Genomic DNA, 144,179 nt, shown 5'->3' with positions numbered 1-144,179 from the left:
AAAGTGCTGCTGACATCAAACACTCAACCATGGCTTTCATCATCTGTGCTTGTAGCCCACTACCTGACAGGAAGAGTGTGTTTATCTTCCTCTATATCTATATATACTATATATGGCTTCTGGCTTTGTGTGTGTGTCAGTGTTCGTGTGTGTCAGTGTGCGTGTGTGTGTTTGATGTCAGCAGCACTTTCACCAGTCCAGTGCAATTGGAAATTACCATTAATTTAACCATTTATTAGATTATTTTGAATGCATACAGTAATAATTAAATCATATTATATAGCATCTATAAAATATACTTTATGTAACACCATATGACATTATTCAGACAACCAGGAAAAACAGCAGTTAAATGGTGCACGTCAGTTATTTAATGCTGCTGTAGGTAAGAATTGAGAGATATCAAAAGAAAAAGCAGAAAAGAGCGTAATTTTAAGAGAGCAAGAAAAATGGACAGCCCAAAGCGCTTTGTTTATGTGATTGACGGGCATGTGAACTAAGTCTAATTCAAGTAGTAGATAAATAAATAAGCATTTCACTCACTCATAGTTGACTGACGGCTATGGCATTTCTAACATATTAAACTCAAATGATACTTCTTCAAATCTGACCTACTGCACGTTTTTAAGTTTAGTGTGGCGAGGAAGTTTGCTTCCTTTTGTTAAGTGTATGTGCACAAGTTTATCAAATCATATACATGCTTGCATCTGATATGATTATTTGTGTGTGCCATCCCCTTTGCACCTGTACCTGTAGCCCGCATCCCCATGGGAGCCACGCTCGTTTCCCCTGACCGAGGCTGCGGAAGAGAAGGCTCTGCCCTCTGTGGATGCAAAGGAGTCCACAGTCCTGCGCCGCTCTGTGCCGTTCTCTATCCTGTCCTCTTACGGTGCTTCGTCAGTGCCCTCTGTTGGACAGAACAGGAACAGCATGGTACCATTGTGCAGCTGCTGAGGGAGTGGCACAAATGATTCAGTTTATGTTTCTGTCAGAGCTCACACCACATATATTGTATATCAATCCAATTATTTTTCATTTAGATGATACACTGATTTGATTTGGTTGCATTCTACTTCTTTTTTTTATTGTCAACATGTGTTTTTATTGTTTTATCAGTTTTTGCAGTTTGTCAAACTGTCTGAAGGGTCATACCCCATATCCCTTGAATAGCATCCTGACGTGACAAGCAATTTCTTGCTGTGATCTATCCCCGTTTGACTGTTCAACAAAAGATTTGTTCCAGATCCATTTTGCATGGATCAAATACATCCGCTATAATTTATCTAATATCTACCCTTCATTTTGATCATAAGGCAAGAGATTTCTTGCTGGTACAATATTTTAGGTGCTAATTATTATTGTTGTCTATACTGTTTGTTCCTTTTTAAATGTGTCGATATAAAAACTGTTAATAGAACCTCAACATGTTACATAACTCTTTTTGTAACTTGTAAAATTGGATTTTAACCTTGGAAACATTTTTATCCTTTTATCAATAAGATTGATGTTTAGAATTGCTCAAAATATAACAAAATAAAACAATTCCTTCTCATTTTAATAATTTTAAATCAAGACCCTTTTTTTAATCTCCTTGAACTTTAAGAGATAGGACGTCTTAAATAAAGGACGAAGGGGTGAAGAGCCACTTATGGGATTGTGGATAGAAGGTAATAGGCCTACTACACACTAATGTGTTTGTCTGGGACAATATAGCACGAAGTATTCAGGCACAGGGAAGTATGTTATGAATTGATTAAGGATAATTTCCCATCCACTCCCAGGGTCCATCCAGCAAACTTGGAAAAAAAATGCCACTGATTGTTCGGACGTTTCTTTGCTCTCTGATTGGTTATCATAGACATTTTGGTCTGCGCGCGTTGATGACGATGGGCCAATAAACGCCCCTTGGAAATCGAAAATGAACTGAGATGTTCTCGACGGATTTGCGAATTGGTCTCGCGATATATGGCTACAAACAACTCGCCTTGTAGCTTCAACCCAAGGGGTATGATTATTTATCCCAAAGGCCGAACCAAACATTAATTTAGAGGGGAGGCCTGCTAATAAAATAAGGAAAGGCTAGAAAAGGTGAAAACACCCACTCTTAATACACGTTCTGTGGTCAAACATCCTCTCCTGCGCTCCACCTTTGTCAGGTGAATCAGAAAACCAATGTCAGAATCAGAGGTGAACAAGTAAGACAATGAATGAAACAACATACGCGGCGTTATTATTGGTACAGTTTATTAGAAGTGAATAAGGTCTTGAATTGCTTTCATAATGGTCTTAAAAAGTCTTAACTGAACACTGAAACCGACAGCATGGTCTACCGTATTTATTCACCTGTTAGTTTCCCTGGGTCCCACCTGTCCCACCAAATTTTAGCGTTATAGACCTAAATCAAGTGCAAATGAGCATGCTTTTATGAAACTAATAGTTCTTTGTGCCGAGTCATTTAATGGGTTTGTCTGTGCCATGTTTGCCTGATGTGTGAGGTCTAGCCGTCACATGGACTTACTGTAAAATCAATTAGTAAACATTGATCTATTATTTATACATGTTTTGAAATGGCAAATCCATTGTTAAACACTCTTAATTGTGTCGTAGGCAGGTCTATATTGTTAGACGTTTGTTTGGCTGTCATTGCAACGATAATACTCCTTGGGGCGCTGTGAATGCATCGGGGTAATAATAAATGCCATATTCTAACAGTCTGCATGAACCATTCAGAATGTAGGCTTATGTATTTAGGACCAGGTTTACCAAGTCCTAATATATATATATATATATATTTCAACCTGTGATTTAAGAGATAAAAGGTGCCATTGCAGCTATATATTTAGGCCTATATAGGCCTACCTGCTCTCATATTACTTGAAGACAATAATTGTCCATAGGCCTACTAGCTACATTTGAAGATCAACCACAATATCAGAACATTGTTATTAATAAATTGACGTTGTACCGTGAGCCTATGATACGAAATGTGTGTAGTGTGTTTCTGTCTTCAATGTCTTCCTGACGCTGACTCTCTTACAGTGCTTTTGAACTGAGCAGTAGGGAGGTTACGGTTGCCTCTGTGGTCTACTTGCATGTGAAACATAAGAATTCAACAGTATCCATAGCAATACTGGACACCGAGCTTCTGATACAATCATTACGGTAGCGCCAAAACTGCGGGCGGCGCTCTGTGCTGATTAAAATCCCGCCTGTCTGACACTGCGCTCCGGTACTGAGTTCCTCTGCAAAGGCACTGCTGGGCAGGTAAATATTTTAAATATTTATCGATGGAATACTACTACTAGAAAGGTGATATTCGTAGAGTCTTTATATGGCTTACATGTGTGCATTATTGCCGGGAGCATTGGAGGAATTATCAAGTTTGAGTTGATTTATATTATCTACTCTTTAGCATGCATTGAGGCTGAAATAATGGACTGCCGCTGTTCATTGATGGGGAATGGGCGCATTGTTCGTTTCAAGTATTATTGATTATGGAATTCGAATGTTATTTTGCCTGTGAGGTGTTTCATCTTTAATTTCGGAGGATTTTGTGTATTTGTGTGTTCAGTACAAAGGCAAGGAATACTTCGAGAAGCTATTGATTAGTCTATTTGCCTTGGCTGTTATCGGGCCAAGCCAAGGCAATATGGCAAGCTTTTTGTCATCGGGACATAACTGCTGCGATGGGTTTATAAAGCTTTACTCATTGCTCACTGCGTGGAATTCTACCAGTACCTGTCGACCTGTCGTCGACGTGTGTGTGTTGCATGGATGTTATAATGTCAGTGACACGGGTGAAGTCAGTCATATGTCGCCTAGCCGTTTTTTTTATTTTTTATTGCAATGGATGGTAATCTGCTTCAGTCCTTGGATAGGGAGGGGTATCCGCCGTTCCGATGTACCGGTTACAGCCTGTAATCTAACATCGATCCATTCGCTACTATTGGTAGGAAAAATACCCACAATCGACGGCAGCCAGTGGGGGAGAACAAAAAATACACAATACACCTCCAAGGTGTGTGTGTGTGTGTGTGTGTGTGTGTGTGTGTGTGTGTGTGTGTGTGCGTGTGTTGATTGGGGGGGGGGGGGGGGTGCGGGTACAGGTGCTGAGTCATAAGGGCTGAATTATCAATCATAGTTATTCGAACATAATATGATTGTGTGATGCATGCATATATTCTACATGTTGCCAGTTTTTACAAAATATTCTTGCAATGAAATATGGATGTTGGATGGAATACCTATTTTGCCAACAATACAATTCAATTTGCCCTGTCTGTCTTTCTGTGTGGCCACCAGTTTCGTTGTATGACAAAGGCAACCGTTCATTTATGGCAAAATTCTATGATATGAACCCCCAGTGTGTGTGTGTGTGTGTGTGTGTATGTGTGTGTGTGTGCGTGTGCGTGTGTGTGGGGAGGGGGAGAGGGGGGGCTTCTATCATTTTCCCTGTGTCACTTGCCCTCTGTTACAACGGCTGCAGGTAGCTGGTACGCTCCCTGCATTCGGAATGAGGCCAAGATGGAGTGGGAGAGCTACAGTCAGTCTGGCAGGCTGGCATCTTGGTGCTCGCTCGTCCAGAGGATGGCTGGGGGCGGGGTCCCATTTGTGACACACACAGGCATGCACACACACCTAGTGTTAGGACTAGGTCTAAATCTACCCATCCTTGCTTATTTGCTTGTCAGTGCAGTATGAGGTGGGTTCACACTGATTAACTTTCTGTTCTTCTGGTTCTGTGTGTGGTGAATGGTTGTAAACCCCGCGAGGCGTGTAACACTGGCTCCACATCTCATGTCCATGTCACTCTCCAGACTGCATGCGGGGCCCACTATAACATCGCTGCGATACAGAACGTGTGCAATCAGCTTGTGTTTCTTTTGTTGGATATTTCTCAACTTTCTCAATAGAAATGTGTGCTTTTTGCCGAGTGCCCTGTGCCTTTATCAGCTTTGACAGATGGGTCGTTTTCAATTTAGATATATGAATAAATAAATACATATTTAAATATATAAAACTTGCCTGGCCTGGTTAAACCAGACCTTTACACAAGTAGCGGTTTTCTGTCCTGCTTTGGTCTAACCCACATTGATATGCATGCTGCAGTCCAGAAGCAGCGATGGAAAATTTCCAAGTTTAGAAAAAACACGTCCTGCCATGTTTGCACCAAGACAATGGACTTCAATCATTTGGCAAATTAGCCATTAGCCACACAAAATATAGGGGAGGCCTATTACTAATCTAAAGTAAAGGGGTAACTGGATATTGGAAATGCTTGGTTTTACTCCTAAAGCAAATATAGATTGTCTTCTGAGAAATGTATATTTTATAATGAACATAACCACTCACTTGGACAAAGTTGTCTCTGTAACCCTTTATATAAAACCCAGAAACAGAAACCCAGAAAGAATTCAGGAAGCAGGGTACAACAAATATTGGTCATTTCATTTGAGAGGTTGACGATAGAAAACATTTCAACCACAACAACCACATCCTAACTTCATCCAGGGTAGGATGGCCTCATAGTGCCTATACACCACCACCCTATCACTCAAGTCTCTGGAGGTTGGGACCGGTTGGGGGTCTGGGATTACCAGGAAGAAGCATGAAGAGAACATGAAAAGTAGCACTGAAAGGCCCCAGTCAGCACGAAAAGCAGGACCTTCATCGCTGTTTTGCAATTGGTTTTAACCATTGAACTGATGGCCACATATTGAGACGGCGCATGGAGTGGAGAAAGCAAGCCACTTAGGTTGCACAAGTCCCCCATCTGTTCTCCCCGTGCCAAGAGGGGCAGCAGCTCTTTGATGCCTTTTTGGTGGTCCAGTGTGCTTGAAGTGTCCTGATGAACGGTCACATCCTGTGAAACGGGGATTCAATTTGGTTTTGTTGGTTCACCACTAGTTACACGTCCGTAAGAGTGGTTACGGACACTGTTATGCAGATCCAATTTAAATGAGGTTTGTCAGCCCTATGCTGGTGTAGGAAATGACGCAGGCATACAACCTTAGCTCGGAGGATCGCTCATTCTAAGCGATACAAGAGTTCAACCTAGCATGCCTGAACCATACAGTATATAGGTACAGAAAGTTGAAGAGCACCAAATCATAAAAACCATACCACAGGGAGAGCATAAATCCTAATGAGGGCTGAACAGAAACTGCTGGTGACCAGTCATACCTGAGTTGATACTGCAGAGTTCTACGATACAAATTCTTCATGACAGTCAGGTGACAGGAAGGGCAGTGCTCATCGACCCGGGAGGAGCAGAGTTGGGTCAAATGGTGTGCTCGATGCTTGGTACACTTTGCTGTGTCAGTGGGTGAGTGGGTGGGTGACACACCAAATGACCCCAATGGATAAAGTTCCCTTAATGCCAACACCCTGCAAGTGCTTTGGGATGCGTTCAGTTAGACAAGGAGAGAGTGTATCTGTATTGCTTGCTTGTGTGTACTTGGGCATTTAGAAGAAAGTTGTAGGCCAGACTTAAGCAGTTTTTCTCAGGAATCTGGAACACAAACAAAAGTCTTTCCTATGACCCCTCATCTTTAATCCGACCAATGCCCAAATGTGAATACACTCCAATTAACAAACACACACCTGGCATTATAACTACAGCCTCACGATATGTTTTGGTGATTTGTGTATAGCAGTGGCTCTACCATGTGCGGGGATTTTCCCTTGTTTCTTTCCATTAGCCCTTATTACTGTCCATCCATGTTGAGGTGGGATTGCACAATACATGTTCATGAACTAGCCTCTTCCCCCAGCACACGTGGGAGTGTGGTCTGATATGTGTGTGTGGGTTGAGTGTTGTCAGAGGAGTGTGTGTGTGGGTTGAGCCTAAGGAACCATAATGGACTGGCATTACCATTTTATTTTTTATTCTCTCCCTTTCTGTGTCTCTCTCTGCCTCTTGTGTCTTTCTGCCTATCTCCGTGTTCCCTTTTATGCAACAACTTTTTGTTTTGCCACTGTTTCTATGCACTCTGCGGCTGACTTCTCATCCCTTTCCCCGCTTTGCTTATTCATTCAGTTTTGCCTCTCTCTTTCTCTAGGCTGTGTATGATTAACGTGTGTGTGGACGGGTCCCTGTAGAGTGTATCTGTCTGTCTGTTTGACCGTGTGGGGGTGTGTGGCGGCAATTTGAAATGAATGTTCGAGAGATGGGGGCACTGGGGGTTGGCATACAGAATGTTTGGGTTATGGTTGAGTACTGAGACTGGTTGGCTGGGACTGGCCACGCTTATTAGCCCAATCGCCCGGAGAGAGTCCTTGAGTTGGGATGGTAAAGGAGACTGGTTCATTCTATAGCTGGGGCATCACTTTGTGGATTGCATCGTCATGGCAACATGTAGGGAGCTAGGCTGTGCTACTTACCAAAATGAAAAGGCTGATTTGTCTAGTTCTCTCGTTGTCTTTAGTCAAGCTGTGTATCTAGCATAGTGTTAAAATCTCGACATAGTATTTTATATCTTGAGTTCATAGGTCTTAATTTATACACGCACGCACGCACGCACGCACGCACGCACGCACGCACGCACGCACGCACGCACGCACGCACGCACACACTCACTCACTCACATAAGCATGCGTATGCACCACCAAATTGACAGGCTGTCATTGGACACCTCTGCGAAAGGCCTGGCTCTCTGTGATCCCACTGTGCTTGTTGAGTGGGAAGTTCAGGTCACAGTGGGGGGTCAGGGTCATAGCCAGAGCCACAGCTAAATAACATGTTGGTGCTTTGATTTATGTTTTGTGCCCACAACTGTTCTTATTCGATTTTCTTTATTTTGTGGATTCTGTGGTTGGATTCTCTTTCTTTGAGTACAGGGATGATGGATTACCGCCTCATTGGTTTGTGTTCAAGTGCTCATGTTTGTTCAGTGTCCTACTGTCTTAACCAAACAAGTTGTCTTTAGAGGGAAAATTCAAACACAGCAAATGTACAGGAACCCAACACACAATAACAGACTGTATGTGTAATGTGCCCACTGATATGTTCTTAGATTGGCCACAAATTGTTATTCAGGGTTGACCATGGGACAGTAAGGCTTGGTCATAAAAATGTTAGCAAGTTATGGGAAAGATATGTCTGTCTGGGAGTGTTGTTTAGGTTGTTTAGTCCGTATGTTTCATAATGTCTCTTATCTTAATTGAACTGCAATTTAGATAAGAGACATTAGAGATTTAACTGAGGGTGTATGGCAATCAAAAGTATATTTGTGTGTGTGTATAATGTACCCATAAAGTAGAAGGTGTATTGGAGAATACGTTGACTGCACATCCAGTGTGCTAGACGTTTGTAGTTGCTGCAGGTAAGATGTCAGGCATGTGACTGAATGGCATGTGGAGTTGGCTGCGGCTGCTCTTTATGAGCCAATTACAATGTTTGATGGTCATTTCCAACCAATCAGGGCACCTCTTCCCTGATTGGTTCGGGTAATGCATCTTGCATGTCGCTCACAGGTGCGGGAAATGCAGCACAACTCAATAACGGAGAAACCAAGGGAGGGAGGGAGCAGAGGGGGAGCGGACATCTTGTCCTGAGTGCTGAATTGAGGGGTCTTGAAAAACAGTATTTTTGAAGAACAATTTTTTGAGGGGACTTGAAAAACAGGGATTTTGAAGAACAATTTCCACCCTGTAACAATCTTCTTTCTGTCTTTTGACTGTGATATTTAAATAAGAGCCCATTTGTAAGAGCCAATATTTAGATAAGAGCCCAACTACTTTCTACTTTGCGATCAGTAAGTCAATGTTTACCTTTCAATTGTGTACCTTTTTGTAATGTTTGTTTTAGTTTTGTCTGAATTGCATCCAAACAGACAAAGGCATGTAGTCATTAGAATTCAGCAAATAATGCATAATGCCATGCTTTCACACCGATTTTTAAGGTGAAAGTGTATGATAGGTGAACCCAACTCAATGATGGATGATGTAAAAATGGAATTCTGTAATGGACTACATAATGGCCTGTCTTGAAAGTCTGTGACACACACACACACACACACACACACACACACACACACACACACACACACACACACACACACACACACACACACACACACACACACGAGAGAGAGAGTTATTAGATTATGAGTGTGGGTCTCACCTTACATGTGATTAAATGTCGGAATCCAGCTGAAGGAGAAATTACAGGATTATAAGGGGGGCGTTGGCGGGGTCGTGTTAGCTGTAATACACGCATCGTGTAGGGCAGATTCATGATGTAAGCCCATGGGGGAAGGCGTGGTGGCTTGCTGGTGTGTAAACCTGAAGCAGACAATCTTTAGAAAATGAATGTGTGTGGTATGTATGTTAATGTGTCTGAGTCATAGACACAGACAGAGCCCCTAAAAACACACACACATTCATTGGCGGAAACAAAAACACAAACCCACTCGTTGTTGCACATGTTGCATCGCACACAGAACAATGCAACAGCAAAAAGCTTTCACAGATGATTTCTGATTGGCTGCTCCCAGAGCCTCTGCTCTCCACTCTGATTGGTCCAGCAGAGCAATATTTTGCTATATCTTATCCTCTTGTCTGTGTCTCTTCGCATGCCTTGAGCAGACTGTGCTGTTGTTATTCAGAAGGTTAGGGATGGGAGGGGACATGTGTTTGCATTCTATGAAGTGCCTTCATCTCTCTCTCTCTCTCTCTCTCTCTCTCTCTCTCTCTCTCTCTCTCTCTCTCTCTCTCTCTCTCTCTCTCTCTCTCTCTCTCTCTCTCTCTCTCTCTCTCTCTCTCTCTCTCTCTCTCTCTCTCTGCGTCTTATTCTCTTCCACATTTGGATGCTCCTTTTTAATGCATCATATTTTCGCCACCTCATGACAGCTGGCTGTCTAGTTCATTGTTGCTACTCAAGCAACCCCCCCCACACACACACAAACACCCCCACCCCCTGCCGTTTATATCCCTTGTTCATCCCCATCACCCAGCAATCCACAATCCCCCCCACCCCCACGGCTACCATGGCAACGCAGCGCCACAGAGCCAATAGCCGAGGCTGCAGGAATGTCTGTGTTATGCGGTGAGCTTCATTAACACTAGTCACACACACACAAACACACACACACACACACACACACACACACACACACACACACACACACACACACACACACACACACACACACACACACACACACACACACACACACACACACACACACACACACACACGCACCCACAGATAAGTGTAATGTAAGTAACATTAGAAAATGTGTATTTATTATATAACAAAACATATAGACACAAAAAACACGTATATATGCAGCTAAACGTAATTCTTTGAGTATTTCTTATATACACCTTCATTTTCTCTTTTTTCGTGTCTTTCCTTCCTCTCTTTTCATATCCGTATGAATTATCAAGGTTTACAACTCAAGCTGTCTTTCAATCTTTTTTTATTGATTTACTTATGGAAGAACTACATCTTCCCTGTATTTTGTTGGCCAGCAAATTCAATATTGGCCAGAAGTGACCACTAAATAGAAGCATTGTTATGCTGTTAATGTAATTTGCTCCTGCTAATGCGGTTATTAACTGTGGCCGCTGCAATTTTCAACCCATGCCAAGCTTCATAAGTCAATCCCATTTTTTTTCTGTGGTACCGTCCAAAATACTGTTAACCATCAGCTAAAGGGAATTTACCCTTTTCTTGAATCGCTTAAACGTTTTCTTCTTCAGTCTTTTAACCAGGAATCACTTTCAGTTCCATCTCTGTTTGGAAAACACATTATTTTTATACTGAATCGCTGTTTCAACTTTTGTCCCTTTCCCCTATTCGCTTTACTTTTATGTTGTATTGGTTAAATAGTTTCGCTAAGGTGGGTGAGCAAAACGTCACGGTCAATGTATCGTTTTCAGACCTCTTTCTACAACGTTTCATGCTATGTTGACTCTTGGTTGGGTGGCTGTCGAGCTCCATTTTGCACTCCTCTGCCCTTGAGCATAATGGATCTTTGGGGGTCACCGCCCCCGACCTACAGGTTCACCTGTGTACACGCATGCTTGATGGGGAGTGCCGGGAGATTACGTTTTGATCTTGATCGTCACGATTGGAAAACTCTTTGTATCGGATGCAAAATCTTTTTTTTTTTCTTTTTTGATTTGATCGATTTGCATGTCATTATTTGGTTGTGATTGCTTTGTTCGATTTCGACCTGATGCACGGTAAATCTCGTGGTTTTTGACTAAATAAAAGTCTATAGGATAAGTAGATGAGAACACACACACACACACACACACACACACACACACACACACACACACACACACACACACACACACACACACACACACACACACACACACACACACACACACACACACCAATCAGTAGCTCTTCATATGAACACCCCCATTCTGATACCAAGCGACGCTAGAGCTGATGCAGTTAATGCTGTTATCGGTTGCCATGGAGACTGACAGAGTTGGACTGTTGCCGTGGAAACCGTTAAGAGTGGCTGCTCTTTGCAACCCACGCCACATCCAGTGGCACTGTTATTGAGAGTGTGTGTGAGTGTGTGTGTGGGGTGGGGGCAGTGCGAGTGGGGTGTGGTTAAGTTATGGGTAGTCATATCATGGATATATACCATAATTATTAGTTGAGCACTGAATGTTATTTTAGAACACTTCATACACCGTATTATTGTACATTTTTAAAGTAAACTATAATTCGTGTTTCAAATATGTTGTATTTGTATTAAATCTGAAGTATATTTGCCACATGGTTTGGTCCAGCTAATGCACAGGCATAGCAGGTTGGCAAGAAAAATACTTGTGAAAGCCCACATCAGAGAAAGGGAAGAAACAGTATGGTAAACTACACATGGCTTACTGTAGGAAACACATGCATCTTTTGAATGGCTAGTCTAATGCAAAATGTTATTTATATATGATAATGCCATGTGTATGTCTTGTCATGATTTTTATACATATTTTTGTCATAATGAATGCATCTTTTAGTCAATTACTTACTTATTATATAGTCCATTTCACTATTTGATTGTGCTTTAGTAAAGCTTTTTAGGATAGTAACAGGGCCTGTGGAAACTACAGTTCACTGGAGGTTTGATGCACCATTCAAATATGTAGTGATGGAGGATTGAAACATGCTAACAATAAACATTTATAACCAGTTTTGCTGCTTGGGCATTCAAAGTCAAAGTAATGGGTTCCATTACTTGAAGTCCACTGTTGGCTCTGCGTTTCGTTGAGGAGGGTAAAACCAGTGGTTATTTTGGTGGTACTTGGTAAATTCTAGTTTTGCAGCGAGGGAGTTGAAGAACCATCACTGACCCAAATATATTCCATAATGCCAGGCCTCACAAGACATAGGATTATAACAGTATCCAGTTGATGCATCATAAGTAATTTATTAACCATATATTTTTAGAAAGATATTTCTTATTAGTCTAATTAATGGCAGCAAATTTCAACCCATAATTTCCATTCATTTTTATCGTTGGAATATAAATTAGAAGTCATTCTGAGCACTATTTTCATCTATACAGTCAAGAGAATTTGGGTTGCATACTAAGCAGCTAGATGAAAATGATTTTAATGAACACACAATGTGTTCTTAATTAATAAATAATGAATACATTTTGTATTTAATTGATTTCTTGGTAGGCTATTTGATTTTTGTTTCATTGGATATTGCCAACTTTATTGATCAAGCAATTAAAGTCTAAAGACAAATATTGCTGCGCTTACTGTGTTGATGTTAAACATGCAGTTTATCAATAAGAACACATTGCAAACATATTTAAATGTATATTGTGTGTTTCACAGTTTATACAGTAAAAACCTGGATGTAGGCAATTTTAGGCTTTGAGATCCATAACTAGCCATACCTTTCCATTATTTTCCCTTTTTGAAGTTCTTGTATCCATCCATCCACATCCACATAGACAAGATCCTTTTCTAGATGCTCATTCTCTCTGCTGCCAAGGTGATTCAAAACAAATTGTAATCCTGCGGGGATGAATCCCAGGTCAGGGCAACCATCGATTTATGGACGTGCTTCTGTGTGTTCATGTGTCTTCCTTGGTGACACCCCCCTCCCTTTACCCCCTCCGCCCTGGGGGGACACAGTGATTGGTTGTGATCGTGCGTCGCTGAATTTACGAAACCGTCATGACCGATTGAACTGTTCATTATGGCTGACGTTTAAAGTGCAGTACAGGAAAGTACTTCTAGGTTTAAAGGTGTGATGTGTAAGTGTTGGCAAACTGGCAAAAACAAAATAGGGGGCAACATAATACCAGAAAGTGGGTATGCCAACCGCTATTCAAATGGCGCAATTCAAATGGGATCAAACTACCGTACAGATCTTTCCAAAATAAGGTCCAATGAGGGACAGCTGGTCTTAGGCTCTCTATTTTATGAAACAAGGACACGCATGGTCCCTCTCAAAGGTCTTTGGCCTTAGAGGTCAAAGCCTAAGCCGATATTGTTAGCTATATTTATATTGAACATTTTTTCTATTTTAATTTAATTTCCTATGCACTGCTTGCAAAACCCTGAACAAATTGTAGAAATCCCTCAACGTCAACACCCCTAGGTTTCAATCAGCATTCCAAGTAAAGTAGCTAATTGCTCTGACGCTTTGACCCATTTGTGGGACTAATCTCCAACAGTGCTGTTAGTTGAGTCCGACATATGCTATGGAATCCGATTTAGAAACTGTTCTCTATTCACAGTACTTCAATAGGATGCTAGCCAATTGAAGTACTGAGCAAGTCTCTCAAAGATTAATTAATGAATGTCTGGAATTTGTGATGTCACTAATTAATTTAGGCTGTCATCCTGGACTGTCTGGCCTATATAAGTGAGGCTATATAAATGCCGTTAATTTAAGTTTAGATAGATACTAATAAAAACTTTCTTATGCAATACAAATCATTTCCTGAGTTTCCTATACAGCCAATCATGATCTTGGAGGGTAATGCATTTTGTGTCCTTGCTATTACATCATCTAGGTGAAAAAAAATCCAGCCTTACACATGAGATGGTTTGTGACCTGCAGTGTTTGTCAGGTCAAGGCTTAGAGAGGCTTGGAGGTATAGCAGGCAGCACAGAGATTATTTCGAAAGACTTGCTGACGAGGTGACCTGACAATCCCCTTCTTTTTATTCTCTCTCACCCTCCCCCCACCTATTCAAAGCAGGTTGCTTCAGAGGCAATAGAGCTAAACGCAGAGGAATATTGTAGAAACGGCAGAGGTCTGGCGAAGCTGTGTCTTTTATTCGTTCAAAGCTTCCTGTGTTTCTTAAAAACTCCTAAGTTCTTTGCCCTCCGAGCCTTGGAATAATGACCACAAAGCACTTCTGCTCGATTATAGAAGCCCTCCATTTAAGTTAGCAAACTTTGGAAAACCGATCTTTAAGAACCTACCCTCGACCTCCATGTCCGGGTTGCCTGCATAATGAATGCACTCCTCTCCAGCTGTGAGGTGCCGACCACCAATAGCCTCCCTAGTGAACGCTGCAGTGGTTTCTGCGCAGCACGGCTGTCCTAAGCGCTGCCCCGACCTGCTGGCTTACATAACTCCTCATCGAGTCGTCGATCGACAGCAAATGTGTCAGTTAGAACTCTGATAATGGATTGAAAACATTTTGAGTTGGCCTAATAATTAGTGGAACAACTGCGTCAGAACCACAACGTATACAAACAGGTTGTCGTGGAATTAAATCACAAGGAGTGGTCAATTGTTGACATTTGTGTTTTATGGTGTAATTCAGAGTAATAAATACACAACCTGACAATGAAAACGGTTATTTACAGCTCTAATTTATGCTAAAGAGCTGATTGGTCAATAAATGTCACGTAGCTTGCCGTGTCTTTGTACATGCAGTTAAACATAGTATAAACACGGCGGATGAGAAGCCAGAGAGCCCAGGAAAGGCCAATGAAGATCAGCCCCAGGTTCTGGAGACTGACAGGTCAACACTGTCAATGAATGGTGCCGATGACTTGGATCAAATTGGAACTATGGAAAACGGAAACCCAAGTGAAGAAATGTACAGAGTCCAAAACATCTCATGCTATTGTCTCTCTCTGTCACACTCTCTTGTCTATCTCTATTTCAAAATACACCTTCAATGCATCTCCCTGGTGACAAATGATTTGTAAACCACAGCAAAACGGATCAGGCCACAACATCGTCTTCCTCACTCGCTCAGTGTTGACACTTCCTCACGAATACTGTTATTATATATTTCTTTCTCCAACCTCATGTGGGAGAAAGTGTGAGTTGTGTGTGTGTCTTGTGTACGTGTGTGGAACGGAGGCGTGCATGTGTATGTGTGTGCCATCCTGAACTGCTTGCAGCCATGGCGATACCTGCCGTAACACTTTCTCTCTCTCTCTCTCTCTCTCTCTCGCTCTCTCGCCCTCTCTCAGGTCTTGCTTGATGTTTCTATCGTCTACTAGCGTGGAACTCTGAGCTGTTATCATCCTCCAGGACTGACGATTTCTCCCCCTCTCAGGTACGTCTCGAAAAAAACGTATGTGTGCATGAATTTGTGCAGACACTGCGTCATAAGACATTGGCAGACTCTGTGTGTCTGCCATGACTTGGTAATACTTGCTGGCAGATTGGTTGAGCTCATCAGCTTCAACACAGCGCTCTCCATTTGACATTGCTCATTCAGAGTACAGCCCAGCATGTCACATTACGCCCTGGAGAGAGTGCCAGAGTGTGTGTGTGTGTGTGTGTGTGTGTGTGTGTGTGTGTGTGTGTGTGTGTGTGTGTGTGTGTGTGTGTGTGTGTGTGTGTGTGTGTGTGTGTGTGTGTGTGTGTGTGTGTGTGTGTGTGTGTGTGTGTGTTTGTGTGTGTGTGCGTTTTTTCGTCTTTGTGCGTGTGTGCGTGCGTGCGTGCGTGCGTGCATGGAGGCGATGGAGGGGTCTGTCTAGACATTCCCAGACAGTGGTTCCTAAGGCTCGCTGCAGAGTTTGGCTGGCTGTAACACGGTCGCCCAGAAGGATGGATGGCTGGTTTGATTGGTTGCAGACACACACACACACACACACACACACACACACACACACACACACACACACACACACACACACACACACACACACACACACACACACACACACACACACACACAATTCAAATTGTGGAGAGCAATTTGGAACAAAACAAGTTCAAGTGTGGCCTCTTGTGGCTGTTTGTATATCTTGTATTAATTTGTATTTATCGCCCTTACAAGGACATTTGTAAAAGCATTCATGTTGCCTATATCCAGGGAGCTGAATGTCATGCCATCAGCTAGAAATTGTACATAATTAGGGCAAGACCAGATGTTTGTTTAAAGAAACATAGTGGTAATTCATTCTATGTATCGCATGGAGGAGATAATCCCACATGGCCTTTTATTGTAGGATGATTCATCTTCTACAGAGAGTTCGCAAATCAGGCCTCCTCCTATGCCATCTCATCCAGTTAGGATCTTGCATTAGGCTTATGGTCTTCCTATTTTTTACATATTAGACAAGCCCACTGCTCAATGTTTCAGGTCATATAATGTAATGCGCGCAGAGACATTAAAACAAATCCGTAGATCCAAAAACGAACGGTTGTGTATTAGAAAACACCACCGTTGTGTTGTCCCTTCCTTGGTTGTGAAGGGCATAACTGTTCTCCCAAACTTGGAACATCTGGCACGAGGTCAACAGAATCCTTTGTAGAGCTATTCTTTTGACCAAACGCTTGGCCAGGGTTGTGGCTCTGAGGGTCCTTCCTACCCAGTCCTGAATATGACGTGTTGGCCTCTGATCGTTAGATTGTTCTGATTGATGTTTGATGACGTTATGTTGTCCATTTTTTTAATTATAATGACTGCATAAATTGTATAGTACACAAGTTGTGCTGGGGGAAGAACTGTTGCCATGGCTACATGAGTTAATTGTAATATGTGGCTGTTTGAAGCACTGTAGCAATACAGCAAGTCTAGCATGCATATTATTAACTCATGTTGCTTATTGTTGCGGGTCGATTTTGTGTAGATGGGTATTACACATTTTAGTTTATTCTCTACCTGATAGACCTATTTATAGTGGCAATTTTAAAACCTCTTCTTACTAATCAGAACCGGGAACATCTTATTCAGCACCACATATGTAGCACCGCCCGTGCCCAACGCTGGCCCAGGGATTAACGTACCAACACCCACACTAGCAGGAGTTCATCGGGGTGAACTCCTTCTGGTGCCAGGACCGGTGCAACCTTAGGTCATGGCCGTACTGTCAATGTTGGGGAGAGAAGAGGAACGTGTTGCCAAGAGCTCAACACAAAGGTCAAACTGCCTCTTTGTACTGAGACCGTATGTTTGTTGCAGCAGACACATAGGTAGAAGAACATGGCACGTAACACAATCAGGTTTCACACGAAAAGAGAGTAGCTTTCTCGCGAGGCTACAGAACAGCATCTGCAGGGTAGCAGTAGTGGATCTGGAGTCTAGACGGATGTCACAACTAGAGAGAACATGCTTACAGTTACAGTCACACCATACTGGCGTACATAACATAATACCTGATTAATAAAATATGGCACCAGAGGATACGGGATCATAACACCGTTCCAGCGTATTCTCGTAATCAGGGAACAGGTAAAAACAAAGCATTATGGGATGGAAACGGAGGACACTGACGAGATTAGATAGGAACTGTCTGTTCGTGTCGTCGTTGGTGTCGGCGTGTGATGGGGCTGTGAAATATGCATTGTTAAAACAATGATTATTAAAGCACCGCCTCTGATTTACACCACCTGATATTAACATTGATTATTAATTTGGGTTTGATATACAGGAGACGGCACCGAAATCTGCGTAATGACACATGAAACATGTTTCATCGCTAATGTTTGTGAGGGAAACATGAGACTACAGGAGTCAGGGTGCAGAGGATATGATGCGGAGATTGTGCTAATGAGGGCCGCGGGACGCATAGATGGAGAGATAGGGAAAGCAAGCGGTAGGGACTTGTTGGGAATGTGGGTCCACTGCAGCAGCAGAGAGCAGTGATGTCATTTCCCAGACAAAGATCCCCTTCCCCCCCGCTCCCCCCCCCCCCCCCTTTCCCCCAAGTCTCATACTGTTTATCTCCCACCCTCTCCTCTTAGTTTCTCTCTTCTCTCCTCGTTCCTTGGCCTCTTTGTCTGTGTCTGTGTGTCTGTCTGTGTGTTTCAATGCTTCGTCTTCCAGCTCACCTTCTTTAGACCACCCCGTCATGTATAAGAAACATTGTCCTAGATGTATGTGATTCAAGACACATTTTATCTTACTTTATCTAGCCAAATAAAGACGCTGATTTAAAGGCCTCTTTCTGAATTGGTTGCATTCTCTGCATATTTTTCAATTCCAATTTCCATGGCGTTACACTGATCACATCAGCAGCACAACGGATGTCAGGAAATAAAATTGAGCTCCTAAACAGTGAGATTGCAAAAGCCGGCGTAGCCTCACTGTGAAATTATTATCACTTATTTCTTTCGATAGGCGTATTCATATATATGCGGTTGTCATTCTGTTGCTAAGGCACAGGCCTCCAATTACTAACAGAAGCCCAATTTTTCATTTGCAGAAGAAAGGAGGAAGGCTGAAAGTAAATATTTAGTTTACTCAGGTACACTTGCTAAAAATAACATTGGTATTGCAGTTTATTGTTTTAAACTCTTGGTTTTTACTCTTTTTCATTATTCCCCAACGCTATATGTAGGAGAGACAACCTGCAATGCATGGAAAATGCATCCTGTAAATAATCTTTGCTGAATCTGGGAAAATGTGGTCTACCTAGTTTCACCCAAATAGCTGTTTAAGACTTTGCTAGCGTAACCCTTTTTTGGACAGGGAGCCAAGAAAAATACACATTTTATAAAGGTTTGAAAAATGATAAAAAAACTAAATTAGGAAATTCTGTAGCCATTCATCAAATAATGAAAAATAAATATATTATTAATTATCCTTTTAAACGATGCGCAGATTCTGGTACAAAAACGGTTGAACTGTTTAGATCTTAATCATATCTGTGTTTTCATCCCTGTCTAGCTCAGTTCCAGCTTTTACTCAACAAAATCCCTTCCTCTTCTCTTTGACAATAAAGATGACGTAGCATGACCCAAAGGCATGTATAACTGGGCCTCAGACAGAGGAACAAATGCCTTAAACTCTTATTGTAAATAGAGATCAGCACTGTGCTGTCCAAGGGGAACTGTCTTTGGCCCATGCTGCTCTCAGGCAAAATGCTTCAAACACAGTGTTGCACAGGTGTAGCTAGAATGTCCCTCAGCTTATTCACATTCACATGAACACCCACATCCACTTTGTCTTAGTTGAACTTCAAAAGCTGTGTATTTTCATCATCAAATAGTACATTTTCTGTGATGCAAAATAGCTGTCATAAATAGCTGTGATAGTGTAACATGGATACACCATCTGCTACAAGCAGATGTATGTGTATAATACACACTTTATATGCTTAAAATATATATATATGAAGTATATAAAGGATGCAGGAAGCCCAAACTCTCAGTCAGACACAAACGAGGAAAAAACGTAATCAACGTTGAAATTCAAATCATTATCCATATATAATCGGTTTTTCTAGGGCTTTTGCATTCCATTCCAACTATACTATCAGCCAAAATTTTGAAATTTACCTAACCCTGCGCCTCAAAAATATTAAATCATGAAATAAAAAGAATCTGAAATATAGCAAAAGGAATAATTTTGTTTATTTATTGAGTTGTCTCTGAGGCCCATCTATAGTTTCCTACTGGCTACTTTCCCATGGCTTGTAACTGCAGAAGTCTGTCTATCTGGGCTCACGACAACATTTGTTCTGGGTGATCAAACCATCGTAGCCTTCTCTTTTAGAGTCACAAAAAAATCTGTTCTGTGGCAGGCCTGCCCATGCTAAATGTTCTCCGGCAGAATAGGTAAGAGGAAGTAGTTTGGACTCATTATATTGGTTACGGATGTTTTAATGAAGCCAATGGAGACGGTTACCGTGGCTCGATTGCCAAGACCGGTTTGGTCCTTTTTATGAGTAGAAGCAATCCAGAGATAAACTACTACTCTGGGAAATCAGCCAGGGATTGGATGGTGGTAACAAAACATGAAAGGCACCTGTAATTCTTCGACACTGGTCGCTGGATTCGCATTCTCTCCTTCTGGAGCCCAGATAGTCGTTTCTCTATTCCCACTAATGGTGACATTATTCACACAGCTCTTATGAAACAGCTAGGCCCCATTAGCATATCTTCTGCTTTTCCCCTGTCTGTTTTTCGGGGGGAAATTGAAGAGATCAAACAGTTTTTTTTTCCCACAGTGCGAGAAGAAAGCCAGTGGGCTTGCTGACTCATACATCAGCACACCCAGCAACAGTGGCAGCTCCCATAGCCAGTGAGATCCTCTGGATAAATGCTTATTATGTATGGAAGCGCCGGCATATGGTGTTGGAGCCATAATGGGGAGCTTTAAGGGGAACTCGTGACTCACAATTACACCATTTGAATGAAAATACCCTTTAGAAACATGGCATTTCACCCTGGGACTGTTTGCAGCATCCATTTCAGCATCAGTGATTTAATGTGCAGGCTTAATTGCAAAATTGCAACTGTTAAGGGCATGGCATTTTCCATATGTTTAAGGTTGTTGTTGGATACTGAAAGTTCAAATAGAAATCCTGAAAGAAAACTTTAATATTAAACTTCATCCAGTTCCAACTTCCACTTTCGAGGCTGCTGCGATCAAAATATCACTGTGATATTGAATAGTAATTTCAATCTGAACATGTTCCCGAAGTCAGCCTTATGTTGGACAGTGGCCCTTTTGGTAGTCTAATCAAGCTGTCACTTTCTGTAATTAGGGGACAGAATCACAACACACAGAGTAGGTTCTCCAAGACCCGCTCCATTAGCCGATCACATTGAAGGAGCTATAGGAAAAAGTTAGGGTTAAGAGTCAAAGCACGCAGAGCAATAGTGATCCAATTCCTTTGAGCCCTGACTTTGTCAATGGGGATCTCTAGTCCAAAAGTGTCTTAGGTAAGACGGCCCAATGGATGCTTTTGCTTGGTCAATACTTTCTTTGTTCATTAAATCTGCCCTTTTTGGGCTTATTCATTGAACTTTCGGCTGTTTGTGTTGAACACTTCAGTGCCCGCTATAACGTCCCAGCTCTATGGGGCCTAACCCACCCTACACAGCTATGTTTACGGTTGGTCTTTGGATACTGGCCCATTTTTGTGTTCATCGTTGCTGAGAGGAAAACTGCTGCTGTTAGCGAAATTCAAGCGACTAGGAGGCAACAACAGTAAAATGTTGAGAGTTAATGTTATTGTACACTCAATACTGGTGCCAACACAACAGTATATATATATATATATATATATATATATATATATATACACATATATATCTATACATATATATCTATATTTAAATTTTGTCAGACTCCTACACGTCCTATCTGTACTGTTACCTTCTTAAAACTGTGAAATATTTTATGGAGCCGATGTATTTAAATTAGTTCAATAAAGAAATGTTGATCTATTTTTATGTATTTTCAGGTTCGACAGAGAGGCCATTTCCCTCAACCCCACCCCCCTTCCCCCTCTGCGTTCCTGTGTTAATCCAACTGTCCACTTCCGGCTGGCCACGCCCGGAGAGACCAACACAAAGAGAGGAACCGAGCGAGAGAGAGAAGAGGATCGCTCTGATTGACTCGACACACCGGAAGTCAGTCACCACCTCACCAGGTAAACATCGGCGTGGCCGCATGCCAGAGTGACATAGAGACAGTGGGACTGCAGGGACAGAGATTGGTTGGTGAAAAAGCAACAGTGAGATTATTATGCATCTCATTCAATCCTATTGACATCTTTAAAGTTCAAGAGTCAGGAACACAAACTTCACTTCACTTCAACATCAATGGTGCTTTCGGGAAAATAGTCAGTGAATTGCAATGTGAGAATATTTGTTTATAGTAGACTGTGAGCCTGCCCCTGTATAAGCCTTTTTAGATTGAAGTCTGCTCCTGCATCTTTTCTGATCATTCAGGCATTGGGACATTGGCTTTGGGAGTCCATGTGCTTGTCAATCATAGGTCTGTGAAATGCTAACAGTTTTCAATGGCAGGGAAGAAACGTAGGGAGGGAGGGAGAAAGCAGAGAGGGAGGGGGACATTTTTTTGATGGTTGATTTTCAAAATATTGCCCTCTTCCATCTTACCTAAAACAGCTTGAATGTGAAACTCTTTCTGGGGAAATGTGCTTTCCTCGATAAAACCTGCAACGGGCCTCATTTCAGGGATGAATGTTGTGGAAAAGCAGGAGAGACCGGGCTTGTGAGGGGCTTTGAAACTAACCCATTCAATTGTGTTTTAGTGAAGCGTGTTCTATTCTCCGTGGATGCATTCATGAACACACAGGAAAAAACTCGACCGAAATGGTGAATTATTCATGTTTCAGGTGGTTTGTGTCAAGTCAAGGATGTTTCTAGGTGTCACTCACAGCCACATATAAAGACAGAAAAGACAGACAGACGGACAGAGAGCCCAGCAGTGTCTGTCAGCACTGTAGCTGAAATGACAGTGTAGGCGGCTGTATATGTAAGTGCTTGTTGCTGCGAGCTGTGAGTGGGAAGGCAGGAAGAGCTACACTTTCGTGTGTGTGTGTGTGTGTGTGTGTGTGTGTGTGTGTGTGTGTGTGTGTGTGTGTGTGTGTGTGTGTGTGTGTGTGTGTGTGTGTGTGTGTGTGTGTGTGTGTGTGTGTGTGTGTGTGTGTCCTTCACAAAGAAAGAAATAAGCCTCCGTATTTGCAACTGTGTTTTATCTCAGAACTTGGAAATACAGCTTTGGGTTTGCCAATATTGAATTGTCAAGCAGTAACATTAATTTGGTTGGGTGAATTTAGACTGGAGACCGAATCATGCCACAGATTATACAAATACAGATTCATAACCGATTCACACACACGTTTGAAAATGGCCCTTTCTTAAACATTTTAATGCCATCCCCACAACCACCACCACAGAGAGTGAGAGACTAGAGCATCACCTTAGCTCTAGATGCACACAGGACTGTATACACACACACGCACGCACACACACACACACACACACACACACACACACACACACACACACACACACACACACACACACACACACACACACACACACACACAGACACAGACACAGACACAGACGCTCGGAAGGTCTGTATAAATAGTGCTTCCAGCAGGGGATTAATAGTATTGCCCTTAAGTCATAACTTAACGTGTGTGTGTGTGTGTGTGTGTGTGTATGCGGGCACATGAATCTGTGGTGCCTGCAGTATAACGAGTCATTGATTTTAGCACCCTGAGGGCAAATCTATCTCTGCTGAGCTCTCTTTCCCCCTCTTCTATCCTCTCACAGTTTCTGCAAATGCTGTGTTCCCATCTTGTATGTATAAAAAACATTAGTTAGAACGCCAAAAAGCTCTCGAAATCCACATCAAGGTGTAGAATTGTGTTTGAATGAAGCCTGACAAGAGATGCGGAAAACCGAAGAGAAACAAATGTATTTTCTTATGAAAAGGAAAGTCTACCATTTACTTCCTGTTGCCTGGCAACAAGATGCAGTTGCCAGCGAACCGGGCTGTCGTGCATTGCCTTATTTTGATACAGTGCTCGCTTTCTGAAGAGACTTCTGGAGGCCGTGATGGCAAAGCACTGAGCTGTACAAGTCAGATTCTCAGAGCCATCGCAGCGAAGCGATGGAGGGCTACTCAGGGATGCCTTGGTGCAGTCACCATCAACCCTAAGTGGTTGGATTCCTGTTCCTGGTAATTTTTTCTCTGTGGTGTTTGCATGTTCTCTCTACATATACTAGCTAAAGAGTTTAAATTTGGCCTGAATGTGTGGCTCCGCTTTAATATATTATTTAACAATGGACAGCATCACTTTAATGATAACCCTTTTTGCATAATAACGTATTAGGCCTTATCTTTTAAAAAATAATGTCAGGCATCCAAGACTGAACTGACATGAACATCGGATACCTCTGCCTATTTTTTGTTAATCTAAGTAAAACATTCCTCTGCTTTATATGAGCAAACAACTGTCCAAAGACAACATTAATTGTTTTCTCAATAGCGTACTCACTAGGAATACTAATAGGAATAAGGGTTGACGAATCATTTTCACCTGTGTTGTATCAATGGTGACTCAAACAGCCATGTGATAATCAGAGAGATGTTGACAGTACGTAGGGTGCTGTAGTATTTACTCAGTAATTACTCAGTTCCATAAATGGTTCTGTTGTCTTACATAGTATACTTAAGCAATAGATCACGACAGGCTGTGGTATGTGCTCATTATACCACTGTTAAGGGGCGTTGTCCGGCCCCGCCGCGCAGCGGAGGGCCGGCGACCCCTTCACAGTGGTATAATGAGCACATGCCACTGACTGAAGTGAACTATTGCTTTTATACAACGGTTACTGTTATGGCGAAACGAAAGTCATAGAAACACTACATTTAAAAAGAAACCAAGAAAGTCGAAGTAGCCGTTTTATTAAAGAATACAAAAAAGTAGTCCCTCCTGGCTGCCTTCAAAATGCACGACGCTCGCTATGCAACATACTTTAGTGTCCCTCCGAGAGAACGGTTGTAATGGTTTCCACTTCAAGGCGCGGAGTGATACTTTCACAAAATGATCGGGCGTCATAGCAGTTATGTATACGCTCATTATACAACAGTTAGGAGCCAATCAGATCGCTGGATTTAGGCCCCCCGTTGTATAATCAGTAGTATACTACGTATTCTCAGAAGTGATGCAAAATCAATCAAGCATTGTGTTTACAATGCAGATGCCAACAGGCTCAGTACGCTTCTGACTGGCATCCAAACATGCTCAAACAAAACTGTAAAAACATTAACTGGTTTGCAGCTACATTTTCATTTCAAGGCCGATTGCCATGAACTGCCACAAAACAACCCAAGCGACCAGACCCGGTTTACTTGTTTTCGGAGTTGTGTTGTTCGATTTTGGCTGTCTGCTGTCAGGTCTACTGTATGTTTACTCCTGCACTGAATCTGGACAGCTAGAATCACGTATTATTTAAAGACACTGGCAGTGGTCTGGCTTCATTCATGAATCAATTTTTTGTCTAGTGTAACGAGCTATGTGCATAAAATTGGGCTCTGATTGTATTGACGTACGATAATTGCAAACTGACAGACCACCAGATGCAGGCACGCACGCACGCACGCACGCACGCACGCACGCACGCACGCACGCACGCACGCACGCATGCAAGCACTCGCGCACACGCACACATGCAGACGGTGGACCTTGGTTGTTTAAGTGTATTCTCTCGTTCGTCTTGTCGCCTGCAGTGAGCCAGCCAGCGCAGTCAAGAGCCCCGCAATGCAGCATCTGTGGGACTCACGCACACACACAGGCGCACACACACACAGCGCACACACACAACACACATATTCACACTAAGACTAAGGGCAGTGGTTGCATAGTGCTAGGATCGTAGGAGGGAAGTAGGGAGAGAGGTATGATGGGAGGGTTTGGGATGGAGAGAGGGGGAGGCTGGGAGGGAGGGAGAGGAAGCACGGAAAAGGGAAAGAGAGGGGTAGAGTGGGTGAGAGGGAGAGGGAGGGAGAGAGGGATAGAGAGAGTGAGAGAGAGAGAGAGAGATATGACTGAGGGAAGAAGAAGAAGAAGAAGAAGAAGAGGCGGAGGAGGCGTTGGAGAGGAAGGATGAGTAGGTGGATTGGAGTGGTTTGAATACAAGAAGCGAAGAGGTAAAATAGCAGGTGGGAGGCAGAACCATTAGAGGGAATAAGAACAGAGAAAATCAGAATAGGAGAGGCTGAGTAAAATGGATGTAATGAAAGGGGATGTGTGGGCTTGATTGCGTAATTATCTTGCAAGGTGTCACGAATAAAGCTGTTTTCTTTAAGGTCTCACGCCTTTGATGTTACGTCACGCATCGCAAGGGTGCTTGTGTATGTATGAAGGGAATTGGTCTTACTTCTATTTTATAATTCATACATGCATTAAATTAATCAGTGTGTTCATACCCTAAAGACGAAGAGTAAATCGGCAACAGTTAATAATGTGTGTGTGTGTGTGTGTACATGTGTGTGTGAGTGAGTGCATTTGTGTACGTGTGTGTGTGTGTGTGTGTGCCCTGGTTAACGGCTGGACAGCGAGCTGAGACGAACAACAGCATGCCCTTGCCACCATGAATTACGTACCTCTGTTTCGTTGGCTCTGGATCAACTAGAGCTCCAAGTCTCCAGGGAAGTTGGGGTGTGTGTGTGTGTGTGTGTGTGTGTGTGTGTGTGTGTGTGTGTGTGTGTGTGTGTGTGTGTGTGTGTGTGTGTGTGTGTGTGTGTGTGTGTGTGTGTGTGTGTGTGTGTGTGTGTGTGTGTGTGTGTGTGTGTGTGTGTGTGTGTGTGTGTGTTCTGGCCTCCCCGTCAGCAGATCTGGCCTCTTTTGTGCCTCGTCCTTCTTTCTGCAAGACGAACCATTGCTTACTGCTCGGTCTGCACAGCTTCCTCAGGCCCCGTGTGGTCGTTCTTACTTTTCCAGTGTTTCTTGCGCGTCTTAACATCTAGGTTCATTAAACAACTCCAGTCAATTATGTTGGGTCATATTTGATTATTCACTCACTTCACTGTTCTATCCTGAGAACAAAATCACATTCAACTATTTGATTTCGTTAGAGAGGTCATTGTGTGCGTACAATATCAAGACCAACGTTTAGATAATCTGGCCATTATATTTTATTCCTCCTTGTGGGACTATGTATCTATATTTTTACTGCAGCATGCTGAGAAAACAGAATTTCCCTCTGGGGATTAATTATGCATTATATTAGCACACACATGCATGATGATGATCATGGCTATGTATGGCACATGTAACACCATAGAAGCAATTATATAATGTTTTTTTTTTTGCAGCATGATGCAGTTTTTGCAGATGATCAGGGTATAAAGTGCTTGACCGTTAGCATTGAACTGTTGCGTGCCCGTTGCTTTATAATGACAGCCAGCTGATCCTACTGCTGGTCCGACCACGCTGAGCTCCAGCAGCCAGATGCTTTGAGCGTGTCTTTGTATTCCTTGGTTGACTTGAAGGGCAGCACACCTCAGCACGACATCAGGCACCACGCCAAGTCTTCCTGCCAAGAGCCGCAGCGACCCTGCTTCCTCAGAAGATGTCTGTGCTGTGTTGTAACTGGCGAATGTATTTTTCGCTTTAATCGACCCCATTGTTCTCATTTGGCCACACCCACCCTGTTATTTTACCCTGCCCCTTGCCTCCATTGACCCCCTTATCTTCTTCTTCTTCTTCTTCTTCTTCTTCTTCTTCTTCTTCTTCTTCTTCTTCTTCTTCTTCTTCTTCTTCTTCTTCGTGAGTTGTTTGTGTTTGTTGCGTTGTGTTGTTCTCTTCTCTATCTTTGTCTGGCTCGGTATTACAAACCAGCCTACTAGAATGTGTGTTTGGATTTCAATTAACCCTCAATCCCAAGATGCCCTTGCAAGGGGACCACTGATGCACGCACACATATACACACACGCACGCGCGCGCACACACACACACGCACGCACGCACGCACGCACGCACGCACGCACGCACGCACGCACGCACGCACGCACGCACGCAAACAAGCACACACGCGCGCACGCACACACACAAGCACACACACACACACACACAAACAAGCACACACACACACACACACACACACACACACACACACACACACACACACACACACACACACACACACACACACACACACACACACACACACACACACACACAAACAAGCACACACAAACAAGCACACACAAACAAGCACACACACACACACACACACACACAAACAAGCACACACAAACAAGCACACACACACCCATAAGCCCACACCAATAGTGAACTAAACACTGTAATCAGCTGCATGGCAGGGTGGCCACTTGCCTCCTCGCTCTGCTTTTCTTTGACACCCTGTACCCAGACATCGGTCGGGGTGCATCTGGTCCTCAGCCACACAGCTCAAAGACACCTTGACTCCACGACGACAGACGGCGACACCCGCATGAGACAGACCAGGGGAGAGACTGAGGGCAGGTTCAGACCATAGGCTGTAAATCATATGGACATTGCATCCATTGACCCATTGGTTTACACACAAGCGTTAAGAAGCCGTACATTTTGCATCACGGGCTCCGCCATTGATATACATTTTTTTGCTCTGAATTTAACACTTGGAGGTTGGGAGGTAGATGGCCGTGCCTCTACCTGTCACTGAGTTCTTAACCAAAACGAAGAGAAAGCATATTTGCTTTGTATTACAGGAATTAAATTACAATTTTCCAAACTTACAAAGGTGAACACTTTTTTTCACCCAGCCACTCCAAACCATCTAAAGGTGGTCTTAGGAACTACGTGGTAGTCCCTTCTGCCAGGGATTTCACAAACGGGCAGTCATGGTTGCTGCCTGGTTTAACACAAGAAGATGAGATAAGACTGGACGTAGAACTGCAGTTTTTAGTAAAGTAGTCAGAAAAGCCTTCTTCAAGATGCAACATGTAACATCTTATAGGCTAGTACAACTTAAAACTAGACTTTCTCTGTATCAGACTTGGGGGAAAGACGCACTACAGAATCCCTAGACTGGAATCATGATGTGTCATGCTACAATATAATCTGGGGTCGTTTTATCCTGTCTCGTCTCATTGTCCCCATTTTGGTCTGATCCGGGATCAAGATAGAGAGAGATTCTTATGGGTGTGGTTGATATAAATATCTTATTATTATGAATTATGAATTTTTTAGTTGTAGTACTTATAAGTGCATTACCAATCAGATTTGGGAGAGAGAAGGAAACAAGGAAAGCGTTTTTTTGACACAAAATGGACCAATGTCTTGCCCAGAATGCACTCCCGTCATGTCAGTTCAGGCTGCCGAGTGCTCACATCTAAATGAGAGCGGTCGCACAATGCTGTGTCATCCAAGCTAGCCGTCTAGCCGAGTCATTGTGGGGGCCTTCTTCACATTCCTCTCTCCTTCAGAGGCCGATACTCACTTTCTCTCTCCGACATCTGGTTGTAGTGAGTTTGCTTCAGTGATATGACTGGGGAAAAGGGGGATATCGGGGCACACTTCTTAATGTGGATTGATCCTTTGGGATTTTATTTGCCTTGGTGTGTGCGTGACTATGGCCAGCATGTCTGATCAACTTTGTGTGTGGTCGTGATTGTCGTGCATGTGTATTTGTCGTAAAACAATCTCTTTCTGATAGCTATAATTATACTAAAATCTATATAAAGAGAGTAAGTATATATTTTGAAGAAATGCAGGAGAATATTTTTTTTATTTTGCCTATTGGCCCAGTTGATGAGGCCCAGTACCATGTTTGACCTATCTTCATTTTACGTCTTAACAAATCATGTAGGATTTTCAGATGCTGTGAAGTTAACTGGTAGATGTAAGGTGGTTCACCTAGAGGTCTTGAGAAGCCATCAGAGATCATTCATGCGTGACCGCTGAAGAGTGGAACAGAGACATCCCAGACATAGTGAATACATCACGGATAACCTGCTGATATCAACCCGTATGGTCCATATCGTACCTCACCATTCTGGAATCAGGGATTGCATACGGAACGTTCAAACTGTAACCTTTAGGCCTGTTATTTGGTTCATTACCGTTTTGTGTTTGTATTCGGTTTAATTGTGCTGTTTAATTAGTTCCAGTGAGCAGTCATTTGTTCCTAGTTCCAACCGTGGTTCATAAGTGTAGTGTAAGTGCCTCTGGCGTTTTAGCGATGCAACACCAAGGGTCCTTGCTGTGTTAGCAACTGTCACTTTGTGGCGCCTCATGATCTCTGCAGACAGCGGAGCAAGGTGGTGACTGCGCTTAGCTCTTACTCCGCCACCACCGCGATGCTAGCCTTCGTCAACGGACACGATCACGCGTGTTCACATTCTCTCTGTGGATCAGTCTGCTCACGAACCAGTTGAAGGCCATGCCCAAAAAACATTTAAATGCCAGGACCAATCAAGGCTCGGGGGAGGGAGCTTCAGTTCATGACAGACAAGGAGCGCCGCAGTCTGGCCAATTAAAAAAAACAATGGCGGCGTTTAAAGGAAAATGTAGGAATCTACGAGGCAATCTAAACAGTTTTTTATCAAAATAGACTAAATAACTATGTTAAAAGATTAACATAAACCTGCATGGAAGACTTTTCTGATTTTAATGTGATTTTGCTTGAATTCCATCTGGCCGTCACTCTGAATGGCTGGAACAACGTTAGGGCCGTGGCCATATGGATGACAGTATGGTCATACAAGGCGACCGTTATGCGTATGCAGTTAACTAACCCTAACCCTAACCTCCCAATGCTAGAAACGCCACCGTATTCCCTCCAGAAAGAGCAGAAATAAACCTCTTTCTCTCTGCCTATTGTTTTCAGTTTCTCTGTAAATTGCTCAATAGCAGGGTCAGAGCAGCTTGCCTCCTGTATATGTGCAATGAATGACGCCCCCTCACCAACACCCTGCAAAGCCTGTCTCCTTGGATCAATGCTCTCTCTCTCTCTCCCTCAGTTTCTCTCGCAATTTTGCTCTAGCTCTGGCTCTCTCTCCCCCCTTTGTCTTGACGACTCAACCTTAATTCCCCCTTATGAAGTGCTCACTAAGTGGTATATGGGAGGGGGGAGCTCAGTGCAGTAGGGAGCGGTGTGCGTACGCTGTTCTTAAAGGCTATCCCGTCTATACACACACACACACACACACACACACACACACACACACACACACACACACACACACACACACACACACACACACACACACACACACACACACACACACACACACACACCTGGGTGCCCTTTCCCATAGATGTGTGTCTGTGTGTGTCTGTGTGTGCATATGTGATTATCATTGACTATACATTGATTAAACGATGCATTGGATTGAATGTGATTTATACCGCGTCCCCCTAAAGCGGCACCCCAAGCAGTGTGATGTGAACCTTACATCTTGCTGACATTCAAACCGAATGCAACATGAAAGTGCTCATATATTAGTGTAAAGGAGTATGTGTCGCTATTTGTGTGTGTGTGCATATTTTTAAGCCCAGGTGGCTGAAGTATTTTTTACATGAGAACCAATTGATGGCTGATTATGTGTGTGTATGTGTGTGTGTTTGATTATGGGGTGACATTTGCACGCTGGGTGAGGGAGCAGGCTAATGCTAGCTAGCTAGCTTGCTAGATGTAGATGCTGCATATCCAGGCTTCGTCTCAAGTGCATTAAGTGCAGCGAAGGCCAATAAAGATGACCTACCTCCAAGATGGCCACTATCTATCATCTGGAGATTCACATACTCAGAGCTGGGGTTTCTGCACACACAAACCCATGCAGGATGCAGGTGTACACACACACACACACACACACACACACACACACACACACACACACACACACACACACACACACACACACACACACACACACACACACACACACACACACACACACACACACACACACACACACACACACACACACACACACAATATTATACTTGGGCACACACGCACACTCTCTTCACCGGGGGGGTGTTGGAGAGATTCACTGCCCTACTGTGGCTGTGAATTGGGCCAACGGCAACATTTCTAACACCGCACAAATCGGCCGCTCAGGCAGAAGCCATTTTCGATACATCCAGGGACAGGGCACACTGCACACACAGCAGCCTCCATGCAGTACACGATTCTGCAGCATGGATTATGACACACAAGAAAGGATATGTGGAGCTATGTTGCTTCACACGCCTCTTTAATCTGCCTCCATGGTGGATGTAGTCACTCTATGTGTGTGATTATCGTGTATCTATAGTATATATGTTAATTCCACAGAACCACATTTTCTCATCTCTATTCATGTCTTTACTTCCCCCGTATTATGCTGTGCATGGTTACCCAACATTGGGAGGGTATTGTTTGGAGTGAGGGACAGAGGGAGCAATGGTGGAAATTGGTGGAGGGTGGATTGTGTCTGCAGCCAGGCGCTCCATCTCAAGGGGCTACCGTTCCAATACTTGACATCTCTCTCCGTCTCCCTCTCCATCTCTTCCTCACTCAGAGAGGAGAGAAGCCTGACTCTTCTCCCCTTCGGCCCTCACTGCTAGTTCCAGAATGGCGGACGGTCAGCGGTCCGAGGACAGCGCCCCCCAGTGGAACCCTTCAGGAAGGCAAGATCCGTCGGCCCCACACGGCGCCAACGGCTTCTCCTCTTCCTCCTCCACCACCACCACAACTTCCTCCTCCTCCTCCTCCGCCTCAGCCTACAGGGCCTGCCAGCCAGGGGCCACCGGGCCCTTCTCTTCAGCCAGGGAGAATGGCTTCAACGGGGTCATGAGCGGGGCCCATCCTGTGACCGCCGGTAAGTTTGTATTATTTTATGTGTACTTGATTAATTTCTAATATTATGAATATTATTAGTAATGCCAAGGAAGTTATGAATTCACCGTTCCCCGTCAGTTTTTCCATCTGTTCAAAAAGTAATTAATGGATTCGCACCACCACACCAATGCTTGGTTATTTGCCAATTTACAACTGATTAACAGTTAACGCAAATTGGCAAAAAGGTATTTAAAGTGGAGCCCCTGTTTAAGCTTGATTTCCAACACAATAAGGTTTAACAAAAAGTTAGTATGCATAGTTGAGTATTCACACTTTGCCTGAAAGTATGTAGTTCCTATCCTGGCATGGCCAAACTGGGTCAAAGTCAGCGGTTATTTGACTTTTCTCGGCTTTCTTCTTCTTCTCTGAGTTGCTATAGGACCTTCTCGTGTGATTGACGTTATTTTTCCATCGTCAGGACCTTGATGTATTCCCTTTGTTGAGGACTGTCTCTCTTCACCTCTAAGCCTCTCTTCTCCTTCAGCTAGTTGCCTCAACATTGCCATTTCTGACAGTGCTAGCCCGAATGAATCTCTCTTATTGGCAATACTCTCCTCGTCCAATTCCTATTCCTTCGTATGCATTTTCGGTGCACGGACCTTTCTTCCTCGACTGCTTCCGTCTCAAGCCGAAGTGCTCTTCCTCCATCTGTAAAGCCTCTTTCTTAGGCTAAATCGCTCTATTCCCCTTCAAGCAGGCCTACCTCAGCATTGCCATTTCTGCTCGATAGTCGATAGTAACTGTTAGACAGGGCTTCCTTCTCTTTCTGAGCAGCTTCTGGGGTCGCTTGTAGTCCTGTCCATTCTTGAAAACCAATATAGAAGAACAGCGTGTTTGCTGAGCTAGTGTTGTAATAACATATTGTAACACATTCAGACTCTACGTTGACCTTTTCCTCCTTTTAAGAGCGATCTCTCTGGTAAGTTTCCTACTGGTAATGACTTTCCTGCAGATCTTTCAGCCTATTTCTCTCCATCATGAATGCCTGCATTTGCGTCAGCAAATGGAGGAAATTCTGTTTGATCTAGAATGATAAAAATACAGACTGGAATACGCCATGGTTTTCATCCTTGTTTCAGGTCGTCTTGTTTAGGTGAACTGATAAGGTTAGGGTTAATTGATAATACTATAGAGTGGCGAAGTCACGCCCTCTCCGGTAGAGCCCATGGGACCTATGAGATCGAAAAATATGAATGGCTTTCAATGGAGAGAAAGTAATTATCTTCTGGTCCCAGTCTTTATATGCCCTGGATTACACATATGTTGTTTGTGGATTTAAATGATAATTTTTCATGCAAAGAAAACTAAAAAACTTTGCTCTGACAGTGTGGGTGGTGACATACGTCACCACCCGCACTTGGAACTCCGGTACAGACATGGCGATCTCTCTGCTCCACTTCACCACTTTTTTCCAAGGGGAGGATAAAAGCCTCGAAAGAGGTGAAAACCATTATAAGTCGGGGAATGTGGAGAGTTTCAGTTATGCCGATGGGGAGATTGTCGTTCTTGTCCACGCCAGTCGTAGGGAGGCTGACATCACATACGAGACATGTAGTCTTTCTTATTGCGTTTTCTCTACAGCCTTTAACTGAACAATTGCACAATAAACGGTCAAACTCTTGACATGAAAAATTATCATTTAAATTCACAAACCACATATAGGTGTAATCCGGGGCATATAAAGACTGGGACCATAAGATAATTACTTTCTCTCGATTGTAACCCATTCATATTTTTCGATCTCATAGGACCCATGGGCTCTACCGGAAAGGGTGTGACTTCGCCACTCATTAGCATTACTTCTAACTGAGCTTGCATTGATTTAACATGAATTCAATTCCCTTCATTCTCTTATCTTCTTCTTGCCAAAGTGTTAACGGTATATTGACCAGCTATTATAGTGACTGGAGTTGTTTTAAAAAGAAAAAAAAGTGTATATATTTATATATATATTAGTCCTAACAGTAGGCCTACTGGGTATGAAACTGGGTCTGCAGCCTACTTGTATTCATCCTTTAAGAAGATGCCTACCCCTGCCTTTATAATCTTTAGGCAATGCTTTATCTTTACCAAAGTTTATTTAAAAAGGGCACAATTTTTGTCCAGCTTTCATCTTTGAGAGTATTAGGCCCAATCAAAATTGTTACGATTATTATAACGTAATGAAATACATGAAACTGTGTTTGTGACACTGGCGATAATGTCACAAACAAATAGATGAGGGAAAGCAATTGAAAATAAGTATAACTTAGTGGGAACTTATAAAAACGAGGGTACTGTAAAGTGTGGGAGACACACAACAGGACAGACATTGAACCCTCCTTTGTGTTCGACCTTTCTAGAAATAAATATATAGAAAAAATCATATAATTATCCACTCGCTGAAATGAAAATCCCATTATTACTTGTAACAGTTTAAAGAATAAAGGACAAATATGTTTTTTTAGTCTTTTTTTTTTATTTGCCACCCACACTGAGGTTTCAGTGGCGTGACTCACGTGTTGTGTGCACTAGAATGTGTGCGTGCGTTGTTCCTGCACGCACGGCCTATGATGTCGTGTGTGTGATGTGTGTGACGCGTATATGTGTTTTACGCTGCGTGTGGGTGCTAATGTGTGTGTGTGTGTGTGTTTATACAGACCTCCTACGCCTGACGACGGCAGCGTCTTCCTACTGCGCTGTGCTGCGTAGGCGCTAGCCGGCAGAGAGCTGGCTAGCATCACGCAGGGTTATTATGGCACTGTGATTAAAGGGCTCCATACGCCCCCTCAAGCCCCCAACCCCCAGCTCCCCAGCCCCCCACTTGCCCAGGAGCACTCGCACAGAACAGCAAGCGAGGCCGGCAAAACGCGCCCAACGTTGCTCCCTTGGCGTAACCATGGCAACGCCCCCCCCCCCCCCCCCCCACGTAGAACTTTTTTTTACCAGAGGGGTAGGTGGGTAGGGGGGCTTTTGTTCTCTGCGTCGTGCTCTCCGAATGCCTCTTACCTTTTTGCGCCTCAGCTGCACTTGTGGGGAAGATGTCCTGCCTGAGCATCGCTAGGAGACCGAGATACTCTTTTAGAAATGCTTCTATGCTCTGCCTCTTTCCACCCATTATTCATATCAGATACCATTTAGGCAGTTGGCCGCAGCCCACTTAACACATTAAGGCCATGTTGAAAGACGCTATGAATTGACTTCTATAGTATTGTTCATATGTTCAGTCAGTATTAAAGTAATTTTTATTTCATTTTATTTCTAATTTCTTTCGATAATTTTACATTAATTGATTCACGTCAATTGATATACGTCTCGATTCCAACCCTCCCATAAATCCACCATCCATCAAAACTTGACTAACCACACTCATACTGACGATCACACCTGCGCTAATTACCTACTTTGCTTCCAAATAAAATGATAGGCTTATACGTGAACTTACACCATTCAAATATTATTGAATAATTTCAAATAAAATAGATGAAGACTAAACTTGATTTCAGAAAGACTACATTTTGAGGTGAGATCCGGCCCTGACCCACGCTGTTGCTTGATAACAGCCGGGTACGCTAGCTTGAAAGGTGCCGGAATACTGAATATAGAAACACCTGTTAATTATCCTTACACCATGTTGAAGAGCACAACACAAACACAAAACACAAACACAAAACACAAACCCACGCATAAATGAATGCAAAGCTGATGAGTTAACCTCTAGAAAGCCACTCACGTTGCTTGTGATGTAGTCTTGCGTGTCAGCGCTTTGAGTGGGCTAGCTCCCTCTTAGCTAGCAGTTTGCATAATTAGCGCCTGGAGCCGCAGCATGTGTTTCCTCGCCTGTTATCGTAATATCAAAGGCATGGGAAGTGGTGCTTAAGCTTCGGCAGGGCCACGCAGCTACAGGCTTCACCTGGCGTCAACAAGAAAGCAGTCCGGCACGAAGCATTGAACAAGAACAACAGCCACTGAAATGTAGTTGCCTTGGCCTACTTGTTCTTCTACTCTAGAAGCAACACCAACTGAACTCATAATGAGATGAACAAGAGAAGAAGTATCGTACCTGCAGCACCCAGCACACATCAGAAGAATCTGAATGCTAATCAATGATAAAGGGGAAAACCTTGGGCTTCTTCAAAGCTGATAAGCCACAACTATGCAGATGCAGAGGACTTCATTGACCCCTCAGGTAGTCCTTTGTGACAGTTGCTCAGCTCAAGCCAGAGACATTAAAGTAGATAGAATTGCATAAGCACAACTAACACTACAATCACAGTTACTCTAAACGAAAGTGTCTTGTCAGTGTATGGCACAGATGTGTGCGGGTGTTGACATGTGTGGGTTTTCTTTCTCTGGTTAACATGCTGTTGTCAGCATACATCAACACGCCTCTCTCTGGCCCTGCCCAGGGCCCAGTGCGGCAGGGAAGGGCAGGAGGGGGGGGGGGTCATCTGGCGGTCCCCTACATCTCTGAGAGTAGCTGGGGACGTGCTGTCATGACAAATCCCCTGAAATGAATGAATGCATAAAGGGCATGAAGGCATGTGTGTGTGAGTGAGTGAGTGAGTGAGTGAGTGAGTGAGTGAGTGAGTGAGTGAGTGAGTGAGTGAGTGAGTGAGTGAGTGAGTGAGTGAGTGAGTGAGTGAGAGAGGTAGGGGAGAGAGAGAGGGAGGTAGGGGAGAGAGAGAGGGAGGTAGGGGAGAGAGAGAGGGAGGTAGGGGAGAGAGAGAGGGAGGTAGGGGAGAGAGAGAGGGAGGTAGGGGAGAGAGAGAGTGAGGTAGGGGAGAGAGAGAGGGAGGTAGGGGAGAGAGAGATGGGGAGTATAGAGAGAGAAGGGGGGGAGGGGGGGGGTTGGAGAAAGAGCAGCCACCAGCTGTACCTGGTTGAGACGGTCCAGGAACCCAGGAGGTGTCTAGAGGTGTTGATAGCCCAGACAGATGGATGTGTTCTGTCTGGAGCAGTTAGACCAGATTAGGCATAAATAAAACGATTCCATTTGTTTTTACGAAGATATAACTTATGTAGTATGAAACAGATGATATAAGCAGGAGTCAAAGTCAAAAGATTCGTCAAATCCATGATGCTAATAATAACTCAAAATGTGTATCATTTGAAATGGGGACAATATTAGCATGTGTCAGCGGCTGGGCTGAACCAGGGGGACTACGATCTGAGCCAGATCCCCGCGGGCAGCCTGCACCCTAAGGTCCCCACGATGCCACCCATCGTGGGCTGGGTGATCCAGCGTGCATGCTCATTGAAACAGACTGCAGAGGAAATGAACAAGAGGATAAAAAGGACAATAGGAGAGAGGGGACAGGCTTGAATGCCAATAAGAGATGTCGCTGGCATCCTAATTATATGAGGGAATCGCAGTCGGCCATCCTGGCCGTGTGCTTTGTTGCTATGGCAACTGCTCGATTTGACACATTTTTTTTCCGGTGCGGGATGTCTGGTATCAAAACCGAGCAGCACGCCTCTCTCTCCCTCTCATTCCCACCCCTTCTCTCTGTCTCTTTCTCTCTTTTTTTCTCTCTCTCTCTTTTGCTCTTTTTATCTCTCTCTCTCTCTCTCTCTCTCTCTCTCTCTCTCTCTCTCTCTCTCTCTCTCTCTCTCTCTCTCTCTCTCTCTCTCTCTCTCTCTCTCTCTCTCTCTCTCTCTCTCTCGCCCTTTCTCCCATTTCCCCAGTGCTATCTTGCTGCGCGTGTGCGTGTGTCTCTGTGTGTGTGCATGTGTGTGTGTGGGGGGACAGAGTGTGTGCTGCTCAGCTCAGAGCCCCAGTCTTAGTGGGAGCTCAGGGAGCACACACACTCTCCGCTTCAGCAGACGGCCCCTCATACAGGTAACGCCAAGATCTCATTTTTACTGATGCTTCATGCGTGTTTTCTTGACACAATGGTAACACATTGTGTTACCATTGTGTTACATTGATTGACACATTGGAAAAATATTTTGCCAGCAGTACCTTTATAAGGACCTTGAATATGTTAGAAGGTCTTAATTAGTGTCCGTCTTTGTCAAGTTAATGAAAGGCTGCGACGGTCTTTCCATGTGTCAATCAATGTAATCTATCATTCTAGACAAAGACCATGTTTTGATGTTTGCACTGTTACACAATTTTTCGTCTGAGTGTGTGTGCTTGTGTGTGTGCGTCTGCCTGTTCATTCGTGACTGTCTGTCTGGGCGTGTGCACTCGAGACAGACAAAAGGCATGACTAACCACTGAACCCGGGGTCCTTGCAGATTTGGGAGTGTGTGTGTGTGTGTGCGTGTGTGTGCGCAAACCTTCGTTCTCACCTTTTAAGTGCATGTCAGGATCAATTGCTGTGCTCGCGTATAGGCCATGTGCATGCCTATGTGTGATTATAGGTGTACCTGAGCTATGGGTGAGCAGGTGGGGAAGATAAATGTGCGTGTATGACGTATCATGCCAGGATGTCATGTTATTCTAACATGGCTGATGTGGAATACCTGAAACAGGCATACTTATACTCAAATTAATGGAGGATAGTTGTCTCATCAATGTGTCGTATCACTTAAAAGATTTTCCAAATTATACTTATTATGTATCAATATTTCTTGCATGTTTCAAATCGTAATCTGCCACAGTATTGGCTTCCTTGTCACATGTTAACATAACAGGTCCGGGGCTAGAGACATAAAGACTGTCATCCTGAGATAAAAAGAGGCTCAACTATCTTAGACCTGGATGTCGGACCCAAGGGTGTCGGGAGTCTGAAATGATGAGGTCTCAGCGTGACGGCTTGTTTGTCAGTGCGGCGGTATTTTAGGTTGTTGTTGTTATTGTGGTTTTTTTGTCGTTTTCCCCGTTGGAAGAACTACAAGGCGAATGCTTCAGTTCATCTCTGCAGCAAAAATAGACACTATGAGGGGGCGAGGAGGCTCTGACGATCATTCCTGTAAGGAGATTTTGAGTGTGGGTGTTGGATGGTGTGAGTGTGTTTGTGGATGTGTGCTTCTGCTCGGTGAATTGGGACAACCGGCTGTGTATTTGTGCATTTGTTTTTCAGTGTTTTTTACTTGTGACGGTGAGTGCAATGTTGTCTGGAAAGCATAACAATAGCACACACAAAAAAACAGCAGGTCCAAAAAATAGTGTTGCATTGTTACTTCCTTTTTACGGTGACGCTATGCAAAGTTGTATTTTTTTAGAGAATGTACAAGTGGCCTAGAAAAAGATTGTGTTTTGATGTTTTCTAAGTTTCATTAGCTATTTGTGTCCTTTTGTATTGAGGTCAACAATTCAGCCCATATGCAAGCATTAGCAGCAGTACGAAAAATATATTTTAAGCAATTATCTTTAGATGAAGCTCAGAGATGTTTCATATTCAAATTCAACATCTATACTGAGCTCCCTATATTAGTGAATGGCTCAAGGTCTACAGTTTTGTGCAAGACGTTTTATCCTTTATGATACAGAACAATGAATTATATGGTGGAAACATTTAAATATATATTTCAACATATATTTTATCTGTGTATAATACTGTATACGGCTGCAATGTTTGCCATTCAATTACACAGCGCAAGTTCTTTCATTATTTTGGAGAAAATTGTCAACACCAAAGTAACAACAGCATGGTGCACACCACCATAGCCTCATCCCTGATATAGGAGAACATCTTTGATGAGCAAACGTGAATGTAGGCTTTAAGAGTCCAGCAACATTGTTGGATAAGCTCATCGGCACCAAGGTGAAGCCAGGATCCCATCGTTTTTTTCCTGTTTTTTACATCTAATGGCGCTGTTGTTCTGAGAGCCTCCCTCATCCAGCTTCTAGGGATGTTCCCCAAAGTTAATCGTTCAGTGACTGCTTTTACCAAGTCAATGGTGAGCCAGGCTTTGTTTTCCCCCAATGCAGGGCCGTGGCATCCTCTCGGCCTGTCTCGGGTTCTTGCACCGAGCCTCAGTCTCGGTCACTCAATCTCAGTTGCTAGGCTTAAAGTCTAGCCTGATGACTCAAAACACATACGAAGAGCACAATCTCCCCCTGGGGGATCAATAACGACTCCTTCTACTCTGGAAGGCCCTCCGGCTCATCGCCGTCTCCCGACTCGAGTTTGAACCCAATGGGAGTTGTCGACCTGGTCCTATTCTCAGACTGGAAGAGGAATGAGATGTTGTTGTTTTGTCTGTTGCTTCATGCAGAGCAAGTGTCCGCACGGATCGTACAGGAAGTGACTGCGGAGGCGGTGGCGGTTCTGAAAGGAGAGCAGGAGAGCCTAGCGGACACAGCCAAGAGGCTTCCTTCAGGTGGGTTTGTCACACAAGAAGGCGAGCGTGCACACACACTCGGATGTGGTTAAATACACATACATGCTCTCTAACACGCACATGCACACACACGCACACACACACACACACACACACACACACACACACACACACACACACACACACACACACACACACACACACACACACACACACACCTACACACCTACCCACACACACACACACACACACACACACACACACACACACACACACACACACACACACATTCAGGCTTCCTTTAAAGGATAAGGGGTGCTTAAATACATATAATACATTCTATCTTACATACAGACACACACAGAATAACAGCATGCCCACATTCTTCAATGCACAATAAGCTAAACTAGCAAAATAACGCCTACACAAGGACTCCCTTGGCTTGGGTTGATAGGTGGGCTTTAACCAGAGACAGATATGACTACAAACATGTATTGCATTGTGTTATGAATGAATCAACACCAAAGTTGACATGTACAAAGACTACACTAAAGACAAACCCTGAATCCTGACAGTATTCTGACTATCCAATGCAGCAGACTCTGTATCTGCACATGTAAAAGCAGTCATTCTTATGCAACGTGTAAACTCGTACACAATGCATATCGTGCAGAACGATGATAATGATGATGATAAATGATGGATTACTCATGTGTGAAAAGGAAAACATTTGAGAAAGCTCATTATACAACTCTGTAGTCATCACTTTTTGCCTTTCATGGAGACTCGAAAAGCTCCACCATTCCTCCAATAGCCAGCAGATGAACTGGAATCTGGTCAAATATGCATTTTAATTAGGTTGATATCGTATTGGTATTTTTCTGGGTTGTATTTGTTTACGCTTTGCATTGCTTCTCATTCCCCAAGCAAGCTTCCCAGGCTAACAATAATGACGATGTGGCTGGCGAGTCATGTCTAATCTATTGCGTCTGCAAATTGAATCTCTCTTTTGGAACGCTGCCCTATTGATCTGATGCAGCTGCAGCTTTTGCAGCATGAAAATTATATTGCCAAGTTCTAATTAGTTTGTGACCTCAAAAACTTTTACTTTTGCATCCTAATGTGGTCATTCTTTTGATAGCCAATTTGGAATTTCTTTATTCGTAAGTATTGATTTTTTGTTAAGTTTGTTTAAACACATGCTCTGCTCTCCATATGGATTTCTGAGCTATGGTGGACTGTCTGACAGACAGATCCATCTCTTATTGATCTCTCAGTGTTGACACATTTGTCAACATTATGTAAGAGGAAAGCAGTACCTACTGTGACCTAATGTGGCTCGCAACCAAATTAACGCTTCTCTAAGGATCACAACCCCCATTGGAAGGCACCAGAGCTAGTCAGCACACACACACACATAAACACATACACACACACACACACACACACACACACACACACACACACACACACACACACACACACACACACACACACACACACACACACACACACACACACACACACACACACACACACACACACACACACACACACACACACAGCATGTGTTAGAGCAGCTCAAAGGATTAAACAACGCAGAGCCCAATGTCTGCCGTACCCATAGACACATACTCGTGCACACAAATACAAGCTGGTTTGTTGACCACTTGAGTAAGCAGACACACACACACAACAAAGTATAAAGACCATTTTCACCAGGACCTGCAAGCAATTGTTTCTGAACCATAATCCCTTTGGATGAGTCTAGTTTCTGTGGTGTTTTTCACTACTCAACCCAATAAATATAACAATATAATATTATATTATACGTATATATAAATAAAATAATCTCTCTATCTCTGTCTCTGTCTCTCTGTCTCTCTCACACTTCCTCCTCGCTCTCTTTGTAAAGCATTTGATTAATTACACTATATAAAGGTTAGACAAAATAGACTGAGGCATGCCTGTATATGGAGGTAAAAGTGAATAATATTATCAATAGTAATAATGATATTAATTATGATGATTTGCTTTATTATTATCTCATTATATATGATAATATATAGTTTCAAATGATAATGCTGATATGCCACGGTAAATTTGATTTGTTCAGACATTTGAAATATATGTATATATTCTCCCTCGCTATCCTTCTGTGACCCCTCCCTCCCTCCATCTGTATTTTCCCCTGCAGTTGAAGACACCACCAACTTGCCCCCCTCTCCCCCTCCTTCCCCTGCTGCGCAACACTTCGGCCCGCTGGAACGAGGTAAGGATTGTGTGTGTGCGTGGGCGCATGCGGTCGATTGTGTGTGCGCGCCCGCGCGTGTGTGTGTGTGTGGGCGTGTGTGAGGATCAGCCCGTGTACACCAGGGCTTTTCTTCATGCATATTCTAGCTACTTTTCCCTGTGACTGCATCACAGGCTCTCTGGGATCATGGGGTCCTTCTGGGGCCAATTCTGTTTCGGATGTTTTTACACTCAAATTGAGGACACACAAGGATTTGTGTGTTCGTACTTGTACACTGCTGCCAAAAACACAAACGTGTCTCAATTTCTCTTTTCTTTTGGAAAAGCTTTTCTGCTAATCATCCAATTAGAAAGGAAGTATTCTCCTTTCAGTTTCAGCTGCTGGTATTCACCAGGCCTTCCTTCCTGACCTTGTGCTGGTCGCATGGTTTACTTTGGAATGCACGAGTAATCAACATCGACACACACACACACACACACACACACACACACACACACACACACACACACACACACACACACACACACACACACACACACACACACACACACACACACACACACACACACACACACACACACTCATTATCATTAAAGCACTGTATATCATTGGAGGACACACTATCACTCCTTATCTCCTTCTTCCGTTCGCTCCGTTCCCCTTACCCCTTACCTCTGTTCCAACGTTACGAGAACCCTGTGAAACCCTTTTTGTTTTTTTATGTATGTTTTATGTGTTGTATTGTTTTCTTTTTTTTCTTTTTGCACATCTAACTGTGTTGGTCTTGTTTGGTTTCATTTTATCCGTTGTCGTTTCTTGTCTTTCGTTTTGTCCTCCTTGTGGCTCATGAGATGAGCACAGGTGTTGGAAAGAGGCAACAGGGCCAACCACGTTTTCTGTTGATGTCTAATCTGTGGCTAAGGGGTCCGCCTTAGTTGGAAAAACTGAAAATATATTGGAAATATATTGTTTTCCAGGTTTCCTTCTTTTACATGGTTTCATTATGGTTTTTTCCTTCATTTCTTCACATATGGCTTCCCATATTTACGTATGTCCTGCCTCGGCTGCAATGGCTCACCCCCAGCTTCCATCCTCCTCCTGTCAGTGTGTCTCCTTTGTCAGTGTCTTTTATACCTCACTCTCACCTTGTGTCTCTTTGATTTCCCTTCTCCTCTCTCTCCAACACGCTCACGTCCTTCTCTCTCTTACTTTTGTTTCTTGGCCTCTCTCTCTCTCCTTCATCTACTTCCTCTTAATTCACCTTCTCTCTCTCTCTAGTCTCACTCACTATTGTCTCTCTCTGTCTCTCTCTGTCTCTCTCTCTCGCTCTTGCTCTCTCTCTCTCTCGCTCTCTCATGCTCTCTCTCTTGTGCTCTCTCTCTGTCTCTCTCTGTCTCTCTCTCTCGCTCTCTCTCTCTTGCGCTCTCTCTCTCTCTCTCTCTCTCTCTCTCTCTCTCTCTCTCTCTCTCTCTCTCTCTCTCTCTCTCTCTCTCTCTCTCTCTCTCTCTCTCTCTCTCTCTCTCTCTCTTCTCTCCTTTCTCTCTGTCCCTCTCTCTTGCGCTCTCTCACTTTCTCTCTGTCCCTCTCTCTTGCGCTCTCTCTCTCTCTCTCTCTCTCTCTCTCTCTCTCTCTCTCTCTCTTCTCTCCTTTCTCTCTGTCCCTCTCTCTTGCGCTCTCTCACTTTCTCTCTGTCCCTCTCTCTTGCGCTCTCTCTCTCTCTCCCTCTCTCTCTCTCTCTCTCTCCCTCTCTCTCTCTCTCTCACTGTCCGTCTCTCTCTCTCTCTCTCTCTCTCTCTCTCTCTCTCTCTCTCTCTCTCTCTCTCTCTCTCTCTCACTGTCCGTCTCTCTCTCTCTCCGTCTCTCTCTCCTCCTCCGCCCTCCGAGTCGCGTGTGTTTTCCGGTCTTTCTTTTCCCCCTGCAGTTCTTCTTCCTTGTGTCTGTCTCGTTTGTAGATGTAGGGGATGAGGAGGAGGCGGGGCCTCTCAGGCGCTTCCAAAACTCCCGTGAGAGGTGCAAGTTCCTCGCCCCCTCCATCTCTGTGTCCGTGCCCGAGGACGAGCCCTACCACTCCGACGAGGAGTACTATGAGCACCCCTTGTTCAGCCCAGAGTGGACACGCTCCGGCGTGCGCCCCGTGCAGGCCGTGCCCTTTAGACAGATCGAAGGTGAACCCGCGGCATGGTTCCTCCTATACTACCTACGCCGCCCCCCTCCCCCCCTATCCTGTCCTGTCCTGTCCTGACTGTCCTTCCCCCCACCCCGACCCCCTCCCCTCCCTCTAAACGCCTATCCCTATCACTTATTCTCTCTCTCTCTCTCATTTCTCTCTCTCTTTCTCCTTTGACTGGTCTTCAGCCCCCCCTCCGCCCCTACCCCCACACCCTGAATCCCTTTCATTTTTATTCTGTGATTTGGGCCACATTCGCCCCCCCCCTCCACCCTTTCCCCCCTCCCTCCCTCCGTCCCTCCCTCCTCGTCTGTCTGTCTGTCTGTCTGTCCATCCGTTTTTTTTACGTATTTGCGTCCGTCCTTGTGTCCTCGTGTCTCGTCGTGTGTTGTCTTGTTTTCTCAGAAGACGGGGTGGATTAATGTTTGGTTCACAGGGACATTATCATCATTTTGTTTCCATCTGATTTGTTTTCCTGAAACAAAGCCATTTGCAGCCTTTGTAGGTGACACTCATTCAAAACACATTTGTAAATCGATCAATCTGCACCGTCACTCTGAAAGTAGCAAAAACCAGCCGTTTTTGTGTGGCTGTTTACAAGGATCTACCTTCACATACGATCAGAGGGAACGGCAAAAATTCTGTTTCTGCCAATAAAGTTGTCGGTCGTGAGATCCAAATGGCTTTCATACATACCCCCGAGGTGATGACCTCCTTGCACATGTACGTCTGTGCACGTCATATCTCCTCATTGTGTTCACCCATCATACTGTATGATACTGGTTCCATTCCTTACAATACCCTACTGTCATTACTCTTCACCATATGTCTTTAATGATTCTTGTACCAAGAACACACATACAAATGAACACATGGGCATAATGGCACACACACACACACTCACACACACACACCCACAAACCTACAGACACATGCCTGTGCACTCACACCTGTGGTGCAGGGATACATTTTAAGCCGACAGATGGTCCTGCCTGCTACTTTACTGCAGCATACTTTACATGGCCTTGTTGTCTGCAGACTTTTTCAGGCCTGTATGAAAAATACGATAAGATGATTCTTCATCACACTTTATCCACCCTATGGCTCTTCCTCTCTCTCGCCCTCAAATGCAATGCCATGCTCAGCTGAATCTTTGAGTTTTTCCTACCTACATTTTCTTGAGCTGTGCAAAATGCAAATGCTTCGAAATAATATGCATGCTTATTATTAAGTAAGGCCTCAATTTATTGCATGTAATAAAAAGGATGTCAGAAGAAGAGTTACATTTAGGAGCTGCTCATGGTTGCAATGTAATTTATATTATAAGAAAACTAGACCTCATATCGGAGATCTTTAAATCTAAATGTTTAAAATAAATCTAAATAAAATTTAAAAATATATATTTCTATAAAATAAACTAACCTATAATCTGGGATAATAACATCATTTGGGAAATCCAATCCCGTGCCGAAACAAATGTGTAGGTGGGCTGGTCTGTTCGCTGTGGGTTATGCTGCTCAAACAAGGCTGGCACCAGCATCTCTCGATTCTAACGGAGCCATTGTTTACCAATGAGGAGAAATGCATCTCTCGCCTCGATGAAGCACAGCACTCAGCCGAGGCATTGTAGGTGACCTTCCAAAGCAACAGCAATCAAATTACAGGCTGACGTAACCATGGGCCATGGGTTAGGGACGATTGCCTGGAGCTTTTTGATAAAGAAAAACGCGGTTCTCTCGGTCAGTAACAGCATCATAAATAAGCATATTTATTCTCGCCCACTCAGTACTTTGAATCAAGGTCCATTGGAGACCAATTTGGAACCGGACCAATGTGGACCTAGACCGGACCAATGTGTAGGACTTGGCATGGCACCGATGCAAGGACATACGCTCGCACATATTTCAAAACCGTGTTCAATGTTAGGATTGGTTGACGTTTCTACATGAATAAAATTATAGCAACTGCACACACACGTCTGGCAGCTGAACCATTAGCTGCATGTATACATACTATGCGTGACATTTAAATGACTAAATATAAAAAAGTTGGCTTGTGTTTCGACAGCACAAGGCTTGTATTGGTTCTAAACATTTTGACGTTTTGTCAATGTTTGCCATGTCTGTCGCTATTTGCTTCTGGTGTACCAATTTATGCTTTAGTAATGCCTCAACACAGTGTCAATGTGCACTTAATTAAATTGTCTAATTCCAGCATATTTAAGCATACCATAATGAATACATCAACGGATGTTTACAATCTTTACCAATGATGAGGCTGTATCCAAATATTGAGCCAGTGCACATAATTGGTCATAAAATATTTTAGCAAAATGTAACACAGCTATATTTAATCAGTTATAGACCAAACGTGAATCATTACATTAAAACCATTGTGCTTGTTAAAGGTCCCATGGCATGCTAGTTTATGGATGCTTTAATATAGGTATTAGTGGGCCGCACATTGATACCTAATATAGGTATTAATTAGTCGCACATTGAGCTTTCCCCAAGCGCGCCGTTTCAGTGTCTGTAGCTTTAATGCAAATGAGGAGGAGAGAGGCGGGTCAGCTTTTGGCCACGGTACCGTGCGCTCTGTTTACAGTTGATGTACCGCAATGGCGAGGCACACAGCTTTGGCCGTGTTCTGTAAATATTCTAGAACACTCCGGGTGCTCTGGTGGGATTCCTGGAGCTATAAACCTAAATAATATGATATTATACATAGATATCTATATCATATAATACATATTATCATGGCCAAAAGCTGTGTGTACTTCAGGTAGTCAAACCCAAAGTTCCTTTTCCCCCCAATTCATTCTCAACCATGGCTGAGATAACCCCCGCTACGAGTCTCGTTGTGGAAATACCAGAGACGTCAGCGATCCCGACGTGTTCTGCGCCATAACACCAACAGCAAAAGGGTTGTCCAAATAACAAAGAAGTGTACAACCCTTGCATTACAGTCCTGGAGATCTATATCTAAATAATATCATATTATACCCAGATATATATATCATATAATACATATCATCAGGGCCAAAAGCTGTGTGTTCCTCCAGACGATATTATGAATCTCAAACGACTGCGTCGGGTTCTACGGCGTTTCTGGTTCTTCCATCTCCAATTCCACATTAATCTGAAGTAGACTGAACCACAACATGGAGGAGAAAGGTTCAGTCTCGGGAGCGGGCAGCGGGCCTCGCGACGGTGGTGCCTCGCGGTTCATTTACTTCAGGGAGTCAAAGCCAAAGTTCCTTTCCCCCCAATTCCTTCTCAGCAATGGCTGAGATAACCCCCACTACGACTCTCGTTGTGGAAATACCAGAGACGTCAGAGAACCCGACGTGTTATGCGCCATAAGACCAACCGCGGAATGGTTATCCAAACAACAAAGAAGTGTACAACAGTCTTAGCTTATTGCTTATTCATTGGCGGGCCAAATTCTCTGGACGGGCAAAGCAGAGAAGGGGAGGTAACATTTCCCCGTTTGACGTCATGCGGGGAAAATTACAAATCGGCTCGTCTGATTTAATTTCTAGCGCCATTTCTAGCTACTGGGGGACCATAGTCAGGCTAGGGGTACTCATATTAATGTCAGAAAATCTCAAAGTATAATTTTCAACAGAAGATCAGCAATTTAATTCTGTATATATATGAATAGATAAATAAAAAAAACTTAGACAAAACTTAAAAAGACATTGCTTCCATTTCGGCAAGACTTTATGATGAGGAACGCTCAAGCATAATTGAACTGTTTTTGTCTAGTTTTGATAGTACTAGAGTCTAATTTATCAAAAAATTACTTAAAATACGTTGCTCTTCACTGATATAAAATATTCCATTTTAAGAGGTAGTAAAATGATCTACATACCAGCATACCAGGTCTAAGGATAGAAAGAGAACACATCCACACTGCATACATCTGTGGTGTACTTGTATCTGTTGAACAGCACTAGCTCCCAGGGCACCCAGTGTCCACTGTGCTGCCATATAACCAAAGTCTGTGTTGCCCGTAGTTTTGATCTGTCAACCTCTTCGCCGTGTTTTTAAGAAGAAGAAACCATGGAGGCTCTTACAGCCGACTACGAGGAGGAAGTGGAGGAGGAAGAGGAGGAGGAGGAGAGTACAGAAGCAGCAGAATCTGAGGCAGCTATTGAGGAGCAGCAGTGGAGCGGGGATGAGCCTGAACTGGAAAGCCCCCCAGCTGAAGCCTTAGGGCAGGCAGAGGCTGTAGGAGAGGTCCAGGCTCCTGCCCAGGATCAGGTCCCAGCAGTTATTGCTGTCTCAGACAGCTCTGTGGACAGAGAGATGGAGGAGGTGGAGCAGGAGGAGCAGGATGAGAAGGAGGAAGAGCAGGAAGCAGAGGGTGAGGAGAGCCCTAAGAAAGGTGTGTCCTGTGCTCTGATCCCTACTTTGCATGTATCTGTACTGTTGGCAGGAACTGCGCACACTCACTTAGGCCCAATACAACATTGGGTACAAGCATTAGAATAGAGGTTGAATGGCAAGCAATGTTTCCATCGCTCTGCTAAGGCTGCAAGGCAACAAAGGCTTGTTGGTGAGAGGAGCCGTATTTCTCTTCACCCTGTGCTTTTCTTTTCTTTCAAATGTATTATTCACGGTTGCGGTTTCAGTTTCTAGCTGCATTTCTTGGGGCCAAAGTTCTGTGGTGATGTCAAGCGGTGCTGCATCATAATGCTTTTCTCGCAGCGATTTGGTCTGTGTTTCATCATGTTTACACATTGCATACTGCTGGTATGTCAGTGATTGATTTTAGACCGATGATGTATGTCCACATTATATTATTGGTCCAAGTTTCCCCTTTTCTAGCTGGACGTCGCCTTGGCTGTTTCATATCAAATGTTGTGTTGCTTCAATACAAAATGCCTTTTGAAATGTATAATATCCATGTCATATGAGTAAGTAGATGGCATCTTTCTGTCATTCAACACAGAATTATTTTGTAGTTTGACTGTTATGACTTGGTGTATCAATGTCATTGAAGCACCAAATCTATTCTATATTTACTGTTACTTTTTACTGAAGTAATGCATTTGAAATAATTCAATAATTTCATGCCTTAGTGTGAGAGAATGACAGAAATGCTATTTTGCTGAGTACCCACTATCTATCACTGCTCGGTTTCCATAAATCAGCGTCACAGTCGATCCATCCCGGTTCCTTCACATTCCATGCCATTGTCTCATCCATCTGGTGGAGTCCATGATCTCGCCGTTCTCCCTCAGCGATGGCTGTATCTGTGTTCTGTAAGTTTCGAAGGAGAGCTTCGCTTTCATTATGTTCTGCATGGCTGTGTCAATTTGTGAATCTGTAAGAAAAAAAAAAGATCCTACTGAAAAGTTGTACTTTCAGCGTTGAAGATGGAATCGGAAAAGCAAGACAGTGAGCAGAGCGAGTCCATGAGCCCATGCAGCATCGGCTCTGACAAGCGTGCCGAAGACAGCGCCGAGCCCCAGATGCAGGAGTTCTTTGCTGGGGAAAGGATGGTTCCGGAGAGTCCCACCATGGACATGCCCTGCTTTGTTCCTGCAAGTACGCCAAATCAAGCCAAAGAACCGACACGATCAATGACCCTGCAGCCTACGTATGGAGAACCCATAACCGTATCTGAGAAGCAGCCTTCGGTGGAGTTGGTTGAATTCACCACCATCATCGAACCTTCTGAATTCTCTCCTTTGGAGGTCAAAGCCCATGGAGGAGATGCCACGATGGAGACGCGTGACAAATCTGGGATGTCAACGTATTTTGAAACCTCTACTGTGGATGTTGACGAAGCTCCACGTAATAGAGCAGAAGGTTACTATGAACTGAGCACAGTTGGAGAGGAGAACACTGAAACTGATTCTTTGACCCAAGAAATCAGCTACAGCACCCTTGCTCAGATCCAGGAATTGCCAGGAACCAATAAAGGCTCAACAGAAGACACCAGGAGTTTCTTGGCTCCTGACAGGAATAATGATTGCAAGTTGTCCCCTGGCAAATTAGCTTTAGATCAGAGGAGTTACTCCCTTAATATTACTATTGGCGCAATGGATTCCAGTGGGCAAGGCAAACCTAGAAACCTCTCTCCTCTAGCTACGGATATAATGTCCTATACCAGTGGAAGTCTAGATGATACGGCAGACTACCTCCCAGTGACTACCCCCTCTGTAGAGAAACCGTCACCCTTTCCTCCCTTGATCCTGGAGACTGCCGCCTCAGTCACTTCAGATTGTTCCTCTCCTCCACAGAGTTCTGGGCAAGCTACAATATCCAGCCCTCAGCCAGAGTCTCCTGGATCCCCTGAGGACTCCAAGTATTCCTGTAAAAATGGTACAGTTATGGCACCAGACCTGCCTGAAATGCTAGACCTTGGGACACGCTCTAGGCTGGCGTCGGATAATACTGACCCAGAAATCATGCCAAAAAAATCGGAGGCCCCCGCTGAAGTGTTCACTGGTGACCCGATGGCTAGTTTTGTCGCAGGACAATTAAGCCACTCAGTCAGCAAATCCGACAGCCAGATAGAAGAGATGGGCTATTGTGTGTTTAGTGAATATTCAGGGCCCATGCCATCCCCTGCTGATGTCCTAAGCCCTATAGGTTCATCCGCTCAAGTCTTTACCCCCTCGGTCCTTGAGGCAAAAATGGCTGAGCAGGCTAGAAAACAAGCAGTTAGAGACACATCAATGGACGACAAGCACCAGTCCATAGAGGTTGTGGATGGTGACATAAAACTAGACCAAAATCAGACCGGCAAAAAGGATGCAGATGAAGAAAAGGTTGAGGCAGATAAAGTGAAGCTGGATATTTCTGAAACTAAACCTGAGACCATAAAACCAAGCCCACCCACCGAGGCATTCGTAACACCAACTGTGACGGTCACTCTGGAAGAAGGCGGGAGATGTGGGAGCGAGGCCGAACAGCAGCACAGCGGCGACGGTTCCGTGTCGGACACCGAGATTGCAGACTATGAGAGGCAGATACGGAAGTTGGAGATGGAGGACCGTCCTCTCAGCATGGAGGAAGAGCGAGAGCTCCAGGAACTGAGAGAAAAGGTCAAGCTGGTTCACCAGGAGGCCTACGAAGAGGTGGACGCTGAAGAGATGTACCAGTTGACCGGAGTGGCCAAAGACCACATCGCCAAGCCTGCCAAAACCTCCCCAGCCTCGTCTGTTGACAGCGTTATTGATGATGACAAGTTGCTCTCTCCGGTGCTCTCCCCAGCCAAGCGACAAGTAGAAGCCTATGGTTCTCCCAAAAGAGTGATCTCACCAGTGTTGGGTACAAGCAAGGACGAGGCAGATAGAAATCTAAGGGAACAGAAGGAAGCAGAAAAGAAAGAGAAGGATGAGGTTGAGAGGAAAATGAATGAAGAGAAACAGAAGAAAGAAGAAGAGCAGAGAGAGAGGGTGGTAATGGAAGAGAAATCTAAACTTGAGGCAGAGAGGAAGTTGAAGGAGGAGCAAGAAATAAAAGAGAGGGAGATTAGAAAGAAAGAAGAGGATGAAAAGATTGAGAAAGAAATGAAAGCCCAAAGGGAGAAAGGGGACAGAGAACGGGAAGAGAAAGAGAAGATAGCAAAGGAGTTTGAGAAGGAAAAGCAAGAGAGAGAGCAAAGAGAGAAAATAGAAAAGGAAGAGAATGATAAGAAGGAAAAGGAAGAGAGAGAAAAGAAGGAGCGGGAAGAGAAAGAAAAGGAGAAGGCAGAGAAAGAAAAGAAGGAGAGGGAAGAGATAGAAAAGGAGAAGGCAGAGAAAGTAAAGAAGGAGAAGGAAGAGATAGAAAGGAAGGAAAAGGAAGAGATAGAAAAGAAAGAGAAGGAAGAGAAAGAAAAGAAGGAGAAGGAAGAGATAGAAAAGGAGAAGGCAGAGAAATTAAAGAAGGAGAAGGAAGAGGGAGAAAGGAAGGAGAAGGAAGAGATAGAAAAGAAGGAAGTTGAGGAGAACGCAAAGAGGGAAAAGGAAGAGAAAGAAAATAACCAGAACATTCCTGAGCCTAAACCTGCGACAAGTGTTGGGGCGGCTTTGGGGGCCACCGAAACTGTTGTTGGAGTGAAGCTAGGTGAAAAAGATGCAAATCTCACTGCGAAGGATTCTTTGGAAGCGCAGGAGGATGAGGATGATATCGAGGTGTTGGACGGGACCGGGGAAAAAGCTGGGACTTCCACGCAGGCTTGCAAGGAGATCCCAGAGCCCCGTGCGGCAATCGAGTCGGTGGTAACCGTGGAGGATGACTTCATCACTGTCGTCCAGACCATCGATGAAGAAGGAGAGGAGCCGGGACACAGCGTTCGCTTCTCCGCTCCCCCGGAGACTGCAGTCCACCATGTCCCTGGTGCCGAAGAGGAAGAGGAGTGTGTGGAGGAGGCTGAAGAGGCTGAGATGGAGGCTGGCAGTCTAGAGGAGATATTGGATGTCCCTGAGGCCCAAGAGATACCCTCCTCTCCAGATAAGGAGGCCAAGACCACGGAGACAGAGGGACGGACAGAGAGCTACGACAGAGATGAAACCACCATCGACGACTCCATCCTGGACAGCTCCTGGATCGACACCCAAGGTTAGCCTTTTGGTCACTTCTGCTGTGTTATTGGTTTGGCTTTATATATCTTATCACAGTTTATTTGTTTGTCCCTTCCTACCTTCCCTCATTCTTATCATCCTTGCTTCACTGTTTTACTGCCTTTTATCAGAAATTGCATATATTTATCGATATATCTCTGACATTTTGGACTGCAGACGATGATAGGAGCATGGCCACAGAGATGGAACAGCTGCCATTGGCGCATGATGCTGCAAAGACGTCTGACCTGAAGCAGGAGAGGCAGCAAACCAAGCAAGAGAAGGCAGTGAAGACAATGGCTAAAGAGAGCAGGGCCAAGGGCCGCGTGTCCACACCAGAACGCAAGCCTGTGCGTAAGGAACCAGTCTGCATCCCCAGGGAGGAGGCTAAAAAGAAAAAAGGTTGGTCTCCTTTTAGGGACTCTTGAGTCAAATAAATTCACATTAATTGTTTATTTCTTCAGGATGACAAGTACACTTATAGATGAGATATTATGGGACAAGTCCGGTCTTTCCAATGGTGTGAATGGCGTCCTCTGCCTCTTATGACATAGCGGTGATCAAGAAGACAGAGCTGACCAAGAAGGCAGAGACCCGGTCCCCTGCCAGGAGGAGCACCATGAAGCCCTCCGCGCGCCAGACGCGGCCCATCCAGCACCACTCCTGTCCCAGGAGGAGGGTTACAGGTGGGACTGTGGCACGTCAAACTACCAGCCACCACTTCATCCCATACTTCACCCCCAACATCCTTTTATTATTGTGATTTTTGTATCATTATTGTTTTTGTTTTTGTCATTTTTCGTTTCGTGTTGTAACACTTTTTGTTTCATTTTGCATTTCCTGCCAAATAAAAAAGATATTTCCATTCTTTCATCATTTGACTTTATTACATTTTTGGGATATTATCTTCGATCATGTCAATGAAGTAATACCCAGTGCTCTATCGATCATATCAGATCTAGAAAAATCAATGTTAAATGTCCATACACATTAAAATCACCCTGAAATAATGGTCCAAGTTAATGATTTGATCGATACTGAAGCATCAGCTGACCACCTGAGTGAAGATGAGTCAGTAATGGCACTGAAAAGTGCCAGTTATTGAATCCTTGATAATAACCCTATCTTGATACTCCCAGTCCATTTTAAAGAGCTTGCCATGCTTGGTTAAGGTGTGGGTATACAATTATCTATTATGTCAGACCTTCAGCACACACATTCTGGTTAATCACATCAGTTGCCAGGCAACCGGTGTATGCAGTTGTATTCTTTGGCCTGATGAGTCTGATGTTCCTCAGTCAATGAAACAGTTAGCCTGTTATTTCCAATGGATCCTCTGCTTCGACACATGAAAAGCTCAGACTTATAACAACATATTCGTCAATAACAACATATTCTATGTTATATAACACACACCTCCCCCCCCCCCCGGGGGGAGGTGTGTGTTATATAACATAGAATATGTTGTTATTGGCGATGACGTGCTTTGTTTGGTAAACCCTCTCCTGCCGGTGCTCATTTTATAGCCAATGTCGTGCAACCACATTGCCGTGGACAAAATACGCCTAATATCAACTAGATACAAAACGATTCCAGATATGGATATTTGAAGTAGGCATGCATGTAAAAGTGTATGTATGGGTATATGTGCAGTGGTCTACGTGTGAACAGATGTGTACGAAATGACCATCTCACTATCATGCTGTGATGCAGGCCTTACCAACGTCTATCTCTCTGTTGTCCTGTATTCTCTTTCATTGTCTCTTCTTGTCGTCGCTCAGCCACTTCCACAGACGGCCGCCACCCCTTCAGCGTTGCAAGGCAGTCCCTGGACCGAGTGGTGAGTAGTCCCACCGCAACATGCCCATTGGTGGAGAAAACAAAGTGTCCGGCCTTACGTACAAAAAGCTTCACAACGACAGCTTTTCGGATGTCTCAATTGGACAATAGAAAGACGGATGAAAAGAAAATAATGTACTGGTTTTCATCGGGAAGCATTGATGGATTGTGTTTGTTTATGTAATATGGGTGTTAATCCAACTTCAGGCATTTCTCCACCACTTGTACTCTTTCCACATGATGAAGGCTTTTTTCCCCTCTAAAATCACTATACCATACACTGGAATTTTTAACTGAAAATGTATAAGCTCTACCTGTCAGATTGATCCAACCCCACAAGCATTGATTAACTGAGTTGCTGCTCTGAAATTGGAGCTGTTCGCTCCATTTCTGTTATCAATTCAGTCCTGAAGATCCCCTGTCCAACACAATTCCCTCCCCCTCCCACCATCTTCCTACAACCACCTACATTTTTACATCTTGGGAATGACGGTTCTATCCACATCCATTGTTGTTTCTCTTTCTATTTTAATTGCTGTGTCCATCTTTCTGTTATTTCTGTCTTTTGGGTGAAATGGGTCTTACACACATGGAATGGAATGACCACCATACTGGTCATCATATTCATCATCATCCTCATCGTCTTCATGTTCATCATCCAGCCACATCAGTGCCATACTAAACGCTTGCAACCTACAAAGATCCCTGCACTGAAATCACGGGTGGTTAAAAGCCTTCCCCACCTGCCAGCTCGGCCAAGCTCCGCCTCCTCCTGCAAATCACAGTTGGCACAGAACTTAGATAGGCTCCGCCCATCGTCAGCTGAGCCTCTGTTCCCTTTGTCGCATAGAGCCTTAGGCAAGAAGGTAAGCCTTATCAGGGAAGTAGCGGAATGTAGCCCGAAATAAAACTTGGTCATTATTTAGTTATAGTTTAGTTATAGGAGGATTTCAAATTGATAAAACTAATATTTTAGTAATTAATACTTAAAATTGTTGAATCATTACCTCAGGATCTACCTATGCTTTCATCATACTGTTCACGTCAGTGTACATCTTTAACAGTATTTGTTTGTCTTTGTGCGTGTGTGTGTGTGTGTGTGTGTGTGTGTGTGTGTGTGTTTGCGTGTTTCTGTGACAGGACGGAAGGTCATGCAGCCCAGAGCAGCGCGCCTCCGTGCCACGGCCAGCCTCCATCTTGACCCGCCACGGTCGCCACGGCGGCCACGACCAAGAGGAGAGCTCCACCTCCATCACCAGCTCGGGATCCACTGCTCCACGCAGACCCACCTGTGAGCCAGCTGCTCCCCCTCACTTATCCTCCTCCACCTTCGCTTCAGACTAGTGTTAAACGTCATTGGGAAATAGCATTACAATATCAGATTTTTGGCTGTCTGTCTGTCAGCCTTTTTTTGCTCCTGTCTGTCTGTCTCTCACTCTCTCTCACTCTCTCTCTCACTCTATCTCAATCTCACTCTCACTCTCTCACTGGCCCTGTTTTGCTGATATAAGTTGTTTCACAACATATACTGGTTTACATGTGGATACTGTCAACTAAAGATTAACTCCCAGAAATAACTAACTTTACTCTTGTTTGACTCTCCACTCCTCCCCCCTCCCTCTTCCCTACTCCCCCCTCCTCCTCCCCCCTCACCCTCCTCACTCCCCCCTCACCCTCCTCACTCCCCCGCCTCGTACATGAGGCCTCTCTCACCAAATGTATTGAATCCCCTCTTGTTTTCCTCTTGTAGCGTTCCGCACCGAGATGAAGGCCGAACACAGGCTTGGACGCGCCTCTAGCATGTCGGGTAGAGTCTCCATAGCTCATTATCGCTTAACCTTCCATACACCTTGACTATTTGGTTTTCTTTACTTATTATCTAGATCTTATAGATGCTTGCATTTTATTTATTTAAATGCACCCTGAGATCATAACATGAAATGACTAAGAGCAATATGCTGGTCGTAATTGAGGTCAGGGAAAGAACGTTGCAAATCAATTTTTAAAAAATTAGATGATGGTTAAACTTCTCAGACACTTAGTAGTATAATGCAACAGTTAGGGTAAGGGTTAGGATTTTGTATATTTGTATGCAAAATCGCTTATTATAATGCTCACACCCCCCCTCAACATTTTTGGTATTTTATTCTCATAGTGTTTAAATTCTAGTGTTTGACTCCCACTTAAATGGCACGGGGGGACCCCAACATACAACCGGTTAAGTGGGGGAAAGTACTTCACCATTTAATTTTAACATGATGGCATCGTTTTGTTAAACAACAGCAAGAGTCGGTAATGCAACGTGCACGCACAGCCCCCAAAAAACCGCAATGTCATGTCATGTCAAGCCATTTCACTCTGGCCCTAGTTTCTACGAAGAGAGTGAATGTTGATTCAATCTCAGTCCGATGTACTCAAGCCATTACAATAACAAGCTATAATTCCAAGTAAAAAAATGATCACATACAGAAATACATACTATAAAAAAAATTATAATCGATTTTCTAGAGGCCCGTCCCTGAGCGACCCTTGGCGGGACGCCAACAAGCAAGTTGCTGTTTTAAAATCCACCGTGGACCCAAACCCTTTTAGCTAAGCGACTCACTCCTGCACGCCGTTCTCCCATCAGGCCTAGCGCTGGTGCGTTCCCGCTCAGCCCGCAGCGGCCACTCCACCCCCCGCACCGGGGGCTCCACGGCCGTCACCCCCGGCACCCCGCCCAGCTACTCCAGCTCGTCACGCAACCCGGCCACGCCCCGCTCCCTCAGCCTCATCTCCCAGGAGCGCCGGGCGGTGACGGTGGCTGTGGTGCGCACGCCGCCCAAGTCCCCCGCCACCACCCCCAAGCAGCTGCGCATCCTCAACCAGCCGCTGCCCGACTTCAAGAACGTCAAGTCCAAGATCGGCTCTACAGAGAACATCAAGTACCAACCCAAAGGAGGGCAGGTATGCACCCAACCGTCAACCCCCCACCCCCCCCCCACCTCCAATAGAAATATGATGAAACACTTCCTGTTCTGTTCTTCCTTCTTTCTCACACATGCTTATCTGTCTGTTCTCACGTTCTCCCAAAGTCCCCAGCTTCGGTTGTTGCCTGTGGTTTTAACTTCCTACTTGCCTGTTTGTCTGTCCTCTCCGTCGTAGCTTATTCCACCGTCATAGTACTGAGCACCTCCTCCTCCTCCTCCTCCTCACTCATCCACTTTTCCTCACTCTGTTGTTGAGTATTCATCTGACTTAATGCTTAATTATGGTTCCACGTTGACGCAACGCAATGACCAGACATCGCTTCGAGCGTAGGGTTTTAGTGAGCCGACCAATCACAGCCCTTGCTGCTGCGTCTCCTCGACGCAAGGTTACAATTTTTGGGGGGGGCACATCAGGCCCTTTCGGTGGACGCAAGGAGGGTCCGCAAGGACGTAATGGGTCCGTAAACCCCCTTGTGTTGCGTCGACGTCCAACCATAACTAAGCCTTAAGCGAGTAGCTGGTTGCACTTCAGGACCAGTACAAAGAAGAGGTGTTTCTGGTAATTCATCATTGGGACCTTTATACTTGCAGGGCTAGGTGGTGTAGTAGCAATCAGTAAATAGGTGTGGTTCTTCACAGTAATTATTCTACGTTATACGTTTTTATTTAATACACAAGTTTTTTTTATGTACATTTATTTATTTTCACATATATGGTTGAAATATCAAGATTTGGAGACATTGAGAATCTGATGATAGAGCCAAATATTACATCCATACACGGTATAGGTTTTACCGAGAGCATCTGGAAGCCTTTGCCTTTGCCTCTGCGTCTGCTTCATGTGGAGTTGAGGTATCACGATGTGTCGATTCTGATTGGACACGGCTGTAGTATGTCACTATGAGTGTGTAACTTACCAATAGTAAGAGTACGTCTGCTATGACTAATTTCCCAGAACAGGCATTTTTGTGTTGTGTTTGTGTGGATGTGTTCTTGGCAGACCAAACAAGTCATGACAGCATTCTCTTTTGAACAAAGGAGGTGAAGTGCGACGTTTGCAGGCCCCCGCCCCTCCTCCCCTCCTTGCCATGTGAGACCATCCTTGTCTTGCGAGTTCACATTGTGCTTCTCTCTGAAGATTCTGTCGGGCCTCGAGCTCCTCCATGAAAGCCTCTTCCAAGGGTAAAAAATAATGCTAGAACCAATCAGCATTATATGGGTATGGAGTTTCAGTTCATGACGAAAAAGGAGCCCCGCAGTGCGAAGAATTACAAAACAATGGTGATCTCGAGGAAAGTGTAATGTGAAATCGACGGAGCCATCCCAAAAAGACGGGATAAAAATGTAAAAAAGATCACTAAAATAAAGAAGCAATTATTTTACAGGCTTTTATCATAGGAGGAGAAGGTGGAGAAGATGATTTGGCTCTACTTCCAACCGGAATCGGCAAGAGTAAAGAGATCAAATGCGTCACTTGGTTGTTAAATCTGATTGGCTGGCCATTTTTGAACAACGCAAGTTCGTGCCCATATTAGGAAATCAGTTGCTACCAACGCCACAATGCTAATCATTGCGAAATGCAAACTTCGAAATCTGGATGGTCTCACAAGGCTATCCCCCAATCCCCCGACACCAAACGGCCCCTTCCCCCTTGGGTTCCTCACCATTTCCCCAAGTCTCTAGTGTTCTGCCAATGACAAATGCCCCAGGCAATGTTACAATTTTAACATTTAATCTGTTCCCTTAAGGCTTTGGCTCTGTGTTGTTTTGATAGAAAGACCAGAGTGGTCTAACATAACATGAATATTTCAGAGTGCTCTGTAGCGAGCCTCTAGACTCCTAACACTTGACTCTAAACGCCACCTGGGTCTCTATGGCCGCTTTATCTGAAGACCCAGCCCCCTGAGAGGGATAGAGTGGCCTGTCTCTTGCTCCACCTAATGTGTTATACTTACGCATTCACGTTCATATGTGATTCTTAAGCCTTCTTTGGGCAGAAGATTATAAAAAGTCTAGTTGAATAGTATTTTTGTGTGTTTAAAAATGTTACAAATTCATACCATCATTTTGGATAATGTTTCAGTTCTTTAAATATAATAAAATAACCAAGCACCTTTGGCTTAGATCATGTGAATTTTCACTGGATGTGTTTATAAACCGTCGTACTCCATGTCCAAATGAAACCTCCCTCCTGCTATCGACCTGGGATATGCTTGAAGTTCAGTAAATGTCGAGATTAGTTCTTAGTCAAACTTCAGAACAAATGGAATCCAAGTGAACCACACATGATGCAGCAAACTGGTTTATCAAAAGAAAGTCCTTAAATTATGACAATGGATGAGGCTAAATGTCAATGTGTCTGGTTTGATTGATCACTAGGTTAGCAACACCCCTAACCCCTATCCCTGGCTTAAAGTTCCCTCAGTTGTTATGTGTGTGGTGCACATAGGCCCTGTTACAGACCGTTTCTCTCCTTTAGCTAGCCACCACCCCCCCTCCCCTGCCCCAATCAATGACCTGTCCAATGATTGTGCTTGTAGAAGTGCAGGGGCCCCAATCTGCCAACCATGGCCAAACGTGGCGCCTCGTGGATCTGGAAGTCCGTGCTGCGTGTGGTCACGGTCACCCTGTATCTATCGGCCGCACACAGTGTGACCTGGACCAAAGACCCGCTGGTATACCTCAGCCCCTTGCTGCTCTTGACTCACTCCTGACACAGACTTCTTATTTATTATTTATGCTTACAAAATTCCAGCTTGGTGAAGTTGCGAATGGACGCACAGATTTTCATGTTATCTATCGTTTAACATTTTGCTATGCCATAGCCCTGAATGTCCCTTCATCTGTTCACCCTCCCTATGCGTGTACCCCTCCACACCACCCCCACCACCCCCTCCACCACTACCACGGTTCACTAGGCAGCCATCACATCCATCTTCCAGTGTCTGTCAAGAGGCCCATCTCTATCTCTATCTGCATCTCTCCGTAGATGCAGATTTTAAACAAGAAGCTGGACTTCAGCCGCGTACAGTCAAAGTGCGGCTCCAGGGATAACCTGAAGTACACTCCCCGCGGAGGCAATGTATGTACCGTACCATCCCCCCTTGTTCCCTCCCCTCCCCTCCCTCCTCTATCCCTCTGTTTCTCTCCCTCCGTTGAGGACGTGGAGGGCAAAGGGGCTCCCCCTTTTGTCACTCGGCCCTTACATCGTAGTTCCCTGCCAGAAAACCCCTGCCAGCTCCCTTCCGGCCTCCTCTGGCATGTATTTGCAAATTGTTGAAGTGCCTTTAGACAGGATTCCCGCTTAATCTAGCTTCAACATGCCGTTGTTGCCCAGTATAGGTGTGTTAGGTGCCCCCCGTTTAGATTGACGTGCGTATTGTTCCAGCGTAGCTGTCATAGCTTTAGCACTGCCCTGCGAAGTTTCTGAAGAACTCCCATGTGTTCTGGCAAACATGTGTTCAAGTACAGTCAAGACTGTATATGTTCATAGAATATGTAATACATAGTGTTTCTATAATGTTCCTGTTCTCAGGTAATCTGCATTAAAAACTACTTTGCGAACTGCCATTTAAAACGACGTTACTAATAGTTTCTCCCCCCTCCCCCTTAGGATAAAGATTTCAAATGGCGCTGTTCAGAGGCAGTTAAACATGTGTATCTCTGATGTTACGGTTGTCCTCCCCGCCATCCCCCAACATTTACAGTGAAGTTTCACCTTCTTGTTGATCATTATGTTTGGATATATATACCCCTGAGAATTTGACATCTGGTATATGTGTATTCACAGTCTGCTCTTGATGTTCTCATCAACAGCCCCACCACCATGTTTGCAGTCCCTCTATTCTTTCAAATGAAAATAGTTGTAATGCTCGAAAAAAACAAACCAAATCAACAGGCGGTAATCAAAGAAATATGTTCATCAATTGATCATCACTTCTGCACAGATTTGTATTATAGGCTTTGGCACACAGCTGTCATTATCAGTGTACAGCTTTGTTTTGTTTCTATTACTACAGTATGGTTTTCTTTTTCAAAGGACAATACCGCTCTGGGTGATGAAACTACTGTTACCGTCTCTCCTGGCTTCACCAAAACATCCTGCACCAATATCTTTTGTTGAAAAGGAATTCCTTGTAAGGATTCTGCCGGACGGCAGCGAGCCACTGCCAAAGATATAAACAATGGCTATATTTCACCTTTCGTCTTTTGGAATCAATGCACGTTAGTCACTAGGGAGTTTGTTGACATAATCACGTTAGTAAAGACTTAGTGCTATATTTCTAGTGTTTTCGTGGCTGGTGTACACATTCTGCTAATATTGATTAGCAGAATCAGTACATGAAAGCAATTTTGACAAGTGATATGGTTAAATGGTTTTATTGAAGACGGTTACAATGGTTTGATCACCCATACCGGTACTGTCCTTTAACTCAACCATGAATTTCAAGCTCTTCTTCCACAGCACAATCTTCATTTATTTCACCGTGAGGTTTTCCTTTCTCTCTCTCTCTCTCTCTCTCTCTCTCTCTCTCTCCAAAGATTCATGTCCCGACATATCCCGATTTCAAAATATGTATAAAGTCTGTGCTTCAACTTTTTCTGTGTCTGTTTCTCGTTCCTGCTACTTTCAACCACAGGTAGAAGCACCCCATAGTATATCATTGCTGGCTCGGCAGCCCTCGAGACATACTCATACTGTTGGCTTCATATATTATGTCCATTCATTCATTAACTAAAAACATCTCAAATGTTTTGACCTTACTAAACTCTCTGGCTCTCAGGGATTGTATTCTTTATAGACTACTCTGGTGGGCAAACAGAAACTAGAGTAGGTACTCTCTCCTGAACAAAGACCATTATGAGCACTGGGACCTATAACATGATTACAATTCCAAAGCCGAAATGTAATTTCATCTTTCACTTTGTGTGTTACTTAGCATTCCCCATGTCTCTCCTATGGGCTTCCACTTCAGTTGTTATGCCTTTGAATGAGTTGGAACACTTTCAACTTGATACGAGGCTGGAAATGTCGGACGTCCTCAGTGAACTTTGAAAAATCACTCAGACCACAAGGGATTATCATACGTAAAATGGACCGTATCGTGTTCGTCGTGCACCAATTGGATTGTTTATGTCTCACAACGTGTCCTCCCACCACTACCGCTTTGAAACTCATCCTGAGTGGCGGGATCACTGCCGTGCTCAACCTAGGTGTGAGAAACAAGGATACTGTTTGTTTAGTGCTTCAGTTGTGCAAACGTTTGTGGTGTGTGTGTGTGTGTGTGTGTGCGTGTGTGTGTGTATGTGTGCGTGTGTGTGTGTGCGTGTGTGTGTGTGTGTGTGCGTGTGTGAAGTGATTTCCTCCAAGCCTCTTTTTCATTATGTTGTTTTCAGCTCGGTACCCCCCCCCCCCTCACACACACACACATCTTAGTGAGCATGGTTCCAGGAGCGTGGCGCTTTAGCCTCCACGGAGGGGTTCGGTTTAGCAGAGCTGCTTGTCGGCGCTGTTGTTCTGTTTGGTGTTGCTGTGTGTTTGTGTGTGTGTGTGTGTGTGTGTGTGTGTGTGTTTGTGTGTTGGATCACAAGGAACTTAACAATAGTCAACTGTCAAGAACTCAGCTTCTCTCGTTGTTGTTCTTGTTCGAAACACTGAGCGATTTATTGGCTTTCTACTCCAGCAGACATTGTGTGTGACACCTCGGTATGGAGAACAACCAGAGAAACCGTAATGAGGATGTTGTATCAAATAGAAAGCAGTTAAGGACATGTAGATATAGCAGTAATTGCAGCTAGGTCAATGAACCTCAAACATTTCCCTATCTGGTATAACATCTGCATAAGCGCGGAATGCTCGCTCGCACTCTGAATATGTTAGCAAATCTTGCATAAATGGATTGATTCATTTCTCTTTTCAGATCCACAGGGTGTGTGTTGCGACAGAAATACAGCAGCCTTGTATTTAATGTGTGTCATTTCCCTGTAGAATATTTAATTTAAACACTATTCTCTCACTTTTGCGTCCCTGATTGTGTCAATCATTCGTTCACGCTTGAGGTATCCACAGTGTTTATGAGTAATTTGTGTTTAACTATAACAACTGAACTCTTCAGTTAATTAACCTTCATTCAGTTATATATATTTAATGCAATATTATGACAATGGGAAACAAAAAGACGAATGTAACGTTTCCGAATAGTGGGATGTTATTATTCAACGATATATTACGCTGTTTTTTTAATTGTTCAGCCCTTACAGAAGGTTTATATTGAGCAGCAATTATGGCTTAAAACACCTTCATGCTCTCCAAGCTATCTCTGTCACGTCCAACGTTGGAGAACATCATGTGTAGCTTTGAGAGTTTGTATGACCTTATTGAGAACTTCCTTTGGAATCTCCCCTCATCGTCCACTACAGGTACAGATCCAGAACAAGAAGATAGACTTGAGTCATGTGACCTCAAAATGTGGATCCCTGGACAACATCCACCATAGACCAGGTAACGGCCAGGAGAGCATTATTGTGGATGTTTAAATTGTGTCGTTGATTCTTACACAAATTAAATTTCCTTGTTATTCAACCCTTCTCCAGGTATAACACAATGAATGTGACCACACTGCATTTAGTCCCAGAGTTATTTAATGTAATCTTCGTGAACTTAGACCCCATGAATGATGTATTCTATTGTAGTAGAATATATTAACCTATTATATTTAATTTAAGTCATTGGTTTAATTGATAAACCTTTAAGGACCATTGCATAACCTTTAAGGACCACTTCATATTTTTCCTTTTCTTTAATTTTTACCACTGCTAACCAAAATGGTCTTCACTTTATCAGTCCAATTCTCTGCCCACTACTACATTTTTTAAATAAATGATGAGTTAAGCACATGCAAACCAAATCAACATCAATATTTCGGAACAAACCAATATATCTGTGCAACCAGGGCTTTCTAATGTACGGCTCTGCCAATGAATTCACTAAAAGATGTGATGGCAGAGCTGATAGAAGGATGTATTTAAATTTCATGTCAGTACCACCATCTTGTCTTCAGCTAACTAATCAACAAATGAAGATATGGAATTACCTATTAATTAATTGCAATGTCTGGGAGAGAGAGAGAGAGAGAGAGAGGAAGAGAGAGAGGTGGAGGGAGAAGGGAGGGAGGGAGACCGGGATTGCCTCCCAGATGGCTATATATATATATATATATAATATATAATGTCTGTGCTACAGCGCCACCTGCTGGGCCATTTCCAAACCTTGTCATCATGACGTAACACTGCGAAATGCGGAAGATGTCCTTAAGTGTCATTGCATATAGCGTTATATTGCATATATTTCCCCAACAAACACAATTGCCGTGGGGGAATGTCATGGCAGCGTCTGAAAAACAACAGCCTGACCGCTGCAGAATAGGACTTCAGAGCAGCACTGTACAAGAGAATGTACAGTAGTACAGTCATGTCCGCCTAGTCATGACATGGATAGATGTACTGAAGCTCTGACATTTCTAATTGCAATCATTCGCATCCAGAACCAAAACCTTGTGTCGCTGCTATCTATAGTCGTCAATCGATAGTGACCTTGATAGTGTCTCAGATCATTTTCATACACTTGCGCTTTCTAAATGGTTCGCTGGTTTCAGTCTGTCAGTGTGTGTCGTTGATAGTGTGTAACCTTCCTCGGCGTCCCTCCTCCTTCATACTAGGGGGCGGCAACATCCGCATCGAGAGCGTCAGGCTGGACTTCAAAGACAAGGCCCAGGCCAAGGTTGGCTCCCTGGACAATGCAGGGCAGCCCATCGGCCGTGGCCCCTACCTGGTAAGGGCCTCACCCACCCCATAACAACAGACAACCCCCGACCCGTCCTTCTCCATTCAATCCTAAGGTCTCCCCAACGCGTAGAACGATTTACAATTTTTTTTTTATTCAATAACAGAAATGTAAATCGAAACATAGGTCTATGGAGACGTCAAACACAAACACGATTGTGCTGTTTTTGCATTTTGGTATGGGGTTATTCTATAAACTGTACGTTTCTGTGTATACTTTAACTTTATTCCGCCATTTGGACATGAATCTCCAAAATCAATTTGTAAATTGGTTTGCATTGTATGTTTCGCCCTATGGGTTAAACGTATGCTATCACATGCTTTAACTGGGATTGGCTCTTATAGTTACAGTACCTGCTCATTAAAGGAGCATTTCACCGGTGGAGGCATGAATATGTATTGAAATTGGGTCCTATATGTAGTCGAATAATAAAATAAAATTCTAATTTGGTGCCGTCTTGACCGAGAAAAGGCAGAAAGTGACTTTTTGGCGCTTGTGGATTGAACTCCCACGATGCACCACGATGCACAGCTTCGCTGGCCACTCCCGCTGATCTAGATCTCCGCCTATCGGACACCTCGCTGTTCCATCTACCAAGCTGATACCGCAAGACTGCTTGAAAATCATTACACAACATTTCTAGTGAAGAGTATTAGTTGGTGAACTCAGTGAATTGTACTTCAGTTTTATCAACAGCCTCTGTTAGCTTAGCTTCAGACGCTGTGGATGCTAGTTTCTGCTGGTGAAGTCCCACCCACTGGCACTGCTCTAATAGGTCTGTAGCGTCAGTGGGTCCCCCCCCCTATAGGGGGGTGGGACTAGTGCTTGTAGTCTTACGAGAATCCTCCCCTCTTACACTTCCTATTTACTTCTACGCAAAAATCGTCATATTGCGTCATCTTAAACAGGAAGTGTTGGAGATCGATACAGATCTCTCCAGACTCTCCAGAAAATAAGGGAATGATGCACGACCATTCAAAAATATGAGTGGGTTTCTAACGATACAAAGCTTAATGGAAATGGGTGAAGTTTCTCTTTAAGCGTTGATGCGACACACCTGTCCTCCACCTATTGAAACCAATTTGGAGGGGGGGGAAAATAACCCAAAAGCATATTTCAAAGGCCGGCTCAGGGCCTTTGAAATGTGAAACACATTTGATGTGAATGCGTTGTGTGAATGCATTACCTGAGAAACGATGAGCCGGTTTCTCATTATGATCTGATCCCTTCCCTCCCCCTGCCACCACCGCCCTCACAGATCGAGAGCCACAAGGTGATGTTCCAGGCCAAGCCGCGGGACCCCGGCGCGGACATCGTGGTCACGTCGCAGTCGGAGGGCGAGGGTGTCGAGGGGGGGTCCCCGGGGGGGCGGCTGCTGTCCTCCTCCGGCAGCCTCGACATGCTGGAGTCCCCGCAGCTGGCAACGCTGGCCGAGGACGTCACGGCCGCCCTGGCCAAGCAGGGCTTGTGAGCCACCGTAGGTGCACCACCCTTATCCCCCGCCGCCCGAGCCCACCCATGCCCCAATCCCCCCGCCCCCCCCGGCCACGACTTCCACCACCGCTCTTCTTCCGGAAGTCCACTGACTAAAACAGGTATACGCCTCGCGTCGACGAACAAACCCTCCTCCCCGCCAAGATCTGCCGAACCACGCAGCCCACCGTCACTTCTCACGGCCAGCCAGGAATACCCTCCATCACCCCCCCCCCCCCCCCAACACAAACTACAACGCTCTATGATTACCCACAGCTCTTATTTATTAACCACCTGCCACTGCGTCTCCCCTCCCTCCCCATACAAACAAATACACACACACACACATACATACGCCCACACCTGTTAAAAAAGTGAATTAATCATCACAACTACGAGACGACAGGAAGGATCCGCCATCATTTGGTTCCTCTGTTTTCCTATCCAGTCCACCCCAGTGCGCGTTGGCCCTTCCATTTTGGTATCTTTTCACTACGATTGTCAATAGAATAGTCCTGGTCTCCGAGCACTGGTCCCGCGACCTGCTCACCGTGGTTCGCATGGAACAGTTTCCAGGTGGGAGCTCCGCAGGTCCGGGATCAGTGCTGAGAACATGCTGCGGTGCTTTTTCTTCGCTATACACTAATTAGATACGTCATGTGACCACCGATCCCTAGCAGCACGTATTATTTAAAATGTGCATGGATGCCAGACAACCCCCCCCCGTCGCAAAAGAATCAAGTATTCTTACCATCATTCGTAGATATTATATTTAACTAATATATATATATAAATACATGTATAAAACACAACTTATTTGACACCTCCATCATTTTGAATTTGATTAGAAAATGAAACGATTGGATAATTGTCTGGTAACTGTGAGATTGCATTCAAAGTTCAAAATTGCTAAAAAACAAGTCCATGATATGCAAGCATGTATCAGCTCTTGTAGAAAAGAAGCTATTTTGTACTTCAAAGTATTACAATCATTTGTTTATTTCCTGAAATAATTGGATAAAAAAAGTATATTTTGTAGTTTTTAGCCGTTTACAGTGTGCAAGCAGGCCTCCTAGAAATGTGCTGTGCTTGTGTTTTTCCACTCGAGAACCAACCGTAAGAAAAATAATCCATCACCCCACACATAACACTTAGGAAGAAAACAAACAACCAATAACGGCTAAAGAATATATGTGTCTTTCAAACTGTGATGCCTTGCAGAGTGACTCCGATTGCTGTAGATGATTGTTTCCTTGGCGCGAGAGGATTGGATGGTGTATGTATCGGGGCATGATAGTGTAGTGGCTACTGGGTTCAAACAGGTACTGGGTTGGATCCTCACTGTTCGCGGTATACTTGTAGTAGGCATCCTGGTGCCAGATGCCCAATTCCCTACCTGCTCCTTAAGTACATGTATCTGAATTCCCTGTAGGTCGCTTTGGATAAAAGTGTAAATAGATTGGATAGTGAGGACCCCCCTACAGCACCACTATCCCAGGCAGGCTGTCACCGGGCCCGTAAGAAGGGGTCTTTCGACTAGACAGAACACAAATTGGACCTGAGATTCAATGGGGAAAGTCTCTGGAAACTGTGCGCGTGTTTTGAGTTTTTTGGAGATTTCAAGCTGTTTCTGTTTTGTTTTTGATATAAGGATGCAACTGTGTCAGACCGTTTTGTGGCAATGCGTAGGGTAAGAGAGGAAACGATGGAAGAAAACCACCAGAAAACGCATTAAAAAAATGACATTTTCATAAAAGAAAAGAAAAATGACAAAAAAGGGAATACTCCTCTATCATATGTTAGGACGTGTTAATCTAGTTTTCTTTTTCCGCTAACACTTTTGTGGTACATCCTGCCTCCTTCCCCAGCTCTTAGAACCCTCACCTGCTAGTGTTTGTTTGCTTCTGTGTTTTTTCTGCATTCCCTTTATTCCTGTACTGCCAACCCACCCTACAGCAACTGTAAATGTATTTTAAAGGTCAAGTTGATGTATGCAGTTTTTCTCCTGTTGATATGACTCTAGGTAAAGCAATTAATAACAATAAAATAAGGACAAAAACTGATATCGGAGTGCTGTCGTCATTTTAGTAAAAAAATAATAAGGATCAATAGATTTTAATGATTAAGCCAAAGCGCAAAACTGTTGTCTGGAAAGACGCAAAAGGTAAAATTTCCCGTCCAAAATACATGTGAGATTTGTGCAAAGTATGCTTGGCTCCTTCAAAACAATGGGTTTCTATTTCCTTTTTAAGTCTGGCAACAAATATGAACCTGGCTTCACTTCATCTTAGCACCGTGGTGCATGATGTACAACCAAGAACGAACACACCAAAAAAACTGGATTAAACTAAAACTGGAGTTTGTGAAAAGTTTATTTGCGAAACAGCAGAGGGGAGTAAACTATAACTTAAGGGGGCGGGTTAGGACGTTTTATGTTGATTTGAACGGCAAGTCCTGGGCCAAGCCAGCGACTCATGGTCATCGTTGAGCCCCACTGCCCCTCCCCTCCCCTCCCCTCCCCAAACACACGTGGGCCAGGTCTCGTGTACTAGCATAACGCCTTCCATAGAAGCAAGGAAGAAGAGGGGAATGAGGAAGAGCAGATGAGGTGTGATGAGATGAAATGCATGGAGAGCACCGATCGGACAAGAGAGAGTAGGAAGATAAAGAAGACAAAAAAGTCTATCCAAACAAAACAAAATAAAACGGGTGACATCTCAAAGTCCTTTGTTCCCTCCCCCCCTTCCCTAGTTCCCCCGGGGCAGGGGTGGGCAACAGCGAGTAGATGCCTCGACACCATGGGGTCTGCAACATGAAACCATGCTCCGTGGACGGGGTCCTTAAATAGACATGATGTGTTTGACGAAGGCTGAACACCAGACCGCAGCCGAAGGAGAAGGAGGTATGGGAAATGGGGGTTGTGGGTGAGAAAAGAAAGATGGAAAGGTTTTAGAACTTTGACCTTTACCTCAAATTCAGAGAGTTTATTGTTGCCGTTTTGTTAATGTTTTAAGATTATGATTATGTTCACAATGAAACCCAGCAATTACTTTCTTTTTTTAACAAAAGTGACTGCAGTGAAAATGTTTTAGGTGAGACAATGTTACGGGTTCAGTATTATTATTAACATATTATAAATCAATATATTATTTATGCCATGTATATTATATTTTAAGTTAAAAGTTAATATATAATAATAATAATACATTTAATTTAGAGGCGCCTTTCAAAACACCCAAGGTCACCTATATGGACTACATGTCATTGTCAAAGTGGAGTACAGTTAAGGTATGGCAGAAATTTAGATGGTATTTATAAAACCTAACATTTTTATGAGTTTATAAGTGGAGTGGATCTTGAGACTTACACTCGTAGTTGATGCAGCCGTTCTCGTCCTCCTGTCCTTGCATAAGAGCGTCAATCTCGGCCTCAGTCATCTTCTCGCCTATAGGGGGCGAAACAACATGGAAGGAATAAAGCCTTGTCCTACTCGCCATAACCTTTACATTGCATCTTTAAAAAGAGTATCCACCAAACGTAATTCTTTAATAGGCATTAAGTAAACTAAATAAATAAAATACGGTTTTATTGTATTACAATTTCTTCAATAAATACAAAAAACTGTATTTTTTTATATTCATAACTATCCGTAAATCGTATTATATTACTTTTATATTGGTGTTTTGAGGGTAAATCCAGAACTGAAGCCTAAAGCCTAATATATAATATAGAATTTATATAAACCTTATTTTGGCCTCAAAGGCCCTAGGATTATTCTATGTTATAGTTTTCTTGTTGCTTTCACCACTTGTTGTTCCAGCATATATCAATTCATTCATTAATATTAACATTGTCATGATAACTGCACTGCCACCACGCACCAAGTGTTGACAGCACAATACGAAGCTCAGCGCCCATCACTGTGCCGTTGCCCTCCTTGTCAAATACACGCAGACCCTCAACGTAGTCGTCCAGTGTTCCCTTGTTGGGGCTGTTGACGATGGTCTGCATCATGGGCAGGAAGCCCTCGAAGTCTACTCTCTTGGAGTTCATGTCTGTGGTGGAAGAAAAAACAACCAACAGGGTGTTTTTTTAAGTTGAAGACTTCAAGCAGGAGCAATGGTAGGGTGAGACTTGATACCGCCCATTGTGTACATTTCAGAAGGTGTTGACTCTCTCGTAATCACACAGAATGAAAAACAAATCATATCCATATCTGTGGCATAGGTATTTGCAATGACTCAAATGAAGGGCATGTGATGATGTCCCTGCACTCATTTAATTTTACATATACATCTAGTTCCTTTTTAGACATTGCCCAATGACTTGCTTTCGGCTGTATCCCCAAGGAATTAGAATTTTGTATTCACTTTAAAATGGATCAAAGTATCCATATATATGTAACACGGTTCCTCTCTACTGAAGACCCCCTTCCTCCCCTGTTGTCTCCTACCTTCGTCGGAGGGGTTTCCCAGGATGGCTTTCACCTCCTTGTTGGTGGGGTTCTGTCCCAGGGCGCGCATGATGTCGGCGATCTGGTTGTAGCATACCTTGTTGTCACCCACCCTGTCGAACAGACCGAAGGCCTCCCTGTAATCTGTCATGTGGGCAGAAGAGACAAGGGAGTCAGAATTTGTGTAACAAAAATACCTATACAGGCTGTAGCCTATAACGGCTAAGGCCTTATAGCTTCCAGATGGGATCAAATGACAATCATCCACAAAATAGGAAATTAATATTCCTAATTGGGGAATGAACCGGCCTACGCGACAAGCCTACAAACGGTTTGAGTAGTGGACTTTAAACTGTAGGTGGCCGATGCAACTCATGAATGACCTGTCAGTTTGACCTGGACATGTATGAGTAAACTTGGAGGTTAGTCCTGGTTTTGTGGATGAGGTGGAATGAAGGGACGGAAAAAGAGGTTAGACTTGTTGAAAATGTGTTTTGGACAGGCCGACAGGAATCAAGAATGAGTATGATAATAACAAGCCGTTGAAATGGGTTGGATGCCATCGCCGTAGCCTTGACCTCCGAGTTTAGGCGTATCATTAGGCGTATCATATAAAGGAGGCTTCTTTATTAGCCTGCACTTCTCAGCTGTCTCTCTTTCCCTCTCTCTCTTTCCCTCTCTGGCTCTCGGGCCACAAGGACAAGGCTCCCTATAAAAGGACCGCCTTGGAATTGATAAACATAGCTGGGAACATGAGCCCCCTCCTTTTAAAGGCAGGTGCTCCCGCATGACCTGGGTAATGGAAGGGAATGCTGACCACAGCGTATACAAGCTGACGTCGGTATGGCTGAGGGGCGGTCTAACGGCCACCGCAAATACTATGGAAATACAGTCGGTTCCTGTATTCATTCAATCACCGTGTCATGAATGAATGGCATAGCATTACGACAATTAACCCATCCCTCTGTTTCTAGTCAAGGCCATTTTCGTCCTAAATTTTCGAAAATGAATTGTTTGATTGTTTTATTTTTTTGTGTATAATTATTGAGGGGACCAAGTCACCAACAGTTGAATGAAAGTATGCATGAGGACAACATATTATGAAAAAGTCTACTCACCCTCCATCTGGTCTGGGGTGAAGTCCACCTAGAGACCAATGCAACAAATCCATTAAGTCAGGTATGCTATGGAGCTGTAATTATTACAACAAGGGCTAACATAGTGGCACTACTTGAAAATCCATGGCACTAGTGATGGACCCACGCAAATGTGTATGCGCGTGTGTTTGCGTGTGTGCGCGTGTTTGCGCAATTGCGCGCCTTTGATGTATATGCTGCATACAAATTAAGACTAGCAAACATCTCACTGATGTATTCAGCGACTTCATGCCCACTGTGAAGTCATGAGCTTTCACACTTAATGGACTTTAAGTGATGAGCTTTCGGTGACACAGTCCAAATAGGCTGATTGTAGTTATACAGCAAACAGTTTTGCAAACAACCCAAATCCCAAAGAAATCTAAGAAATATGATGCGTGATAAAATGTCTCCATAACAAGTTATCTGTTGCTTCATCCACATCCCGCCACTCGGTGGGAAGTTGACAGGCGTGCGCATGACGCGCCGGTTCGGCAGATCTGATAGAGGTCTGGACCGAGTATAATCTTGACTTAAAGTAACGTCTTTGCCAAATTTAGCTTCATAGTCAGATGGAGGTAACTGATACTCGGAGGTCCATCTTAAGGTACAGTAACATCTCCTCATTTGGTGCCACTTAAGCAGTCGGCCTTTTTGTCCCCGTTCATTTAGTCCAATCACAAGACGCGATGGGTGTGGTTAAGGTCGAAGTGGGATGCAACGCCTCACGGAGCCACTGGTTCTGGGCATACAACCGTCATACTGGGTAGTACCACTGGATACCAATGAGCCGCACTTGTTCTATTCGGTGCACCATCAGGGCCAATGAGTGCGTGCACCTCCAGCAAAACGTGTGTCATCCCATTGCAAATAAACTGTTCAGAATCAACTTCAAAATATATGTTATAATTTACCACCGAGAAAGCACAAACGGTCAATAGTCCATTAGGCATTTTCACACCATCGTACTCATCATCATCATCATCATCATCATCATCATCATCATCACGATCATCATCATCATCATCATCATCATCATCATCATCATCATCATCATCATCATCAGATAACCTTTTTCTACAAATCCTGTTTTTGTTCTGAACTGGTATTTCCTTCTCAGGATATGTCCACGCTGATCTGAGTCCATAGGGGGGGCTTCTTACCTTGACGGCGGACAGGTCCACGGTCTTTGGTGCAGGTACGGCCACAGGCTCGGGTGCGGGCTCGACCTTCTTGGCGGGCTCGGCCTTCTTGGCGGCGGCTGCGGGAGCCTTAACGTCCTTTTTGGGTGCCATTTTTCTGTGTTATGAGTCTAGGCTGGACCTGACAAGAAATTCCCGTTTGAGGTTAGGACACAAGAGTGGAGGGGACTCGGAGCAGTGAATTGTCTTCTGGGCGTATATATATGGGGCATGTTGGTCGTTACCTCCGTCAAAGAAGTCGTTGTGATTGGATTGGATGGCGCAGGGAAAGGGGAGGGGAGGGGGTACCCGGGTACCCCTCTGAAAATAGCGTTGGAGTCGTCCTTAGGCCTACTCCACATAGGACTTCTGTTTATTTTGCCATCTATCGAGCCTGGGAAAACGATTTTACGATCCAAAGGTTGATTTAGGTCACTTGGCAAATTCGGTCCCCTCTCAAAGCAACATTTGTGTGCCAAATTACGCACCGCCTTGGCCCTTAACGCAATCATTGCGCATGTATGTCGAAAAGTTCATGGACTCATTGATAATAGTTCATAGGTAAATGGATTTGATAACGTATCTTGCATCTCCACTTGAGGTATTTACAACGGTTCATACAAGGGCAAAGCTAATATCCATCCCCTTAATCATTCGGATTTAATCCAAAGTAAAACTTCCCTGCAAATGGAAAACGCGTTATGGACACGTTTGAAAGCGATTACCCGCCGATCTAGTGGCGACGTTACCATTGCTCCAGAATCGCAATTAAGTTCCATCATATTTGTAACGAGTTTGTTAGGTTTAAGCAACTCACAAAACACACTTCATGTACTAAATTTAAAGAGTGCAATTTGTTTACCTGTAAGACTGTCTCTGTATGAATATGGTCATAGCAAATTCACCCTTAGCATATGGGATCTAGGGGAGTGGAGAATTAGGAGAGACAAGGGTCAAATTTAGATTTACCCTCTCCTGGTCATATGTTTGCACTATGTATGGTCATCTTTAGGTTGAACTGATATGACTTCAAACCATATAATTTAGTAGCTTCAAAACTACAAATTGCCAAAGTTGTTGATTAAAAGGTGAAAACACACAAATTAACAATTAATTGTTATTCTTTTTTGTATTTGAGAATACAACAGGGTTGGTGGAATGGGTGTATGTAGGCCTTTAGATGAACGGGTAATCCTATATTTACAGTATATATAATTATTTCATTTTTCCAATACGTTTTGAGCCTCTATAGGGCATTATTTCAACCGCTGTCCTTCACTGTCACTCGGCAGTGACCCTACCCACCACCCCCTTGATTTCTTTGGTAGATGTGGAGGATCAAGAGGGGAATTAATGAATCCAGAGGGCCTTTCAGCTGCTGATGCCAGTAACTCAGGCAGGACTAAGACCACACATTCTGCCCGCTTTAATTCTTATCTATATCGGTCCCGGACCCCCCCCCCCCTCCCTTCCTCTCCTCCTCAGACCCATGTATATGAGGATAGAAGGTACTGGGAAAGATTCCTCATGACTTCCAAGCTATTTCCCTCTGAGTGGGACGGAAGGGGGGCACAGCTGTCCTATGGGCTCTCTCGCTCTCTCTCTCTCGCTCTCTCTCTCTCTCTCTCTCTCTCTCTCTCTCGCTCATTTACACACACACACACACACACACACACACACACACACACACACACACACACACACACACACACACACACACACACACACACACACACACACACACACACACACACACGCATGCATGCACGGACTCTGACGTACAGGGGCAAACCTTGCCCTATTTTTTTCTTATTTGCACCTGTCCCCTCAGGTCTTAATGTTTTCCCCGGCCTCACTGAAGCAGTAGACGAAGAAGATCTCATTCACTGCTGTTTTCTTCTTGTTTAGATTTATTTTACAGTTGATCATATATATACGCCGTTTCAATGCCCCAACCTGAAACCACCATTATTCATAATCATAGAGAAAGTAAAGACAATGAGAAAAGAGGAAGCCAGGTCAGTTAGGGTGGCTAACTGCTATCCTCAAGAGTCACAGTTAAACACTTAATCATACTGGCATGTCGTCTTCCCAAATACTGCATCAGTGAATTTAAGTAATCTGCACCGGGACTCTTGAGCAAACAACTTTTCCTTTTGATAACACCAGCTAGGCCACCACCAGACGCAAAAGCTGTATTACGATCACATGAGGTCAATAAGTAATCCAAAGGGAGCTAGTGGCTTGAGTGTACATTAAAACCAAGGGCATGGCAGGTCTGCACCCAAGAGGGAGGTAGATCGTTGGTGTATAACTTTCAGTAATTACTGCTCACAGCCAACCGTTATTGTGCAGTTGGCAGGCAATGGGCTGTGCCAGGGGAAGCAGAAAAACACAGCTGAGAGGTCAATGGGTCTCATTTCTGTGCCCTAGGAGTACGAAAATGTGCATTGAAAACAGAACACCTCTTGAAATTGAGGAATGGCATAACGTGGTTCTGCTCCAAACGCGTGTGACAGGGTGTTACAACACAGTAATATCATTTAAGAGAAGGATGGGGAAGTCTGGATCAAGAGATTCACAATTTGAGATGCAAATCTTTTTTGGGCAAAAAAATATTGCTCAAATTATGCATAAATATTAATACACAATTATTTCATTCAGACAAACAAACCATAGCAGTCCAAATATAACAGTAAACTGTTAAGCCGGCGGCCCAGATGGCTCGAATGACTCGAATGCTGCGCTGCGATCAAAGTTCAAGTATTTGAACTTTGGCGAGAATTTCGCTTGATATTAAATCACTCGCACGAGAAATGTTTGCGGTTTGCGCGTGCACCTTGCCCGAGTACAATATTTGCTTTCGCTTTTGGTATGATTACCATGACTGTTTTTTTGTTTAATTTACTTTTTTGGAAAAGTAACACCATCACCTACTGGCCTTGCATACCTACACAATTTTCAAGTTATGTTCCGTATTTTTACTTCTGAAAGTCGCGTGGGTGCAAATCTTTTTTTGAAGTTGCGAAGGAAAAACGATGTTTTAAAAACGTATAGCGTCGTGTAGACGGGGCCAAAGATCTTTCTTTTTTTTTCATATTTCAACCTCTTCTGTGAAGAAAATGTTTTATGTGTACTTTGGAGTGATTGTGTGTGTGTGTGTGTGTGTGTGTGTGTGTGTGTGTGTGTGTGTGTGTGTGTGTGTGTGTGTGTGTGTGTGTGTGTGTGTGTGTGTGTGTGTGTGTGTGCGTGTGTGTGTGTGTGTGTGTGTGGGTGTGTGTGATGGCTGGTTTAACCTGTACACATTGATTCATCATTGTGCAACAGGTGTGCAGCCTCACCCAGCACCAGAGTCCAATCAGTCTGACTCGGGCCAGGTGGGGATGCTTCCACCAACAATCATCAACACACACTCCACACTCTCCTACTTATATGTATTTTTATTGGAATGATGAAGATGTGGTGCTAGATGATAAAGGTCTCATCATTGTAAATCCAGGAAATGGATGTGTCTACACACACACACACACACACACACACACACACACACACACACACACACACACACACACACACACACACACACACACACACACACACACACACACACACACACACACACCATATCCTCAAAAACGTTTTCTCAGAAAATACGAGTTGTGCTGTTTATATTTGAAGATGATGTGTGCCACAGAAATAAGAGAGTTAACAACAGGGTGAAACACAATTGAAGAAAGAGCCATAGTTCCTATCCCTATAGGAACTGTGGCTCTAAGGATATAGACGTGTGTATCCTATCCTTAAGACAGCAGCCGCTCTGAACTCACTGGCCTTCTCCCTCCATGTTTGTATGTTTGTGTGCCAAGGAAATGAGGTGAGTGTTCAAAGTGACTTTGAGTGATGTTCCCACAGGATATATACAAATATATGCATAAAGGCCGCCAGACAAGCTTCTGAGATGACTGAAGAGTAGAATTAAGATTCTCTCCCCCAGCCCCGCCACCCACAGCCCCCCGTTGATTCCTTCATTCATTCCATGTCGCCATCACTGCCTCCACCAACCCCCCCCAACCTCAACATCCAAGCACTCCAAAAAGGAATGAAGCTGTAACTGAGCCTGGAGGGACAGATGGGACCTATTTATACCCGCCTCCGTAGAGGTGTGAAGTTTCTTGGGATTTCAGCGCGTGGGGGCCATGGCTCCTTAAGGGGGGCTGATCCAGTCTCTATGGCCCGCACACAAACTCTCTCTCTCTGTCTCGCACACAAACTCTCTCTCTCTCTCTCTCTCTCTCTCTCTCTCTCTCTCTCTCTCTCTCTCTCTCTCTCTCTCTCTCTCTCAGTCTCTCTCTCTTGCTCTCTCTCTCTCTCTCTCTCTCTCTCTCTCTCTCTCTCTGTCTCTCTCTCAGTCTCTCTCTCTCTCTCTCTCTCAGTCTCAGTCTCTCTCTCTCTCTCTCTCTCTCTCTCTCTCTCTCTCTCTCTCTCTCTCTCTCTCTCTCTCTCTGTCTCTCTCTCTCTCTTCTACGCACAAATCCACCCACAGGGTCAGACAGCGACTGAGTTGGGGCTTGGCAAAATCCAACCTATATAGTCGCTGGCCTTTTTTGAGCGTGACTCTGCATCAGTACCCAGAGAGAGAGAGAGAAGTTGGAGATGCTGTCTGGCAGCCTCGGCTTGTCCATGACTTGGAGATTGCTAGGGATCGTTTTGACATAGCGCTTCAAACCCGCTATGAGGGCTTACCCCAAACATTGAAAATATTTTGGCAGTTTGTTTTAAGCTCCTTGCAGGGCAACTTTTCTCAGAGGGACACACGGGGAGTAGCATCCAAAGGACAACCTAAAATGAGGCTCTTAGGACGGATATTACAGTTTTTTCCTATCGTTTTCGGTCATGTACCCATACTATGGTCACTTTTCCCTATCACTTAACACAGTGGGCTTTAGAGACACACACCTCTGCATATCTGTTAACCTTTGGTGCAAAATGCACTACAACAACCACACCACAAACAATGCTGCCATAACTTAACACATGTTTCCTCTCAGAACACTATGACCTAAAAAACACTAACATCTTGAAGCATTGCCAATTGCATATATAAAATGTTGCTGTGTCCTCCAGTTTGGCATAGATTTCCTGTAGTGTTGCATTGAAAAAAAGAGAAAAAACACAGACAAACACTTCTTTGGACTACAGTAATAAAGTTTGTAATATTACAGTATGACAATCCAAGCCAAGTATCTGCTGACAGTGTTCATATGTCGGTTTACCTCCCACAAAAGATGTCACAATTGAGTGTGGTAAATGTAGCCTACTGTAATTGTAAATACAGTAAATACTGTAAGTGTTTTATGAGAAACTGAGAATAACAATTTTCAGTTTTTGTAATGCAAATTACATACAGTGAGTACGTAATATATGATCCAGAAACAAATCACAAACACAACAGTTTTTTTCACTGTGCTTTACTTTTTGGAGATTTTGTCACAGTGCAAGTGTTACACAAAACAGAAAATACATTACAAAGTCAAAAAATGTGTTCTAACAAAAAATGCAATGCACAAAACCTGCACATACTGTATATTACAGTAGCCCAACAGTGGCGCAGAATTGGGCTAATCCCTCCTATCCTCCGCATTTGGCCACAAATTTTCATCTACGTCGAAACGTAAAATAAAATAAATAAACTATAAACTAAATATTTTTTCTTATTCAAACATGTAACTTCATTTGTCTGTCCAAATGCAGCATCTTTCCATCTACAGTGATCTAAATTACTGTTTTGAACAGAGTATCTAAACATTGGTAAAATATGCTGTAGTTCAACAGCGTTTTGCCGGTAGTGAACATTGACTGGGGCAGGTATCCATGAAATTTGGAAGAAGGCGTCATTGCCAGCATTTGTATCTTAGCATAGGGGCAAGTAACCACAGTTTGGTTCACATGGTCTACTGGTATGCTCACTGTGTGAAGTGTTTAGGGAATGTGAACATGGTTTAGGTGAATTGCCTAAAACGATAGGAAAAAACGGTATTCTGTATTTGCTTCAGCTACTAAGAGTGCTGAACACACAATCGCATTTTCAAGTATTGAACAATTCATTTGAGTAAGGACTACATGTTAATTACATAAAGAAATACTGTTAGTAATCTAATGTTGCTTTGTATGGTCAGTTCAATGCCTATTTTACCATGTTTACATATAACATGCTTTTTCAGTTTCAGTTTGAATAATATGTAGAATATATGCAAATCCAAAGGCTTGTTTTTTTACTTTGCAGGGGAAATATATAGTTATTCAACATGGCGGTTAACATGGGGACATATTGGCCTCATATTTTAACATATTCAATCTATGATAACATTAATGAAAAAATCACAGCACATGATGCTAACACTGTCATGTTGTAATATTCTTATTAGCATCATCTCTCAAGTTGGAGAGCTGGAAAGAAGATGATAATAATCCCAGATGAATATATCTTTAGGACTCTGGCCGACTCCAGTTTGCACTGGGATCTCTGACAATGCGGAGTCCATTTCACTGTTAGCAGACGATGGTCCTCATGAGGTCATAGGCCAGCCAATGGGTAAGTGGTTTCTAATCACAGCCTCCCAATCCTACGGAGCCATATAGCACACAGGCATCCACTCGCAATCTTTCAATCTTATGTGAGTGAATTATTTTGGATAGCAAGTGCTGCTTTTGGGGAGGGGTTTTGACTTTCTGAGAATAGCCATAGACAGTCATTAACTGGCCCCGCCCACACATGTGTGTTTCAAACACAAAAAAGATAAATTACTATAAATTCTTAATAGTTTTCCTTCATGTTGCTTACATTGGTGTTATTGTAATATTATTGTATTAGTGACATAAAGTTATCAGTGGCCTTTTTTATTTATTATTATTATGTTTTAACACAGATTTCTGCCTGTTTGCATGATGAACATTTGAGTGAAGAAATTAATCAATCAACAAACTCTTCTTGTCAGGTGGCTTAAAAACAAATATATATATAATAGAACAGGACACGACATACAGTGTCAATCATACATCATTGAACATTAGCAACATTAACACATGGTTTTAAAGGCTGACTTGACTAGTGTGCTAAATAGTTTAAAAGTGCATAATTATTCTAGCTTGTATGCTATGACCATTCCAAACCCTATCACCCTGATTAATTATGTTTTTCAAAATCAAGATACAGGAAAGTGGTTATTTACAATAAACGTTGAAAAGACAGTAGCCTGGTCATAACCGTATAACTCTCATACTTACTCAAATACGCCTCACAATCCAGTCTAAATAAATAAATCTTAAATGCTGTTGTCATGTTTACTTTCCCCATGTTGATATAGTAACCGTTACTACACTACACTTTAGTCGTGTACCTCAACTGACGAAACTATTGTTTTCTGATTGAGGTAATATCAGTAAACGACCACTGGAGGTCATTAGTGCACCATGGACCAACGGGAATTAGTGTCCCGATTGTTGAAAAATAATCCGCGTTTGGCTGGTTCTTCGATTTTGATAAACAAAAAAAAATCAAAAATGTTCGTATCAAAATCATGTTGTTATAAGAGTAGGCCTAACAATTAAATAATATAAGTTTGATTGAAATCCTGTGTAGCTTTGGGACCGCTGGTTTAGTTTTGTGTAGCCTAATAGGTAGGCCTATATCTTTAATCACGGTGTTTATTTTCGACCCATGCATTTCTTAGGTAGGCATATTTATTGCCCTAATAGCCCTATCACAGCCAGTTGGTCGGTGGCTGGGTTTGTTCTAATGTGATCCATACAAGCAGTCCCGTTACAAAGAGAATGTGCTCAAAGTGCTGAACCAAGCACTCTGCAGGCAAAGTCTTCCAACTGAAGGCCCTTTTGTACAAGATCAGCACATAGTGGCACCGGCTCTAATCCCACTTCATAAAGACCATTGTCAGTTTTCCAGGCAGTCACCGAGCCAACCCTGATAATAAAGCAGGTTAGACTTATTTGAAAGTAGGTAGAACTATAGGCCGACACAAATCAAACCAATCAAAATATAATTTACAAGAAGAAGCTTTCTCTAATAAATTGGACATTTTATTTATATTTCAAACTGGGCGATAGATTAAGTTGTATAAATAAACCACAAGTAATGCTCATGAATATTGTATCATGTAATAAATTTGTTCGCCCCAAACGAGTTCCGGTCGTTCCTATTTGGTATGGGCTCCTCGTAAAAAAAAAAAAAAGATTGGTGCCGTAAGCGATGAGAAAGACAACCGGTATCCACCACAGAGATCACTTTGTGGTTACAACAACTACGTAGTAGTACCATCGTAGTACACGCGGGGCGGCGCGGATTCAATTCTCGTTCATTGAGCCTAACTCACAGCAGCAAGTATTCCTAACTTTGTACATGTGCACGTTTTCAAAGCAGTGCGCTCTACTCCAAGCGTCCTGACTCCGTCGTTAACAGCGGTTGAGTATTAGTTCTCTCCACGAAATAATATGACAAAAATCCTGCTCGCTTACAACGTTGTGAAAACCCTCCGGCATGGATGTCTCGTTGGCAAAAGGCTGGGGAAAACCAGCTCATGGATGCGCTCCTGCACCAAACTTTTCAGTGTGAAGGTAAATTAGTTCATGCAATCGTTCCGTATGGGGTCATTTGTCTGGTTATTATAGGATTTCATGAGCAGCCAAAGACAGCCTATGACATGCGGTGTGTTTCTCTCATACTCTACCAAGGCAGGACTTTATCTAGCCTACCATGTCATTCATAAAAGTAAAAGTATTATCGCTATGCGCTGCAGATGTGCTGTGGACAACGTGGCCAAAGTAAATGTGCCTGAAACAAGTTTATTCAGTTAAAGAGTCTATCCAGATGGGTCATTTCTCAGTACAGTTTTTACGTGGTTGGTGGATTTGTTTTTCTTGTGGTATTGCATCACTTAGACTAGACTAAACAGGTTAGCCGACTTAACCAGTCCACTGGGTTTTATCCATCAACGTTAAAATCTAAGTTGATAATATTTTTCATCTCATAAATTAACCTTACATTTCATTCAGCATCTTGTACATTGGGACTTAACGTCGACTGCTTCCATTTTGGAAGCATTGCAGGCTCCGCGCTGTGTGTGGGCATTAGGGGGCCTGGTCCCCCCTGCGCCTAGCCCAGCTAGCCTGACAACCTCGAGATTTCAATGGTCCCGTACGCCCTCCCACTGCCAGTGTCGCTTGTCCAGGGTCCGACATGTTATTGAGTGACACGTTGTGGTTAAACAAGAACCACCAATTATAGACTAAACGTGACCATAGGCAATTGTATATGCTCTTCGTCACAATGTGATGTGGGCATTCATTTATATAATTCAGAAATCTATGCCTATGGACTGATTGCAGTCAGTCAGGTCGCCCAATTCAGACTTGCATTGGAATGTTATTATAATGTTCTGAGTAAGGTTTTCTTTTTCTTTGCTGAGTAATTTAATAAAGTTAAATCATTTTACCATTATGGGGAGACATTGTCTCTCTCTTTCTCTTTCTTGCTTTCTCTCGCTCTATCGTATCTCCATCTCATCCAGGCCCAGACTGCCCATCTTGTTCTAGAGGATGGGACAAGGATAAAGGGATACTCATTCGGGCATGATGGTTCCGCTGCTGGGGAGCTAGTGTTCAACACTGGCCTCGTTGGGTAAGAAGACAATCATGGCCAATAAAATACTCAATATATTATAAAGTGCAATATAACCTCTGGTAGAAAGCCTGTTAGAATCTCGAAATACGATGACGTCACGTCATCAGTATTTTGTGACAGGTTGCCATACCTCCAAAGTATCGCTGTAATATGTGTATGCTAAAATTGTGTGTGCCAATATTGTGCGTCACGTTCTGGTTTGATGGTGCGTGTTTAACGAGAAATATACCACATAAAATGTTACAATGTAATACTATGTTTAAAGATGTCCACTTTTTTTTGCTTCTGAAATTTTGAGGTCCGTCATTACAACCCTAATATGATTGAACCAAAACCCCTGCTAGCTAAAGAAACTAATCCCCTACTGCTAGACAATGAGGAGGTCACATGCTAACCTCTGCATGTGTTCAGAAGCCTGTGTTGTGAGACAGGCTTGTGCAATGGCTTGGCCGGTTCTTCCATTCCCTGCCTAATTATCAGTAGGCCTTTTTTGCTTTGGATAAAGCGTCATCCAAATTAACAAATAGTAGCAATTACATATTGCTTTACCTTTTTACCAGCTTTAATATTGTATCGTATTATACGTTTGTGTATTTCTTCATCACTTTCGGCATTCATGCCAGCTTTATTATAAAGTGATGTAGGATAGTGATGCTACGTTGCTGTGAAATCTTGTCTAGCCCTTGTACTCTTCTGTTTACCAACTAGGTATCCTGAGACGCTGACAGACCCCAGCTACAGAGGCCAGATCCTGACCCTCACCTACCCCATAGTGGGGAACTATGGGGTCCCCAACACCCAGGAGGTGGATGAACTGGGCCTCAGGAGAAACGTGGAGTCGGAGCGCATACAGGTCACTCACATACACTAAAGTGTGGTCTGAAAAGACTACACTTCAGAGACCTATATTCAGATTTTGAAGGCTCCTGTCCTATTATTGGCTTATTTTACCCTCGTATGATGCTTGATAATCTTAATTTTTTGATAAGATCACAATGTACAAGAGCACGATAATAAACCACACATATGCTTTGGGTCTGCAGGTTTCTGGTCTCCTGGTGCAAGATTACAGCCACGAGTACAGCCACTGGAACTCGATCAAATCCTTGGGACATTGGCTTCAGGAGGAGAAGGTAATTTGACTAGACATGTCACCACATGTGCGATTTCTGCGTGAGCAGACTCGCTGTGGGCCCCAATATTCTGTGAGCAACCTTACATGCAAATGCTAGCAAATTCTTTATTGATCCCCTGGCGATCCCACTGGAGAACAATAAAGTATACATATCTATTCATCTATCTATCTAATGAGCGAGGACGGCCATCGTTTTCGTTTGATTGCGAGTTATAGCGCCCCCTGTCGCCAAAGAGGTGCTTTACTTTTTGGAGATTCTTTTGCCTAGAAATACAAAATAAATAATAATGGAAGCTTTTAAAAAGGTGTTCATTGTTATTTCTCTTCATACAGGTTCCTGCATTGTATGGGATAGACACTAGGATGCTGACAAAGATCATCAGAGACAAGGTTAGACACAATAGTGGAATTCTTGTGAACTGTTAAGAACTATTAAGTGAACCACCTTAGGACACACTCCGAACTTTACCCCAAACAGGGAACAGTTTTGGGAAAGATTGAATTTGCCGGCGAGCCGGTTGATATATTCAACCCAAACCTGAAAAACTTGGTTGCAGATGTCTCCACCAAGGTAATAGACAATAAACCTTTTTATTAAAAAAATGTATTCTTATTATTTAATGTATTATCTGAAGTCTGCAAATAACCTTTGACCCCCGCTGCCAGGAAACCAAAGTGTTCGGCAAAGGAAACCCCATCAAAATAGTGGCTGTCGACTGTGGTATCAAGCATAACATTATCCGCTTGTTGGTCAAGGTGAGAGACTTAAAAATGCAAAAAATTAAAAAAAACAAGTAGAACATAGTATCAAAGACCTCATTAACATTATTCCGAAACTTACGTTTTGGCTGATGGTTATCCATGATAATTTCATCTAGATATTCTTATTTCTTGTTCATATAAAAAATATTGTACCAGTAATGCAACCTAAATATCCCTTGATTTCTTTGTCCCATTAATTTTTCTCATTTTAATGCTCTTATCAACATGGAGAAGTGCATCGGCTTGCCTTGTGCAAATGTTTTTTTATTGATAACAATGTTGGCATATACTGATCAAATCAGGATGATACAAAAGAAAAGCCTGTAGTGCAATTAAATGATGAACATACAAAGTTACTGCCTTGAACATAGCAGTCAGGTTGATGCTTCTTTGTTTTGAGCCCAAAAAAAAAAAGAATTGTGTTAATCGTGCGATAAAAAAATTAACTGCGTTAAAATTGGTTTGCTTTAACGCCGTTAATAACGAGTTTAACTGACAGCACCAATATATATATATATTCAGCTTATCAAAAAGAATTGTACTGAGTTGGATTGAGAATAAAATGTGTGTGTTTGTGTTTATGTGTGTAGCGTGGTGCTGAGGTCCACTTGGTTCCCTGGGACCAAGACCTTATGAGCCTAGACTATGATGGTCTGTTCATCTCAAATGGGCCAGGAGACCCCTCCCTAGCCCAGGCTCTGATTCAAAATGTCCGCAATGTAGGTGATGTCTCATTAACATTTTACACCTGAGCTTGTACATATCATGCACTCAAATACTTAGAACAGGCTTCTTTTACATTCAGATTTCATAGAGATATTATCCTTTGAGATGACACCAAACTCATCCTACTCACTGTTGAGTCTGTAGAACATAATACATCACTGCCATTTTTGGCATTTGTGTGTCCTACAAAAGGTGCTGGAAAGTGACCGTCCCCAGCCAGTGTTTGGGATCTGCATGGGAAACCAGATCACTGCTCTGGCGGCCGGAGCTCAGTCCTACAAGCTCCCCATGGGCAACAGGTGACCTACATAGCCATCATTCACACATTCCTATACCTTGGAATGTGGAAAAACGCCCTTTTCTAATGCTTTGAACTTACCGTTAACCCGAACCTAATGTTGCAAAGAAAGAGCACGTAAACAATCTTGTTATGCGTCTTTGCCGTTTAACAGGGGGCAAAATCAGCCTGTGTTGAATGTAATGACGGGCCAGGCGTTCATCACAGCCCAGAACCACGGCTACGGTATCGACACTGAGTCCCTACCTCCAGGATGGAGTCCGCTATTTGTCAATGCCAATGATGGCACCAATGAGGTGAATTCCCCCAAGATATTTTATTATTTCTTCTTAATTTACCTGACTTTCTAATGTACAAACAAGTCTGATGTTTGGCGCTGACCTTTAAATAAAGAAATACAGGTCTTTCTTAACTAGGAACCTACATACCTGTTAGATTTCAGCTTATTTCTAAACTGTTCGTATAGACTCTGCGTTGTGTATTTTCCGTCGTAGTAGTAATTCTTGAAGTCGAAATCAAAGCAACTTGACAGGTTGGATCAGAGGGTTGAATAGATGGTTTATTCCAGGATGTAATACAGCGAGATACAGTCTTAGGTTGAATAATCTATAGTGGACGCGGTTGGCCTGTTCCTAGAGGCACTGGCCTATTCCTAGACTAGAAATGTGAACACAGAAGCCGTGTTTAAATGGCACATCTGATCCGCATAGATTTCTATGCGGCATAGATCTGTTCCTAAAATGTGTTCCGAATGTACTGTGTACATGGCAGTAACAAAAGTCTCCGTTATGTCTCTCGCGCACACCTGACACATCTCTGGACCGGCGGCGACATAATGGATGTCTTATCACTATCGGGGATTTTAAATTTGATTTTAATGAAAGCACAGCAGGAGAGAGCTTTTCTCTGCATGCTCCTTCAATTAAGAAGGAGGAGGACAGCGCAGCAACGTCAATTTCGCGTCAGATCTTTATATTTATCCTAAGCTCCGCCGCAAACAAGAGGAATTTGGATGAGAGTCCGCAGCCAAGACTGGTGGGAGAGAGTGGTCTTACGGTAATTTAGTGACCAGGAATCCTCGAAGGTCCAATTGCGCACTACTGCAGCTGCCATCTCTCTAAGTTAAGAAGTCTTTTAATGTTCAGCCTGCAAAAGTACTAGTAGTAGCCTACTAATTAGGGTTAGTTATCTCGGACGCGCGCGGCCACGTCATTAATAAACACCCATGTCCCGTCGCTTAGCAACCGGACACGCTTACCGGACTACTTTTACGGAGTGATAACAAAGACGTGAATCAGGCAATAAATCCACTCTCCTTGACAGCGGTGAAGTTCGGTTTGCTTAAAAGTACAGACGGAGCTCAGTGGACCAATTGCGAACTACTGCGGCAGCTCTAAGTTAAACCCCAATCTATTCGGAATAAGTGTATAAATGGCGATTAAAACGGACTACACCACCTCTTCTATTCGGCATAGCATCTATGCCGAACAGATAATTGTATTCCGAATGAGGCGTATACATGATCATTTTCTGTTCCGCATAGAAATCTATGCGGAACAGATGTGTCCATGTAAACGCGGCTAGAGAGACACTAAAATACACCAACATTCTACACTGTTCTACCTGCTTAATAGACATGTCATTATCCCTCTCCATGGTGTAACTCCACATTGTGTTGACTGTGGGTATGCTTCTGTTATCATCCCGGAATATAGACAACAAGCTATTCTACCATTATACGAAGGGATATCTATTTAAATAATGTATTTTCACTTTTATTAAAAATACCTTTAACACGATAGCTAGTTCTCGTGTTTTTCTATTCAAACAATCACAATAGCTAGCTTCTAACTTTGCGGTAGAATCTCCCTTTAGTCTGTTACCTTTATATTCCGTATTATATTGCTTTTTAAACCCATTGTTTTATTTAAAAATGTCTGATTGAAGGTTGTCATTTTGTTTCATACAACCACACTTGTTTCCAGGGCATAATGCATAACTCAAAGCCAGTGTTCACAGCCCAGTTCCACCCCGAGGCTAAAGGAGGTCCCACAGACACAGAGGTAACACTGCGCATTGAACACACTGCAAATATTGTTTCAGGGTCAAACAAATACAATGGAATATCATGAGCTGATTATCATTCTAACTGAATAGTGGTGGGTTGGATTGTTGTCTCTTTTTTGTGTCTGCAGTTTCTCTTCGACACCTTCATATCGCTGATAAAAAAGGGCAAGGACGGCAACATTGTGTCAGTCATGCCCAAAAGGCCTATCATCCCTCCTAGGACAAAGGTTGGTAAAGGCACTCATTATAATCTACTTCGAAACACAAAAATAGTAGCACAGGGACCGTAGCAAAGGTTTTAGTGGTGAAAGAAAGATCAATTCACCTAAGAATCTCAATGTCTTACATTCTACGATTCTTAATCGCTTCACAGCTTCCACGGATCAATTTCCTTAATTTTGTTTTACGATTGCTTTTGTGTGTTTACATTTTTTAAATCAACTGATAAATTTAAAAAATATATTATTTTTTTATCACGATTACATTTTTAATTGAAAGATGACTCCAGGAATCGAAATGGAATCTTATCCTGAGATACCAATCCATTCACACCCCTAAAAGGCCACCACTATTGCTTTTACTTATTTGATCCAACCAGTCATAGCTGACATACCTGAGGTTTGATTTTTAGTACAATGGTCAAGGTCAAAAGTACTGATTTTAGAAAATTCCTGTTTCTACTTGTAGTGTGATTATATTATCTTTAAAAGAATAAAGCACACGTAGCCCAAATGTAGCAGAGGTGTATGTAGCCATGTGCTTTGGGCTTAAGACTCAAACTGCACCATGTGTAGCTATTTGTTTGAGGGTCTGTGTGTGATGCATGGTTACATTGCTCTAGGTGTCCAAGGTCCTAGTGCTGGGCTCCGGGGGACTGTCCATTGGCCAGGCAGGAGAGTTTGACTACTCTGGGTCCCAGGCCATTAAAGCATTGAAGGTGAGATGTGCACCTTTTATATATTAAATATACTGCTATCTTAAACCTGCACTAATTTGCACACATTTTACTACCGCGGCTATTAACTCCATTAAAACACGTCTGAACTAGAATGTTAATAGAATATGATGGGCTCATCCACGAGTCAATCCATCCAGGTAACCCCCCCCCCCCCAACCCACCTGCCTGCTAACCTACAAAGTACAGCTTCAACTGCAACTGTTTTCCCTAACGAATAGAAAAGAAGGACATATATTTGTTTTGCAAAACGTAATATATAGGTTAAGTACAAACGTAGTTTACCCAGAGGTCACCTGGGGTATTTTTTAAGAAAACCTGAAAATGTAACATTTTCAAAGAACTGATTGAAAATTTTAACATGAAGGGCAAGAATGATGGACAGGGTAGAGACCTATCAGGCTACAGATACAGACAATCATGAACAATGCACCAACACAAAGGGCTAATTTACATAAAGAAACACATGGGTCAAAACAATGAACAAATTAGCATAGGGATGACGATTATTACATCCAAAACCCATTTATTCAGCTTTTAATGAAACCTAAAAAAAAGAACAAGCCTTTGGAAAAACTATTTTCTATTGCAGAAGAAGAATATTAATTTCGTCCTTGAAACGTCTGCGTGGCTTATCTTTTCGGTCGCTAGCTACAAACCTCCTGTCTTTAGCTACATTCCAAGCAGTTGCACATATTTCTATATACCAGATCTGATCAAATGATGTGCTAAAAATATAGTGTTTTCCACACTTATATCTGCATTTCACTTTTTGAAATGTGTTTGTAAAACATATACAGCAAATCAAAAATGGTTTATGTTGGATATCGTCACTGGTACATTCACAAGGCTTTTAAGACTATGCCAGGGGTATAAAACATTTGAAAACACTTTTAATTATACCCCAGGCCAGACGGAGCACCACTATCAATTCCAATTATCAGTTTCTGTGCACTCCTCAACTCTGTCTTATGGGATTGAAAAAACGGAATCAGACTTGCCACCAACAAAATGTAACTTATTATTCAGTAAAATACAAAAAACAAGAGCTGTGCAACCCTTTGATGCAATTGTACTTTTGGACCTATTCTATTGAGAACAGACAGCCCCTCTTTCAGAACAGAATGTCCAATGACTCTGGTACACGCATACTTCATAATACTTAATATTTCAAGATAATACCAATCTGAGTGCTGTGTGGAAAAATTGAAACAGTCTTTCGAGAGAGTTTAGTTAAGCGGTCCATCTTCAATACATTTAGGTATGCTCATTTATGCTGCCGGCTACTTTGGCATTTTAATTTATTAACTAAACAGGACGACACATAAACCAGCCATTTATTGCCTTAGATGTGATCAGCTGCATTTTGTGGCATACTGCATTGTCATCAGATGGCTGTTTGTTTAGCACCCAACATGATACAACTCTTCTCAGGAGATTTGAAGGGCGTAAAAGTCTTTGCCCTGTCCTCTCCTTTGATATGGAAATAAGATCAAAGTCAAACGTAACCAACCATATCAATAGATTTATCTGATGTGAATTCTTTATTCATTTTTTTGCATTGTAATTTTTTTAATGATTGTTTAAATTGTCGGAATGTATCCAGGGCTGAATGAATCCAGGGCTGAATGAATCCCTTAATAAATAATACCTATTTTCTAACTCTCATCGTGTAACTTTTTTCATCTCATTTTTTAATTGGATTTCATAAAAGTATTCATATATAATGTGTGGGTTTGCTCAGGAGGAGAACGTGAAGACGGTGCTGATGAACCCAAACATAGCGTCGGTGCAGACCAACGAGGTGGGCTCCAAGCAGGCCGACTCGGTGTACTTCCTGCCCGTCACGCCTCAGTTTGTCACGGAAGTGATCAAGACCGAGCGGCCCGATGGAATCCTTCTCTCCATGGGGGGTCAGACCGCCCTCAACTGTGGTGAGGAGACGGCACTGTGTTCCAACAGCAGTGTTGCGTTTGTTTGCATGCACGCTAAACCCTGATCGGCAGATTGACAATGTTTTGGTGTTTTCCAGTAGTGGAATATATTTTGTATATATGTAACCTGCAAAATGCTACAACATGTCTTCCATTTGCTGGTGGCTAGAAGTGAAACGATTCTCCTGTCATCATTCAGGTCGAAATTCGATTTAAAACTATTCTTTATGCGTCGTGGTTGGTTGTCGATGAAGAATGAAGGACATTTTTAAATGAACTTCCACACAGATAAAATCATTGTCTTAAATGGTAAATGAACCCATCGTTTGCCTCATGTTCCCCCTGTGTAAACATCATTTGACCGTGAGGAGATTTAAAAAGATACATTTTGGGCGATAGGCTTGCAAGGACAACGGCGGGGGGGGGGGGGGGGGGGGGTTTCCATGGTTACAACCCACGGCAACTTTGTGAACCGTTTTCAGCAATTTTGTCGTGTGAGTGTTTTAATGAGCGATGTGGGCAATGAACGTTTGCTGGAGACAAGCAAAAACATAGGAGTTGACTCCCCCACGACACGGCAGGACGGAACCGCAGCTGGGGCCCCGTGGGCGTTTGCAGCAAGGTTATGGTCTGGGTTTCAGAACCGTTCCACCTTTACTCGGGGCAGGTATTCATTTTCCGCCCAAAACGTGCTCCTGATATAGGATCGTCTGTGTGTGTTGTGATGTGTGCGCAGGCGTGGAGCTGTTTAACAGTGGGGTCCTGCAGCAGTACGGGGTCAAGGTGCTGGGGACCCCGGTGGAGTCCATCATGGCCACCGAGGACAGGCAACTCTTCGCTGAGAAACTGACGGAGATCAACGAGAAGATCGCCCCTAGTTTCGCTGTGGAGTCGGTAAAAAGGAAACCTTTTTGAAAGAAAAAATGATGGGCTATGTGATGTGACATGAGTGAAGGGAGATGGGAGTGTAGGTTAAAGAAGAGACAGAAGGGCATGCTGCCTAGGACTACAGTTAACCTGGCTTACCGCCTTACTTGGTTAGCGCACTTTGTTTGAGCCACCATGCTGCCCCAGCAGAGAAGAACCCTGAGGTCACACATTCTTTCCGTTGTTTTAAATAATATGTGGAAACTACTACAACTATTTATTTTTCTACTAAATGATCCTGGGATGTCACTGCTCCTTCAAGCTCAACTCCAGCTACAATTTAAGCCATTCGATCAGCTAATTGTTTATGAAAAGGAACTAGCCGATCCATTGCAACTGAACCAGCGACATCCAAAGTGAAAGCCAAACCAGACATAAGACCCAGACAGTCTAGAAAAATGTCCTCGAAGACCACTGTGTTGAGTGTCCATGAAGAAGAACTGGTGTCATGGTGAATGTGTTCTCCCCCCAGGTGGTGGACGCCCTGAAAGCGGCGGAGAAGATCGGCTACCCTGTGATGCTGCGGTCGGCCTACGCCCTGGGAGGTCTGGGCTCAGGCCTGTGCGGCGACCGACCCAAGCTGGAGGACACGGCTCGCAAGGTGCGCAGAGCAAAGGCAATCGATGAACGCACGCAGACAGGCTCGGTTCATACGGGGTAGAAGAAGGTCTGCCGGTCTGTTCGAAGTCTGCAGGGAACTCGACTGTTGACGGGCTTATTTCACAATGTGAACCTGCTCATTAAATACGGCTATTCATTCATATTTAAAAGGGATTATAAGTAATTAAGACTTTGAGAAGTCTTTGAGGAGTGTGTTATTTATTCAGAACGAGTCATGGTCAGATATTTGAAGTGTGTGTATTTGTGTATGTGTGTGTTTGTGTGTGTGTGATTAAGGCCCTGGCGATGAGCAGACAGATCCTTGTGGAGAAGGCCTTGATGGGCTGGAAGGAGGTGGAGTACGAGGTGGTGAGGGACATCGCTGACAACTGCGTCACCGTCTGCAACATGGAGAACTTCGACCCGCTGGGCATACACACCGGTACTGGAAAGATTCCACTAGTGTCTCACTGCTGCTTAATTCATTCCGCCATCTGTTCATTAGAGCTGGATGCCACTGTAGGCGATGACATGCATACATTATGCATGCATATCCAGGCTAAGAATGACCATTACCTGTGAGTTTGGCTATTGTGATATTGAATAAAATGCCGGGATCCAATTTAAATAAGATATTCGAATACTGAGCCACCTTACCCACATCGCAAACGATTTATTGGGATGGAATATACAGTGTCAAGAAACCGAATGAATCACCATGAATTGGCGATAGAGTGTGCGATGGGAGAATTGATGGGTTGCCTCGTTGCCAGGTGACTCCATCGTGGTGGCCCCCAGCCAGACCCTCTCCAACGAGGAGTACCACATGCTCCGCGAGACCGCCATCAAGGTGGTGCGCCACCTAGGCATCGTGGGCGAGTGCAACATACAGTACGCCCTCCACCCCTTCTCCCTGGACTACTGCATCATCGAGGTCAACGCCCGACTCTCCCGCAGTTCCGCCCTCGCCTCAAAAGCCACCGGGTAAGACGGTGAACGCCAAGCTCCAACATTCAAAATGTTGGCTCTGAATTTTCGAACGTTTTTTTCCTGCCAGAGTGGGAACATTCTGCCGGCCAAAAGCGATTGTTTTAGTGTGCGGCCCTGAATTTGTACCTGCCAAATGGTCGAATGTGTCACTATACAGATATAGTGAAATGGCATTCACATCTTATTTCTATTAATATGTATTTCCCCCTGTCCCTCTAGACGTATCTGCGATAGTCCTAATTGGATGAACTGGTATCACTGCTAACTCACTCGTATGTATTTTTCCCTGGACCCCGGACTACGTCTCCCAGGTACCCGCTGGCATTTGTGGCAGCAAAGCTGGCACTGGGCATCCCCTTGCCGGAGATCAAGAACGCGGTGTCTGAGAAAACCACGGCCTGCTTCGAGCCCAGCCTGGACTACATCGTCACCAAGATCCCCCGCTGGGACCTGGACCGCTTCCAGGGCATGTCCCGGGAAATAGGCAGCGCTATGAAGAGCGTCGGAGAGGTGGGATGGAGGGGGGGTTACTTAGGCCCAATCCCATTTCTACCCCTTACCCCTCCCCCTTGTTTTGGAGGGGTCAGGGGAAGGGGTAAGGGGTAGAAAGGGGATTGGGCCTTAGGTGATTTCTACCCCTTACCTCTTCCCCTTGTCCCTACCCTTACCCCTTCCCCTTACCCCTTCAAAACAAGGGGGAGGGGTAAGGGGAAGGGGTAAAGGGTAGAAATGGGATTGGGCCTTACTTTCTTAGTGCCTTCCCTTTGCTTACAAACGTTATGTTGCTAAAATTTCCAAAGAGATAATAAGATGAAAAATTAATCCTGAACTTGCCTATTGCATCTACATTATATACTCCCTATTAAAGTATCTGACCTAGAAACTCTATCAGGAATAAATACCCATCCACCGGGGGGATATCGCTCAATAAGCTGTTTTATCGTGGTCCACAAATAGATCTTCAACCCCAGCCACTAGAGGCCGCCAATGAGAAAACATAGTGTAGCTTTAAGTGCTGACGCAATGTCCCCACAACCACAACCCCCAAACAAATCCCTAAATCTCTTTTGTTGTTTGTCTCTGGCCCTCTCTCTTTCTCTCTCTCTCTCTCTCTCTCTCTCTCTCTCTCTCTCTCTCTCTCTCTCTCTCTCTCTCTCTCTCTCTCTCTCTCTCTCTCTCTCTCGCCCTTCCCCATTCATCATCCCCCCCCCCCCCCCCTCCCTGACGCCGCTGGCCCTCTAGGTGATGGCGGTGGGCCGCACCTTTGAGGAGAGCATGCAGAAGGCCCTGAGGATGTGCCACCCGTCCGTGGACGGCTTCATGCCGCGGCTGCCCCTCAACAGGGCCTGGGGCGCTGCCCAGGACCTCGAGCAGGAGCTGGCCGTGCCCTCAAGCACCCGCGTCTTCTCTCTGGCAAAGGTGCTGCTGCGCGCTCTCCGACCTCCAGCCGGGAGGGCTGTCCATTCATCTGTCTGGTGGTGGAGGGGGGGGGGGGGGGTGGGGGGGGCGTCGCTATCTCCATCAGCTCACTAGGACTAATGGCTGTGAGGCGAATCCTTCTTTTTTTTCCGCTGCGGTGAGAAGGTCGTCAGCGACCGTGAGTCGCTGTCAGAGACCCAATAGCGAGCAGCCAGGCGTCCCTGACTCCGGAGATAGATGGTCCCCTTAAATGTGGAATGAGATCGTTTGGAAGTGTGTGTGTGTGTGTGTGTGTGTATGCGTGCGTGTGGGTTTGTGCGTGTCGGTGTGCGCATGCGTGTGTGTGTGTGTGCGTGTGCGTGTGGGGGGAATTATGGATTAATGATGCTCGTCGCATTGCCGGGCCATCAAACACAGAACGCCACCCCCACCCCCCCCCCGTCCACCCATCCTCTTTCAAGGTGGCTGTCAGTTCACCTACTGCAAGTTCACGTCTTTATTCACAGATTTAACACAGATCGCTCTGTTCCAGAACCAGCTGAAGCAAATAGAAAGGCTTTGGTGTACAGAACGGCTATCCCGGTCATTTGTATGTCAGAATCTGCCGGTTATACTGTGCAGAATAACAGAAGGGTCCTGAAAATGAAATCCTTAGACAGAGAGGAAGCTGCTGTCTCACTGTTCTAAGGAGAGCCCCGGTCTGAGTCTGTGTCTCTCTCTCCAGGCCCTCCACAGCGGTATGAGCGTGGACAGAATCCACGAGCTCACAGCGATAGATAAGTGGTTCCTGCACAAACTCAACCGCATCACACTGCTGGAGCAGCACCTGACCAACTTCAACAGGTAACACACCACTAAGGAACACATACCATGCCAGGCTTATGGGTCGTGTGGAAGGTACATCAATCTGGTGCTGTTGGCACCCACTGCACTGCACAACATGAAAAAGAGTCCCATTGTTAGAACATTTTACTATCTATGTTTTTTTTTTTTTACATTAACATATCAGGGGACTGAGATTGATAAAAAACATGGAACCAAACTGGACGATCCTACTCTTGCCAATGTTTTGCTAGGAGTTGGCCTATACCATTTGGATATTAAGGCTTTTGTAATTCCTTTGAACTGTAGTGGTTCTTTTTTAACATGCCAGACTAAACACTGATATAATCAATTAATCTTACGGCCCATAAGGAGTCAGTCAGCCTTTTTGCGGCATATTTGTTTTGTTCTGATCGATGCTATCCCATAGCACATAAGGTATTGGTTGAGAGGATTTAGATTGAGTCTTTTCATAAACTGACCCACTAGATGTCACTGTTGGATTGAGAAAGCTGTTTGTGTGTCAGTTGAGGATGGAGTGTGGAAGAGGTGTGTGTCTGTTTGTCTGTATGTCTGTGTGTCTGTGTGCGTGTTTCTTGGTTTATCTTTGAGACCTACATTCGGGTAAGTGCTTTTAATTCTTTGTTTAGAAGTACTTCCCAAGAACACTAGAAACTATGCTAATCCATGAATACCCTCTCCTTCACTCACTTTACAATCTGACACTTTTGTGTGTATCTGTATGCATATTTCCCATTATTTATAGTATTCTATAATGATTAAGACAATTTAAAAACAATCTCGAAATCATGTCCTGAAAATCACACTTAGTATTGACTCCAAAGTGTGTGTAACATTATAGCCCTATAAAGTTTAAAGTTTACACTCTAAACAATTCCCGTGGTGGATAGAGCATCCTCTTGTCCAGCCTATCTATGATCTTTAATCTTTATAGGGCTGTCTGCACTTTCTATACTCCCGGTCCATCTCGGTTATTTTCCCTCCCGTCCCCTACTCTTTATTCCTAACCTCGCTCCCGGAGACTCCGAGGGTCCTCAGGCTACGTCCCCCCCTTTCCGCTCAAGACCTCTTGCTCCTCCTCTCCCTTTTCTTTACCGTTCTCCTCTATCTTTTTGCTTTTGTTTTTATTCTCCTCTCTCCTCCTCTCCCCACCTTGTTGGTCTCAGCTTGCCCCTCCGCCACCCAGCTCCTCCTCCTCCACCACCACTGGCACCACCACCACGCCTCGCCTCTCCCCACTGCACAAGGCTCAAAGCCAGCGTGGACGCCCCCCAGGCCCGCGGTCTGGGCTCAACGGGTCACTCTATCTCAGCCTCAGAAGCTCCGTCCTTTCAATGATTAATGGGCCGGCGTCCGTTCCACTGGCCACCGCGAAAGCGCCCGGCTGTGGCCGTGGTCCGCCGCGCCAGCCGGGGAGATTAGTGGACGGACAGACTCAGGACGTGGGGAAGCAGGCTTTTAGATCTGATTGATCGCAGAGTGGGGGCGCAGGTGGGCTTGTAGCGCTGCCGTCCTGTCTGGTGTCTTTGTGGGGGGGGGGGGGGTGTGTGTGGTGCTAGGGGGGTGTGTCTGTGTGTGTGTGGGCAGGCAGGTGCATGTTTGAACATTGTGCTCTTGTGGAGTTTTAGATGTGATAGGGGGCGTGCTCTGGCTCAAACCGGGTGTGTGGATATCCTTTAAACACAATTTGAAAGGAATTGGATAGTAAGTGGCAGTCAGTTGAAAGCCAGTGACAAAGTGCACGGCCACGGTTTTTCTATTCTTAATGATCATCTGCCACCATTTTCATTAATGGATTTGAGGTGATGTAAGGTGAGGTATTTATGGTTCTTGTAAGGGTCAACGCTGCTATGATGATGATATGAGGTCCAACCCCATAGACGGACAGGGAACACTTCTGCGCTTTACCTCCATCCGTCTCTGTGTGCGTTTGATCAAATACATTTGAGAAAATATGATTGGGAAATGTTTGTGTGTCTCTCCTATGCCGCCGCACGTGCCTATTTGAGAATAAAAGACTTTTCCGATAAGGCTTCTTGTAAGGAAGACGAGCAAATGCGCTTGATCAAATGTCGGCACTTTGAAGCTCCTTCTGTGATTCCAAACATAGAGAAGTCGTCTGCCTTACTCTCTCCTTCTCTCCTTCCCGTCTCCCTCTCATTATCTCTCCATCTCTCGCAGCCCCGTTCTCTCTCTCTCTCTCTCTCTCTCTCTCTCTCCCTCTCTCTCTCTCTCTCTCTCTCTCTCTCTCTCTCTCTCTCTCTCTCTCTCTCTCTCTCCCTCCCCCGTGGCCGTTTCACAGGGGTTTGTTATTTCTCAACTCAACCGGCTGCGGTGGGAGTTAAAACACACTTGACATTTCCAATATCGTTACAGTACCGGGTCATAAATAATTCACACGGGGGAAGGGAGAGCCGGCTGCGCCGTAGCGAGGGAAGGAAAGGGTTTCTTTCCTTTTCTCCCGTTGCTCCCATATATTTCGAAATGCACCTTCACACCTCATGTGCATGAAACTTTTATCGATCGGTAAAGGGGTTTTAAACGGCTGCACTTGGCCACCTGTCGTGACGGCTCCTGGGCGGCTGGCCCGGGTATCGATCGCCCGCGACCCTGGAGCTTTACTTCTGACACTCCTGGTTGACTTGACTTGGAGGAACACCTATACAGAACACCCACATATACCGACACAGACAGACAGACAGACAGACAGACAGACAGACAGACGGACAGACATACGGACACATACCCGGGCGTACACGCACACACACACACACACACACACACACACACACATACACACACACACACACACACACACACACACACACACAAACATGTATACACGCACACACACACCCTTCACATACACCTATACATCCTTAAACAGTCGGTAAGCGCTATTTACGATACCGCAATGCTTCTGTCCTGAAACCTTACCAGATCCAACGAGCTTCTCCCGACACCGTGTCCATCTGTCTCCCTTCACCGTGTCCGTCTGTCTCCCTGCAGTGTGACCGTGCCGAGGCAGCTGCTGCTGAAGGCCAAGCAGGACGGCTTCTCGGACCGACAGATAGGTCACATCCTGGGCTCCAGCGATTCGGCCGCCAGGGAGTTGAGGCTGGCCCACAACATCAGACCCTGGGTCAAACAGGCAAGTCCTGCTGGGTGGTGGTGGTGGGGGGGGGGGGGGTGGCTGGTCCCCTACCATCCACCTTCATTATTTGCGTCTCTAAGGTGCCGAATTAAGAGTGACAGTGTCTATACCTTTTCGATGGTTACAAGGGTAGAGCATGTTTCCTTTTAAAAACGTGCCTTTACGGAACAGGCCCGATTTCTTTCGGTGTTGCTGCTTGCAGACTTGTCGGGAACCATTCATCCAAACAGCACGACACTCAACAGTGCACTTCTTTGGGTCCTCAGCGACGCAGCCGACAAGTGTGTAGTCGGTCGGATCAACGGTTGTCAAGAAAATCGAAGGACAAACATACATACACAGACTCCTTCCATTTTTGTGAGATACAGATACAAAGAACCATTTCTGCAGCTGGGGTGTAGATACATTATTGATGTAGTAACAAAACATCGCTTAATATGTTATTCCTTATTCATCGCTTTTTTATTCCTTATATACATTTTAGGGCTGCACAATTAATTGCATGTTAATTTAAATTGTGATTTAGGCTTCTTTATTGAGCTAATTGTGAAAGGTTGTCGTTAATTTGTTTAAATAGATTTATTTTTTTAACCAAAAAACATCTGAAGCTGTACGCAGTCACGTTCAAGTTTAACTACACACCGTCACAACTCAGCAATTGCTTTATCTTTTATTGTTTTGCATTACAGTTAGCTTCACAGAATATCGATAATCTGCTCATCGTAATGAATAATCGCAATCACAATATTGTATTATACGCCATACTAATGTTCAGCTTTGGAGAACTTACGAGTCAAATAAACACTGGCCAGGAGTAGAAGAATTAGTGCCCTAGTAATGAACTTAAGGATGCAGGTAAACAGTTTGTTTTACTGATTGAATTATTAATATCCTCTTTCCCTTCCTTTGTAGATTGATACTCTGGCAGCAGAATATCCTACCATGACCAACTATCTTTACTGCACCTACCACGGAGAGGTGTGTGTGTGTGTGTGTGTGTGTGTGTGTGTGTGTGTGTGTGTGTGTGTGTGTGTGTGTGTGTGTGTGTGTGTGTGTGTGTGTGTGTGTGTGTGTGTGTGTGTGTGTGTGTGTGTGTGTGTGTGTGTTTTGTGTGTGCTTGTGTGTGTGTGTGTGTGTGTGTGTGTGTGCGTGTGAAAAATGTAATATGTTTTTGCCTCAGGCCTGTGTTTGACAACGGTATCAAATGATATACACTCCAAACACCAATGATTATGTACACTCATGACAAAGATCCTACCTGTTAAATGCTCAATATTGCTTCACACAATTAACATTGATTTATTTTTTTTATCCTATTTTACAATATTATATATTTAATGTATGCTATGCTTCATGCTTTATTTGATGTGATCTAAACACTGGGCGTCAAAACAATGTTTTTCATGGTAAACATTCAACAGGAGCATGACTTGTCCTTCGAAGACCGGGGTGTGATGGTGCTTGGCTGTGGGCCCTACCATATCGGTAAGGGCTTGTTTCACTGTCTATCGTGGTTTATTGAGACATTCTGTGGATATTCTGCATTATAGCAAATTAGCAATCTATATGCTATACATAACAATGAATGCATTACTCTTAGAAAACTCGCTAGAAAAACACACTGTTAAGAGTGAAGGAACCAACTCTTAAAACTACTATTGTTATATTGCCCATGGTACATTTGTTATTCAAAAACACAAAAGAGGACTCTCAAATGTCAAAATGTTGCTGTCAGAAAAGCTTTATTACTTATCTTACGATGACTGAATGGTTGCCAAGCAACACCAAAAGTCATTCTTGATTACTTTTATTGTATTTCTCCAAAACCTCAATTTGTGTTCGGAGCATGAATGTTTGCTTGAGTGTAAGACTCTAATCCCGAGCGATTTAAGATCATGGTTCAAAAATCCCCATAAAGTCACCGCTTGCGGTTAAAATGTGATAGACGCACATTAATTTATCGGGCAGTTCAACCTGTAATAACCTTTAATTGCATTTGGCAAATGCCAGCTTGTTTACTGACTCTTATAAAACATCCTCAAATAGATTTCTTTACATTGCTTATTCAATTCCTGATAGAAAATCCTGCGCTTGTCGTTGTGTTCAAGTCTGCTTGCGTGCTCCTCTGATTCCAATACCTCTATCTTTCATACACCTCTTTTGAATAGCAATCGTGTACTTTTCTATGTATGAGAACCTTTGTGGAAGGAGCGCCTTATAAGGTCCTTTTTGTGTTGCCCTCAACCAGGCAGCAGTGTAGAGTTTGATTGGTGCGCGGTGTCCAGCATCCGGGCCTTGCGGCAGATGGGCAAGAAGACTGTGGTGGTGAACCATAACCCGGAGACGGTCAGCACTGACTTTGATGAGTGTGACCGCCTCTACTTTGAGGAACTCACACTGGAGCGTGTCCTGGACATCACCCAACAAGAGGTGAGAGCGGGCACACACATGCATGCATGCAGACACACACACACACACACACCGACTTACCCACACATCTGCACACATGCACACAAACACACAGCAACACACATGCACTCAAACACACAGCAACACACACATGCACACAGCAACACACATGCACCCACTGACACACACACACACACACACACACACACACACACACACACACACACACACACACACACACACACACACACACACACACACACACACACACACACACACACACACACACACACACACACACACAGCGCAACACACACACAGCAACACACACGCACACACACACATCAAATCAAACACTCACACACACACACACACAAACAAAATGACACAGACAAACATTCAGACACACACCAACACCCAACTGATCCTTCTCGAACACTAGCATCAACTCACCACTATCACTCCTCCTAAGTTATGACATCCTTGTTTGTGACACTCCCCGGGGGAACATACGCAGTGACGGTGACGCCGAGCAGCATTTGAAGTGGAGCCCCAGTGGCCATGTGTATTAGTGTTTTAATGAAGAGTCATTCTTCGCCACTATTAGGATTTGCTTTGAATGTGCTTACCGATACAGTACTACTGCGAGGAAACTTTCCAAGAGGGAGTCATTTACCATAGCATTCCTGCAGAGCACTGGACGGACAGTCCATTCATCTCCCCCAGGAATACAGTGACTCTGCTTACGCACGCATGGATGATGCATCAATGCATTGTCAAATGTCCTTGTTGGTGACTCCTGTATTTATTTAAACTTGTATATTAACTCTAAGGGTGCACTCACACGAGGCCATCTGTACCGTGCCCAAGTCCGTTTCACACCTGTACCGTGCTCAAGTCTAGATTGTTTGGCTAGTGTGAGCACGCCAACCGTACTCAAGTCCACTTCAAATCTGTGGCCTGAGCACACTTGGGAGAGGTGCTCACGGTACAGATGCTAATGAGCCGACACGCGTACACGCACGGCTACGCAACCTGAGCTGGATGATGTATAGTCCATGCGACCCTTCTTTCCCATTAAACAATAAACATGGCGGCAAGCGGTTCACGTTGGTGCGATAGTGAAGTTGAGTTTTTTATCAAAAATCCAACGTTCGTTACGGCACGGCAATCGTAATTGAGCACTGCACAGGTGTGAAACGGACTAGGGCACGGTACAGATGGCCTATGGGCCAGATGGGTGAGTGCGCCCTAAACTGAACGATTCTGTGAAAGTTGGAACTGTACAGAAATAAAAGTTAACTACATTTTAAATTTTCCATTTAGGAACGGTCCAAAAGAACATATAGAATTGTACTTGCTTGAGGCCAAGCAATTGTTGATATATGTAACACTCAATACGTTTACCTTTATTCCTTTTTGAAACAATTGGCAAACTAGACATTTTCAAAATGCAGTTTTTGAGTTCGTTAAATTGGTAATGGCTTTCAACTCAAAATAAGTCTGTCAGCCTTTGAGATGTGTGTGGGCGCATCTTGCCCACTGAAAGTTTGCTAAGACGTCACGTGCCTGAGGCTTTGTATATAGGCTTTATCCCCCAGCGCTATCAGGTGTGTGCATGGCTCTTTGTGCAACTGATCCCATGTTCTTTCTGTGATCATGGGCTAATGCCAATTGACTTTCCCTTTCCAGAGGAAATGTAATCCAGTAGAAGTGGCAATAGGATCAGAGTTTGATTACGTGTTTGTTTGTTCACTAGGATAACATATCTGCCCCCCCGACCCACAAACACCATCCTTTGTGTGTGTGTGTGTGTGTGTGTGTGTGTGTGTGTGTGTGTGTGTGTGTGTGTGTGTGTGTGTGTGTGTGTGTGTGTGTGTGTGTGTGTGTGTGTGTGTGTGTGTGTGTGTGTGTGTGTGTGTGTGTGTGTGAGCGTGCGTGCGTGCGTGCGTGCGTGTGCAAACCCAGCATTAGTGCAGGGAGATAAACCCGGGACAGGGGCCCATGAATAATGAAGAGGTGCAACCTGTAGTTGCCATGGAAACGGCATCCACCCTGGATCAGGCAGGATGGAAGAGGGGCACGTAGAGTTTCCATTATAGAGAACTTTCACCTGCCCGCTTGCACACACACACGCAGACAAGCACCAATCACTCTTTCAAGTATTGCCAAGGAATGACCAACATCAGCTGTTAGATGATTTATAATCTGTTCTGAGTGCAAAGCATTAGGTTAGACAGAGGTTGGTTGTGTTTTGCATTCAACCTCATCGTTTCAAATTCTTAATGTACCAATAATAACCTGTTTGTGATCTCTTTTCCATACCTTTGGCAATCCCTCCTATTATTTGTCATTCATTCTCTCTCTCTCTCTCTCTCTCTCGCTCTCTCGCTCTCTCGCTCTCTCTCTCTCTCTCTCTCTCTCTCCCTCTACCTACCTCCAGGGCTGCTCGGGCAGCATCGTGTCGGTGGGGGGCCAGATCCCCAACAACCTGGCTGTGCCGCTGCACCAGAACGGGGTGAACATCCTGGGCACCAGCCCCCTGCAGATCGACCGGGCCGAGGAGCGCTCCGTCTTCTCCAGCATCCTGGACGACCTCGGCATCGCCCAGGCGCCCTGGAGGGCTCTCAGCTCCCTGGTGAGGGCCCCCACAGAGCCGTGTCGAAGCACTGTTGCCCTGTGCAGCGTGTGTGTTGGTTAGTGTAGCGCCTGGCCTCTTACGCCAGTCATCATAATGACTCGCAGCGAAGATGGCGAAGGTAACCTAGGCTCTTGGTTGATTGAACGACTGAGTACATTTTGTTTAAGATACAGAATGATGGCAGGTTTATTTACAATAATCACATGGAAATACAGCTATAATACATCGGACAAAGAATTCTATATGTAGCCCTTCAATTAATTAACCAAACCAGTAAAATGTGTGGTTGTCCCCTGGGTAAAAAACACATCCTAAAGTTAGGATCCGAAGCAGCTGGCCCTGTTAACCTTTACGTTTTCTTCAGATTTTTAGTTTTTATCAGTTATCTTTATGAGCTTCTCCAGCTCCCTAAGAGGCCAATCAAATGAGATGAACCCCAGATGTATGAATCCAACAGACATAGGCCCCCTGCTGGTGACAACTATACAGTATATGTTGTATTGGTAGATGCATTCTTATTTGCAAACTGACACAGAGAAATCATTACCCCTTTCCGTTTACGCTATAAAATGGAGTTAGCAAGGATAAATGGTATAGTGAATGTTATGAATGCCCTTGTGCAAGTTACACTGCCAATCATTTTCAGTCATAACTTCAGCCAAACTAAACTGCAGTTTTCCTGCGTACCTACGGACAACGTGTACAGCATGTACAGCTCACTCCCTCTGCGGATACCTCAAGTTATTTTTGTCATGTTCGCAGTACCTCTGCTGCCCCCGCTGAAACTTCTGCAGTGCCTGTGTGTGTTGGCAACTGTTGTTTTGATGTGCCTCTTCCATTAGGGCTGACCTTGGCCCCTCAGGCCTAGACGGGCGGGGGGAGTGCAGGGAACTACTGTGTAGGGCAGACACGACCGTGTGCTTGCATCAGGGGGCCTGGATCTCTTTTTGTCTGGTGAAGAATTCCCCTTTGCTGTCCTGCCATACGCCATCCGCCATCTCCAGAGTCCGTTTCACAGTGCTGGCTTTGCAGGCGGGCTTCTCTGGAGCTCACTGCCTCTTTATTTTAATGGGCTAAGATGAGACACACTGGTGACGCAGCACAATGTCTCCAGAAAGAGACTTGATAATAAGGAGAGTGAAGGAGTGATGAAAGGAAGAGATGGAGAACTTAGAACATGAATAGGTTCAAAGAAAGAACCTGGCGATAACAGGGAAGGGGTGTGTGTGGGATGTCATTCACTGAGTCCACATCCCCCCTGTGAAAAGAAATGAAATGTATTAAAGTTTTATCTTGTACTCGAACACCACGTTGGAGACCCTCTTTTTAATTCAAGGGGTTGTAGAATGGAATGGCTTTCCGTGACGGGGCTGTTATCTCAGTCCAAGTGTTTCGGTACTGCTTACTAAGGCAGAATGCCCTTCTGACTCAGTGGCCGTTAAGACATCCACCAGTGGCTCTTGCACCATAAGCAGCTTGGAAAGACAATTAATGAACACATAAATAAGGGTGATTAGTGTGAAATTAGGTCTGACACCCTGACCTTTAACTCTTCCTCTTGATATCGTCAAGTCAGCATGGGCTAATTATTTACCAACACAAAAGCCTAGAAAAAAGGGATGAAGGAGTTGGTTTCAAAATGCGAGCAGGTCAATAGATAAAACTATAGTCCAGTGTAAATACACCTTCAATCCACCCAGACAGACGCACAAACTCATTTTCTTTTACTGCCATTCTAAGGGAACAATTAATCCCACCCCTCTGGTTGGATTAATAAATATGGACATAAGGTGAACATTTGTCTTTGAAGGTTCTTTTGATAAACCACAAAAATAATTACAATTTGCCACCCTCAGAAAACTTCTCTGGTTATCCAATGAAATCCCTGTGATTACTTTTTCTTAAACATGAGATGAAGATTTAATTCCTTGGTGGGAAAAGAGCAGAGGCAGTACTCTGCAGCCAGTGCCTATTCTATATTCATATTCTCCATTCAAATTCCAAAGCATGCCTTTACTATTTCATATTAAACACACTGAAGTCCCCTCGTCCTTCCACACCCTCTGTTCTTGCTTGCGATAGTGCTGAGCATGAAACCAAGGACGAAGCTTGTTCCGTATTAATAAGGTGACCTAGGCGTCGTGTGCCTGTACTGAATGAGTCTGCCCCTGGCATGCAGCCCTGCCTCAGACCCCACTCTTCCTCTCTGCCCCTACAGGAAGATGCCATTTCCTTTGCCAACAAGGTGGGCTACCCATGTCTCCTAAGACCTTCCTACGTTCTCAGGTAACTGCTCAAAAGCGACCTCAAATTTTCTCCAAAACACACTTTCTGTTCATACTCTACATAAGGATGGCATTTGTCCTATTCCTTTGAGTGCCCTACTCTCAGCGCATTTGTGGATGCAGGCGTTTTTTTTCTTCATCTCTCCATTGCTCTCTTCAGTGTCCAGTCCTCTAGTTGTTTATTTTCGGTTCTCTTCTCTGTTCTCTCCATATCATTCCACTCTTTCTCTCACTCCTCCCATATGTCCTCATTCTCAAGTGTTCTATGATGTGGTCTCCCCTTAGTTCCTCATCATTCTCCTCTCGGCCTCTCCCCTGCCTAGCACCTGAATCATTTTCTGTTCCTCTCCTCTCCATACTGACTCCAATCTCTTTCCCTCCATGGTTTCCTCTCCTCTCTTCTTGTCTCGTCTCCTCTCATATCCTATCGTCTCCTTTCCTCTCCTCTCCTCTCCTCTCCTCTCCTCTCCTCTCCTCTCTTCTCGTCTTGCTTATCTCGTCTCCTTCTTCTTCCCATCGCCTCCCGTCGCCTCCCCTCTCCTCTGCTCTCCTAATCCCTCCTCTCTTCTCCGGCTCTTCTCTCCTCTCCTAGTCCCTGCTTTCTTCTCCTCCTCTTCTCCTCTCCTCCTCTCTCCTTTGTACTCATTCCAGTTTTCTTTCCCTCCATAGTTTCCTCTCCTCGTTTCCTCCCCTCCTCCATACTCTCCCCTCTCCCCTCCTCTCCTTACCTTCCCTCTGTACGGGTTCTGTTCTATATCCCTCCATTGTTTTCATTTTTCTCTCCTCCTCTCCTACGCCCTTCTCTCCTCCTCTCCTACGCCCGACTCTCCTCCTCTCCTACGCCCTTCTCTCCTCCTCTCCTACGCCCGACTCTCCTCCTCTCCTTGATCCTCTCCCCCATCTCATCGGTGCTGATACCATGCCCTCAGGCTAGTGTGAACTCTCTCTTATCGTGTCCCAGCATCAGAGCCTTTTAGATCTTCTCATCTTGACATCCAAGCTAATGGGTTTTGAGTGTTTTATTTCCTGCAGTCTTTGTACACAGAAATAGAACCCCAAAACCTATGAACACCCCGCATTGCTCATTTCCAGGTTTAAATAAAAACATTTTCTAGACCAATACATTAGCAATGGGTAAGTCTAGCAAATGCATTGCTAGACTCTCTGTACTTACCGAATACACCACCTTGGGAATCCCACAAATGCATATGATTATTTGAGCACTGTTGAACTTTAAATGGTATTTGTAATCATTCCAGAGGGAATGCAAAAATCATATGTAAAATAAATCGAGACGTTATTGCGTGAATTAATGCTTTAGTGTAAACGGTGGTGATGAGCTCCCCGTGGTGTCTTTACAGGGCTTTTACATCGCAGCGTCACAATGGTGGCTGCTATTTTGGATGCATAGGATGGTTAGAATGTTAGTTATGTTGATAGTAATGGTACTTTGGTCATTATTTATTAATTAATCATGAATATAAGCAAAATAACGTTTTCATTAGCCTAGGTTATTGTTTATTTACTTTGATTTAAGGGATTATAGTACTAAAACTCTCTTGATTCTTCTCAACATTGCGGACTACCGACAAGGGAGAATCCCAAGTTGCATTCGGATTTACAAGCCCCTTAGTACCTCGCCTCGTCCCTCTTCCTCTTTGCCTGTCTGTCTGCTCACTGTCTCACCCAGCCTCTGTCCTTTCCATTTTCTCTCTAGTCTCGCTATCTCCTCCCTCCTAACCTCCCTTTAACAGGTGGAGGGCCAGGCAATCTAAAACCGAAAACAACAACATATAATAATGTGCTGAAATGTGCTGTTTTGAATACTAAAAAGACTGTGGTGTGCGCGGACCTAAATATATCAATTTAATCTCCATTAATTCATTCAGCCTCTCTTTCCTTTTATTTCTCCCTCTGCCTCTCATTTCACATTCTCAGCTATGTTATAAAATATGTAGCATGTCCCTTATAATGATGCAGCAGACGGATGCGTCTTCCTTTCTATCTCTCTGGATGGGAAACAAACAGTGCTGATCTGTTTTCACAGCGGCTCTGCCATGAATGTGGCTTATGGAGAGGAAGAGATGAAGCGCTTCCTGGAAGAAGCCTCTCAGGTGTCCCAGGTGAGCTGCGGTACTAGCCCCTGTGTGTGTGTGGGTGTGGGTGTGTAGGTGGGTGTGTGTGGGTGTGGGTGTGTAGGTGGGTGGGTGGGTGGGTGGGTGGGTGGGTGGGTGGGTGCGTGAGATGGTGTGGGTGTAAGTGTGTATTCCAGATTTTGTGGACAGCCGAGGCTGCATAATATATTTGATCAATATCATTATATGAATTGCATAACAAAACAGCAAAAGCTGTGATGTGGGCTCTTTTGGAATACAGAGCCTATTCCTTATATATTCTTTTAGTCCAGAATAAGTCATTTTTTGTTCCAACTTGTTTGGTTTATCGCATAAAAAGACCTGATTGATTATTTTACCCTTATTAAAAGTTGAATGTACTGAGCACAGTACATCAAACTAATCTCTGTTAAAAAGTATCTTGAGTATTACCATTTGTTCATGAGGTCTTTCCCTTTTCTTAGGCGTGTCATTATGTCTGTTTCTTTTCCCTCGTTTATCCAGTTCTGTCCGAACCCTAAACCCGGGGGGGCCGGCGTTCGGTATTCTTGTATGTGCTGTTGTTAAGATGTTTCTGTGTCTTGGCCTCTGTCCCCCAGGAGCATCCAGTGGTCATCACCAAGTTCATCATTGGTGCCAGAGAAGTCGAGGTGGACGCAGTGGCGAAAGCGGGCAAGGTAAGACCTGCACAGTTGACTTAGTTAGCTGTCACTGCCTTGTCTCAGGTATATGATGACTAGCTATAGTGGATCACCCTTAAATAGGGTTCCTGGAAACGTTAGTGCTGTAGCTTACTGAAGCATCAGCAAAGCTTCTGGGTATCATTTTAAATGTCAATGATTAGCAAACACAAAGGCTGTTTGCAAGCCTTAATTCCCATTGGTTGCCCATTCCAAAGCCTATGGCACCTGATCGCTGAAGCGGTCCACACATGATGAGCAAAGCGTTGGACACTCTGATGTCGGGTGTTCAGAACATAGCCAGGCATCAGAACTAAGAAAGCGGCTGGTGTGTAGACCCGATTGATTTTTTTAACCTCAAACAAAGCCTGGTTTATTATTCGGTTGCTTTTTGAGTGGTCAGCGTCAAACAGGACAAAACTGTAAAAGTGGTCAGAAAAACGCTAAACGAAAGCCATTCTTGAAACAGGGATGTGTTGGAAGAAGTAAATAGCCGTAGGATTGCAGTGGGCAGCAGTGAGAGGCCTATCTAGTGCATGCTGGGGGGGAATCGAGATGAGAGCGTACCTTATGTTTCAAGCCACAGACCAGGGAGTTACAATGAGTCCCTTCATAGAAGGGCATTGATTACTTTTACACGATTGACCGAACGACCAACAATGATGAGACGGCATAGAAAGTAAGAAGTACAGTAATCGATGTCGAATGAACGTTTCTTGTATGAAAGCAGCGTATTGATCTTTCACTGCCTGCCTTTCTTCCCCCTTGATTTTATCGGAATTTCATACTCACTTAATCGTGTTATTTAGACAAACATTAAAAGTAAACAAGATACGTGAGTTACATTTTTCAAAATTCAGGCATTGGCGCAGACAACCCATTTGTGGTTCCACTCATCATTTACATAGAAACATACAAAATAGGTAAAAATATATGAATAGTAGATGCAATTAGATAGAAACATATCAAATAAACAAAACGCTGACAAAAAATGAAGACCCAATGATACAATGCAGACAGAGACAGATATAAAAACCAACCAAGGAATAAAAAGTAATATTACAGCAAACTAGAGATACCATGATATGATATATGTGGCACAGGCTCCTCTGTATATCGTGGTTTTGCAGAAGTGTGGTCCAATATATAACCCTTATTCCCTCTAAATGTATCCATCAGGCGTAGGCTGAAACCCCTCAGCATGCAGAAAACTGTTTGCTCATCATTTACCATAGTTAAAGAGCATTTATCTAGTAGCTAAAGAGCCCATTTATTGAGGTTATGCATCTTTCCTCCACCAGCAGCCTTGTGTTGCACAACTCAGAAAAACAGCTCAGGAAAATGTGTCTCCAATTCCATTTAATTCCACCTTCTCACAGCGATCCATCACATTTCCAGCCCCAGCCCTCCCTGCTTTGTAGCTCTGCCGTGTCCCCCGTCGTCTGTTATTTTGCTGTGCATATGAAGGCGAAGCGGCAGACACACTCACTCTCCCTGCGGTTCACTACGAGAGCAGGACACTTTCCTTCATCTCCAGTCAAAAGACATTAGGCCCTTGACAGACCTGACGAGGGGGGTAGAAAGGATGAAACCGATACCAGGGAGACGAGGCTCGGATCAGCATGACGTAGCTCTCCTATTAGATTGCCTGAAGAATTGTTTCATGGGGGTCTCGAAAATTCATGCTTTTTCCTTGATTCTTTATCTTGTATCTTGGCTTAGCTTTGTGTTGTCCTGAGTTTCAAATTATTATAATAGTATGTGTAGTATGAAGTGATCCACTTGTTAACTACTACATATACCTACAAGACGCTTGGTGAAACAGGAATGTGAGGACTGTGTGTGCGTGTGTGGTTATCTTTGACCTTCTTTCTCGTGTAGAAGAGTTGTCAGCAACCATGGGCCCCTGAGGACCCTCAGGGGCCCAGTGCAGTTATCCAGGGCAGTTAACCCATAAGAAGGGCCACCCCGTGGCCCTTCTTATGGGTTAACTGCCCTGGACAATTTCATCTGACAACACTCTCCACAAGTGCAAGAGATCACCTTACAGCCATTTTTGGTCAGGCCAACATTCTTATACGACAAATTTCAATTTGATATTCACTCCACTGCAGTATTGCTACCCAAAGTAGCTGGCATTTGATAGATGCAACCGTGCAATGTACTTTTCACTAGAAACTGTGTTAGGGCATGTCGTACAAATAAAACGATTATGAAATAACAGACATTTTTGCCATCATCCTCGATAGGACTTAACTTCCTTCCTTTTTCAAGGCGAATCCGCCCTTTTAAAATATAATTGAAACAAGCAAACAGGATGTTTTGTGCAACAGAGTAAGACGGGGAAAGACATTATTTAAGTAATGTGGCAACCTCTTCGAGAATTGCCAATTTAGAGGGATCTTTACGTGAAAAAATTCAACACTCCAGAATGAGTAGGGCCTTCGAGTAATACCTCTCCTTTTTCTTGTTAATAATAATGTGGAATGGCCTGGTAATGTTTTTTCTTTGACATTAAATTCACGTACAGGCAACAATTTCTGTTAGTCCTGGAGTGGTACTTTGCGTGTGTGCGTGCCTGCATGTGTGTGTGTTGCTGTGTGTGTGGTTTTTGGATGAGTGAGATGATTTTAGGCCTTATCGGAACAGTGCTGATGAATGGAGCAGCGGTTTAAATGTGCAAATGACACGCTGCACACACACATATACACGCACACACACACACATACACACACACACACAGACACACACGCACACACACACACACGCACACACACACACACACACACACACACACACACACACACACACACACACACACACACACACACACAAACACTAACAAAATCTTACGCAAACCTCACTCTTGTAAAAAAGGCAGTCATTTCACCTATTCATGTTTAAGAATGGAAATAGTATCTGACTGTAAGGGTCTGTGTGTGACTGCTGACTGTTCCAGGTTCTGGTCCACGCCATCACAGAGCACGTGGAGGATGCTGGCGTGCATTCAGGCGACGCCACCCTGATGCTGCCCACTCAGAGCATCAGCCAGGGTGCGCTGGAAAAGGTATGAACACAACTCACACATTCAATATCAAACATCACAGACACAGTTCATATTCCCAAGCTAGAAATTAATCAGTTCCCCTGCAACATACAGTTGTTATTTCGTAGACACTTGTAGACTCATATGTTGAGTATGTTTAGCAGTTGGGTTTAGTGTGTGTTTTTCTTCTTGTCATCAGGTGAAGAATTCCACTCGGAAAATCGCTCAGGCCTTTGAGATCTCAGGACCCTTTAACACCCAGTTCCTGGTGAAAGGCAATGACGTCATGGTAAGTAACGGTACCCCACCTGTCATATCCTACCCATTCACTTTGATCTGTGGCATTCCCTTGATCTGTGGCATTCATGTTTTAATATTGCACTTTGATTCGTAGATGTTGCCCATGTGTGTTTGAACACGATTGACGTTGATTTGTCTTGTTTTAACGCTTCTGACACTGAATATGTCTGTATGGGCTGGAAGTGTATTTTATGAATGAACTGTGTATTTAGCGTGTCTTCCCCGCTTGTCGACCCCGCAGGTTATCGAGTGTAACCTCCGGGCCTCGCGCTCCTTCCCCTTCGTGTCCAAGACCATCGGCGTGGACTTCATCAACGCCGCCACCAAGGTGATGGTCGGCGAGCCGCTGGATGAGGCCAGCCTGCCCTCGCTAGAGAACCCCATCATTCCTGTCGACTACGTGGGCATCAAGGTGAGCGATGGGCCGCTAAACCGCTAGGCCGTGATTGGTGTGAGTGGTAAAAAGGAATTGGCTCTTGAATTTGCACGTAAAATCCAATATTAGTTTTTATTAACGTGATGTCCGCTGGTGTTACAAGAGAGCTGTCACACACTGCGATCGGTACCTCTGTTGAGTTTTTTGTGTGTTTTACATATATGAGAAAACAGCAGTTCTCCAAAATAAGGCTAGTTATCAAATCAAGACGGGCGCCCGCCCACACATTTATGAGACATTGTTATGCAGCGTGTGTGTGAAAGTGTGAGCGTTTTAGTGAAACAGAACAATTGTGTTCAGAGACTGGAGGCCCCCCCACGCCCATTACTCTGTTCAGCCTGATTTCTGCTGGGGTGCGTGCGACTACCGTTATTGTGGCACGCTTTTCGAAACAATTTGATAAGTCAAGCAAGCTTTTCACTCGCGTGCCCAGCCACAGCCCAATGGTAGATCCTCTTTCAGCCCAGGTTTGCCTGGAAACAGACCAAAGAGAGATCTTAGGCAATTTTTTAAAAAGGTAATCGCCCCTTGTCACCGCCTTCATGTTAATAACGGAGTCCCGGTCGGGGCGTCATTCAGTGGGCTGAATGTGGCGGCGTGGTGGCAGAGCCCCACCATGAGGAGAGCCCTACCAGCAAGACATCATTATAAGGAAACGGTGTCAGATCGCGTAACAGAAGGCAGCAATTACGGCTTCATCCCTGCAGATAGGCGCATTGCAGTGGAAACAGAGGGGGCGATAACAGCCAGGCCTGCATTGGCGCTCACCTCTCAGGTTGGGTGTGTGTGTGTGTGTGTGTGTGTGTGTGTGTGTGTGTGTGTGTGTGTGTGTGTGTGTGTGTGGGAGGAGTGTGCATATCGCCCAGCTGTTCCAGAAGCGATTTCCCTTCCGAAAGTCATTTCTCCCTCTAATTACAACGGCAGCCCACTGACAATGGCCGCAGTCGAGAGGCAATCGCGCAGGCATAATCCCCCCCGCCCGCTCAGTTGAAGTTTTCAATTTCTGCCCTGCACTCTGGCGGTGAATATTAAACGAGGAGAGGCAAATATTTCCCGACACCGGGCTCAGGAGAAAATTTGCCAGAGTTTACTCCTGAGTCAATGAAAGGATCTGCCACCTCAAACTAATCATTAACAATTCACGCTTTTGGATGATGTGTGTTGTGGCTCCCCCTTTATTTCTGTTGGTTGCTCGATTTTTTTGGAGGGGAACCATTGTTTTTCAATGAAGTCTTTGACAGTTGACAGTTGACAGCAGCCATTTCTGCCTTTGTAATTGATTTAAGTTGGTTCAATTCAATTTTATTTGTACAGCCCTTAATCACAAGTACAGTCTCAAAGGCCTTAACAGGCCATATATTTATGATGGATTGTTGCTGCTTGTTACAATCCCATTTCTTTCTGATGATTAAATAAATATAGTTTATTCAGAAAATGTAGATGTTTTTTGTTTTTATCCTCTTCCTATCTCTCTTGTCGGTTTGCCACCACTTTTTATGTGTCCCGTTGTTGGCAACTTTCTCCCTTCAGTCTTATTCTTCTTTAAAATAGGGTTCTGCAATGCCCAAATCCCTCCATGCCAGGACTAAGCCTGTTCAAACAAGGCCTCCTGTTGCAGCTTGGGGCTCCTCGGTAACATACAGGGCCCGGGCAATCCCGCACAGCTCAGCGGCTCCCCGGGAAGAACCAAAACTGATCCGTTCCTCAACCATGCCTCAACCCATAGTCACTGCACAGTGATGTCTAGCCACTAACAAGTCCCCTTTGTGCAATTTCTGGCTTATGTATACAGATGTACAGCAACACCAGCACAACAGTTATCCACGGCCCTGGGTTCAGTGTCTGTTGACGATTGTGTGTGTGTTTGTGTGTATGTGGCAAGGGGGTTGATTTGGTGGCAGATCAGTGGGGGTTAGCCCTGACATACATGAAGAGAAAGCCATAGGAAAACGCTCCCTCCAAAGGCAAACGGTTCCATTAGCCATGCCCTGGTATAAGCCTTATTCTCAGAGCGGCCATCTTGGTTCAAAATGCTAGCTGGATGGGGATAATACATACAGATTTTCATTCATTTCCCCACCCAGTGTGAAAAACACATAGAGACATGGAGACATGTATCATGTCGTTATTTTTTATATATCTGACAAACCTCCCTAGCGAGAAGAGAAGAAAAGAAACATCTCACAGAGACGTCTCACTTTATTTACTGCCATTTTCAAGGCGAGCTTGTCTGGAGCGCCAAGATAACATTGTTCATGTTGTGACATTTCCACATCTCTATCTTAATGCTTGTTCAGAGTGGGCAGTCATCGCATGGGACAGGGGGAGTGTATTTGGCTCGTTTGTGTATACCTGTACACTCCTGCATTGATTATACTATGAATTATATGTATGTATGTAAAGTATATTTATCTACAGTAAACACAGTAATAAATACAGTATATCTATATATATATTTATTTATTTATTTATTTGTGTATTATAAGCTGCTAAGGCAACCACAGCATTGCCAGTTGTAAAACTGGAAAAAAACAAAACTGGACAAAAATAAATTTTTTGAGTGAGGAAGAGGATACAGCCGATGAGTGCTTCAAACGAAAAAGGCTACTGCTTGAAAAAAGGTTTGTGTGTCTCAAGGGTTGCCATTAATGCCAATTTTTCAAAAGCTTTCGGTCAGTGAGTCTCCCTCTGCTTCCTCCTGTACTTGTTGTGGCTGCATTAAGCCCAAAGCTCACAGGCCATGTCGGGGCACACGCATAATAAGGATTGGGAATTTCCGCATCATAAAATCAACCTTATTTCTTAAAGAGTTGACCAAAAATTACAACCCTGCAATGCTACGCAAATATAATGTGTACAAATAAATAAAATGTATACTAGCTTGTTTGAAATGTCAAGGTTTGACATATTTGTGCTTGTGTCTCGTTTGTTATCATTGTCTCCTACCTCACTCGGCTAACCTGGCTACCTTACGGTTATGTCTGCTATAGAAATGGGGGAGGCTGTGTTATCCATTTGCATATTGAGGTGGGTGTGTAAAGGGAAAATAAACAAACAATATTGCTTGAATAAAATAAGGATGTATACGTTTTTTATGACCCTCTATGCATCATTTAACTCAAACCATTTTGCTCCATATTTTTCATATCCCAACACGCTGCCGTAGGCGTCGTGCACTGTCTCTCTGTTATTTGTGGGGTGTTTTTAATGCTAGCTTTGTCTCAGCCCTCGGTGGCAGCCTAGTTGTTCCCTCTTTCGGTGGAAATAATTTACCCTCAAGTGGCCCCTAGCCCAGCGGTACCCAACAGTGGGGCCGGGGTACCACTTTGGGTTGCTTTATATCACTGTGGGGGTCCCAGGAGATGGCTGACATAAGCTATACATGTTTGATGGTCAATTTAAAGCGAACCATTTCATAGACGTCATACGCATTGACTGCCTTATGATTCATATAGCCGTGAGCAAATTACTGTCCCAGACTATAAGCTATAGTATCACAATGCAGGATGATTTGCATCACCTGTGATTGCCACCTTCCACGCATCCGGACATCGGTGAAGCAAAAGAAAGGGCTCTTTGCCCACAATCAACAAGTGTTTCAAACGGAGCAGCTGCTGTCATGATGCTGAACGTGCACAACAATAGACCAACAATCTATTTGAAAATAAGGCCAATCTGCCACAATGTTTATACCTTTCTGAGGGGTCTTTTTTCATGCAAAAAGTGTGAAACATCTGGTGAATGTGTAACCCCTACGCCTCCATCTTTAAATAAATAAATAATCCATATTCTGTTTATCTTCCGCCCCCTTGTCAGGCCCCGATGTTCTCGTGGCCTCGTCTGAGGGATGCAGACCCTGTGCTCCGCTGTGAGATGGCCTCCACCGGAGAAGTGAGCATATTTGGAAACACAAACACACACACGCACGCACGCACGCACGCATATCGCTTCTCCTTCGCTCTCTTATTTTTTTGTTTGTACTTCCTGAAGTTCGATGGATACGGCCAAGGTAAACATTTGTGTGTCACACTTGTTTTTGTGTGTAGCTAATGTGTATATGTGTGTGTGTTTGTCTCGTTATAGGTAGCCTGTTTTGGACCAAACATTTATTCTGCCTTCCTGAAGGCCATGCTCTCTACAGGTTTTAAGCTGCCTCAAAAGGGAATTCTGATCGGCATTCAGGTAAGTCCACGGCCACGCCAGTCAGTTGGTAGAGATGGCCCACAAATAACTTTGTACGCGTGTTCTCAGAATAGGTTCTGTGTTTCACACAACTTTTTCCATTCCCTGTTTACTCTGGTATGCCGAAAAATTCATATTTTCACAGTTTCTTCCTCTGGAGACCATACTTACTTTTATAACTTCTAAATCCGACTTCTCAAAGCATCGCACCTTTCACCGCAACATGTACTCCTGAAGACACCGTTTTCACCCCATTACTCTCGCTAGGCTGACAGTACAGAAGCTGCGGCTTCTGTACTTTTGTATTGTGTAATCTTGAATGAGGATGCATAGTCTGCCTTTTCTCGACAGACAACCTTGACGAAATGAAAGTATGTGTGTTGTGCAGGACTGTTGTAAGAACACAAAAACATGTCTCGTCACGTTCTGCATGTTGCTAAGTAATCTTTCTTTGCCTTTCATTTCTCATTTGTGAGAAATTTCAAATTTCGTTCAAATTTAAGAACAGCAGACAAGTCCTCTGAAAGTTTTATTTTTCATGAAAAAGTAGAAATATCTGTAGTTGCTAGAACCAATTTGAATCTGGCCATGACTTTAGCAAACGGATCCCATAAGAGCATGGCTCTCTCGGCTTCTTGACATATACAAATTGTGCTTTGAAGAGCATATTGGGTCCCAATGTTGCAAGAAAATTACATTCACGCACTAATCACAAATGTACCACTATATGGGGATACTGCAGATCAGTCTTGCAGATCTTTTAGATTAATGTTGAGGCTATATCAGGGCTGAAGTAGTCTTCTCGGGGGAGTATTCCTTCTTTAAAACTCACTTTCAGCTCAGCGTTTGAGATTCCAACATCTAGACAGAAATGCACTGCCCGTAAAGAATGTGTTGCTACCTCACGCCTACCCAATGCGCTGTTTACTGATGCTCCTTTTACAAACAGAATGTATTCAACCACCTTATAAAGCTGTTGATGGGAAAATATTAATTATATAAAAACAAACAACAATCTGGAGGATTACAACAAGCTGGTCAGTTGGATCTATAATTCCTGCATATTTTGAGAGAAAATACCTACATCTTAAAAGGTCACAGGCAATAGACTAGCATAAGGTGGTACTGAGTGGCCTTTGATCATCTGGCTGTCGGTATTCAGATCGAATATCATTTTGGATTTTGATCCAATTATATCGTACATAATGTAGCAAAAAGAAAAATACAATCTAACTGTTATTTTTTCCATCTCAAGAGTAAACGTCAAAACACATTTTACAGCGAACATCATTTAGCGAGCAAAATGTGTTTACCATCTTTGAGGCATACAGTCTTGAGTGTATTCTGTTCATTTCAAACTGACTACACTCACAGAGGAGCGTTAAGTACTTCAATCTGACAGATGATTGGAGTAAACAAATTGATCAAAAGAAAGTGGTGGGAGCAGTACTGTTAGATTTCAGCTAGTAATCGATCCCAAAGTATTGTTAGAGAAGCTCAAATGTTATGGCTTTGCCCTGCCAGCCAGAGCATGGATCAAAAGCTGCATATCTTACAGAATACAGAGGTGTTTTGAACGGTAGCTTATCTGACATGAAACATACACAGTGTGTACACAGTGGGACTGACGCCAATAGAAACTGTTTTACCATGTCACGCATAAAAATGTAATGTTTAAATGTAACCGTTTCAAACACAACAATGTCTCTCATAATAAAAATTTATCTCAGGAGTTGCTAAAATGAGAAGAAACATATTTGTGGAAAATAGGCACTCTTCCTTTTGTACATCACTATTTACCAATTACTACAAACACCAGCACTATCCCACCCAGATTATGGTTGAGTGGCATGGTTAGTTGCTACAAAAACAGTGGTGGGAAAGCCGCAGCTTGTGCAGAACAGAGCAGCTAGGCTGATGCTCTGATACCCAATGAAAACCAATTTCAATAAGATGCAACAGAGTTCCTCCTGGCTGCCCGGACAAACACCCAGCTCTTCGAGCAAACCGAGGTCTCTCTAAGCATTCACACACAGACACACACACACACATCGTACAGTAGTGTATTGAGCCATGATAGTTTGTAATTCCCTACTACTGTACGTAACCAAAATACAGAATAAACCAAACCTGAATTGCAAAACTCTTAAACAGAGCCACACCTAAGCTGCCTATCCCTCTCTCCTCCTTCACTCCTCAACACTTCTTCGAACATGGAGATTGAGAAGACTAGAGTTTCAATAAACAATATCAATAATTATTCACAAGCAGGACTACAAAATGGCCACACTCAAACCGTTTTTAAACATTTCACCCAAAACGGGTTTCAAACATTGTAACCCATACACCGTGTAAAAGAGAATACATTTACATTCTAACTGGGATTGTCTAATGAGGGGGGATAGGAAGATGATTTAACATGTGATTTCCTTATGGCGGTTGGCATTGAGTTGGGATACATGCAAGATTGTGGCTAGCACCGTAGCATGATATTATGGAGCCAATTTCTGCTGAACTTTGTGAGAATGGGACATTCCACTAGTTCAACATCACTCCTGAGACAGCTCTTTTACTTACCCGTACTCTTTAATTAAGTCTTACTTTCACTTCCTTATCCGCTCCCATCCGTCTTTCCCTCTCGCTCGCAGCATTCGTTCCGGCCCAACTTCCTGGCCACAGCACATCATCTGAAAGAAGAGGGCTTCAAGGTAAGCATTGAATCGTACCCGAAGACACCTCTGCGTCTAACAGTGAACACCCAGAATTCCTTGTCTATTCCTTAAACAAATAAATTCATGACTTTCTCCCCTGTGCATAAAGCCCCTCTGAACACTGATCGAAAGAGGGGAAAGTACATCTGCCGGATGCTCATCCATGTGTTGAGCCCTACCTGTAAACAATCGCACAATATCTATTTCCCCCGGAAGAGTCATCTTTGTTTCCTCTGTCCTTAAGCTGTACGCCACAGAGGCCACCTCGGCCTGGCTGGGGGCCAACGACGTGCCTGCCACGCCCGTGGCCTGGCCCTCCCAGGACGACGAGCACAGCAGTCTTCCCAGCATCATCAGGTGAGGGTCCCGTACTCACCCTCAGTCACTGCCCCCTGAGACACACCTCCACAGCACAGTTTGTGTCCGACCATACACTACAACGTGGAAGAATAACCCCCCCCCCCCCACACACACACACGCACACACACACACACGGTTAGTTTATCTTGGCACGCTGGGCACTCTGCTCATCAGTGCTGCAGGGTAGAACCTTCTGGCTGACAGAGTCCTCCTTTGGGGGAGGGATTCATTGGCCTGGCTTGATTTCATTAACCAACATGGCAGGACTGCGATGAGTTTCAGGACTCTGCGTTGGCTTTGGAAGATTAGGGGAAAGCTAAACAGTTTAGCAGCAGATTTGAACCTGTGTGTGTGTTTGTAAACGTTGGCAAGGTGAGTTCCTACGGCTGATTGATGTAGAATGATTAGTGAAGTTGGCATAGTGGCGATGAGTGGTTCAGCAAACTAACTCTAACGCTGGGCTTTTAATGGTTATGTAGTGATTGATCCAAATAGGTTGCTGTAGTAACCAGCGACAGACCTGCCAAAGAGATTACAAAATACATGTGTGCACCTGTTTTGTCTTGCCCATCAAACATTGTGTCTGACAGAATACACAACAATGATTTACCAGCAAGGAAAAGAGGTCTACGACTAATGGCAGTCCATTGTCAATGGAACTGATTGTGTAAAAAGAACAACTCAGGTTAGACTTCATGTCCATTGTTGTCCCCAAAATAGAAATATAATAATAATGTTTATAGAAAGAAAAAAAGAAAGCATTGCTTTATCCAACAGCAGTAAACAGCCTTACCTCTGATCAGCCTAATTGTTATTTTGTCAATAAGCATGGAAATCTCATTCCCTTTTTTGGAGGCATATTTTAATCATTCCATTTATGCGCATCATACTTAAAAAACAGTAACACATAATATATGGCAAGCGGCCTGCAGAAGAGAAACCCTGTAATTTGCAGGGTGGCGAGGTTTCCATAACAAGCCACGATCATACTGAAACACAGCCATCTGGAGCATATGTCTGGAAATGAGTTGGTGAGGAATAAGGATTAAAACGCCAACGAGAATATGTAATAGCAAAATAATCCACACACACACACACACACACACACACACACACACACACACACACACACACACACACACACACACACACACACACACACACACACACACACACACACACACAGCAATGATGGCCGTTGCATCAGCTGTAGCTAATGTTTTTTTAAACACTTATCACCTGAATGCATTGTTCAATGGGAAGGACATGGCAAGGACATTGTTTCACAGCAAGGAATGAATGCCTGTGGCATTCATGCCAATCATGTCTACGTCCGTGCTGCTGTGATTTAATTAGCATACAACACTCATCTCATATCCCTGACAGGGATTACACTTGTAATTCTTGATACTTCACCTGTGTGTGTGTGTGTGTGTGTCTGTGTGTGTGTGTGTGGGGGGGGGGGGGGGGTGTGTTTGTTTAACTTGACACTCACACAGCCCTCTAATTTTGAGTGATCATTCAGAGGTCCAGGTCCTCCATATCTGTTCTTCTTATTGACATGTAGCTGCAGCCAGAAGGCCTGAATTAACCCAATTTTGTCTGGCAGGTGTTAGGTTTAGCCCTCACATCACTAAAATGAATATTGCTTAACCTCTACCCAAATTTGCTTGTGTGTGTGTGTGTGTGTGTGTGTGTGTGTGTGTGTGTGTGTGTGTGTGTGCGTGTGCGTGCGTGCGTGCGTGCGTGCGTGCAGCCTGATCAACGAGGGCCATATCGACCTGGTGGTCAACCTGCCCAATAACAACACGCGCCTGCTGAAGGACAACTTCCTGATTCGCAGGATGGCAGTGGACCACGGTGTGCCACTCATCACCAACTACCAGGTCAGCATGCTCTCTGTACCCCACGCCTGTAGGTAAACAGGCGTTTCCCCGTCACCACAGACGTCTGGGACGGGGTGCTTCCAATGTGCATGTATTGCGCGTGAGAGAGGGCGGAACATTCAGTTACCGTATTTTCCGGACTATAAGTCGCGTTTTTTTTGTAGTTTGGCTTGCCCTGCGACTTATATTTCGAAGCGATTTATATGCCAAAATTGTGCGTACATAATCTTCGGCCGCAAGATGGCACCGTCATTCATTAGGCCTACAACTGAACGCTGCAAGCCTACTGCACCACCGAATAAATTATATTCTCGTCGTCATCGTCCTCAATGTCCTCCGGTTCAACCAAAGCTACCCCAGCCTTAGCTGCAATGTTGTGCAACATAGCTGTCACACATATCACAGCGCATGACTTGGCCGGCGAAAACTGGAGCCCTCCGCTGGACTTGTGAAGGCATCTAGCGCAAGTTGCGCAACTTCCACCTCCCGATCGTGCGCTCAGGTTTAGGACCGCGGCGCATACGCGTCCGGTGGAATCCCGGTGTCACTGAATTCGGTATACTCTCAGAACTACGAGTGGGACCGACACACCTATATTCCTATTGCAATTTTATTCAGTCTCTCCAGACTAAACGTTATTGTTTAAATGTTTAAAAATAGATGCGACTTATACACCGATGCGACGTATATATGTTTTTTTCCTCGTCATGGAGCATTTTTTGACTGATGCGACTAATACTCGGGAGCGACGTATAGTCCGGAAAATACGGTATATGGCTTTAGCGGCGAGAGAGGGGCTGGGACTTTCAGTTGCATGGGTTTAGTGGTGAGAGAGTTGGCGGGACTTTCCAGGTTTATGGAGCGAGACGGAGGAAGGGACTTCAGAGCATGTTTTGGAATCTGTATCATTCTTGGTGGTTTTCCTTCTTGTAATGTTTTTCTTCTTCTCCCTCTGTTGACTGTAAACTGACGTCACTGACAGCTCAAAGGATGTAAAACATCGGAAATTGCATTGTTGTAGGCCGGTAAAGCAGTTCAACATGACCTTCTCAGCCTAGCGTGAATTCTACCGACTATTAAATTCAATTCTGGAGCAATTTACAGTTATAGACGTACTCCGGTTCCTCTAACCAGGGTTGGTAAGGCTGGTTCCATCATGTTTTCAAACTAAACCTGCATCATTTGACTTGGTTATCTATGATCATATACTGTTTGGGAATGTGGCGATTGTCTTATCATTTTCCGTTCTATTGCGTCTGCAACATAGCACCGTGGTCATCGAGACGATGGCGAATAACAAATCCTTGTAAAGCGTCAGAAAAGCTCAACTCAAAAACAAAACCCTGAGGCTGTTGTGTGTCTGGCCCCGCCTCAGGTGGTGAAGCTGTTTGCCGAGGCCATCAGCTACGCCGGGGACCTGGACACCACCAGCCTTTTCCACTACCGCGAGAGAGAGAGCCAACAGAGAGAATCCAGGCGGCTGCTGCTGTAGAGGCACGAACCCCCCGCCCCCAACTCCCCCTCCAACACCACCATCAGGGGAGGGGTGACAGTCGATGGGTCCTTGGAACGTGAGGCTCATCCGGACGAATCATCCGAGACAGACTTCGTCGTCAAAGCCGCTCGTCAGTTGTAGTGTGTGTGTGTGTGTGTGTCTGTGAGGTCTGACCTCGGATCTGTTACACAGCGTTTCACGTGTCTACCTTTGCTGTGTTCTGTATATGTAGAAAAGGGCTTTGATGTGTGTTTCGCTGTCCTTCTGGTCCCACGGGTCAAGTGGGGGGTGGTCTGCCGACGCATCGAGAGAAAACAGCAATGTTTACAAAAATGTTTACTTTTTTGGGGGGGCGAATAATAGAGAACATCCCTCAGGGTGGTGTTTCATTATTTATATTTGTTTACACTCCACCAGTACACTCCTCTCCCGACAGAACTCCCCCGTGTGCTGCGGGGGTAAGTTGGTTGGATCTCCTCTAAGCTGGACAGTTTATATTGATGACCTTCCTCCCAAAATCTCCGTAATTCTTGCGTTTAGCACCCTAAATATAGCCTTTTGTTGCAGGCCGATGGTTCAGTGCCTCCCTGGATATATATTTTCCATTCTTTTTCAGATTCAGATTAAAGCGAAAGTGCTTTTGAACTGTAAAAATGTATGTCGATTCACCGTTTGGAAGGTGCTAAAGGGAGCTGGCATTCAAGTAGCTCATTTTCTTTTGACCCAAATTTCCCATCTGGGATTTATAAAATACTATCTTATCTTATCTCAAACGAAATAATGAGTTAAATAGGCCTCAGCCTAACTGTTTACAATTTAAGGATAACTGATCTGTTTGATGTTTACAGTGTTATGATTGCTGGTCTGTTAAGTTGTTTATGTAGCTAGCTATAGCTTTGGGACTAAATGTCCAACTGCTTTGCATTTGAATACATTGTTGTCCATCATTAACAATATACATCTATAAAACAAAACAGGTGCTGGTATTGTCTTTTCTTCTATTATGTTCCTGATTCAATACGTTCCTGTGTGTGTGTGTGTGTGTGTGTGTGTGTGTGTGTGTGTGTGTGTGTGTGTGTGTGTGTGTGTGTGTGTGTGTGTGTGTGTGTGTGTGTGTGTGTGTGTGTGTGTGTGTGTGTGTGTGTGTGTCTCGTCTGAGACAATTTATCTATTCTTTTCCTGATGCCCACTGATCCTCACCTCACATACAAGATGTACGAGAAGCTCTCTACAGATCTAGCATGTACGAGAAGCCCAGCAAGAAATATATCTGTTGTCACTTAAAAAAACACCATTACCTATCGTGTATCTAAGCGTGTCCAAATGCAGTATCACAGATGCTAAACCAAAAAATGTTCTCTGTTCATGATAACCACACTAGCTGTTTTTCTCAATCTAAGTGGTGGAACAATTATTCAAAAAGGACCACACCAGAAGCGATCACGCTCTCGTTGCCGGTACGGTTTCCTGGCAACAGTGTTGGCAACAAGGGTGTCCCATGACAATAACCCCCTGGTAAGGCCCCCACATTGTGTACTGTTCAGTGGTCTCAAATCCCTCTTTGATTAAAGTGCAAGATCGTTAAGGTTAACCTTACTGTGTTGTACTGGAAAAGATTGCTTTTTACATAACTGCCTGTTGCCGGGTTACTGGTTCAAAGGCCCCCGCAGTGCCTCTTGGGTCTAGATTCTTAACTGGTATTTAACTGCGTCTTCCTGAGGGCCTGGAAACTTATCCAAAATGTAGCCAAAACTGGCAATCTGATTACCAAAAATAAAAGCTTCATTACACTAGAATTAATGTTTGAGTCACAAACAGCAAAGAAATGCCTTTTCATCTCGCTTCCACCTGGGACACAACAGTAGAACAGTGTGCCTCCACAAAGCAGGCCCCCTGCTCTCTCTGTCTGGGACTTGATGCTGCTTGCACATGGCTCGAATTTGAAAGTGATCACCGGTTGGATGCAGACAGACATCTCCCTCAGAATTGCCTATCGCCCGGGGCTTGGAGTGGGAGAGATCAGTTGATGTAACCTCTCGCAGCTCTGTGGATACTGCATTTGGACTCGCTTAGATACACGATAGGTAATGGTGTTTTTTAAGTGACAACAGATATATTTCTTCGATTTGACACAACCAGCATGAAATTGCTAAAATGTATTGAATTAGAAAATAATAATACTTTCATAATAATCCTGAATCTCTCGTGAATTGTGGTTTTGTATCTCTGAGATGGATACTGATGGACTTGTTAAAGTAATAGCTCTGACAAACCCCTCCCGACCGGGGAAAAGGCTCAGCTGATGCCCTGCTTGGATCCAAAACAACCAAACAAACGCCTGATCTGCTGGGCTCTGCTGCTGCTTCTCCTTTTAAGCAACAGTGTGTAGTTCAGGCAGCCTTGGCCAGGAATGCTAAACCACACACTAGTGTGTCCACACTGCGCTCCGGTGACATGAAGAGTGGGGTCCCTGCTGTTTTTCATCCAAAGGATTGGGGGTTGGAAATACTACCTGGCTAATTGACATGCGTTTTCATGCTGGGCCAAATGAATTATCTATGAGAGCGGGGGGAGAGAACAGGGTGGCCTGATATGCTTTGCTTCCCAGCAGCAGGGATTTGGAGCCCAGTGACGGGTGTATCCCGCCGCTTTTTTCTTCTTCTTCTCGTTGATTTGATGGGTGGTGGGATGAGGGTAAAGTGGCGTTGCGTGGGGCTGTGGAATGGGTTTTGAGAGCAGGCGTTGGGGCCAGCAGGGTAAGGGGGCCGTCACAGGCTGTCTGCCCCCGGGCGTAGCCCCTCTCACCGACCGCCGCGTGAACCCCCCCCCCTCCCCAGGACATAATGAAAGGACGTAATGTTTCATCAGGCACACACACACACACACACACACACACACACATACAATAACATATTTATGCTATAGTTGTAGCTCAGCCTGCACACACACTGTGTGTGCAGGCTGAGCTACAACTAAGTGGAGAGCTGCATGTGAGTGCTTATGTACATGCTAATTTATATAGCTCAGCATGTAACAGGAAGAGCATGTGTGTGTGTGTGTGGGGGGGATTTTCATTAAGACAGGGGGTTCTCCGGAAGATACCAGGAAGAGTTTAGTCCCTACTGCAAGCAATACGTTTCAGCACATCCCCCCTTGCATCTCTGTGAAGACTCTCGACAGAGAATCCCACCACACACCGCCTCATCAGTCTTCACGGCAGCTCCTTCACACGGTTTCTGTCCATTCTATAAGTCAGTAGGGCTTGCTTCCCACACAGGGCATTTCCCATTGCATCTCATCCTTGGTGCAATCACCTCTGTGGAGTTATCTTGTGTGACCGTCACTTGATTACATTGCTACTTTATTCCTGCACCAATTTATGCATTGCACGGGCTTGCTGTGCGTGCAATACCATGTAAAGTTGTGTTGTTTGTTTTTCGGGCTGGTTTGCTAAAGAGGCTAATGTAGCTAACAGTAGACAATGACTAGCCAATTTCATGACACAATCACAAAGTTGAACGGGAACACTATAAATGCTCCGAGACCGGAAATTACGTCAAAGTGCAACTCGGAAGGCTGGCGTCCGAGGATTCAGGAACACACTATAACCCATGATTATAACGCTTACCATCTCGTAGTTGGAGGCGGAGCGAAAGAGAGTATACGTGCTGTCGTGCTCCAATAGTGCTAGATAAAAATAAAGCACATTCATTTGAATGATTTTAGCTTGTGTGTGATTTATCGCGTGCACGGGTCGGGTAACGGGACAAATATTAATGGTCCGGGCGGGTGCGGATTTCATTTTGATATTATCACGGGTGACGGGCGGATCTGGTGCTGCTGAACTTTGCGGGAGGCAGGTCTCAAAAAATTTACCCATGCAGGACTCTGGCCCTGCTCTGGCCAAGGCTATTGGAAATAAACAAAATATCGGAAAGCAGAGTTTGTTGGGCCGCATTTGCCAGCGCAAACTTCCTACAGCTTAACACTGGGAAGACAGAGCTGATAATTATCGGCTCGAAGCGGGACCGGGAAGAGTTTGAGGATGTCTCTCTGTGGTTGGATGGCCTCGCCATCCCACAGAGTGCGTCCGTCAAAAATCTTGGTGTCCTGTTTGACCCTCAACTATGCTTTGACCAAGTATAACTAGAATTGCCTTTTTCCATCTGAGAAACATTGCAAGAATCAGACCAATGTTATCTGCAGCGGATGCAGAGACACTGATTCATGCATTTGTTTCGTCAAGACTGGACTATTGCAATGCACTGTTCTCGGGATTACCGAACTCTACCACAAAAAGTCTACAGCTGGTACACAATGCGGCAGCTAGACTGCTGACCAGAACGAGAAAGCTTGATCATATCACACCTATTCTCGCCTCCCTACACTGGCTACCAATAACTTTCAGATCAGACTTTAAGGTGCTACTGCTAACCTATAAAGCCTTGCATGGATTATCTCCATCCTACCTGAAGGACCTGATCATTCCTTATATTCCTTCTCAGTCCCTCCGGTCTTCGGGAGCTGGCCTTCTTTCATTGCCGAAGGTTAAAAAGAAATCGGCTGGACAGAGAGCGTTTGCCTATCGAGCCCCCTTCCTATGGAATAGGCTGCCATCAGCGATCAGGGAAGCTGACTCTGTGGAGCTATTCAAGGGAAAGCTCAAAACGCACCTCTACAATCTTGCATTTGGAGTGTGAAAACGACAGATGCAAAGTGAAGATCACTCTGTTTGCTTGTGCTTTTCTTATTACATTCCCACTATGTACTTTTCCGTTCTAATTCACTATTCTGTCTGTTCTAGCGTGTTGCGGGTACTGGACAGGATGCCTGGACTCTCCTCATGGATAACCGGTCAGAACCCCATCCCCAATTTAATATGATGTGCATGTATTTACCTGTATGTCAATTGTGGCACCCATTGCACTCCTGACCATCCCTGGAAGAAGGGATCCCCTATAAGTTTCTTCTCAAGATTTCTTCCTTGCTGATTCAAGGGAGTTTTTTCTTGCCCGTGTGGGGGCATGGGTAAAGGGGGGTGTCACAAATATTTGGCCTGTTAAGCCCTTTGAGACTGTAATGGTGATTAAGGGCTGTACAAATAAAATTGAATTGAATTGAATTGACAGCTTCGTAGTTCAGCTGACGTGGAAAACCACCTGACCTACCAGATCTATGGATCTACCATGCGACTGTTTGGGCTACAATTCCTTCAGAGATACTTTTTTTTACCCCATGTCCCTTTACGGATTCCGTAATAATCTCTCGTTAAATGAAAAAAGATCAGTCAAGTCACAAGGTTGGCCTTCTTTAAGAGGGAAGAAAATGTGATCAGTTTTATGAGCTAAATTATCTAAATCATCTCTGCCGATAGAGATGCAATTTTGGAAAAAAAGGAAATGAGAATAGGATTAACTAGATATTGGGTTGTGTAAAGTGTGTGTGTGTGTGTGTGTGTGTGTGTGTGTGTGTGTGTGTGTGTGTGTGTGTGTGTGTGTGTGTGTGTGTGTGTGTGTGTGTGTGTGTGTGTGTGTGTGTGTGTGTGTGTGTATGGGGGGATTCAACCTATTGTTCAGCCCCCTCAAGCCCCCTCAAGTCACAAATCCTGTAATCCACACATACATAAACACCGGCATACACACACTGTATTACACACACTAATTGCCACAGCATTGCTTCAAAATCAACCGCTCTGGCTCGCTTGATGAGCTCGGTAGAATTATACCTTCCTAAATGACCGTCTCTCTTGTTAAGCTGCAATTACAGCCTCTCTGTGAGAGGACAGGAGTGTTGGCAAAAAATTCCCCCATTTTCTGTTTCTTTCTCCCCTCGTTACACGCCTCACAAGATGGGCACGAGACTCAGGATGCTAAGAATGCATTCAGCAATCAGCACATAAAAACTGCACTTATCGCCATTACATCTCTTGTTTCGGTTGAAGAAATAGTGTGGTGTGTGTGTGTGTGTGTGTGTGTGTGTGTGTGTGTGTGTGTGTGTGTGTGTGTGTGTGTGTGTGTGTGTGTGTGTGTGTGTGTGTGTGTGTGTGTGTGTGTGTGTGTTAGTGTATGATTGAATGAGAGAGAGTGAGGAAGTGAGAGAGAGAGTGAGTAAGAGAGAGAGTTATTAAGTGAGAGACAGAGAGAGACAGAGAGAGAGAGAGAGACACACACACACAGTGACACGGACAGCGACTGAGAGTGAGAGAAAGAGAGGGGGAGAGACACAGCGAGCGAGAGTGTGAGAGAGAGAGAGAGAGAGAGAGAGAGAGAGAGAGAGAGAGAGAGAGAGACACACAGTGACAACGACCGAGAGAGAGAGACAGAGAGAGAGAGGGGCAATTGACCATTAATACTGTTATTAAAATTCAAGCAGCATCAGGGATATTTCCCTATGCGGCCCGTTAAGGTTTAAATCCAACTTTGGTCTAGAACGCAAAGGTGAAGTCAGATGGGTAAGCACGGGGAGGCACACACACATACACATTATGCTAATCTTTTTCTCTTAATTATTCATCTTCATCTATTTATTTATCAATCTACCCATCCATCTTCTTTACTAGGCATTCCTGGTCAATATCATTGGTGGTGGAGTAGTCTGATCTGAATCACTGATGGTTTCTGTACCGTGACCATTAAAACATTAACTGGTTAGTGTAACCGGCACAGCGCCTATAATTGTCTGTGCATTGAGCATTCGCGTATTTTTCAAAAAAGGGACGGGTCCCAATCGACCCTGTTGTCTCAAATGACCAGCAAAGTACTGTTATTAACAAAGTGTATCTCAAGCCCAAGGCAGTTTTACGCTGACACTTAATTCCTCAGGAACGATAAAGGATCATATAAAATGACATTTCTCCTGTTGGCCCCTCAATGACACTGACAGTGTGTGGCCCCATGAGAAAAATGCTTCAAAACCATATCAAAAAGGCTTTTTTTTATTTTACTTTAATTATTTTCAGAAAAAAGCTAATCATCAAAAGCTCTGCATCTGAGCCCTGATTCTCTCTCTCTCTCTCTCTCTCTCTCTCTCTCTCTCTCTCTCTCTCTCTCTCTCTCTCTCTCTCTCTCTCTCTCTCTCTCTCTTGCTCTCTACAGATCTGAACACTGTGAGCACATATCTGAACACTGAGCTTTCCTTGAAACGTCCAGGGGACTCCAACAAGCCAGGAGCCAAGAAGCACAACAGTTTATTAGTTATGTGATAAAGTAACAACAGTAGCCCTGCATTAGTCACTCATGACTCGATAGATGCTAAAGTATAGGGAGAAAGTGAGTCAAGGAACAAGGATGGAGGGAATGCAGGTAAATGCAGGAAGTAAGATTTGCATGAGTAAATATAGTGGGGAATTTGTTTAATATGAGTGTAGCGAAAAATTAAGGGGTTAGGAAGATAGACAGAGAGTTAACATGTGACACAAGTTTACAGTCTTACAGTCGGTGACAATTTTTTCTAAAGCTACTTTATCTTAATGAGCTTGCTTCATCTTTGTTAGTGTCATCTAAGGTGAATCACAGGTCTTTACATAATTTACATCAAAATAGCAGTTACATACGTTGTGTTCGATGCTGTCCTAAAATATTATTTTATTTTTGTTTTGGTAAAAAATGTGTCACTCAGCACTCTTAATACTATCCGTCTTTTTTTCGTTGGATGAATGAGGCAGATGTGCTCATTTGGAAGAGTCTAGTGAGTCCCAAACAACAGCAGAACATATTAAACATTCAACATGACCTTGCTTTCTTTAAGCTCATTCGATATGCATCCAGGCTGAGTAAATATTTTAACACTGGCTAATGTTGATCCCATTTTTGCTTTGGATCCAGGGTAAAGCAGACTAAAAGCGGATCCCTTTTGAAGACATAACTTTTACCAGATGAGAACGAACACTGTATTGCTGTAGTCGTGTATGATATGTATCACTACGGTGTGGTCACAAATCAGGAGATGTATTCTGTTCTCTGAGGCAAGAATCAAGCCACATTCTGCGTGTGTGTGTGTGTGTGTGTGTGTGTGTGTGTGTGTGTGTGTGTGTGTGTGTGTGTGTGTGTGTGTGTGTGTGTGTGTGTGTGTGTGTGTGTGTGTGTGTGTGTTCATTCATTTTTGTGTTTAGAGGGGAGATATAGAAAACATTATAATGATAAAATGACGGGGAATTCTACAACCCTGATATAAATATCAGACGCTAGTGCATTCCAAATCCAACTAAATATGTGCCTAAGAATTTTTTATCACCTTCCAATTTTCTCTATTGTTGTGTCAAACTGGATGTCTCAAAGCGTTTAATCATTATTTAATTTTGGTTAATGAACAAAGCTACTCCACACCAACTGTCCCCGTTCGAAAATAGCAATTGCCCCGAAGTTGAATCGACCTAATTAACAAAATAATAGAGTAAGCTGATTTAACGCAGCTAGACAACATAAACACTTGGCTTTTTCACGCTTACTGTGAAAGCAAGCTACCAGCCCAAGAAGCGGATTATGCCACAATTATCTCGAAAGGCATCCAAAACCAATTTCTCAACCTAAAACTAAGACCCATTCACAACAGAGATCAGGATAAGACATAAAATTCAAAAACAACAATATACCAATATTTCAGCCAATCGAGAATAATATAGCCGCCAGGCATACATGCCTCCAACAACCACCTAGAGGATTCTGAATCTCAACACATGGGTTGAGCGAGGAAAAGTCACTGCATGACAATATCTTCCGATTGTCCTCGATGAAAATGAGTGTGTGTGTGTGTGTGTGTGTGTGTGTGTGCGTGTGTGTGTGTACTCTGCTGCGTGCATCAAAAGAGTTCAAGGTTTATTGTTACCCTATTGGTATGTTCTACATCCAAACCCAGTCAGAGTATTTCAAAGGTCAGTTTGGACCGTTCTGCCGACTCGCTATACAGGATCACAAAATGTGTCTTCATGTGCTTTTTTTTTTTTTAATTAGCTAACATGGTAAACCTTTTTCGATGACAAACAATGTCATAGAAAGTAGAGAGAAGTGATCGAAGGTTTTATGAGAGCCAGATGATGGTCATCATATAAAAGTGTTTGTTTATGAAGGTAAACTTGCATACACTCACTGAGAATAACAACTACATGTCTGAAAACAAACTGCAAAGAAATGCCTCAAGTTAGGCTGGGTGTTTTGTGTTTTGAGGACATTTGGGTGAATGAAGAATGGTTTTGCTGTGAGTTGTTGCTCTCTGCTGATTTAGCCTCACATTGAACTGAAATGGACCGGCCCATTCACCTCATCCTCTGCCCCAATGTCCTTCTGTTCCAGTTATACTTTCCTTGCTTGAAACTGCCATAGGTTCTGCTGAATGCTTTCATAGCACATTTCAAAAAAATCTTTCATCTAGGCTTGCAGAAACGAGTTGTTCCCTTTATGGGTTTGTTGGTCCAACTTTTGGATGGTGCTTTAGCTTTGATTGGTTGTGCATTAGTGTCTGTGTATCAGTGGTTGCATCTGTGTGTCAGGGATGGACACGGATGGTATTTTGTCCCAAACCATTCAAACCATTTTGGAAGGAGGTTTGCGCTTTCTATTTGTGTCTGCCAACACAAGAAGGGCCTGTCATGCCCTGGTGTTCGACAGTGTATCCATCTCACTTACTTTATGGCCCATCCACCTAGACCAGATTTTACAAGGCACCAAAAGGGCCACGTAACACCCTAATGCTCTATACTGTACTTATTTAACTAACTTTATAGAACACTAGAACAGGTTCTAAAAGGATCAAGGTGCGAGGAAAGATAAATTATCCTTTTTAACAATCTTTTTTTGCGGATGCAAATTAATCATCTGAGCCTAAGGGGAAGGGGTTTAAAGAAGTGATGTAGTCTACCCCACTGTAAATTAAATAAAAAAAACAATGGGCTTATTGGTCACACAAAGAAAATCAAATCGACACGGTTGTGTCCTTGTCCCAAGAAGGCACTTCGGCCCAGCTGTGTAGTCCTCGGCCTGCCAGATGGCCAGTCCAGCCCTGTTAAGTGCGTGCGTAACCTGACACTGTTATTCCGTGGCTCACACACGGATATCGGCGTGTTTCCGTGATGTGGCCACGGATTTCGAGTTAAGCGTCCGACCGTAGTCATTTCACGGATTCCTGTGAGACCATGTTGGCGTGCGTGTTTGTGTTTGTGTTTGTGTGTGCGCGTGCACATACACATATTTCTCGATCACCTGGGAAGAATCCAACTCAATTAGGAGTCTTGCTTTGCCCGTTAAAGTGGGCTGAAGAGGCTTGGGTCTTCATCCCACAGGATTAGGGTGTGTATTCCACTGCTCGGTTTCCGTTTGCCCATTGCCCCGTTTAACCTCAGTTGTAAGGGCAAGAGAAGAGGGATATTATAGTGAACATTCCTCACATTCTGTAGCTCCGAAATATGTTGAAAACAGCTAAAACTGTTTGCAAATTGTGCAGTTGCACCCTCAGTGTCATCAGAGGGATAAAAAAGGGATTTCTGACTCCGGCCTCCTTGTTTATGGTTGGATATATCCCTTTCGAAGCAAGTCAAGCACAGCTGAAGGTGGGCCCCTTGCTCCATATTTATGAAATTGGCTCTGTGTGAAATTGGTTTTTTGCCTAATGGATCTCTGCATGACTGCCTTGCCTGATATCTCTGCCTCAGCTTAAAGACACCAGAGTCGTACCGGCAGCAGAGTGAGGGAACAGCAGAAAGAAAAATAAGTGGTGGATTGGAAGGCGTTGGTTAAAAAAGAAGCAAGCAAAAGGTAAAAAACAGAAGGAGACAAGTAAGTAAAAGGAAGAACTTTACAGCGATCTTTTGGCAATTTCAAGGAGAAAGGAGAAAAGTAGGCTACATAAAGGTTTCTAGTTGTGACACAAAAGTGGGGCATCATAGCGGGAGCTTGATGAAACCAGAGATAAGGAATATCACCAGGGCAAGCTTCTTCCCGTTCTGATTTTAACTGCTTTGTGAAGGCAGGCTATAACTACAGGCTATTAACTTTCCCTTAACCTTGCCTTTGCATGCGCTGACGTACATTATGAGCAGTGACGTGCATATACGAAAGAAGGAATAAGAGATGGTGAAGAGAAGGTCTCTCTCTCTCTCTCTCTCTCTCTCTCTCTCTCTCTCTCTCTCTCTTTCTCACACACACAAACTTTCTCTTGCTTCAGTATTAGAGCAAATCGGGCATCTAACAGGGCTGTATGTAATATAGCCCAATTTTAAAACGACAGTGAAGGGTCTCCTATCGTAAGAGCTAAAAGGCAGGTTCTGACTTTGTCAGAGGAGTCTCTGAGTTTCTGAAGCCCTGGACAGACTTTAGGACCAGAGTACGGAAAACGAAATACCAGTCATACATGAAGGAGTTGGTTTTGGGTCAGGGCATCTTCTGATTGGTTAGGTTAGGCTGCTGTTAGGCAAGGTCATTATTGAGCTTATTGGAGGTTAGGCAGTATTCCCAAGGATGCCGACAGGTTAGGTGGCAGGGAATGAGGAATCAAACAGAGTACTTTTCAGCTGGGAGACCAACACCCCAAGGCCCTGCACTGTCCTGCACATGTTTTCAGCGGCTCAAACTCCCAGGGCTTCAGAGGGCCGTCTATGCCATGGATCTGCAATCCCACTTTTGGCACTTCGGAGAAGCTTTGACGCTTGAAAAAGCGATTGCACATCTACATTGGTTTGTATGGTAAAGCGATTTTGCACCGAAAGGGACTTCACGCTTCGTTCAAGTGCACTTCGTAAACTATGCATTATGCACGTCGAATAGCCGCGAAAGATGTGTAAAACTGGAATGATTCTATTTTTTCTTGTTTCAATTAGTTTAAATACATATTTCTTACCCAATATGCTATACCAAAAGGTATATATAATAATTAATTCAAATTAATTCAGTTTTCTGCAAACTACTGATATCCTTGTTCATCATGTCGCTAGGTTATTTTTAAGTGTTTTTACTGTAGCATTTTTTAATGATTAGATGTTAACACACACACACACAGACTCACTGTGTTGATTTTCAAGTGACGTATGTACATAATGATGATGAAGATAACCATGATGGTGACGTTTTCATACCGTTTCCTCTCTATCTATGTATCTTTGTGTCTATATATAGGCCTATATCTATAAATATATATGTGTGTGTGTGTGTGTTCTGGTTGTGTTTGTGTGTGTGTGTGTCTGACATCTACTTACTAATTTGTAATACATCCATTGAGTCATAACGAGATGAGTCGCCGTGGTAACCAGGTTAAACAAGCAGCGGTCAGCTCTGCTGGCTCAGGTCCCTGTCTTGCTCCCAATAAGTTATTTCAGAGGGTTAAATAGCACCTTGGGGGGGACATCCTTAAAGGAACCTTGATTAACCGATCAGACCTGCTTTTTCACAAAAATATATTCTCTCAATCAATTTCCTATACCTCCTTTTTTCCAAAAAATATAATCTCTCCATCAACTTTCTATACCTTATTTTTTAGATTTCTTATTCTCCCTTATTTTTCTATACCTTCATTTTTTTATATGCCTCCCTTTTTAAAAAAATGTATTCTCTCCAAAAACTTTCTATAAGACAAGACACCGTTATTGTTAATAATTCACATGATATAGAAATTAGACATTTCCCATCCCTCCTTTTTCTCGATTCTTTATTCTCCGAAATTCTACTTTACCTCCTTTTCCTGTAATTTTTTATTCTCCATCATTTGTCTATAACTCCTTTTTCTCTTTTTTTATCTCAATCTTCCTATGCCTCCTTTTTCATTTTTTTTATTCTCTCTTTTCTATACCTCCTTTACCTCAAAAAATATTCTCTCAATCATTTTTCTGCATCTCATTTTTCCCCAAAATATATTCTTTCTATTTTCTATGCCTCCTTTTTCTCATTTGTTTATTATCTCCATCCATTTTCAATACCACGCTTTTCCCCAAAAATATTCTCCATAATTGCTCTACACCTCCCTTTTCCCCAAAATATATTCTCTCCATCATTTGTCTATATCCCCTTTTTCTATGTTTTTTATTCTCGTTTTATTCATTTTTCCACACCTCCTTTCCCCCCCCCCGATAACCAAATCCTTTTTCACAGGGAGTTTAACTCCCCTTAACCAAGAGACTAACCGTAATTTTCTTTTGATTCAACAAAAGTATTTCCGTCACTTTCAGTGTTTGCTCTATACTAGAGTTTGTCATGTGGACCCTAACGTAGCGTGCAGCTTGTAGCCACAGCCTCAGAACTTGTTCTGTAGTTCTGAGGCTGTGGCTAGAGTGGGAGTTTCCTCCACTACACCCAGCTGGAAAAAGTCCAACTAATGAGTCTTTCAAGTGCCAGAAGACAGCTGCCACGTGGGGAGCTGTGTGCGGAGACCAGCGGTATTCCCACTGCCGACTCGCTGCTTTAAGTGAGGTGCCTTTGATTCGGTATCAGCCAATCATGTTGCACGTGGAGATGCTTTCATTTTCGCCTTTAAGGACTGAAGGCAGATGTGAAGAAGAGAAAACTGCTGTCTACCGGACCTAATATTTCTCTTTCTCTCTTTGTGTTGCATTTATTGGGAAGAGCACCAAAGTGACGGTTTAACAGGATGTCTGACTCAATAAACATGATGGAGCGTTGTTTAGTCTAATTTGGTTTTATTTATTGGTCATTACCAGATGCTTTCACAAAAACACGTCTTTGTGTAAGTGCTTGTGTGTCTGCGTCTGGGGCTCAGTCAGTCACATCTCCTTTCTTGTCTCTTCTCATCCATCCTACAATGCAACCATCCTCCACACACTGATGTGTACGTGCGCATACACCACACACTCGCGCTCGCGCACGTACACAAACAGGTCCTCCAACTCCCGCTGACAGCAGCTGTCCAAGCAGAACGGGGTTGCCTGGTTGCCAGGTAATTCAAATTCCCTACCTGTAACCCCCTGGACACACACACACACACACACAACCACATACAAACACACTTTCTCTCTCTCACACACACACACACACACACACACACACACACACACACACACACACACACACACACACACACACACACACACACACACACACACACACACACACACACACACACACACACACACACACACAGATGTGGGTAACAAGTTGAGAGGGTTTTTTGTGCACACAAATGCACAAAAACCTTTGTGGACAAAAATGCACAAAAAGATACACTCTCAAGTTTTGTTCTTTTGTCATTTTAATAAAAATCTTCAATTAAATTGTAATGCGGTTCAAGATCTTGGGAGCAGATGAAGGTTTGATCAATAGTTACGTTTGATTACAGTTATTGAGTCTGTTTGTTCAAACGAATCAAAAGACATGCTTTCCTTCCAGTTACAATAGATGTGTTTGTTGAACATTAATAAAAAAAGCTTTCTGTTCCTTTATTTCAGGTGCATTTCTTTCAATCCCCTCCAATTCTGTAAAAGCACATATTCACGCTCATAATGGTTTGATGTACATCTCAACAATCATAGTTTGTAACCCAAGATGGGTGGTTGGGGCACAAAGCTACGTGATGGGTATCATTTTGTGACATCCATCCAGGCTGGTTAGAGCAATATTCTTCCCAGCATGGCCCTAAGTAGCGGTCATGCTAGCTCTCCAGTCCTGAATGATACTTGAGAATACAGATCATCGCCAGTTTCTTGGCAGACCTTTTTAGTAGATTGAGCTTTATGTAAAGAGGGAAATGGATTTCATCAATATTTCGTCATTACCTAACATTCAATGGAATGGAGGGGGAATAAGTGACACAGGTCATTGAAAGGTTGTCCCCGTGGATGGAAAGGTTGTCTGGGAGCGTATGTCAATGTGACCCTGAATACATACCCGGTGAATACTCAGGTCCGAAGGAGCCACTGCAGGAAAATAATTGTCAATAATATTTTTTTCAAAATAGAAGACCATGAAAACCCTTTGTTTTATTTCTATTGACTTATTTCTATTGACTTGTTTCTTTCATTCTTCTGTTCGTTCTTCTGCTCTATAATTCTTCGTTCTTTATGTTGTTGATCTTGGCCTTTTTAAATTTTAAATTGAATAACATTTCCATGTATTAAGTTATTTGTGGCAGCCATATCTAAGCATCAGTCTACTTATCGTAGATGTATGCAACTAGCCCTTCACTATCGCTGCGTGCACACATGCATAAACACAAGTGCATAAATATACCAGTAGCCTTTCATGACATAATGTAGGGACAAGGAAGTAGTGAAAGAAGCTGGTGTTGCTTTGACTGGTGGATTTTACCTTACAAGTACACCCTAAAGTGGTCTCTTAGGACCTCGCATGGATGTATTGCCATGGCCGCCAGCTATCAAAGCCACTAACACAAGACTTCAGGTCTTCACCGGTTCAATGAAAGATTGGTACAATTGTCTTTAACTTGTACCGTGGAACAACACAGAATCATTTCAAGTGATTCCTAAACTCTATGTGTATCGCCGAAGAGGAACGTTAAACGAGAAGCTTTTTGTTATAGTGAGGAAGTTTGCACTTGAGGCTGGCGTAGCTGTGATGCAATTGGCTGCAGAAAGTTTATCTCACAGATTAAAACACTGAAGGTTAGATAAGCACGTTGGGTTCAGTAGATGGAGTGCATTGTAATGCTTGACCTCTAGAAAATGGTATGATTCGATAGGAACAGGAACTATTAAAAGGGGCTCTCTAAAGCCGTTAGGAACAGCAAGGTCGAAAAACTTGTCACAATCACAAACCTGCAAATTTTCTAACACCTCCCACTATTACTACAATTACTACTACTACTACTACTACTACTTCTACTCGCGGTCTCTCTTGCTGACTCCCTCTCACTATTCCTCTCTCTTTTTTCTGTGTTTCTCGCTCTCTCGACTTTGCTATTCAGTCCACATTGCTCGGATGAGGACAGATTGTGGGCCTCAGTGGCGTAGCGTAACCAATAGGCGATTGGATTGAGACTAATGCTCCCTAATGACGGTGGCCGGCTCAAGGCTGTTTGCGATAATGAGAACAAGTTACGTGTTCAGACGACACTCTGCCTCCTGGAGCCTTTTGCTCGAGTCAGAGGGAGACCCCAGCCAGACCAGAAAACAACCAGCAGACTGAACAGATGATGACGACCAACCCAAGAGAGACCGAGAGGGCCAATGGCATGGCAACGGTTTAGACCCGATTCGGATCACTATAACAAAGGCCTCGGGACTTAATGATCACATTTACATTTGGTCTATTTAGTCAACTGCTTTTATCCAAGGAGAACAAAACCAAAACTGGAGCGGCTACAAAGAAAGTGCCCTGGGATTACGTTCATTAGGAGATATATTTGGATCGGATTGGAATGTATCGGTTAAATATCTTGGGAGAAAACGAAGGAAGGGTGAAAACACCATCTGATGCGAGTCCATATTATCGTGATGCTATTGCTGTCACCTCTATGCTCGCCCGTCTCCGGCTCAAAATAAACCCTGCGGAGTGGGCAGGAGATTGGCATGGCTTCTTCTCCGAAGCCTGGTGCTTCTGAGCTGGCACGCGGCACACGTGTAGAAACAGCCACCTACCGGGCACACATGTTACACGCACCTTGCCAAGAAAGGCATTTCCGCACCCCCACAGCACAGCACATAGCGAGTGTCAATGAAGGAGAACGTCCCTCTGTTAGCACCCCCCCCCCCCCCCCACCATCCTCCAGCCTTCAACATGCACACCATGTGTATTGCCATGCATGCACACACACAGACATACATACACACACACACACGTATGCACGCACACACACATGCACACACACACACGCATGCGCGCACACACACACACATACACACACGCATGTACACACACACACGCAAGCAAACACAGACACACACACACAGACACACACACACACATGCATGCACACACACACACACACAAACTATGCAAATTCACTTGGTGAGATAGTGACATGCCGCACACCCACAAACACACACGCACACAACCGAACAAACAGTTGTCTGCACACACACACACACACACACACACACACACACACACACACACACACACACACACACACACACACACACACACACAGATAGAGAGCAGCAGGCTGTTAACTGTAGTATTGGGAGCCTAACCAAGTGATGCATGGTCGTGGATCTGTAATCATAAAATGTATCCCTTGTCCCTGGTGTGGGAGTCACGGCAAGGCGTACAAAATAGTAACACTTCAGATGCAGTGGGTGGTAATTATGGCCCGCCAGATGCTCAATGGAGCTGGATTTCTGGAGAGTGTGTGCTCTCCATTCTGTACCTACACTCTGTTTCAATGGAGAGCAAGAGCGAGAGCGAGAGAGAGAGGGTCGGTTTGAGGGCAGTCAACGATAGGCCTACGGTTTCCATTTCCTGAATGAGCCGCAGGACAGCTGCGGACATTTCGTCTGGAGGGGGCTATCCTTGTTGGGCCCCAAATATTTACTTTAAGTTTAAAAGGGGTTAGTAATGCATCCTCACAAGCCCTCGAAAAAATTGGTTACACTCAACAAGTGCCACGGTAAAATGTGCTAAACAAAGAAAGGCTGTGCATTACTTTCCACATGTTGTCTTCAAACATTTGGCCTTCTGCTGGTTCGCTTTGCTTTAAGGTTGTGCAGTATGGCTATCGCTTTCTGTGACTCATTGACTGACAGTTCACTTTGGCGAGACGTCGGATAATTCATTACACTGGCGGCACTAACGTAACCCTGCAGTGTGACCAGCTGGTACTACTCCCTCGCTCAGTGGGTCGGGCGGCCAGCAGAGGGAGCTATTGCGACTCCTCCTTAAGCCACACCCCGTAACCAAGCTTTGAAAAAGAGTGTCAAGTTGCATGGTGTTTTTTTCGGAAATGTTTGGGTTTATCAATGTGCTTTTGTGTGTGTGTGTGTGTGTGTGTGTGTGTGTGTGTGTGTGTGTGTGTGTGTGTGTGTGTGTGTGTGTGTGTGTGTGTGTGTGTGTGTGTGTGTGTGTGTGTGTGTGTGTGTGTGTGTGTGTGTGTGTGTGTGTGTGTGTGTGTGTGTGTGTGTGTGTGTGTGTGTGTGTTCGCATGAGTGTGTGTTCGCGTGAGTGCGTGTGGCTCTGATCAGTGGTTTCAAAACGTCAGTTTCTGTTATCTTTTGTTCCACAAGTCATACTGCCGCAAAAGGCACTGACAATGAAATTAATTTGTGATTGTAAATCCCACTTGTCGGCTATCTTCCTGCTGTCAAGTCGCAAAAGAGAAAACGGATCCACAACTACTAGATCAAAAACCGCTATGAAAAGGTGATAGCAATGGGTTGGCGATTGCATACCAAGTCTGGTTTTATCGTTAAATGCATGTCGGTTAGTTCTTTGCTTTGTTATTTGGTTCATACATGCCATTTGTGCAGGTCTGGGCACAGTATTTTATTTATTCAATGCTTCAAGCTAATTTTGAATGCATTTATCTACAAGACAAAAAAAAAACGCCCGCAGCGCTTGTTTAAAGAGTGATGGTTTTCAGTTGTGTTGAGAGCAGAAAAAAACAAACACATTTTCCATGAACAAAAAGTGACAATGGCAGTTTAACACCAGTCATAAAAATAAAGAATGGCCTGAGTGATAGCTTGAGAAGACGGGACTGGTGAGGCTGTCAGCCGAGCTGTCAATTAAATCCCACGGCCGCACCTTTCATTACCACTGAGATGTCAACGCCGACAACGCCCACAATCCACAGTATTTCCCTGCAGCCTGCATGCACGTCCGATGTATGTTCTTGGCTATTCGCTGGGAGGTGTTCATTCATGTGTGCGCACTTGTCAGTGAATAACGTATATTTAGGCCTACATTTCCAAGGTTCACTGTGAGAGACATTCTGTTGTTCAAGGTGAGACAACTCTCCCTCCATCACTCTCGCTCTCTCTCTTTAAAAGCACCTCAATAGAAGATAAGGAATTTTGAACCAGCTCAAGCAAGTGGTAAGTCTACCCTGAGCCAGTTAATTAATAAATATGTTGTTCGCATTCTTCTTCAATCCTGAACAGATGCAAATACAGGATCAAACTGACATTTAGAACATGCTTTTATGCAAATTTGAGTGTGTATTGATGCTGCAGGCAAGCCACACGCACAAAGTCTTTATTTATTGAGGATAGATTAGGCGTGGCAATCTATGGTACATAGATCGACATGAGTGTTCTTGAAGATTTTCAACAGAAATGAGTCAGACTATAACAGTCAGAGGAAATCTTAAAAGACGATCGATGATCATCACGGTAACAAGAGAATTAAATAACTTATGTCTACAGCACCCAACCACACATCCATCTATCTGCCTAACACACACACACACACACACACACACGCACGCACGCACGCACGCACGCACGCACGCACGCACGCACGCACGCACGCACGCACGCACACACGCACGCACGCACGCACGCACGCACACACACACACACACACACACACACACACACACACACACACACACACACACACACACACACACACACACACGCACAATGGATAAACCATCACACACAAAGACCTTCGGTTCAGGTATTAGCA

The 144,179-nt window shown here is 44.0% G+C and overlaps 4 protein-coding genes across 5 annotated transcripts in view; 3 read left to right on the top strand and 1 right to left on the bottom strand.

The window, feature by feature from the left end:
• kansl1l (KAT8 regulatory NSL complex subunit 1-like) overlaps positions 1–2,282 on the top strand; it is a 9,243-nt gene extending 6,961 nt beyond the window's left edge. The window contains exon 10 of one of the 2 annotated variants that reach the window (XM_056579744.1): positions 757–2,282. In XM_056579744.1, coding sequence (XP_056435719.1) covers positions 757–954 — 198 coding nt within the window. In that variant the 3' untranslated portion in view covers positions 955–2,282. The remainder of the gene's footprint in view (positions 1–756) is intronic. The other variant, XM_056579743.1, reaches the window with a different exon arrangement.
• Positions 2,283–32,254: 29,972 nt separating this feature from the next.
• On the top strand, positions 32,255–67,841 carry map2 (microtubule-associated protein 2). Its single transcript, XM_056580391.1, has 17 exons — positions 32,255–32,501; positions 40,670–40,774; positions 42,933–43,007; positions 44,942–45,154; positions 49,210–49,545; positions 50,532–53,717; positions 53,897–54,121; positions 54,274–54,405; positions 55,501–55,693; positions 56,409–56,424; positions 56,699–56,849; positions 57,309–57,365; positions 58,188–58,504; positions 61,517–61,609; positions 64,948–65,029; positions 66,246–66,358; positions 67,629–67,841. The coding sequence occupies exons 1-17, from the start codon at positions 32,255–32,257 to the stop codon at positions 67,839–67,841; spliced, it is 5,754 nt and encodes a 1,917-aa protein (XP_056436366.1).
• Positions 67,842–70,197: 2,356 nt separating this feature from the next.
• On the bottom strand, positions 70,198–74,823 carry myl1 (myosin, light chain 1, alkali; skeletal, fast). The gene is made up of 6 exons (XM_056580035.1): positions 74,596–74,823; positions 73,415–73,442; positions 72,297–72,440; positions 71,725–71,898; positions 71,211–71,288; positions 70,198–70,712 (listed from the first exon to the last, which is right to left on the bottom strand). Exons 1-6 carry the CDS (start codon positions 74,725–74,727, stop codon positions 70,684–70,686), a joined length of 585 nt encoding a protein of 194 aa, XP_056436010.1. The 5' UTR covers positions 74,728–74,823; the 3' UTR covers positions 70,198–70,683.
• Positions 74,824–82,859: 8,036 nt separating this feature from the next.
• On the top strand, positions 82,860–125,626 carry cps1 (carbamoyl-phosphate synthase 1, mitochondrial). The gene is made up of 38 exons (XM_056580151.1): positions 82,860–83,241; positions 84,195–84,304; positions 85,016–85,160; positions 85,351–85,440; positions 85,776–85,832; positions 85,921–86,013; positions 86,109–86,198; positions 86,795–86,923; positions 87,123–87,229; positions 87,383–87,524; positions 89,214–89,291; positions 89,424–89,522; positions 90,137–90,232; positions 91,995–92,184; positions 92,921–93,078; positions 93,584–93,712; positions 94,009–94,153; positions 94,485–94,695; positions 95,013–95,211; positions 95,944–96,120; positions 96,845–96,963; positions 99,973–100,114; positions 101,030–101,095; positions 101,539–101,602; positions 102,366–102,547; positions 104,970–105,164; positions 107,386–107,453; positions 109,500–109,575; positions 110,166–110,243; positions 113,206–113,313; positions 113,492–113,581; positions 113,834–114,004; positions 117,845–117,919; positions 118,112–118,210; positions 120,859–120,918; positions 121,166–121,278; positions 123,038–123,167; positions 124,543–125,626. Exons 1-38 carry the CDS (start codon positions 83,119–83,121, stop codon positions 124,657–124,659), a joined length of 4,521 nt encoding a protein of 1,506 aa, XP_056436126.1. The 5' UTR covers positions 82,860–83,118; the 3' UTR covers positions 124,660–125,626.
• The last annotated feature ends 18,553 nt before the right edge of the window (positions 125,627–144,179 follow it).

Source organism: Gadus chalcogrammus, chromosome 20, assembly GCF_026213295.1.
Source record: "Gadus chalcogrammus isolate NIFS_2021 chromosome 20, NIFS_Gcha_1.0, whole genome shotgun sequence".
Taxonomy (NCBI): domain Eukaryota; kingdom Metazoa; phylum Chordata; class Actinopteri; order Gadiformes; family Gadidae; genus Gadus; species Gadus chalcogrammus.
Note: the sequence above shows the minus strand (reverse complement) of the source record. Positions and strands in the feature narration are given on the sequence as shown.

Coding starts and splice junctions, on each gene's coding strand:
- map2 (XM_056580391.1), top strand. CDS start 32,255: ATGGCGGACGGTCAGCGGTCCGAGGACAGCGCCCCCCAGTGGAACCCT. Junction 43,008..44,941: donor CTTCGGCCCGCTGGAACGAG/GTAAGGATTGTG, acceptor TCTCGTTTGTAG/ATGTAGGGGATGAGGAGGAG. Junction 53,718..53,896: donor CTCCTGGATCGACACCCAAG/GTTAGCCTTTTG, acceptor TTTGGACTGCAG/ACGATGATAGGAGCATGGCC.
- myl1 (XM_056580035.1), bottom strand. CDS start 74,727: ATGGCACCCAAAAAGGACGTTAAGGCTCCCGCAGCCGCCGCCAAGAAG. Junction 71,899..72,296: donor GGGAAACCCCTCCGACGAAG/GTAGGAGACAAC, acceptor CTTCCACCACAG/ACATGAACTCCAAGAGAGTA. Junction 70,713..71,210: donor CGGCTGCATCAACTACGAGT/GTAAGTCTCAAG, acceptor TCTGGTGTTCAG/CCTTCGTCAAACACATCATG.
- cps1 (XM_056580151.1), top strand. CDS start 83,119: ATGACAAAAATCCTGCTCGCTTACAACGTTGTGAAAACCCTCCGGCAT. Junction 107,454..109,499: donor AGACCTTCCTACGTTCTCAG/GTAACTGCTCAA, acceptor CTGTTTTCACAG/CGGCTCTGCCATGAATGTGG. Junction 113,314..113,491: donor GCCAGGGTGCGCTGGAAAAG/GTATGAACACAA, acceptor TCTTGTCATCAG/GTGAAGAATTCCACTCGGAA.